Raw genomic sequence first — 144,179 nt, forward strand, 5'->3', positions numbered from 1 at the left:
CGTTTAAATAAAATTGTTTTAATAGAATAAGAACGCCTTTCATTTTCCATGAATTTTTAGACTAGTACATTGAGCAACTTGCCACATTTTTAAAACGCTTGCTCGGGTTAACATCAGAACAATATTTTTTACATCATGCTTTATGTATAAATGATCCCAATTCGAAACTGTATGTGACGTCAAATATATTGTATATTACGTTCTAAAACTTATTTAAGGTCAAACGATGGAAATATAATAAAGTGACCATTGTCCATGCGAGAATAGCTCGTGATGAAAGTATGTTTAGCACTTATATGAATTACATGTTTTTTATATTTATTCCTACCGTAAGTGATAAACACACATTTAGCATATGTGCCAACTTACTGTTTTATAAGTGTGATTTACATATATGAAACACAATGCATACAATATGTCCGACATATATGCTTATGTAGTAGCCTAGATGATACATTTCTTTGACCAATCGATTTACATTACCTTTATGCTTTTTGCAATGATCAATTGTCACAAACGTTCAAAACATATAAAATATATTAAAAAAGATAGAAATGTATATACATGCAAATGGCCTTACATTATGAAACTTACGTTAAGACGTAAGTTCTGTATGTCCATACAATTGTGAAATGTACTTAAATATACGCGCCCTATATGACCGTCAATTATGAAATGGACGTAAAGGTGCATGCTCTCTATGACCACACATTATGAAATGGACGTAAAGGTTCATGCTCTCTATGACCACACATTATCAAATAGACGTAAAGGAACATGTTCTCTATGACCACACATTATGAAATGGACGTAAAGATACATGCTCTATTGTTATGCATATTTAATTTGTATTAATTGTTGGATTTTCTTAATGATTATATGTTATGTACATCTGTATTTTGTACTTGACCTTGTCCAAAACCAAGTTAACTGTGTACATGACCAGTAACGTTTATTTTGTAAGCAACATAATTCATAGATAAATGTTTGCCTATGATTGTGGATTAAATATTCAGATCACTATTAGTAGTAAACATGTTTACTTCCATCTGAGTTAAAGATAGTCTTGATTGGTGCCTTAGAAATTTCTAGAATGGAAATTTCCTTATTGTTTTCAGAAAATGGTAAAATGGTAATTGTGAACTAGGTCAAGTGGAGGGGTATATAATCTTGTTTACATAGTGATTATTCATTCTTGCCTTAACATTCGAAGCAGAAGCTGTGTTATTGTTGTGTTCAGTTTTTAATTTGGGACAATAATTTATGCAAAATATTATTAACTTGAATTACAAAGTGCCCAATAATATTCCGGACAGAAACACTATCTCGTGGGTCGGTGGTTCTTCCCTGAGTTTTCCAGGGTTCTTCCTCCACCAGTTATGCTGGCCGCCATGTATAGCCTATCTTGTGCTAAAAAATGGCGTTAAACCCTAGAACAATAACAACAACAACAGAAACACTAATTTGTAACTATAGTAAATTCAGACAAAACCTTTTTTTGAATATATTATATTGATACATCAAAAAAGGCTGTTAGAAAATTGCCACACTGCAGGCTATTGGCATGTTAGCACATTCGAGAATACAGGCACATCAACACATTCAGCATGGGAATTTATTTTGAATACCACTAGGATTCAATCGGAACTTCATACATTTGGAATTGTAATATAATTTTTAGGACTGTTTGGGATTTAAATCACAATACTGTTATTTCCTTTTTATTTTTCACTTTGTATTCTATGAAAACAAAATCTTTGCCAAATCAACTTTTTTTCTTCTTTTCTGAGTTTTTTCTTCTGAGATTTGTATTTTTCGCTGAAGTACTATAAGGGGCAAATAATTAGCGACGCCTGAAACGAACAAAAGGAAAAGGTGTTTCAACAACACATTTGTGCGAATGATGCGCGTGACTAAACGATCTGTCTTAGCGAGCGGGTCGGAAGCTATCCATAACATCAAGACAAAAGAAGCAATATATCCTGCGCTTTCTAAATAATCATGCTACTGTTTAAGACTCACTGGTTATTTTAAATTCTTATAAGTTGCATGCAATTAGTTATTCCAGGATGACACGAAGATCCATTTCAGAGATTTCAATGAATTCATTTTTAGAGCTTATGGCGTCACACACACACACACACACACACACACACACATACATACATATGCCCCTTGTATTTTTGAGACAGTAGATACACAACTTACTATGGCAAAATTTGAATTCAAACTCCTTTTAACTCAAACACTAAACTCGGACTCAAAGTCCACGGACTTGTTCGACAATTTCAATAAAATTACATTTAGCATTATACAAATGTATGTTTTCCCTCACCTTTCGTCCGTCTGCAAATATATAAGTTTTCAGAAGTATTCAGAAGCATCTGGGATGGTTTATACAATTTTGAGTTTAGCACGAGTTTAGTATTTGTTCTCAAAAGATTTCGTCCGTACCGAGCCAGAATTGGTTTTCTGTTTTATAATAATGATCGTCGTTATCACCTCATTGATAGTTCTCTCGGTATTAGAAATGTACGTGGAAGCCTAAATAATGCTTCTTACAAGGGAATCTTCCTTATCTTCCCATGATCACTTCAATTAAAATAATCAATACATATTTGCCAATTATTTGATAATTCATATGTACACATAAAACTAGTTTTTGAAGGTCTTGTGATAAACATGTCACATTATACTGTTTAACGGAAAATGCTGATAATCATTTTCATCCGTTATTACTCGCAAAAATCTTTTGCAACAGATTGCCAACAAAGAGAAGCATAGTAACTTGGGAAAGAGAAGATTTGTGTGCACTGAAGAAAAACATGTTGTACCTTGTTTTTTTAAAATGAAAATGTAAATGTACGGGACCATTTTTCCTCTCATGACACGGTAGCTCTATAGTATGGAAAAGGGTGGAGTTATTGTGCATTATACTATACAAAGACACTACTGCGTCCAAGTAAATATTGACTGCTCATTTAGTGTCATAATGACGGACCAATGTAATATTTAAGCAAATATAAACTGCTCCTGAAGTGGATACGTTTCATCTCGTGTATTTTCCTGTAGTTATTTCAATATTTCGTGTTTTTATGATGTCTTTTTGTTCTTGTGCTATTTATTATGGTACTCTCTCTCTCTCTCTCTCTCTCTCTCTCTCTCTCTCTCACACACACACACACACACACACACACACACACATATATATATATATATATATATATATATATATATATATATATATATATATATATATATATATATATACAAGTTTGCCTAATATAGGTAAGATTATCAATAAATATTGGGATTGACTAAAATTATCATGTAGACAAGTGTTAAATCGCTACACGAAAGCAAGCCCACAATTGCTTATAAAAGAACTAAAGATCTTAGGTATTTCCTAATTAATTCTAAATTAGAAAAAAAGATCATATAAAAATGGATCATCAGCTTAAAGTAATAGACCTAGATGTTCGCACTGTTCATTTATCAATGTTTTTCTTTTAAATATGCGTTATGACACTTATTGTGCAACATCAAATGTTATTTATTTGATCACATGCAAAAAATGTGACATCCAATATATTGGAAAAAACAGTAAAAAATATCTAAACGTATGAACCAACATAGATCAGATTCAAAAAATTATATCATTCAATCATTTTCATCTCATTCTGCCGCACATTTTAACAAGAGTTCCCCTACTTTGCAAGATAGCTGATTCTGAGATGGAACGTCTGCTAAAAAAAAACCATTGAATTCACCGTCTTAATACGGTATATCAAACAGGTGTAAATTCTAAAGCACTATACAACATTCATTAATCTTTTTCTTTATTTTTTAAATTATGTTCCCTGTTTGCATTTAGTTAAGAATATTTTTATATTACTCTAATTTACAAAATAACTTAACTAGTGAAAGTATAAACTAATATTATAAAAATAAGTTTACTAATTCTTTAAAAATGAAAATGCATTTTTAAATTAATTTTCAATACATTATGATTAATTATTTATAAAATACTTAATTATAAGTATTTCGAACACCATAATTTATTATTATATATATTGAGTTCTGATGAAATATTGAACATTCGTCAATAATATATCAAGGTATCAAATATCATTATTTTTTATTTTGATGTTTTATATCATTTCAAATGTGCAATATATATATATATATATATATATATATATATATATATATATATATATATATATATATATATATATATATATATATATATATATATATATAATAATAATAAAACTTATATATATTTATTCATAAATTTTAGACATAGTTATCAAAAGAGATATATGTATCTTTAAGATCCAGTTTTGTGTATTTTTATGTATTAAAATATCATTAATCTGTGCTGTATATGCATATATCCATGTCAATTATTCGTTAAATAATAAGACAATTAGGTTAAAAATGTAAGCTATAACGTCATCTTGTTTATGTCATGATGTTTATATCACTGATCACTTAGAAACAGAATTTATTATATGCTCATTTTTTCCCGTTAACTTTACATTGTCAGAATCGTTCAGTATTTTACAATATTGCACACCTTCATAATGCATTCACGTGCATAAAGGAACTATTTTTAATGTAAACAAACAATGGACGCAGACGCCAGCACTTTTGATTTGTAAACAAATCATGTACACTCGCGTAGTAGGCGTTTTACGTTTTGGTTGATGAAATTTGTTTCTGAATGAAGTAAAGCAAATGTTTCGAGGACTGCCACATACCCGCTGCTTTGGTACATCTTGCGTTAACTTTTTTGATACAATGTTTAGGATTTAGGCTAGCTATACAGTAGACGCCAGACAGGGTCCTTACAAATAACATGCAAGTGACAAGGCATGAACTGTCTTCTTTAGCTGGTAACAAGAATGGCAAAAATATATACTTACAGTTTACTTATTTTGTTTATATAATTAAGCATTAGGTAGAGTAAGAAAATGAGCATATAATAAAAAGGTTACTGCATTAGTAAGGGAAAATATGAACTCGCTTTGTCGGATGGATATACTGGACTCCCAAGGCCGTGCAGTATTACAACCGAAAAACACGTTCATATTTTCCCATACAAATGAAGTAACCTGTAAATATTTAATGACATAAGCAATGATATTGAATTCAGTTTTGAATTCAGTCTGATGAAGCAATAAAGGAAACCGGTCACACATTCTATGTGTTGGTGGTGCTTATTTTATAATTTATATATATATATTCAAGCCGTCACTAGAACAAAAAAATCAATCTCCGTTACTATGGCGGTCAATTATCTCTTCCGTTACTTACTCATTTCACAGCATGAATAAAGGTGTTTTCCTAACCGTTAACCGCTACTCCTATTTTACCATACTCTTAATTCATCATTTCCCCTTGCCCAGAAATCAACAAGTCACCAATTACCCTACCCCCACCGATCTTTCATCAGATAACAGGACGACAAAATACCGGGCTATGCGGAATTGCTTGTCTAACTTTGTCGCTATTGTTCATCTGTAACGGGACACTTCATCCCGTCAGATTCTATCTTCTGAAATTAGTCTTTCAAGTGTTAACTTAATTTATTAGAAAGTTTTAGAGCTTCGAATGCACGCAATGTAATTTAGTATGGGCAGCGACCTTTCTTTATTTTCACAAGAACTATAATATTTTTCATACCCATATATTTATTTTATGTAGCAATTAAAAGTTCCTATGACAACTCGCGTATTACACTTTGAATGTAGGGATTTAATTATTTTATGTTTGCTATTAAGATATCTCCATTACACTGCGGATAATTTGGAATCCAACAACACCATGCAAATAATTTAGCACTGCTGGATCCTATTCCGTTCATAATTAATTGAAATACTTTAGTTTTAGAATTTTAACACGTTTGAAGTTACTGTGATATAGATTATGGTCTTTCTTTTCTCTGTTTTAATAGGCTTTGATTGTTATTGTTCTGATGATCTGAGCAGAGTATTTGAACTAACTACCTTTGGATTATCTCATTTTTGGTCAATATTACAACAGTTTTCTTATTTCAACTGAACATTGTGAGAGTAACATTTGTATGATTGACCAAATGTGCTGCAAAAAATCTGTTCTCATACAGATTCCAGAGAAAAAAATAAAAATCCATGATTAAATAATATCCAACATTTTACATGTTGGTCAAAAACTTGTTTATGTCCGGTGAAAACTCTGACCTCATTCACAGTTATTTTTGAAAATCGCAAATCCAGTAATGTTGGCGTGAAAATGAAATGGCTGTTAATATAGGGACTACTGGCCTTTGGTGGTTTTTACGACACAAATTTCGAGAAATGAAAGGCACACACAGTGTCGCAGCGTTATTTCAGAGTTCTAAATATCACTGTTGTTACTGCAGGAATAGGAATAAGTACCGAGTAAAGACCTTTATCTTATTCTTCAAATGAGCTAATATCGACTTTATATTGGCTAGTAACAGGAATGACGCCAATATTATAACTATTCGTGTACTCCTTTCTCGCAAAGCGTTTAAAATGCGCTCTGTTATCCAGTCTTGAAAGCCCCGCCATTATTGACCGGTCTAGGAAGAGAAATAAATAGCTTAATCAGGTTCGTATTGAAACTAAATTATTCAATCATGCATGATATGGAAAAATCTGTGACTTGCTCAGCTAAAAAGCATGCATAAGTCCAAGAGGCTGGACTTTCTGCCCTTATTCGTAATAGGGTGTCCTTTACAAAATTCATTTCATTTATTTTAATTTTTTGTTTGCTCATTTTTTTCTTTCTTAGATATTCAAACCACTTTAACAAAACTGGATCGATCTTTATAGATAATACTGATTTAAAAACAATGCTGATTCTCTAGTTATCTGCCTAACTAAATGACTGCCCTCGTCATCCTTATAACATTGGAGCGGGATTTCAGTTAATGATACTTTCAAAATTCCAAACATTTATAATCTTTAAACGTTACTAAGACTAGAACAGAGCCTTCTGATGGTTTGTACCCCGCCTGCATTCCACATTTCAAAGACACGTATGACGTAAAAGTATAATTTCTCTTTGTATTTAACTAGAGTTGAAGTTTCACAAGATATGGGAACGGAGTAAGATAGATTTTGTTTCTTTTCTACACTATCTTTAATCTCACTCAAGTAATGTTGGCGGAACCTGGTCAACGTAGCCAGCCGTAGGAAAACACTTTCTATTGGATATTCCCCAAGACAAGTTTGATCTCTGGCGCTGCGTGCCAATTATGTTGTTTAGAGAAATTTGATCCACTTTTGTCGATGACTAAGGCTTGGGTAATGTACAAAAGAGTTAACACTTTCCATCATCATTCACTGTGGAATGCAATATCATTCAAAACCACTGACGAGTTTCGATCAACACTTTCAATCAAACATGTCCACAGTTCTCATTAAGTGTTCTCGGATTAATATATCGGCCTGTCAAATGCTACCTCTACCCGAACTTACTTTTGCTCTTATGTGTTTTTGTTATGTTTGGTTTTGTCACTTGGAATGGGTTGATTTATCTTTTCTGAAGAGTGAGCTTTCAACGAAAGGATGTCAGACTTGGCTGTTTTTGAGTCAGTGCACGTTTGAAATTAAATATCTTTTATCCTTTTTGCGGTGAGGAGATTTAGCGACATATGCCGTAAATCGGTCGATTGTTATCGCCAGCTGATCTTTATCTGGAGCTTTCTTTAGCTTCTGTCGCCACTTTAACAAAGACGTGGCAAAATATGGAACAATACTCCTCTGACTTTGGCATGCTTCAATCATCTACATCATATTTACGGGTATTCAGACCCAACTAGACATTTTGAATATAAATCCATTTTTCGACAAAATATTTCTTTCAGATATCTTTGATTGATCGTAATCAAAGAGACAGCTGTGAAAATACGGGCTGTCACCAAGGATTGATAAGTTGACAGCCATATGAGTGTAAACGCCTTTGGTATAGGAGCAAATACACTCTTTAAAATAAGCCCACGAAATGTCAACTTCAGTCAGTTTTGCATGTTTAAAAAGGCATACAGGATTAGTAAAGAATTCAACCGATAATTCATATTATTTTTAAATGCTGCTTTACCTGGATTATGTTTAATATTTTATATTTGTATTATATTTCATTCATCGGCCAGGAAATCAATCGACAGTTTCTAATGGAGGTCGCTAAATGGTTTAGGTAACAGGTTAGTCAATCGGTTCGCAGTTCGTTGGTTTCTTCGCTTCTTTTTGTTGTTCATTCGATGCCTAGTTTGTTAATGATTTCTTTGACCATTTTCGTTCGTTCGTCTGTTCGTCTGTTCCTTCAACGGTTTTCTGAAATGGGTATTAGTTATTGGCTCAACCCGCTGTGGTAGAATGGCTTTTATCTGTCTGCGTCTCAGTCCTCTCGTCTGTCTGTCTGTCTGTCTGTCTGTCTGTCTCTGAACAAAGTAACTAATGGAACATTGTAAGGAATTCAACTAAAGTTGGAAAGATTACTGAATGTGACACATGGACGAAATCAAGTCCTGGTGTTCATATTGCCATTCTGTATTCAACCAGCGGTGTAAGTAGTACATTTGTTGTCAATTTTGGGTCATCTTATCTATTCGGATTTTTGTGCGATGCAGCAGAATCACAGATTAACTTGGTAGGCCTAGACTAGAATGCTGTCGTCAAAGCGATGGGGTTTTCTCACCAAAGACAACCAAAAACATTCCGAATAGTGTATAAAGTACAGAAAATATATATTTTTAAGTGAGTGAATTAAAAGAGTGTCGGAGCTTGAAATGTGCATATGCCTCGTCTTTTCAATTCCCTCAGCATTTACATGTAGCAAATAACATTTTGTTTAGTTTGGCTTTATTTTATTTTGTTCCTTGCCAACCAGTAATGGTTGGATCATTTGTCATTTTATTTTCAAGGAAAACTGTTGGGGATTTTGTTTTGTTTATATTGTTTTGTTTTGTTTTAAGAAACAGCTCACGATAGTTATGTCTATTTCGTCAAAACCACATAAAAAAATGTGACATTTTATTTGCACTCCCTTCCGTGTTTTCAGTGATTCTTGTTGCCCCTCGTTTCTTTCATTTTTCATCCCTGTTGTCAGGAAATTGTGAACCTTGATAAACGAAACTGGTCTAGTATGGAAATAAACACTTCATTAGCACATTATAGCTGAAATAGAATCCTGACTAAAATAATTTTTCTTTTTTGGATTGGATAAAGAATATGCACATTATAACGTTTGCAAAACAGGCGCAAATGTTCACCAGGTGTTTAATCTATAACGTTTGCAAAACAGGCGCAAATGTTCACCAGGTGTTTAATCTATATGCACTTCGAATGAAAACTCAAACCATTACCATGTCTCATTCACTGGAAATTAACTCCAACTTGAAGTGGATAACTGGTTATATTACACATAATTAACCTTTATTATCGTAAATATGGGTAAAATTAGATCGAAAATGATGGATAATTAACAATACATCATTTTTAGTGGAACTGTAGGCAGATAAGGAATGTTTTAGCCGAAATTTTCTTGCACATAGGTTGACCCCCGCAGGGTTTCTGTATTCTTTGATGTTATGATGTAAGTATATGCGATAACTTCGAATGCAAATTATTTTCTAAACCAAGAAAATGGCACCAGAATAGGAAAATATGTAATTCGATACAGTTGATCAGTGAAATAAATATTATTACATAATATTCTAAGATCTGTTTATTACCATATTTGTCTATTCAATTGTATACATAAACACCTTCAATGATTTATGATTAGAATGCATTCATATTTTCTTATAATCTTAAGATTTAGTGTCAAATCAAGAGAAACTGATACATACAGTGGTTATCCGCGCAGTTTGTCATTTTTATTGCACTTTTTGTCAGAAAATGCACACCTTATAATTTTGGGTGCACGACCTTTCTCTAGTCTCAGTTACATATCTTGTCATATATGAAATATATTCTGTCGTCTGAAGACGCTACGGATGATTTATTGCATGTAATTAGAAATGCTTATGTTAGCTCATTTTGATGTCTTATTTTCTATTTTCCTTTGTTTTGTTTTTTACTTAATCTGCAGATCATATAATGACATACAATTATTTATGATTGTGATCCATATATTGCACAATGCTTTCATGTATTGAAGATCCGGTGTTCATATGTATTTTTCCCTATGTGCTCCATTTATGTAACTCTATGGTACCCCTGAAATATGCATTTCTTTTTTCTAAATAAGTTTTCATTTACATGTTCGACTTATGTCCCCACGTTTTGCACTCTCCCATTTTGTCAGCGAAAAACAACTAAAATTATTTGTTAGACTTTAATATGCGATACAGTGGCATTTTGAAATGTGTGTTTCCAATTAAGATTATTGTTTAAAACTGTTATTATTTTTTTTTATAATGAAAGTGCAGTTTCATCAAAGCAAAATCGGAGAGAATTCTAACATATGAAGCATTTCGATCAGTTTCAAAAGAAAACATCTGCTGGATATTCTAGAACAATTACGTTTTTTTTTTTATGAATGGCATACATTATATAAAATATCAGCAGAAAACAACAAGTAGAAAAACATACAACAAAAAACAAAAAACAACAAACACACAACATTTCCGAAAGCTCTTGACGCACGAAGAGGAATGCTTTGAATTGATAGCAATGAATTTGTTTCAAAAATTCAACAGAAGAAAGGAAACACTGACTGAAGGTACTCGTGAATGTTATTTGTCATTTTCAAATGTATCTGGAAGCAAATATCGTCAACAGGACAGATTTAGACGAATATGTTAAACTTCCTTTCAGTTTATCTCTCTCTCTCTCTCTCTCTCTCTCTCTCTCTCTGAATCCACAGCAACCCTCACTCTCCAAGATAAATAAAAAAGCAAAAAGTCGAAGCGAAATTAATAACGGTAGGTTGTGATACATAATACGCGTGCGTGTTCATGTACCCTCTACTGAACGGTCAAGAACAGTATGCAAAATATCACTTTCTGTTTGAAGTATCCCCATTTTGACCCATTATACCATTCAGTGCCTTATATAATTGATGAGCAACGGACGTGAAGCTCATTGTAACACCATGTTTAAACCGATTCGTGTTCAGTGAATTCGGCAAGTACTGACGGTCATTTTAAGACGCACAGATAAATTCATTTGATTCTTTTATTGTCATTATTATTATGGGGGGGCGGGTTTAAGGAAAATATTGACATGCTCTCGTAACGTTCTTTTGCCATGCTGTCAGGCATGCGCTCTCCCACTAGTTAAGTAGTAGCATCTTTTTGTATCTATTAGATCTATATTTTCAAATGAATAATGAAACTCGGGAAAAGCGTGTACTTTTTTTTGACTTGTTGCTTCGAATAGTTTTATGTTTGCACACTTTGAAACTTAATGTTGAAAAAATCTGCACGCTTTCTTTTTCATGACATTGGTCGACTAACCGCGTAAGAAATTATTTCAACTGAACACGTGCATCCAGACTACAGGGCATGTCAATTGACCGCGAACAAGCAAAGTAAAATGCAATATAATTGCTGAGACTCCGTCTGATGATCAAACTGCATGCGCTAAGTTCTCGCACAATATGGTCCGATTAAAAAGATGTGAACAAATGATGGTCTTTAAAAGGAATCGCTTTAATTTCTGTTCAGCTGAGAATGTTAAGATTTTGTTGTTAATCCTATTATTACTTCCACTTTTCTAACTCTGCAGAAATGTGAGTTAAAAAATTTCATTACATATCGTGATTCAGTCACGTGTACAGAGTATGAATAGGGATTGCAAGCCGCGGGAACGTCTATCCATCAGTCCTGGGACATTATTATTAAGTCAGTTAATTTTTAATTTGCTGTAAATCGGCGTTTCAATGTAACTTCTCGTCGTTCTTACTGCACAGCTTTTCCGTGAATATATCAGTTTTGCTCGTGCTCGTGGTCATCTAGTTGCGAATAGCTTATATTAAATTCTGTCGTCGCATAATGTGGCAACGTTCTTAGGTCTACGTTGTTTTCTATGTTGACGATCATCTCAAGCCATCAAGACTCTCTCACCAGTGGAATTAGATGCTGATCGCCACGAGTCTGCAGTATGCTTATGTTAACATTAGTTTGAACGGATGATAGTATATTTAAGCTTCAGGAAGAATATATATTTTGTTTTAATTTTAAGTCGCAAATAAGTTTGTTATTGTTGTCTTATGACTAGATACACCTTTCAAATCCGCTTTGGTGACTATTATATTGCAATTATATTATTTTGTCTTTCATTAGCAAACCTTCATGGAATATGTCTTTCTATTTGTTTGTTGGTTTTGTTTTGTTTTGTTTTGTTTTTTCTTTTGGTGTGGGGGTGTTTTTTTATATATCTTTTTGTAAACAACTTACTCTCCGTTTACAGGTAAGATTGACTCGACCGTTGCGTTTGCTACTGCAGATTTATCTCCCATGAGCTATAAATACCCTATGTAATCGCGTATAAGACAGTTCCAAATGCAAACTGCATAGACCCAGATCAACCATCAGATCATGCGAAGCCAGATCTGGGTTAATGAATTTTTTAGCAGTCATCGGTGTAGCAAACAAAAGCAGATCTTGATCTGTCGGGGTATTAGGTGATGGCAGATCGGTCTTGAAGTTGGAGTTGACTTACAAGAGAGTGCATACGATATGTTGTTCACAAATGGGTCTTACACAGTATTTTGTATTGTTCCTGTGGGTTTAAAGCCATTTTTACAGCTCATGGTAGGCTGTATATGGCGGCCAATATAACAGGCAGAGGAAGAAATCTGGAAATGCCCTATAAAAACCAGCTACCCATAAGGAGCTACTCGGAAGTTTTCTGTGATACCTACGCTGGACTAGTCAGAGTTTCCTCGGACCCTTGCCACCCCATTTTTTATATTTGGACATTTATGTTGGGGTGTAGGGTCAGAGTCCATTCCCCATCGAAAAGTTGGAATTCGTCGCCGACACCATTTGGTGTCGGTATGGGGTAGCCGCTTACTATCCGCCCAGAAAACTTGAACGACCTTTCATCGAGATATACCTGCATGACTTTGATAGGAATATGATTTATTTTCTCAGAAATTGCGATCATAGCATTCGTGCTGTCTTTATTCCGCTGACAGACGAGACGAATGTACGTCGTTGTTGAAATTTGACCTGGATCTGGCCATTTGCATTCCTAGTCAAGTGACTACACACCTACATGTCAATGACATGAACGGTGATACAATCACGTGATATCAACAATAAACAATTTCTAGTGTTGTTGTAGGAAAACAAATTGAACATATAAATAAAAGTTGTGGTAATATACGGTATTAACATTCTGTTGCTAAAATTGGTCAGACAGTTACCGGTCACCTAAGGTCAGCTCCAGTCTCTCACTCAGTAGTAAGCCTATATGCCTTATGATAACATTATCGTGAGAAACTAGTGTGCGTGGGTATTCTCCGTTTGGAGTCAATTGAACCGAGCCATTAAAGTGGTTAGACCAAACCATGCTTTGTGTTATTAAGCAAAACATAACATGGTGTCAGAAGTGAAATTTTTTGAATAAGTTGGATTTATACCATTATAAGAAGTATATCTCTGTAACAATACTGAAATTTGGATGCACAAGTTAATGTGTTAATTGTGACATCATGGAAAAACTCAGTCAGACACTTGAAATGGACTATAATTCCCACCATCTAGCAGAAACTTGGAGGAGGTGGAAGCAGACTATGCAGTTTTACTTAGACGTTGCAGATAAAGAAGACAACGAAAAATTCAATGCTTTCATATGTAGTATTATTGGTTAGGATGGTAGACGTTTACAACACATTTACATTTGAGGCAAATGAAGATGAAAAGTTTGGTTCACTGATCAAAAAGTTTGAGGATTATTGCAGTCTGAAGCAGAACATTACTTTAGAAAAGCACAGATGCAATACAAGAATCCAACAAAAGAATTAATTCATTGACCAATATGCAACTGAACTTAAACTGATTGCAAAGAACTGCAAATTTGAAATCTACAGGATGAAATGTTTAGAGATAGAATTGTCTGTGGGACTAATTCTGAAAAGGTAAAATAAAGACTTTTACGAGAAGATCAACTGACATTACAAAAAAGCACTGGCTATCTGCAGAACAGATGAATCCAAAAAGCCGATTCAAAGTATGCAAAAGGAAGCAGCTGTATCAGACGTTCATGGTGTGAAAATGAAGAAAAAAGAAACGAAAATGGCACAACCAAAGAAAGCGGAAATGGTATATATGAAATCAGACTCCAGGTTATTTAACTGTGGTAAATGTGGCAAATTACATGCAAAAGGTAGGTGTCCAGCATATGCAAAAAGTTGCTACAGGTGTCGAAAACAGCATCATTTTCTGAAATGCCGCAAGACAAACGGGGTGCAAGGCATGCAAGAATACTCAAGTGAAGAGGAAGAAACATCTTTGGTAGGAACAGTGACAAAGGCAAACAATGAAATCAGTGACAAAGAATGCTACATCACTCTGTCTCTTCATAGTACTGATGTCAAATTTAAAATTGATACTGGCTCGCAAGTAAACATCATTCCAAATCACATTTTTGAAACAACGAACATTGACAACGTCGAAGTAAAACCAACCAAGACCCGTCTAACAAGCTACTCGGGTGAAAACTAATCGTCATAGACAAATGCAAATTAAACTGCATGAATCAAGAACTTGATTTTTATATCACAAAAACAACCAACCGCCTATTCTTGGGTTCAAAGCGTCTCAGGATTTGCACTTAATACAAGTAGTTTGCAATGTTCACAGGAATAAGGACAATCAATATGAAATAATTTCCTAGTGTGTTGAAAGGTCTAGGATGATGGAAACAGAAATAACATATCGCAATTGACAAAACTTTGAAACCTGTCATCAATTCACCAAGGAATGTTCCTACAGCTTTACGATAACCTCTTACGTCAACTTTGGAAGAGATAGAACGGAAAAATGTAATACGTGAAGTAGATGAACCAAGAGAATGGGTCAGTTCATTAGTAGTTCTGAAAAACCAAAGTCGGGAAAACTACGAATTTGTCTAGATCCGAGAAACTTGAATCAAACTATCAAACGAGAGCATTATCAACTTCCTACAATTGAAGATACAACCACAAGGATGGCTGGAGCTAAGGTTTTGTCCAAACTAGATGAAAATCATGGTTACTGGCAATTACCCATGGATGAGGAAAGTCGGTTATTGACAACGTTTAACACCCCGTTTGGTAGATACTGCTACCTGGGAATTCCTTTTGGTATTAAATCGGCTCAAGAAGTGTTCCAGAAACTTATGGCATAGTATTCTGAGGACCTGCCTGGGGTGGAGACTGATATAGATGACATAATTGTTTGGGGAACTTCAAAGCAAGATCATGATGGAAAACTGAAAAAATGTTTTAAAGAGATGCCAGGAAATAAATCTGGCGCTGAATTTGGAAAAATGCCAATTTGGACTAACAAAAGTGTGCTACGTGGGACAGATGTTGACATCATCAGGTATTAAACCTGACCCAGAAAAAGTAATAGCGATCACATATATGCCGTCTCCGACGGACAAGAAAGGAATTGAAAGATTACTGGGTACAGTAAACTGCCTAGCGAAATTTATCCCAAATATATCTAAAGTGACAGAGCCAATCAGAGCACTTTTGTTGTTGTTGTTGTTGTTGTGGATTTAACGCCATTTTTCAGCACACGATAGGCTATGCATGGCGGCCAGTATTAATGGTGGAGGAAGAACCCGGGAAAACCCCGGGAAGAACCACCGACCCACGAGAAGCTACTGGCAAGCTTTCTCACATACCCACATTGGCCGAATCCGAGACTCGAACCCATGCAAACAGAGGTGAGATGGCAGTGATCCGTAACGGAGAGCGCTTTAGACCACTCGGCCACTCGGGGCCCCAGAGCACTTTTGAAAAGTGAAACTGAGTTTGTTTGAGAAACTGCACAGAAACATGCATTTGACGGGATCAAACAGTTTCTAAGCAAAGAACCTGTGTTGAAATGCTTCGATGTTATGTAGCCTGTCGTTGTTAGTTGTGATGCATCAAAATCAGGACTTGGAGCAGTGTTAATGCAGTCAGGCAAACCATAGCATTTGCATCAAGGTCTTTGACAGATGCAGAAATAAGGTATGCACAGATCAAAAAAGAAAGGCTTGTTGTGTTATTTGGTCTTGAAAGGTTTAATCAATATATTTATGGTCAAGTACACGTTGAATCGGATCATAAACCTCTGGAATCAATCCTCAACACCGCTTAGACTTCAGAGAATGTTTTAAAGACTGCAGAAGTACAGTTCTGACTTAACATATTGTCCAGGAAAAGAGTTAATTGTAACAAATACATTGTCGAGAGCATACCGATAGACGAACATATCTGAGATTGACATGGATAGTGAAATTGAGTACTATGTGTACATGATCATGTCAAAGATACAGATTGCAGTTACACAGTTAGAAGCAATAAAGAATGGAACTTAACGTGATAATAAAATGACCAAATTACGAGAAAAGATTCAAAAGTGATGGCCAAATGATGAACATCTCGTACCCTTTGAAATCAGAAATTTCTGGAACTGCAGAGATGAACTTTCAAAAATGGACGGATTCATTATAAAAGGAGAGAAGATTGTCAGACCAGATGCTCTTCAGAAAGAAATGCCCAATGAGTTGCACAAAAGTCATAAGGGCATTGAGAAGACAAAGCAAAGAGCAAGAGACATGTATTGGCCTGGCATGAATGCACAAATTGCAGACACGGTATTGAATTGTTCTACTTGTCAGGAATACAAGTCAGATAAACAAAGAACCATTGTTGTCTACACAACCTAATGCGCCGTGGCAAATGGTTGGAACTTATTTATTTATGTGTAATAATTACAACTATGTCTTGATAGTAGACTATTGCTCCAGATATTTTGAAGCTCCCAAGTTAGAAAATACACGAGCAAGCGCAGTAATCACACACACAAAGTCAGTTTTTGCAAGACATGGAATACCACGAGAAGTAAGGAGTGATACTGGACCACGGTTCGCCTCAAAAGAATATAGCCAGTTTGCAAAAACCTGGGGATTCAAACACTCTACGTCAAGTCCCAAGTATCCACAGTCTAATGGTTTAGCAGAAAGAACCATTCAAACTGTCAACGAAATTCTCAATAAGGCAAAGATATATGGAAAAGATCAATATTTTTCTATATTGGAGTATCGAAATACATCAGTTGATGATATAGGATGTCTGGCACAAATAGTGACGAGTCGAAGACTTCGATCGACTTTACCTACTACCAACATACAGCTACATCCGCAAGTTATTAAAGAGAGAAGCCTAAAGTGGAAACTGGGTGAAAAGAAAACTCAGCAAAAGAAACAGTATGACAAAACAGTAAAGAGCTTCCAAATCAGATTTCTGGAGATAAAGTTAGAATCAGAAGACAAGATCTTTGGGAACCAGCTGTAGTCGTCAGAAAAAGTAGCACGCCAAGGTCGCATGATGTGAAAACCTAGGATGGTGCTATATACAGGAGAAACCGACGACATTTGTTACACGCAAAAGAGACAATACCAGAAATATATGATACATACGAAGATACTAACAAGGAGGTCACTGGAATGAATGACAAGATGCCATTAGTCATCAATGAGCCAAGCCAGACCGGAGAGATTCAAACAAGGAGTAGACTCTATAATTTTTGTCAATTACAAAAACTGTATCTTGTGAATATTAGAAACTGAAAGTGTTTAAGAACATAATAATACATCTGTTATATCACGTCAGTTTATATGCAGTGATAACAACTGGACTGAAGAATAAAATGTTAGGACTATGGATTTATGTGTGTGTGTGTGTGTGTGTGTGTGTGTGTGTGTGTGTGTGATTTGGAGTTTTAACGTAGCTTTAACAATTTTTCAGTCATATCGCTACGATGTCTGCAGTGTGGCAGCTTATAGTGATGTCCAGCACTGGGGCACTGGGGCATCATGCCGTAGACATGTCGCACGATGTCCCACCCAGTCACATTATCCTGACACTAGGCCGACCAGTCCTAACACTAACCTCTTAATGCTGAGCGCCAAGCGAGGCAGCTGTTAGTACCACGATCGAACCCACGACCTCTCGCACTATATATTTAAGTGACAAAACCAATATATCACAATGTATTTGTTTTCATGAGTTTAAGAACGATTGTGAGTGTTTTAGGGCCCGTGTGCAAAATAGAACTGTATCAAGTCATATGTTTACAAATTTATTAAAAAGAAAAGGAGAAATGAATATGCAAATTTAAAAGAAAAGCACAAAACTCATGTTTTGGGGAAGTTGTCGTAATACACGGTATTAATATTCCGTTGCTACAAACGGTCTGACAGTTACAGGTCACCTAAGGTCAGCTCCAGGCTCTCACTCAGTTGCAACCCTATATGACTTATGATAACATTATCGTGAGAAACTAGTGTGCGTGGGTATTCTCCGCTTGGAGTCAGTTGAACCTAGCCATTAAAGTAGTTAGACCAAACCATGCTTTGTGTTATTTCGCATAACATAACAATAGTCACGTAAGTTTTATAGAAAAATGAAAAAACGTAAAAATTTTCTCTAAATATTTATTGTGAAAACAACGACCGAAAACCTGTAAATGTTGCAGCAACTGGAAGAAAACCAGATTTACTACGCAGAGAGCATATGTTAATGTAATGATCATATGACACCAACAAAAAAAAAAGAAAAAAAAAAAAAAGAAAAAAACATAGCTGACACGTGCTCGGTACTTCGTGAAAACGGGTTTCTCCACCCTGATGCGATACTGACAGGTTTCTGGTCGTTGTTCTCGGAGTAAATATGTTGAGAATTAAGTGTGCATTATATTTTGTTTGTTACAAACATTAAGTGACCTATATAATATGCCCAAATTATATGTAAAACAACATTGGAAATTTATTTATAGTCGATATCACGTGACTATATGACCTCTTATGTCAATGACACTTTGGTTGCGAAATATGTATAATCATGTGACTCGGGATGTAAATAGCCAGATCCAGGTCAAATTTCAGCAACGACATACTTTAAGAAAATAAATCATATTCCTATCTATTTCATGCAGGTATATCTCGATGAAGTAAGCGGCTACCCAATGCCGACACCAAATGGAGTCCGCGAATTCCAGCTTTTCGATAGGGAATGGACTCTGACCCTACAGACCAACATAAATATAGTAATATCAAAAATGTGTTGAATTTTCGACCAATATGTGCCTTCTTCACAAAGTAATTAACAGTTACTTGAGGAAAATGTTGTTTATGGGGGTTTTCTCCTTAAAGCGTAAAGATTGTCTAAATCGTCACAGATATGACATCCGACCCCTCAATCTCTCAACACACACACACACGTGTGTGTGTGTGTGTTATTCAAGTATACTTTAACATGACGTTGTACTTGAAATTTAAAGGCATATTTGAATAATGAAGGGGGGTCAATAATAAAATTCCTCTTGTAGATAGACAAGTAAAACACCAAGTTTTGGTGAAATTCCATACATCAGTATAAAAGGCGATACGGTAACGGACAGACATAAAGATTGGTACGACGGAGAGACAGACGATATCAAAATAACTTCCTCGCTTTTCAAAGAAACAAAAATAGGTAGGGGGATAATAAGATGTAATTATTAAAAAATTTCATCTGCCGAGATTGTTTCCTGTTGAAGAGAGTACTTGTCATCTGAGATCATTTCCCGTTGAAGACGAGTAATTACCATCTGTGTACGTATTTGCGGTCCTTTTTGGTTTTATCTGTCGGAGAGGTCAATTCTGTGGCGGTTGCATAGGGCAACACTATTATAATGTTGGGCAATTTGACAAATATTTGTAGCCAATTAGATGTCAAAAATATAATGTCTTCGTGAAAAAAGTGTAAATTGCAGATGGCATTTGCTGATTGGCGCTTTCCCATTTAAATCGATAAAATCATATAAGATATATTTTTAAAATCTTCCGTTTCACAAAAGAGGCTATTCAAGTTGTTTCCAGATCGTGTTATTGAAGAGCTAAGATACAACAAGGACAATTATGAAGCTATGATATCGATGTTAGGGAACTAATTCTATATATGTTTCTCTCCAAACAAATGTTATATCTTAAATCTTGAGAAATGTGCGAGGATATTAGTGTTCCTCTACATGAGGATGCGCGAATTGCGGGTGGCTCAAATCGAAACGATGCGTGGCTCAATTATTAATTATGATTATTGTGATATTTAACTCATAATTAGTATATTATATTTGCAATTTCTAAACTGAGTAACATATTTCAACAGGGCCACGGTAAGGTCCCTATCGTTTGTTGTTTTGTTTTTTCTGGGGGAGGGGTGGTGGTCGCAACTGCGCATGCACTCCATTGATAATCTTAGATACACGGGTGAAAAACCGTGTCCGCGGAGATAAATGATTTACCGACCTTAACGTACACTGGGATCTCTAACTGAATATGTATTCCAAGTGTTGGCAGGTTATACTTACACTTCTCTAAATATAAGGTTAATACAAAGCATTCCTTTACTAGATGTCTGATTTTCAAACTGCCTTTGCAATGGACATCAACCTATCTCTGTCTGTTTTTCTTTCTGTCTGTTTGTCTGTCTGTCTATGGATATCGATCTCGACATAAACACATTATTTAACTGATTAATTACTGTCAAAATAACGAACGTCCATTGTGGTTGTGTGATGGTCGAGGCAAATGTTTTTTTTTTTTTTTTTTTTTTTTTTTTATAAACAACGGACATAGAACAATGTTACCTGATTTACTACAGTCTAAGTAATAAACATGTCCGCTCCGTATGTGTATACGTGTGTAGTGGCACGTTCTGTATGTACAAAGGACACAACACATTATTTTCCTGATTGACTACAGTCCAAGTAGTTAACATGACCATGTGTGTGTGTGAGAGAGAGAGAGAGAGAGAGAGAGAGAGAGAGAAAGAGAGAGAGAGAGACGTTCTTTATGTAAAACGGACTTTTGTAACATGTTGAACCTGATTTACTAGTCTTAGCAATGAAAATATCCGCTCTGTGTGTGTGTGTGTGAGAGAGAGAGAGAGAGAGAGAGAAAGAAAGAGAGTTTGTAGTACGACATCCTAAGTAATGAACATTCTTTCTCAATCAATCAATCAATAATACAATACAAACGCTAAATAAACAAATTTGTAAAACACAGTTTAACATTTCAGTACGGGCGGAAAATGGACAGTCTCAAAATAATTATGCAGCACATCATGTATATTAATCACGATTCATCACAGCACGTATAAATTGTAATTTCTGCTGTAATCTAACCAATACCAGGCAATTAACAGAAACTATTTCCAATGACCGCACACTTACGATAGATAGAGTTTTTAAACAAAACTACAATATTTAGCAGTATGTAGTCTTCTTTGTTAATGTGCCGACCGATGCTTGCAAACATTCACTAGAGTTCTGTGATAACAAATGATAAATTCGGAGACACTTATTTTCCAACGTTTTTGTGCGAAAAGCGTGGGAACTACACGATCGTGTCAGTTTGTACGTGTATAATATCGAGAGAAAAAAATCTTCCTACACCTTTTAATATGTGGACTTGAAAGCTTTGCAGCACAACTTCAGATGGTTTATACATTTGCACAAACGTCGTATGGCTTTGCAAGTACATTTTGTGGGGTTTGTGGCTATACGTATGACATGTGGCATGCGAGCTGATAGGGAATGTATCTCGAGAATTTAACCTTGAAATTTGTATTGGAACATAGTGGATAACGTGCCATAATAATTTTAAAAAAACAGCAGTTAAAAAAAATGTCAAGATTACTATCCAAAACTAAGGGATGGTGTGGGGGGGGGGGGGCAGTCCTGTTGGGAAGAAGATTCGCATCAGCTGATACTATTAAAAAAAAAAATGCGTATGCATGCCACCTATACTCAAACTGTTCTCACACGTATATTGTGGTTGGCTTATGTTTAGTTAGATCACAAAGGAACACAATCGATAATTTAGTGCTGAGGCAATCGGAATATGTGACTTGCCTAATTTAGGACAGATTTCGGTTGCCTACCCGGGATGATTCGACTGCAGCAATTGAATTGATATCCGGCACGCTAAACATTGAACTACTGGCGGTTCCTACCTCTAGCGGTCGCCTCTTGCAACCTGCAGAGGATAACATCGGAATTATTTTATCAGCGCGTTTGAACGTATAATGCATAATTTGAACATAGTAACATTTAGAATAATGGATCAAATTCGTCGAGGGCGGAGATATAAAAGCAATGTACAACTTGCAGTCTTACGTCTTTCTATCTTTTTGAGTGTGTTTGTTTCTTAGTTTTTAATAGATCGTAACAGTTTCTAATGTTATTTAATTGTTGTTGGTTTTAATGGCGTCTCTAATATACTAATAGCTGCATGATGCTGAGGAAATTGGAGCGAATTGCCTTTTTCAAGGACGACAAGAAGGCGCCCGGGCTGGCATGGGCGGGTGTCTAATTCGCGACCCTTGAATCACAACTCATATGCTTTACCAGCTGCGCTACCGCTGTTTCCTTGAAAAGTGTGTCTTTATTAGTAATATTGGTCTTGCTCTTGATTGTGACCGTTGTGATGGATATACGAAAATTAATAATAAAAAAAACAATATTTTTTATAAAAAAAAAGACTGTTCTGCTTCGGTTGAGTGAGTGTTCTTGCTTGTTAATGAAAAAAGTACGTTACAAATTTAAACCCAAGTTAATATGTGTGTAACACCAAATGGATACTCAAACAAAAGTACATGATTTCTGACCCAGAGGCCTGATTAATGTGCGAGTTTGAATCCTTCCCAAAACAGGTCAGATTTACCCCCATTGGTGTGATTCTGGGAAAAGCACTTTACTGCATTTGTCTCATCATGTTATCTCTTTTACGTATGTTGATGTACATATTAACAGAAAACAACCAAGCAAGCGATCAGCCAACACCCCTAAACGAAATGCAGTTATGTTTTTAAGCTTCGAAATGGCACATGAACGTCACCATGTCTTTATATGAGCTAGCTGATGTTCAGTTCAAATAAAAATAATTTAGAAAAAAAGGCCTGAATATACAATTCGAAAGATCGAATATTTTTATATGCAAAGGACTAATAATACCTTTCAAAGTTTCCAGTCGTATGACATATTTTGATTTTATTACGAGCTTGGCATAAAATAGTTGATGGATTGATGGAATAATTGACCAGCGCAAACATTCACGAATAAATACAGCGTCGTAATTAATGATGTCTCCTTCGGAAAATGTTGGATATGACAATTTAATCCATATTCGTGTATATATACTATTTTCAGATCTCGGTCGAAAAATCAATCATTGCAGCAGATACGAACAATTCGTTAAGGGAAACAACTCTTACATTATTCTCTCTCTCCCTCTCTCTCTCTCTCTCTCTCACACACACACACACACACACTTTAGAGTCTAATGCGCTTTATATACCTGCACAATTACAGGAACGTTTATTTACCTAAAATATTACAACCTAACTAAAGAACACTGTAGATCAATTACATTTCTGCTACTACAATGTATTTACAGTATCAAAATTCATAAAAAAAAAGACCGTTACAGAACTTTATTTGTAAATATCCTTGCAGTTCACATACAGTATTCAACTTGTACACATTAATAATCGAATAATATAGTAGACAGGTATGACAAAGATAATCTTAACTTGTAATGTATAGAATTTCTCTGTGAAAAAGTAACATGCCGATAAACGTGATCCTGATCGTTTTGATTTTACCTTGTTTTACACATCTACTAGACGCTTTCAGTGCCGGAATGTACTTGCCTCTAGCGGAGACATATATAACATATCTAGTAACAATTTGATTCACTGGTGGATTCTGCAAGCGTTTGCAGTTACATTTATTCTTGAGCATTTGAGTCTCCTAATAGAAAGCATGTACACGACTTGCAGTAGAATGGGTAACATCTCTTTCTCTCTCTCTCTCGCTCATCAATCCGTCTGTTTATATGTGTGTATGTCTCTGCTCGTGAGCAGTAGTAGATTACTGGACTGGCGACATGTAGGTCTGTCAGTCGCTTGCTAGACAGGTGGTTTGGAGAAGAGGTAAATAGAAACGTAGGTTGTTATGCTTAAAGGTATATGATAGGTAAGTAGGTCGGTAGGTGGATTGGTAGTTAAGAACGTAGGTGATGAGATAACTGTATATTCTAAGTTAGTGTACGTTATAATCTCTCATAATATATCTCTTTAGTTATTTCGGAACCACAAATATAGTTTTCCTTCAAAAACAGCAATCAATATACAAACTACTTTAGGGTAACCGTTTTATGTTCGTCATTAACACGATTCTAAAATTCTAAACGAATAGCGAGTTAGAAGTGGAGAAGCACGTGAAATTGGGAAGTGTATCCATGCAATAAATACTTGTTTCAAACTGTTCGCCTAATCATGGAACGAAGTGGGTTTTGGAACCAGGCTCTACATTACATTTCAACAATAAAATGGCCTATACACTTACCTGGTCGTCAAATTGGGTTCAACATAGCTTTAAAAAAATGATCTATCATCATTACCTGAAGACGGCACCCTCCAGAAATGGCACTTAAGGGTATCGGCGAAAGGATCTTAGTCCTCACCCTGTAATGATGATATGAGATAAAAGACATCCTGAGAAATTAATACTACAGTTCTTTGATTACATAAATCTATTACTGTCATTATCATTAGCTTGCTGAAGTTAACGGCACCTCCCACGTGGGTTCAGCGAGTATCCTAATAGTACATGTATAAATAGGCAAGAATGGGTGCTTTTAAAAATATGAAAACTTAACTGTTAATGACTAGCTTCTTTATATTAATTGCTTCATTTTCAGATACACGTTTTTGTTTTTTTATCAGGTGTCAAGTTTATTGTGTCACATTCAGAATTGTATCGTAGTCAAATATCATCCTTAGTGTGATTATAATGCTAGATTAGTCTATCTTAGTAGTGATTATAAGTGTAATTAAAGGCGACACTCTTCCTCTATTTCCTATCTGCAATCACTCACCGTTCTGTCTGTGTCTGTCTGCCTGTCTCCATCGCTCCTATATTTTAAAGCATATAGTTTGTCTACAAGCTTATCTACATAATCGTTCGTCCGTTTGTTTATTCATGTATCCCCTTTAAAAATCACCCCACGTGCCGGTCTTCTTTTTTGTCGTCATCATGTATTGAACACGTCAAATTCAGCACTATGCTTTTGCATAGACTCAGTTTATCCTGACGTATTCTGACACTGTAAGGAACCCTAAAATCCACATAAATGCAGTAAGTTAATCATATTTATCAACACATTTCACCCATAGAAAACAAATATTAGGACATTCCCATATAAATTATAAGCCGTGATTTCGTGTCAATTCGAATAAATTTATTGACTGACGATACTTTTCATGATTTTTGATGTGTTGCAACTTATACGTTTCAAAAGTATCATATGCTTTGAAGAGCTTCGATAAATGAAAGCATACTTGAAATAAATACAAATACATGCAAAGGCATGGCCGCTTGAGGGATATATATATATATATATATATATATATATATATATATATATATATATATATATATATATATATATATATATATATATATATATATATTTGTGTGTGTGTGTGCATGAGTTCGTGTTTCTTCTTCGGAATCATCCTGTATACCTGGTAATTAGCTTATGATCAATGTACGTGCATGAAGACGTAAATATATATATATATATATATATATATATATATATATATATATATATATATATATATATATGCTCCGATTCAAAACCTATGCTGCCTTGCGGCTATACCCATTTACGGGAAAGGCTAAGGGAGTAAACACCGACAAAAAATCCGGAGACGGAGTCCCTAAGGCGGTCTGACATTGACTTCAACGTCATGCCGGCGACTCCTGGGACGCCGTTGGTGCCAAGCTGTATTAGTATTCGTCGTTCACTTGGGTCCACCAGCTGCGTGAAGAGAGGATCTGCCTCATGGGCAACATCTGATTCTCCATACCACCCTGCCCAGGCTTCGTAGCTCCACTGGAGAGGACACTCCAGCGTCGTAGTACGGCGTCGTCACAACACGGAACGTAGCAGTATACCAGTTCTAAGTCAAAGCTCGATTGGCGTAGAACTTGGCGCCAGGGGTTACTTCTGACGGTGGGAGAGATTACCATGTCTCACTGGACAGCTACCGTCCGACTCACGCTGGACAGCCCCAAGTCAGTAGGGTGCTACCCGCCATGGCCCGCCTGCTTCACTGGTTGCGTGGAGCTTAGATAACCATCTCGACAAGTAGGGTACAAACTCCGCAATAGGAAAGACTCAAAGAAGAAATAAGAAAACTACAGCTCTTCGTTTTGCAAGTTGGAACATCAGGGCCATGTGTCCTCGATTAACCGCTGCCCTACAGCAGTTCGACGACACACGGAAAACTGTTGTCATTAACAGAGAACTCTCCCGACTGAACATCGACATTGCCTGTCTCCAGGAGACCTGACTGGCTGACAGCGGCACCATCAGGGAAGCCGACTACACCTTTTGGCAAGGGAAGCCATCGGATGAACCTAGGCAGCACGGTGTCGGCTTTGCTGTAAAGGACACGCTAGTCTCCTTCATTGAACCTCCGTCATCGGGTATCGAGAGAATCCTTGCCCTCCAGCTGTCAATATCCTCAGTCCCAGTCAACATCTTCAGCGTGTACGCTCCAACCCTCTGATCCACCCTCGAGGAGAAAGACAAGTTCTAGCGACTGCTGGAGATGTGCTGCTCCCACAGCCTTTGTGTGACTAACACTTTCTTCAAATGCAAGGAGATCCACCCGGTATCATGGAGACACCCACGTTTACGACACTGGCACCAGCTAGACCTCGTCATCACCAGGCGTGCAGAACTGGCCAGTGTCCTCATCACCCGCAGCTACCACAGTGCCGACTGCGACACGGACCATTCCCTCGTGGCCAGTAAGGTGCGAATAATACCCAAGAAGCTGCACCATGCCAAGAAGAAGGGTCGCCCACGTATCAACACCTGCTGTGCAAGCAACCCAGAGAAAACAGCAGTTCATCAGCAAACTGCAGGAAGCTCTCACCAAAGCGACACCTGATGATACCTTCGACTCCAAGTGGTTCCACCTCCGTGCCTCAGTGTACAATTCAGCCATCACTGCTTACGGGAAGAAGGAGCGCAAAAATGCCGACTGGTGTGAGGCCAACTGGAGGATAGATATACATATATATCTGTGTGTGTGTGTGTGTGTGTGTGTTCGTAGTCTGTTTATTACGCTTACCTTAAACACAACGGTTTTTCTGTTTTATTTGTTTGGCTTGTCTATGTTTGTATTTGCCTATGGAAAAGACGAATTAAGAGTTGAAATAGCTCATGCTAGTTTGATACTAGTTTTGCGCTGTTCGTAGTCAGTTTATTGCGTTTATCTTAAACAAGTCACAGTCATGTAAAGTTTTGCAAACATAATGTTTTTTTTTCTGTTTTATTTGTTTGTCTTATTTGTGTTTTGTATTTGCCTTTGAAAAGACTCGTTAAGAGTCGAAAGCGCTCATGCAATTAGATACTAGTTTGCAATGTTCGTAGTCAGTTTATTGCACTTACACACACACACACACACACACACACACACACACATTAAGTCCGAACACTGTTGACAATAGTTGAAACGGGGCACCTAGCTGTGCGACTTGTGCTAGCTATTAAATTAGCGTGCATACAAATTTTGACCATTTTTTGTGTGCCCATGAACTGTTAATATTTTTCGATTACCACTCATTATGTGATAGATCCATTAATTCCTTGATCCTTGCAAACTGTTTTTAGAAATTAGCACAAAAAAATCATAGCATGTGCATATATATATATATATATATATATATATATATATATATATATATATATATATAATAGACTGTACATGTGGAAAATTGCATGTTGAATAGAGAATTATTGACAGAGGTTGCTGTGGGTAAGGTATTCCATGCGCAACGTTGTGAAAATCTTTCACGCTTTAGTTTGCTTGGAAAATAAATTGTTTATTAAATATATATATTTATATCAGAAACAGCAAATACAGTTTAGAGAAAAAGTTGTAAACTTTAAATCATATGATATGATAGAATTTCGTTTTCCTTTCGAACCTGTGTTTACACAAATGATATGCGTTGTCCTACTTTCCGACTACATGTGCGCATGCGTACCGAGTAACTATTTGCTGTCGGTCGGCCTGTGAAATGGCCTCGACTTTTATCCACTAGGCTTACCTATTTTATCCAAATACCGTTTGATCCTGGAAAACAGAGGACTATTCGGTCTCCACGTTACTTCCGAGAATGATCCAACATCCGGATAAAGTGGAAAATAACGTTCCAAAGACAGAAATTATTTCCACACGTGAAGATATTTCGCTGACGGAGACTGGTCAACATGAGGGGGAAGGTAGGCGCTTTGTGGTCACTTTTATTGATTGTCAGTCGTGATAGCGTCATCAAAAAGGCAAATGACACGTGTTAATCAGTGTCCAGTGTGCTTGTCTTTGTTAAAGAAAACAGGTTTTCGCATGTCGTCTTCATTTTAGCTTGAATTTGTAAAAGTGTTGATAAGGTATTGGAAAATTGTTTATGCTTTCACCACTGATGTGCTTAAAATGACGCGAGTTACCTCCCTTGGATTGTGACCCTGTGCTACAGATTCGTAGATGTAATCAGCTGATTTCCAAGGCCTTGGGTTATCAGCTGGTGACAGCGCAGTTGTGCATCATAAGCCGAATCATTCATTATTATAAAAAGCAGATACAGATTAAAGCATTCAAGGCTATATTAATTATAATACACCAGTATCTTCATTGTGTTCGACAGATGGTCATACCTGTAGTTTGCTTCTGGTGAAGTATTCACAGTTCAAGGTTATTTGTACAATTAAAAATGACCTCTCCCTGTGTGTGTGCGTGTGTGTGTGTGTGTGTGTGTATGTGTGTGTGTGTATATATATATATATGTGTGTGTGTGTGTATGTGTGTGTGTGTGTGTATCCCAACATAATTTGCTGGGTTTATTCATTATTTTTCATCATTTTAATTTAAATACAAGTTCTTTATCATTTGTTTCTTAGAAATGCATGAATGGAACCAAGTTTTTTGCTTTTAATGTTACGTGTTACCTCCAAACCTTCAGACAGGACATTTGTAGTAAAAATTGGGAAAATATATTACCTTTGAGATTGTTCAATCTTTTTTTGGAAGATGAGCACACAATCACTTGGTTTGTAGTGCAGGTACATGAGAGTTTGATGCTAGAAGATTGAACTTCCTTGACAATTCCAACTCCATGTTATCTGTTTGAACAGTTATTTTGGAGTGGTAGGTCAGAACATTTTCTTAGTAAATACAGAATTTGCAGAAACAGGCTAATTAGTATAAGTACAAGTCATAGTAATTAACCATTCTTGTCTGATATAGATAACTTCTACATAGAATTTGTATCTTCCTATTCATTACACTTTAAACATATTTTTTCTCATCCTTTGCCATTTTTGACATTGCATGGTCATATGTGCCAAATGTTGCTGCATGCATTTTTCTTAACATCATAGCTCAAAGGAGCATTTTATAGAAACATTATATTGGGGCTATCAAGGACCAGAGCTTCCGAGTTAAATTCTCTGAGTGTTCACAGTTTCAGCGTGATTCTACCTTACGATTGTTATGCACCTCATCCCTCTCCCCGACACTTCTCTATTTGTATTTTTGGTCAGCAATGGCCAATCTGTACAGTTACCAAGACCTATACATAGGCAAACAGGCATAGGTAATGATTTCATGCCAGGTAAACAGGAAACAATGCCCTTTGTTGCGTTGACTGTTTAAATTGGTAATGACATATATATAAATGAAGAATGTAATCACAACTTTTTCTGAGTTTGAGTGGGACAGTGTTGTCCAATCATTAATATGCAATACTACTACTTCTAATAATAATGGTAATAATAATAATAATTGTAATAATCATTGTTACTTCATTTTGTGCAATTTAGATTTTAAGGCACTATACTGTCAATAGATACCGTTTAAAAAAGTGCAGAAAGTACTTTGACTCGCTTCAGTTAGTCAGCTTTTTTTGGAGGGAGGGAAACAGAATTGCATGGAAAATGATATTAATGCTAATAAAATAGGAAAGTGTGAGTACAAGTGAAGACAAGAAAGAGAACTTGGACTTGCAATGTATATTTAATAATGATTTTGTCTCAGCATTGGTTAAGGATGCAGATAAATATGGTGGCTGAATTACAAACATGCGAACTTAAAAGAGACCTGAATGGAAAAAGCAGTTCTCTTGGGTTAAAAAGATTTTAATAGATGGTACAAAAAAAACTGAGTGGTGGAAGAATGTTGGAAAGCAAAATTCTTTAACTTGAAATGGAAATACTAATTTGCAGATATCACTTGTCAACAATTAAAACTGGATTATTTAGAAAATTATCAAAATAGGTGAGAAAAATGATAATAGGCCCATACAGTGAAGTAGTGAATAAATTTATCAGAATAATGGAGGAGCATCCAGTACTTTGTTGACCTGATTGAAATACACACATTTGTTAAGTCAAAGAACTGGAAAATGTAAAGATTAGAGATGCCAAAAGTTTAGAAAAAGCCAACCATGCACATGACAATCTTAATGATCAGTTACCCGGGTAACCCGATCAAAGGGAAATTCTATTAAATGTGAAGACTACAAATGCTGTGTTAAATTGCTGCAGAATTCCACTTTCAAACTTTGTAAGGAGCTGTTGATTTGTCCTTTTCCTGATGCAACAGATTCTTCAACTTAACAAAATCCCTATCCTCTAACATTTTTCAGGCATAAACATCCATGAGACACATCAGTAAAGCCGACTTCACTTGATAATATTTGGCACTTTGTTTTCTTTTAAAATATAGACAGATCTGTTACATAAGTATGTATCAGACTATAATTAAACTGTGACACAATGTGTCAAATTCAAGAAACCCATGTTTTCTTCAAGACATGTAATGTACTATAAATAGAAAATGTGGAAACTATTAGCCACATGGTAAATGGTGGCAATATAAAGAGCAGTAGACAAAGGTCTATGATGGGTCATTGTCACATAACATGAGTCTTGAACTGTGCTCATTATTTTGTGTCATGCTCGCTCCTGACATCACGAGATATAATCTTTGATCTGAATTTGGAAGCATTCTTTTTCCTGTATTTACATGAACTGAAATGGTACCCTATACATACATGCCAACCATTATGCTTTTGGCGTAATCATTACGCTTTTTTCAACAAATTACACGTTATGTGTAACTGTATTCGGATTACGCTTGTTTGATAAACCCCCCTCCAAAATAATTAATAATTTGTTTTCTCATTTTTACTAACATCCCATTAATCCCACAGGCCATATTCTAGAAAAGATGGCTTCTATGTAACTACGACATAAGAGTGCCCTTGTCTGAAGACTTGCATGCACTTTCCTAACAGTATTGTTCTATTTATAGCAGTTGCCCTACTTAAAGAAACATGCTGGTTTCAACTTTTGACCTTGGTTTCTATTTATAGCAGCAGTATGGCTTAGTTAGGAGAGTACAGACTGGTTTTCTAACTTTAATCTTTGCTAGCAGATTCTTTGTTCTAATTCAGAACAGAACCAGTCTGTAGGTATTTGACGCTAAAAGTCGAGTCCGATTTATTTTAGTCCATGCATGTTAGAGCAAAAATATTTTTCAAATAATTTTGCAGATGGATTAGGAAAAGACGAAAAACTGATTCAGAGATGAATACATGAAATTATGAATTACACAATACAGCGTTCCATTCTAGGGATCTTCATGTCCCTTGCAGGCTGCGTGGAAAGGATTTTAATACTGGTCATGGTGGTAAAACAAGAAATCTTGAATTAGCTTGTTTACTAACTTTAGTACTGAGATAACTTCATTTTGTACAGCAGAACTAAATTGTGTACACAAATTTTATAAATGCAAATGCATTATCTACTGAGATCTTAATAAAACATGGACAACTTCTAGCGGTAGAAGACTACATTGGACCTTTGTTCAAACGGATGCCTCTTGATTCCAAAATTGCAGAAAATATGCATGTGCGAGAACAAAATCATCTAATATTGTTAGGTGTTTAGCAGAAGATACTTCACTTAAAATTGCAGAAGCCATGAAAATTGTGCCATTTAGTATTGCAACAGACATGAGTAGTGATTGTGACAAAAAGTTGTACCCAGTCTATGTAAGAGACTTTGACAACGAAAAGGGCAAAATCAGAGAGCTCTTCTTTCTTTACCAGATTTAACAGTAGATTCCAATGGAGAAAACAATTTATTTATTTGCTTGATAATACTTTGAATAAACTTCAGTTGGCAAATTGTATGGGATTTTAAGCTAATAATGCATCAGTGATGACTGGAATTCATAAAGGAGTTGAATTCTATATTTTGACAAATGTCTCCATTACTGTATATATCAGGTTGTCTCTGTCGTATGATGCACCATGTTGCAGGAAAAGCTGCTGATAAATTAGAAGAAATCCTGAAGTATCAAGTTGGCACTCCACTCTACCTGACAATGTACTTCATATGGATAGAGTTGATTTTTTCATCTTATTTCCCATCTAAAAGACCTAATAACTGTAAGATATAAATTTCCTCTTCTTTGTCAGGTTATAAAAGGAATATTGGTTCTTTACCATTCTAATGTTGACTATGAGAGATTGTTCAGTATTGTTCACAAAAATAAAACTGAATTCAGATCCAGGCTCTCTAACCCAGCACTTAGTGCTTTACTGGTGTGCAAAACATTCATAATCTCAGCTGGTACAAAGTGTTTTGAAATGTAATATGAGAGTTGGTTGCTTTTTAAAGCTCAAAGTGTTATATACAAAAACTTGAAGCAGTAATTGATGTTAAAATTCCAGAGGGATAAATAAATCATTTTGTATGTATGCTCATTGAATTTGTATCATATTATATGTGGATTACTCTTTTTCTACTTGGTTTACTCTTTGTCCACTTGGATTACACTTTTTCCTCACCAGGGGTTGGCATGTATGCCTATAGCTAATTTTATTACCAAGGTAATTATGAACGGGCAGGTATCTGAGTACCTGGATATTCATTGAAATCTTTAGTAATGATTGTGTTTGTGTTTTCTGGGGTTAACCCATTAAACAGCACATATTAAACTAGACATGGCAGCCAGTACATTTGGTGGAAGAAGAGCCTGGGGAAACTACTGTCAGGCTTTCTCATATATCCATTATGGCCAAAACTCAAACCCATAGATAGAGGTGAGATGCATGTGTTCTGTAAAGGTGATCACTTTAGACCCTCAGTCACAGAGTCTTCTGTAAAGGTGACCACTTTAGACCCTCATTCACCCAGGTGCAAATTGTAGGATGCAGTATCATTTAAAAATTGGGATAATTCTAAAAATTAATTTCTCTTGAATGTGACAATATGAGGCTGAGAATTTAATCCAGATATGTAAGAAAATACACCTCTCCCTCGATAACTTGCATACAACGGGGTCCACATACACCACACTATGAGCGAGGCGCAAGTTACCGAGGGACCTCCAAAAATTTTTAAAAAATTGCTATGACATCGAGAAAACTGTTGGGGGAGATCGTCATTACGGAACAGGGCTGTTTATTGACTGAATCCTCATTTCTCAGTCACATCGATAATAATTTCTAATAACGTGCTTTTTCTAAAGAATTTGTTCGTTATGCTATTTAGATGACATTTATTTTCAAAATGTCCAATATATGAAAGATCATTGCAGGTATAACGGTACCAATTGTACAAGCCCTAAGTGTAAAGAACAGCACTAGCTGTGATTGGTGCATTATGTAAGAGTTGTACTTTCTATTAGGCTTTAAAAAAGTTGAGCGTCTTGGCAACATGTGAGATATGTTAATTCATATCTAGATCATATTTCATTTTTTTAATGATTTATTTTTCAAATGTGGTGCACATGGCTGAAAATATGTCTGTTGTAACTAGATAACTCTTACCTTTGTCTAGTTCTAGCAGAGTTATCTCTCTTAATTGCAGTGGCGTACCTGGTTTTGTCTTTGTCAAATTGACAATCTAACATTGTTCTCAGTGACAGTGTGTGACATGCATGCAGAGGTAGGATAGAAAGTATATTTATTTCACAAAACATTAGCATTGAGGTCTATGGAAAAACAATTGGTACCGTGATACCTCCAACTGGTTTCAACAACCATCATGTGTATGTGTGAAAAAGATCTGTGTAGTACGTCACTCCTTTTTGATGATCTTGATGAGTCTGTTTCCCGTAGTAGTTTTTAATATTATCCTGCCAAATCGGGTGTCCACAGAGCAGGGAACTAGACTGACTGTTGATACACCACCAAACAAGATTCCTTTTTAAAAAAAACATGCAACATTTATTTTGTTTGACAATTGTCTATAGTGAAACTCAATTTTTGTATTGCTCAATTAGTACAATATTGATGTCGTGAATTAACTGGAATTAATAATGAAAATTCTTCTTGTTCTTGGGGATATCTCGAAGTGCCAGTTCAAGAATTCTCTGAAACTCGCTTGGCCACAATGGTCCGTATCTGTGAAATCAAACTCTTTATTTTACGAACTCTCAGTTTCGCTTGGCTGCCTTGTTATCTTTGATCACAGTTATGAAAGAGTCTGTTAATTTAAGGTAGTTTATGTTACATACTCAGTAACATTTATAATTGTTTGATTCATCAAATGAAGTGAGTTCACCCGAATTACGACCGAGGCCTCTAGATTTTAAGTTTTTTTCAGAGGAGTCTGATGTTTTATCAGTAAAGTACGGTGAAATCTCTGGCAACATTATATCACCGATAAGGTGATTTCATGTTGTCAGAGATTTCGCCATTCTTTAGTGATAAATTGTCAGACTCCTGTGGATTTTTGTGCCTTTTAACTTTTTTATTTATTTTATCTCCTTTATTTAATTCAAAAGACATATTTAATGTGATAATACAAAGATTACAAAGGAGGCTAGCTTTTAATTCAGTACAACAATACAACAAATACTTCCGGAAGTCGTTTATCAAAACACAGTCAGCACTTAATTAGGTTCTCAGAGAAATTCTTGCGAACATAGCTGTTACGGTAGATTGACGCATTTTACGTGTAATTGCAAGAGGACACGTTGCATTTATAACGATTGCACTTAAAAGGAATTAAAGGATTGAACTAGAACACAAATTTCAATTGATAAAAAATTATTTAATTTGTATTTATTTATTAAAGTACTGCCTCCACTTGGCATGAGAGACATTTTTCATTGATCGAAATTTCCTTATGTATCATTAATTGTGATGTACTTGGAACGTCGTTTGGAAAGAAAATGTAAAAAATTGTATGACCTATTTTTATATTTTATTTTTCATAGCGTTGATGAAAATTTCCAAGTGCTATCTACCGTTTATCGATGATAAAATGAGCAATACGTGAGAGTTTCAGTTACTGATTTTAATCTCGATTTTCTTCAAGATCAAGAAATAGCAAATCAATTTTGGGGGTATTTTCTGGTTTTAAAAATGGGATCCATGCCTGACCCCGCGTTGTAAATGGATTCATGAGTTATCAGATTGTGAGTTATCGAGGGAGTGGTGTAATGATCATACACTTTTTTCATTGTTCTTTTTCTCCTTTTGAAAGTGATGGAATTGCAGTTTCATGTCATGTTAAGATTAGGTAAAAGAAAATTGGCAAAAGAACAACAGGAACTGCTGGCCAGCAATTCATGTTGTTCTGTTGCCAACCCTAGCATTTCTGGTTTCTGCTGACCAGAAACATGCTTTTTTACCTTATATATTAGACTGTTATGTTTGACAAGATAAAACTTAAGCTTATTAATCTCAGGCAGGTAGGATTCAAAAAGTGAATCTTAATTTTGCCTTCCTCTGTTTACAGCAACAACTCTTTGCACTGCCAATCGGTTTGGTCAAGTTTCATATTTTTAGTAAAGCAACTACTCTGCAACTGACAAGTGGTTTATGGCAAGTTCATTGTTTTCAATAAAGTAACTACTCTATGCCACTGCCAAGTGTTTTATAGCAAGTTCATTGGTTTCAATAAAGCAACTACTCTATGCCACTGCCAAGTGTTTTATGGCAAGTTCATTGGTTTCAGTAAAGTAACTACTCTATGCCACTGCCAAGTGGTTTATGGCAAGTTCATTGTTTTCAATAAAGCAACTACTCTCTGCCACTGCCAAGTGTTTTATGGCACGTTCATTGGTTTCAATAAAGCAACTACTCTGTGCATCTGCCAAGTGGTTTATGGCAAGTTCCTTGTTTTTAATAAAGCAACTACTCTCTGCTACTGCTAAGTGGTTTATGGCAAGCCATAGTAAACCTATGCAAACACCATGATATGAAAAATTCAATAACTTTAAATTTTTGAGTGCTCATGATCAAACCTACATTTATCAGTATAGATGAAACCTGGATTTTGGCTTCTGTGTAGAGGACAGGATATGAGCCACTGGATTTTCTGGACCTGCTTGTGTTTGAAACGTGCTGTCAATTCCGCACCAAAGAGTCATCTGATGATTTTAGTAATGTATGTTCCAACTCAAGACTGTTAAAGGACTGAAATTCCATCAGTAAAACAGTGTCTCTATTTTGTTTCACTTACAACTAGGATAGCTCTCAAAAGATTCTTTTTTCTACAACATAACTTACGTTATTAACCAATCCTGGTCAACCAAACCCATATATACTCTATTTTATGTTCACCCATTTCCAGGCTGTTTCTCATTTTTCTGTATCATTAGAACCATGTGTCATACAGAGTGTATAAGTATGTTTGTCCTAATTTATAGTTATGTTGTGTGATGGTATCAAAGCTATGTTTGGTTTTCTCATTTTCTAAGACCAAATTGAATAGCATTTTTTAAGGTTAGAGATTGATAATGTTATATGTTTAAAAAGGTCACCAAAAATATGTGTGTTTCTGTTTGGCTGACCTTCCCTGTTTTTCATTGCTGACCCTAGCACGTTTTCCCCATAGAGTTGAAAAACATGAAAACCAAGCAAATTACAGATATTGAATTATGCACATAATTAACTAACGGAGCTGGTTTGTATTTTTAAAATACCCAAAATTGATTTATCCATCTAATTGAGCTGGTTTAGCCAGTACTTGAAGGGATTAATACATATAAAAAAACATACCTACCCTAAATTTAATACCAGTGCAATAGGAAACAGCATATGGTTTTGCCTAATATTTGTTTACCCAGCCCTAGCCCATTTTACAGGAGTATACACACCCAGCTACTGGCAGGGCTGCACTATTATTGGTACCAGCAAGGACAGAGAATAGTCAGAGCAAGAACAAGTGCTGATTAAGCAATCTCATCAAAGATCAGTTGTCATAAAGTAGAGCAAGTTGTGTTGAGAATAATGCTTTACAAATAGAAAATGAAGTGAGAAAATTACTGACCTTTACAGAAGCTGCATTGATAGTTGACATCACAAGTCAACATTGTGGTAATACCATAATCACTGGAATGATTCCATTATGGTCAATGTGAGCCACCAACTTAATCCAATAACAACTGTTGGTCAGAATTCACTTGCAAGTAGTTAACATCCACCATCATGTGACCATGTAACAAGTTTTGTTTCAGTGGCTTCTTGCTATTGAAGTCTCCAACTTAGTATGATTTATACGTCATGTAACCTACAGTCATAGCGAAGTCCACCCCAAGTTCATTCCTCAGCAAATGGACACGTGGTTAATAATTTCTTTTGACAGGAAGAAAAAAAATGACAAATGGTAAGTATGAAATAAAAGCACATATGTCTGAACTCTGGCACACTGAGGATTTTCAAGTCCAAGAGTTAATGATTTAGTGTGGATGCATACATATGCAATTGAAATATGTAATTATCCGTTTATTTGGAAATCGGACAATGTCAGGAGTGTCTGCTGCTAATAGTATTAGCAACTGTGTTGCCAGGATGTGAGTGTGCATATTCATAAATTTATGAATAAATTTATGAATTTACACACCTGGAAAGCATTTATGCATGAGAACTACTGCAAATTAGTTCAAGTTTGTGTATATATAAATTTACTCTACACAGCGTAAACGTTTCATTTAATTCTTAGGACAACAGGAATAAATAAGTGAGGGAAAAAAAATTAAAAAGTAATAATGCTTTTTTTTACAAATGAAATAAAACTCCATTCCCAAGAATGCATATGTAGGTTTAATAGAAAATGATGCTTGGAATTCGTACTTATAATTTGTTGTAACAAATAGAAAATCTACACTAGAATGGTTTTCCAGTTGATGCCCTTTCATCTCTTTTGTGCATGCATGAACTTTGATCCATTTCCAGAAGGTGGGAATATAGTCAAGCATGGATGAGTGGAAACTTGACTGGTTTGCTTCAACTTAAAACCAGTGCTGGCATCAGTGTATAAACTGACTGTCAGAATGACAAAAGTGAAAGTAGAAGTGGAATTTATTGCCCCCCCCCCATCCCCCATTAGATAAATTCCTGGCAGCATCAGTTTGGTCACTTTTTCTTCCTGTAGATGGATATTTCTACTAGTCTTTATTAGATTTTGAGAAATCACCTTTTGCAGTCCAATAGGTGTTTTGTGAATCTGCATGAGGAGAGGGTTGTTTTCATGCAAATGCAATCCCTCCCCCCTTAGTATGGTTTGTCTGCTTGTCATTAAACTTGCACCAACATACAGGAGTCCGATAACCTTTTTTTAGTGGAATATGTATCTGCCAATAATTTTCAAACTTTATAATTGTTTCAGACTTTCCATCAAGTATTGCAAACTTTCCAATAAACACAACTTTTTGTTTTCCTTGTTGATTCGAAAATAGATGATCAGTATTTGTCTATCGTCATATTCAGTTTCATGCATACATAAGGACTCATTTTTTTCTTTCAGTGTTAGCTTATTAATCTCATCATGGTAACTTTGGGGATTGTGATTTCAATTTGTTCAAATGTGTCTCAATGAGAATAGGTGTTTTCTTTTGAAGAGATAGGCACCAACAATCTTTCACAAAAATTGGAACTTTATACCTGTCTTGATTGGAAGCTACTTTCAAGCTTTCTCACATGCCCTCATTGGTAGGGCCCAAGACTTGAACCCATGCAGATAGAGATGAGATGGTAGTGTTCCATAATAGTGAGCGCTTTACATGGTAATTCAGATTTTTTCATATGTTAGTAATGTATGCCATATTTGATGGTGGATTGGCATAGTTTGTACAGACATTTAAGTCCTTTATGCCAGGATACTCGGCTAAGCTTGATAAAATTGGTCTGGAAGTTTTTGAAAAGGCATTGAAAATAGCAGTGAGAATGGAAAATGACCTTGTAGATGCATGAAATAAAAATGACATCTTAGTAGTTATAAAGAAAAGAAAATGAGGAAAAAAATATATGAATTAATAAAATGTGCTCATTGTTGTTGTTGGGTTTGGCACCATTTTTCAGCACAAGATAGGCTATACATGGCGGCCAGTATAAATGGTGGAGGAAGAACCGGGGAAAACTCTGGAAAGAACCACTGTCCCACGAGAAGCTACTGGCAAGCTTTCTTACGTACCCACATAAGCTGAGCCCGAGCCTATGCAGACAGATGTGAGATGGCAGTGATCCATAATGGTTAGTGTTTTAGACCACTTGGTCACTCAGGGTCCCCCTCCATATGGTATTTTTCTCTGTGAATATATAGTACTATGGATATATTTGTTTCCTCTTAAACTATGTTCAAACATCCAGATCTGATCTCAATCTTCCCTTCTAGTTTGTGTCAGGGTCTTCCATTAGATTTAAAGGTGGAGGGTGAGTTGCTAAGGTAGGCAGGGGAATTTAGGGAACCTTGCCCAATGGGGATAGAGGTGTTTTTTTACAGTAGCCGAGTGTAAAGTAAAAGAAGCCAGGTAAATCGTCTGGCTCATATATAATTCAAGACCAGTAAATTTCGGGAAAAACGTTCAAGTTTTTAATCTCTTATTATAAAACTGAAGTCAAGCATGCAGCTGGTATAACTAATCAGGCAACAGATTTATCCCATCATCAACCACCACTTTTTAGTTACAAAGAAGTGACTCAATCCCAGGTGCATCCACCCAAACAATTATGAAAATTTCAGTTGAAGCCAGTCAAAAACATCAGTTCCACATCCTAGTTACAGACATGCTTTGTACGCCTTATATACTCGCTTATAAGATGAGCCTAACAGCAAAGTGCAAAGACCCCGATCTGCGATTGCATTATGTAGTTTGTTAAGAGTAACATGTAGAACAAACAACATAGACCATGATCTGCAGGCATATTATGCTATTGCAGATCAGGATTTTTGTTGTTTGCAGTTTGACTCGGCATATAAGTGAGTACCTAATGGTAAAAACAAACTCAGCCAGAAGTCAGATATAATGCATGCAATAAACCTATATAACTGACTATTCATCACTTCTTTATTAAAGAAATGTGTCCAAATAGTCTTCTTAAACCAGGTGTCATTTTGTTCTCTGTCTTTTCTGAGAGGGTCCTTAAAAATCAAAAAGGATGCAGATTCGTACGTGTCCCTTTTTCATTTTCTAGTCAAAGAATGACATTTGTCACTGTGATAAATATGGTTGTTTTTTCCCTTCTGATTTACTGTAAGGCCTAATCATCATCTCAGTTTATTTTATAGACCAAAGATTTTCTAATCAGGCAGAATAATCTTGTAACTATATTCCTTTTTTTTAATCTAGTTGATATGTGGCTTTTTATTTTTTACTGAAAGATGTAATTTATTGTATTCAGTGGGTGTTTTTTGTGAACTAAAAATGCAAGATGTTTAATTTTCGGTTCAGTTTTTATTCCTTCTCAGGAAAGTAATTATGATTTCAGTACCTACAATGCAAAATTAACATTTGAAAGAGAAATGCTGTAAGTGACCAATAAATATTGCTACATAATGCAGTATGCAGTATGGTCATACCTTAGTACAGTACATGGTAATGTCTACATACTGCAATATGGACATACCTTAGTACAGTACATGGTAATGTCTACATACTGCAATATGGACATACCTTAGTACAGTATATGGTAATGTCCACATACTGCAGTATGGACATACCTTAGTACAGTATATGGTAATGTCCACACACTGCAGTATGGACATACCTTAGTACAGTATATGGTAATGTTTATACATGTATACTGCAGTATGGCATACCTTAGTACAGTATATAGTAATGTCTGTATACTGCAGTATGGCATATCTTAGTACAGTATATGGTAATGTCTATATACTGCAGTATGGACATACCTTAGTTCAATATATGGTAATGTCTATATACTGCAGTATGGACATACCTTAGTACAGTATATGGTAATGTTTATACATGTATACTGCAGTATGGCATACCTTAGTACAGTATATGGTAATGTCTGCATACTGCAATATGGACATACCTGTACAGTACATGATAATGTCTACATACTGCAGTATGGACATATCTTAGTACAGTACATGGTAATGTCCACACACTGCAATATGGACATACCTTAGTACAGTATATGGTAATGTTTATACATGTATACTGCAGTATAGCATACCTTAGTACAGTATATGGTAATGTCTATATACTGCAGTATGGACATACCTTAGTTCAGTATATGGTAATGTCTATATACTGCAGTATGGACATACCTTAGTACTGTATATGGTAGTGTTTTGTCATGGGCTATGTGATGCTGAATAAAAATAAAGTTAAAAAATGTAAGAAAAAAATAATGCATCCTGGTATTTTAAGTATGGCCCTCTAATTGCCAATCTGCCAAAAGTAGAAGAAAAAAATTGTTAAACGACTTCTCAGTATTTAACCGCTCTGGTGGCCTAGTGGTTAGAGCATCCGCCTCGGATGCAGGAGGTCGTGGGTTCGATCCCCGGCCGAGTCATACCAAAGACTTACAAAAATGGTACTAACAGCTGCTTCGCTTGGCGCTCAGCATTAAGAGGTTAGTGTTAGGACTGGTCGGCCCGGTGTCAGGATAATGTGACTGGGTGGGACATCATGCTACATGTCTGTGGCATGATGCCTCAGTGCTAGACATCACTATAAACTGCCACATTGCAGACATCATAGCGATATGACTGAAAAATTCTTAAAGCTACATTAAAAATCCAAATCACATCACAACACATCACAACACTCAATATTTAACTAAATTTGACAGAAAGCATTGTGATATTAAAGGCTTTCAAGTTCATTCATATTTGTCACCATTATTAAAAACAGAAAATCCTTGTATCTCTTCAAAAACTACGCTTTAAGAATGTGATGAAATGTTTCAGAAAGCATTCTGGCCTTAAGGGCTTGCAGGTTTCGTTCTGTCATAAAAATATGTCTGCTGATACAAAAAGTAGAATAAAACCCCCATTTAAAAACTCTTTCAAAGTCACCACATGACAGAATTTTACTAAATTGATGCAGATGTATGCATATGATGCCAATCCACTTTAAATATGGTTGATGGTAACAAAGTAAAACATTAATACAAGTATTTATTAAAAACAGAATTTGACCAAATTTAATATGAAGTGATCTTGCAACAAGAGCCTTTCAGGCTGATGAAAATGATGCTTATACGCAGGCGTGGATGAAGATAGAAAATCTAGAGAAACTTGGAAACGCTTATTTCCATGACAATTGCATTTATCAGTATTTTAGAAATTTCAATAGTACTGGTAATCATTCAACAAACACAGCTTTTATGGTAGTACCTTTTGATGGCTCACTGGTTAGTGTGCCCGACTTGAGACTGAAAAGGTGCAGGTTTGAATTGTACCATTAGACAAGCCCAGATTGGCTACCATTGTGTCATTGGGCATGGCACATTACACCAGACTGCCTTTGCCCTAGATAACCTGCTTGTGTTGATGTGCCATAAGACATCAAACCAGACCAGATTTATATTGTCAACTGCTCTTACATTTAGCTGTTTGATGTCAGCCATGTGGGTCAAAGTACTGAACAGTGTTGTATCATGCAAATGTATTTGACAGGAGATCTGTCTGCTTTGCTGTTGTACTATAAGATGAAATTAAATATGGAAAATTAAAAACAAAAAAATGCCCTAGAAGTTGTGAATGCAAATACTCGGTATCAGGGGTTTATAGCATGTGGCATCTGCATTGAAAATGAAATATTTTCATTTTAGACATTGTACCCTTGTTTTTGTTCATTAAAAGCACATCAGCACAGTTGCTGAAAAACGAAGCAAGATAAGAGGAAGCAAAAAATGTTTAATGACATTTTAATCTTGACACTTGACCATGGAAAGGAATCGGGGAGAAGGGAGGCTGTATGGGGGGTCTGTCTGCTTCTCTGTTGTTCAAGCCCTGAAGAATTGAATAAAAAAAATTGAAGGTCAGATTTTGTCACTAATGACAATCCCCAACCACACGACTTGCATTCATGCACAGCTGTATCCAATTTATCACTTGAGTGTAGTCTATCTATGTACAAATTAGCAGCACCTGCATGGTGCAGGATTCTGGCAAGTGTAATTCTTTCTCTGTAATGCTTACCCTACTGTCAACCTTGTAGATGATAAGACCAGTGCCATCCCAAAGGCACCAGCAGATCAATGTGCATGTCCTTCTGCTATATGATTGAAGGTAAATGAGTTAGATCATGATTGGACAGTGCTTTATTTGCTGGAAGATACGGATCCACAATGGTAGTTTGATTCTATAAATGGGTAGATATGGTAGATGTGACATTGATTATCAAAAAGTGATGTTACATATTTTTTGGCATTGTTTGCTTGTGGTTGTGCCAGAGGGAAAAGTATAGATATAGTTCATTAATCTTCCTACAGGTATGTGTGAGAAAGTACATGAAACTTGTTTTTCTTGTCGATAAGGGGAAAGGGATTTGAGGACTCCCTAATATTCCTATTTGTTCTTTTAAACTTTTGGTGGGTATGCCTTGTAATAATAATAATAATAACAATAATAAAAAATAATAGTAGTAATAACACTCATTATTATTATTATTATTATTATTATAATCAGAACTCTTTCTTTCATGCTGGAAATGGTTGTTGATGTAATGAAAACTTTTGAAGAAGCACTTGCTATAAGTAACAGTGTTTGATAACCAGCAAGGTTGCAGACAACAGTATGTTGAATTTATGTAGCTAGCCTGGTTGCAGACAACAGTATGTTGAACTAGAGCTAGCTTGGTTGTGAACAACATGTATGTTGAACTCTTAGAGCTAGCTTGGTTGCAGACAACAGTATGTTGAATTCATATAGCTAGTTTGGTTGCAGACAACAGTATGTTGAATTCATATAGCTAGCTTGGTTGCAGACAACAGTATGTTGAATTCATATAGCTAGCTTGGTTGCAGACAACAGTATGTTGAATTCATTTAGCTAGCTTGGTTGCAGACAACAGTATGTTGAATTCATTTAGCTAGCTTGGTTGCAGACAACAGTATGTTGAATTCATATAGCTAGCTTGGTTGTGGACAACAGTATGTTGCATTCATATAGCTAGCTTGGTTGCAGACAACAGTATGTTGAATTCATATAGCTAGCTTGGTTGCAGACAACAGTATGTTGAATTCAAATAGCTAGCTTGGTTGTGGACAACAGTATGTTGAATTCATATAGCAAGCTTGGTTGCAGACAACAGTATGTTGAATTCAAATAGCAAGCTTGGTTGCAGACAACAGTATGTTGAATTCATATAGCTAGCTTGGTTGCAGACAACAGTATGTTGAATTCATTTAGCTAGCTTGGTTGCAGACAACAGTATGTTGAATTCATATAGCTAGCTTGGTTGCGGATAACAGTATGTTGAATTCATATAGCAAGCTTGGTTGTGGACTCCAATATGTTGAATTCATATAGCTAGCTTGGTTGCAGACAACAGTATGTTGAATTCATTTAGCTAGCTTGGTTGCAGACAACAGTATGTTGAATTCATATAGCTAGCTTGGTTGCGGATAACAGTATGTTGAATTCATATAGCTAGCTTGGTTGCAGACAACAGTATGTTGAATTCATTTAGCTAGCTTGGTTGCAGACAACAGTATGTTGAATTCATATAGCTAGCTTGGTTGCGGATAACAGTATGTTGAATTCATATAGCAAGCTTGGTTGCAGACAACAGTATGTTGAATTCATATAGCTAGCTTGGTTGCGGATAACAGTATGTTGAATTCAAATAGCAAGCTTGGCTGTGGACACCAATATGTTGAATTCATATAGCAAGCTTGGTTGTAGACACCAATATGTTGAATTCAAATAGCAAGTTTGGTTGCAGACACCAATATGTTGAATTCATATAGCTAGCTTGGTTGTGGACACCAGTATGTTGAATTCATATAGCAAGCTTGGTTGTAGACAAAAGTATGTTGAATTCATATAGCTAGCTTGGTTGTTGTTGTTGTTGTTGTGGGGTTTAATGCCAATTTTCAGCACACGATAGGCTATACATGACGGCCAGTATTAATGGTGGAGGAAGAACCCGGGTAAACCCCGGAAAGAACCACCGACCCACGCGAATCTACTGGCAGCTTTCTCACATACCCACATTGGCTGAATCCGAGACTTGAACCGCCGCAGACAGAGGTGCGATGGCAGTGATCCGTAACGGAGAGCGCTTTAGACCACTCGGCCACTTGGGGCCCCAGCTAGCTTGGTTGTGGACACCAATATGTTGAATTCATAGAGCAAGCCTGGTTGTGGACAACAATTGGTTGTAGACAAGATGTTGAACTCTAGAGCCAGCTTGGTTGTGGACAACGACATGTTGAATTTATATAGCTAGCATGCTTGCAGACAGTATGTTAAACTTGTATAGCTATCTTGGTTGTGGAAAAATATGAATTCACATAGCTTTTTATCTATTCATGACTTCATGGTAGCATGACTTGTACATTTTGTACAGCATAAAATCAACACAAAGGGAAATTGTTGTATGACACATAATATGGACCAGAAAAAGTCTTCAGTTTTACAGTTCAATATTAAATTGTTTTCCTTGGATACCTCATTGTTACCATACAATAGCCCATGACAGCAATCTAATTTTGAAATTTGCCTGACCCTGTCACTAGGATAGGATGACGGGTACCCTGTTACATGTATTTTGTTTCAAGTAGATATTTCAAAGACGGTTTTTTGAATTAGATACAACTGTTAAGCTAATTGTAATTTGTACATCTGATTTAAAAAAGCAACAAATCTGATAAAATTATTTGTGCCAGTCATTCATGGTAAAAATTTCCTCATTTCTTTGTTTACATACAGGCATTTCATTTACCTGGACTTAAGAGGTAAGAGGGGAGATATTTTTGTACTTTCTTGTCTCATTATGTTGCATACGAATTCAAAGATTACTTGAAGTATTTCACACCTGTAGAAGTATTCACAAACTTCAACTGTAGTTCTCTTTCAAGTTTGTTGAGCATTTTTTTAAAAACTCTTTATTCTTAATTCATCTATTTGATTATGGGGATTTCTGTTTGCCCAAACTAGGTGGAAATTTTAAAGAGTTAATGCTACCTGAAAGAGAATAAGGTATCTGGTACTTGGACAAGACTAATATTGAAAATGTTTCATATAAGACCAATTGGTTTCAATTTTTATCTCTCACTTCCTCTTGGTACTTATTGTTCCAGTTACTTTAGAGAACAGTCGCAGTACAAGCATGCCCATCCTTGCTTTTTCTTGTGCATGCATGCTTAATTTTATATTTTCAGTGTTGTAGCCATACATGACTGTTGAGAGTAACGTTATAACACTTAACGATGCACACAGCTGTAGATGTATGAATATTAATTTGGGGGGAGGGGGGCATTTTAACAGCGTGAAAGAGAAATGCAGAGTAGTGCAACTTTTAAGTGAAATTTTAGCTGACATGTTTCTCTGTTTCTTGATACTATGTCCATATGAATGCTTCGAGTCCGATAATTTGACCTTATGTGACACTGAAGAACTGAGTTCATTTATGACAGTTTTGAACCTATGTAACTTGGAGTTTGCTGAAGTTAGAGTCATAAAGCTTGAATGATTTTCTCTACTTAAATTCCTCAGTTAGCATGCAGAATTTCATTAATGTAAATTTATATCTTGTGGCATGTACAAAATTAACTTTGCTTGGCTCAGAATGTCCTGGGAATACTGGTCCAGGAAAATGTACCATATCAACATGGCCACCATTACTAAAAATATAACATTTGTCAGTGACTTTTCAAAAACCACTCAAATTTTTAACAAATTTGACAGAAAGCACCCTGACTTGCAACCATGTGAACCCTCCCCAAATTTATTCGTTCAGCCCATAAAAGTGAGCAAGCAAGTGATAATTGTGCACAGTCAGCTTTTCTCTAAACGTAATGAACCCTTTAAAATTAATTAATATTAACAAAGCTCAATCAAATCACGTTAGCTCTTGACAGCTTAAGTGCGTGTCAGTGTGGTCATGTAGGGACATTTGCTTAAGTTAAATTAAATATTAAGTGTTGTAAAATTTAATGCTAAAATAGTTTAACCAAGGTCTCGTCAGACTGGATTGTTGAATGATCTAGTACCTCAAATGTCTTAAACGTACAGATGAAAAATATTGATCACTATGGAGTTTTACAATGGTGGCCAGGTTAAGATGAAGGAAATTGGGTCTATCATAATAAACAACAGAGTAGTACAGTAAAACCTGTTATGAGAGACTGCCCCTTCTGCCAACAAAAAGTGGTCTCTCAAGACAGGTGGTCTCTCATAGCGGATTTGTACAAAAAGACAGTTTCCAAGGTCCAGTTTCAGAACAATTTCAAGAAAAATAACCACAATTACTGTACATATATTCTATTCTTTATTAATAGTTCTTGCTAAAATATTGTATGCATTCATCTAAAATAAAATTATATAGCAATAGAGATATACTTCTATCATTAAACATGAAATCACATTTACATTTGAAGATCACATATTTTAGTATATGAAATCGTTTCTGAATTACTCGGTTTTCTTTATAACCATCTAAAAAAAATTACTGATGTTTAAGCTGCTTTTTTTGCATGTGCTTTGCTTTTTTTCTCACTTCTTTCAGTAATTTTTTTCTCCAGCCTTAAAATTTGTCTCTTTTTAGTTTGAGGTTCTTCCATTGTTATTAAGGTTCTAGGTGTTATTATTATTAGTGCTCAATCGTAATATCGAACATAAAGACAGTTTTGACTGGGCAGTGGGAAAATATGAAAAATCTATACATGTGCATTGCATATCTAACAAATAATGAAATAAAAAGAAATAATTATCTTGCCCAAAAACAGAACCATTTACTCAGAGACAGAAGTCAACGGCTTCACTCAAAGACGACATATAGGGATTAATTTAAGCAATGTGTGTAACCCGGTCACACCAACGTGAATAGACGACAGCTTTGTGATTTGGATGTAATCACATTAGTCTTCAACACTATCAATCGAATCCCGCAAATGATTCTCTCTTGCTGGTTTAATAGACATTGACCTTATTTACACCCCGGCAATACAGATTAACTCTATAGACAATATACGCGACCACTAACTTTGGCACTACCATGGTAATTCATGACATGTACATTAGCCTGGTTTACAGACTGTAGCATCTATCACCGGTAGCAACAATCCTTTTTTAATATTCCTTTTGTTTGATTTTTATCAGAACATTCAATACTAATCAAGCAGTCATTGTAACAATTGATTACATATAGGTCAGTGATGTGTGTCTGTTTTTGTGATACTGTCGTTGATATAGACATAGAACACAATTAATTTTACTATATGTTCTCTACATTTGTTTCATAATACTGAACTTTCCACTGTGTGACAATCAGTACAAATCATTTGTTAATCTAAAATACCTTCAAAAATGACTTCACAGTGAAGTTCTTGTCAAAGGTTTGCCAGCATTTTTTTTGAGAGGCTGGACTGTCAAAAGAGCAGCATGTAAACAGAACACAGATTTCACTTCCGGATCATCACCAATGCCTTATTACTTACTGTGCACTGTCGCTGAAATACACACAGACAACCACACCATGAGCTCCTATTCTCAAGAATAAACAGTTACTTTTAAATCCTACAAAAAATGCATAAATATAACTCTTATATCTCCATCAAAATGAGAGAGGAAGCAATGAACCAGACTAGGAAATAATATACTTATACTTTATTTTGGTTTACAACAAAAACTATAAAACGCTATAGGCATAGCTATAAAAAAAATCAGACATTGGTAGCCATCCTAATTTTTAAATTTTAATTTTTTTTTAGAATGGTATGAGTGGTCGTTTAAATAAAGGTCAGTGGAGTTTATCCTCGTTTTTGCAATGCAGTCATTCATAACAGCTTATTTTGCCAAGACATCGCGGTTGCTGGTTGCGTTCAGCAGGTGGTCGGTCATAACGGAGCGCTCATATACTAAAATCGCTCCATGCATTATGATTGTGGTCGGAATGACAGGTGGTTGCTCATAGCAGAGGTAGCTCATAGCAGTTTTTACTCTATTAATTTTTTCGTTGTGACGTCACAGCATGTAACATCAATCCTAGTTTGTAATAGATCACACATTGGACTTCGTCCAAAAATGTCCTCGTACTTTAACACTGATTTGTGCCATATATATGTTTCTGAGGGGCGTGTAAATTATGATCTTCCAAAGGAATATGGATATATGAGGAGCAAAATGAACATCCTTCAAAGGTATGTTTAATTCAGTTCTAACATGTGACACCATTTACTGAAATAATCAGTACTAAAAGCCTACATAACCTATATGACTTGGAGTATTCTGCACATCAGTCATACTAAGTGCTTACTAAGTGACTTGCAATTTAGTAGTGAGATGCTTTCATTGATCATCTATTTATTTACAGCATTTTATCGACTGCACTTGGCAGTGTTGTACAATGGCAGCATGCAGTTTTCGGTATTCAGAGGCAAGTTTCCACGGTTACATGAGTTGTTCATATGCCTACTACTACTAATATTTTGGAGTGCATTGTTTTTTTTTGGGGGGGGGGGTGTTTCCAGGTCCAGGTTTGGTTTTTCTTTGCCTAGGGATAACAGCAAATGTGGGCTAATAGTATAGACCTTGTCAGAAAGTTTGGCCCATCTGCATTTTGCAAAGTTTTGCATTTGGGTCATTCTCCAGGTAATAATTGCATCTGGGTCATTTTCCAGGTAATAATTAAGAAGGAATCAAGTTCTGTAAACAAATCATTTGTTCTTATGATAGCATCAGGTGGCTCAAGCTCATTCAAATTTAGAGGTATTTTACTGTAGGCAGCCATACATTTTCAGAAAATGAAACAATTAAGATATATACTTCAAAGAAAAGTTGAGTTTATATGCTTTAAAGGAACATGTATACGATTACAGACAGAATGGATTCTAATTAATAGTATTGCACCTTCTATATATCCTGTAGCAGTTTTGGCACCTCGAAGGGTTATGCTACCATAGCAGCAAGAAACCATCTTTCTGATTTCCGTGTTTTTGCAGTATTGTTTGAAATTTTAACGGTCTTTATCTTTACAAAATACTACTAGTATTTCTCTGCTAGTAATGTCTATATTTGGCTACATTCCAAAGTATGTGTATTTTTGCCCAATCCAAAATATGTATGTTATCCAAATCAAAAGTATGTGTATATTTTCTTAATCAAAATTATTGCATATTTTCCCAGTCAAAATTATGTGCATATTTTCCCAATTGAAATTATATAAATTAAAATTTGTGTTTTTCCCAGTCCAAATTATGTGTATGTTTTCCTAGTTTTGACCTAAAACTTCCCAGTATAGAGCAGATTATATATACACCCGTGGTTCTTTAACCTTTTTTGGGTGGCAGCCCTGATGAGGTTTGTGGTGTTAGCTTCATCACTCATCAAATGCTAAAAAATACCTTACTGTACTTGGGTAGGAAATGTCAAATTATTATGTTTGATCATTGCAATCCACTCAAAACAGAGCAGTGTGACCCAGTTTGGTGTTGTGATCCATGGGTTTAGAACTACTGGTATAGACCTTTCCATCATGGTTTGATGTTTGAAGCCATATGCGTATGAAATGACATTCTACCATCACCGTGCTGATATTGTCCAATGCTGTGGAAGCTATAATGATACGTTTTTACTGTTGATATCATTTATTTGCACAAGCAGTTACATTGATAGTGCATGGGTGTTTTAATATTTAGTGAACTGATTACAGTTTTGTTCTACATAGAACTTTTCCTGTGTAACTTTTTGATATGGTTTGCTTTTATCCTCAGTTCATAAATCATTTATTTCATTGTTTGAAAATTTGAACAATTAAAAAATGTATACAGTTGTTTTGAGAAGAAGGTTTTGTTTCATTTTTTGGTGCTTATCAGTCATGCCAGCTTCACTTTCGCTCGCAGATCTTTCTACTCATTATTTCTCATACATTTTTGTTGTGAGAATTTCACACATGTAGGTACAAAATTGAATTATGGATCTACTGATCAGGAAAAAGAGAGATGACTGAATTAATTAACTAATTATTAATTTAAACAAATGATTGACCAATAAATTTGGGTCTGTTTAGTATGTCCGTGATTGTCAAATTTGTAAATATCCTGAAGACCTTAAAGTTATAAACACTTTTGCTTTTCAGAGACTTTGGTTACACCTGTACAATCCTTTTCTTAATTTTTAATGGAATTCCTACATTGAATTAGTAATTTTAAAAGTTTTTATTTACTGTTTTACTTATCAAAAACAGTATGAAAAAATATTTTATGTCTTCTTTTCATCAAAAATATACTGTTGTAGCACATGTAAATGCTTCTATAAGTTTCAAAAAAAAGGAGAAAAGTAAACATAATGCTCCAAACACAAACACACACACACACACATATTTGTCATCAAATATATAAAGAAATATACAGTGTAATGATAAAGTGACTCAAATTGATTTTCAAATTCCTTGGGCATTTCTGACACTTCTTTTACAGTTGATTTGTAAAATTTCAGAATTACTTTGCAAAGTAAAATTGATGGCTCTGGTGGTCTACTGGATTGAGCATCTGCATCAGATGCAGAAGGTCGCAGGTTTGAACCTGGCTCAGATAAATACAAAAGACTTCTAAAAATGGTACTAGCAGCTGACTGGCATGGTGCTCAACATTAAGAGTTTGGTGGTTGGACTGGTTGGTCTGGTGTCAGGATAATGTCACCAGGTGGGATATAATGCTACATGTCTGCAGCATGATGCCCAAATGATAAACATTACTGTAAACTGCCACACTGTTGACATATAGCAATATGACTGAATTTTTTAAAAAGCTATGTTAAAAATCCAATCACACTCACACGTGCGCACGTTAAAATGTGTCAACTTCTAAATGAAATTTCTTGCTTCTTTTAAATTAAATGGAGAGATATTGCTCAAATTACCTGCCTGATAATTTTTGAGAATCATTTATGAACTCAAGTGCCCTAATTATGTTTATTCTTGGTTTTACTTTACATTTTCAGTACAGCTCTTTTCTGTTGTATTCAAGAATATAATTTTGAAGATTTATGCAGAAATAAAGTCGATATGTAGCAAAAAAGAAATAAAGCAGTGACTGCAGCCTATCCTATTTTATTTGGTCTTTCTAATGTGAGGCATATATAGAATCAGTACTTGTAATCAGAACCTGATGGTGGACATGTGGAGTGACATGGTATCATGGTACCAATTGTTTTCCGATATACCTCAATGCAAATGTTTTGTGAAACAAATATACTTTCTATCCTACCTCAGCATGCATGTCACACACTGTCATAGAGAACAATGTTAGATTGTCAATTTGACAGGGACAAAACCAGGTACAGTATTCCATTGCATTTAAGAGAGATAACTGTACTGGAACTAGACAGGTAAGAGTTATCTAGTCACAACATACACATTTTCAGCCATGTGTACCACATTAAAAAAAAAATCTTAATGCAAAATATGATCTAGATATGAATTAAAATAATCTCACATGTTGCCAAGAGGTTCAACTTTATTTTAAGCCTAACAGAAAGTATAACTCTTACATAATGCACCAATCACAGCTAGTTTTGTTGTTTATTTCTGAATGCAATGTTCCCTACATCTTAAGCTCTGCCCACCTGGGTTTGTTTAATTGGTACCTTATTAACATACCAGACAGCAGGAGTTAAATTCATGTATGGAAGAACTTTCCACTAGAAAGGTAAGGTAACTCCTACATCATTGCTAAGTAACTCTTTTACAACAATTCAGGGGGCAGGGGACAGTTTTTATGCATAAATTAAGTGCTGTGTTCACTGTACTAGTATTAAAAAAATCATTAAAAATAAAATACATGCATGAGGTTAAAAAAGTCCATATTTTTGGATGGCTATGTTAAAACAAAGCATAAGAATATTATCCACTTGACCAAAGAAGTAACTAGCAATTTGGGGCCCCGAGTGGCCAAGTGGTCTAAAGCGCTTACCGTTACGGATCACTGCCATCTCAACTCTGTCTGCGTGGGTTCGAGTCTCGGATTCGGCCAATGTAGGTATGTGAAAAAGCTTGCCAGTAGCTTCTCGAGGGTCAGTGGTTCTTTCTGGGGATTTCCCGGGTTATTTCTTTACAATTAATACTGGACGCTATCTATAGCCTATTGTGTGCTGAAAAATGGCATTAAACCCTACAACAACAACAACAACAACAACTAGCAATTCATAGCAGAAGTTCATGAACACCAACTCCAAATTTGTACCTGCATTTTGTCATGTCCAGATGTCATTTTTGACACTGTGTGATGCTCACAGCTCAAACACAGGTCCTTTTCCTAGATGATATTTCTGTAAAATAGTGTGTACAAAACATGCTGATGCAATTGAAAATAGTTGTCATCCAATCAGATTTTGAGATAATGTATTCTACAGAACCTGCTTGTTTCCTGCTGTGGAAGACTAGCTCTTCTTCCTAGCTGAGTATAGGTATTTCACTATCTACCTACTGCAGTATAAGTATTTCACTATCTACCTACTGCAGAGTAACTATGAAAACTGAAAATGCCTGACATCAATTTCAAGAACACAAGGCCGAAAAAGCCTAGTTCACAGATATATCCATATTTTTTAGACAATAGCTGAAAAAGTCACACCATAGCCTTAAGTTAAGAAATTTTACCGGGGTCAATTTACGAAACTATCCCCTGTCACCTCAGCTGGCTTTATGATAATGATTACTGTTTTCTGGCATTAAAATATGCTGTTTTTAGGCATGTGGTCAAAATTATTTTATTTTATTTTTGTTTCAAAAATTGCAAGTTTAGCTCCTTTATCTGTAAATTTTTCCGGCTCCAAGGGCCCTGGGTCGTACTTCAGATTGGTAGGAAAATCCACGGAATATGGATTGATGGTGCATGTATGATCCATACCATGGTCCAAGTTTCAAAAGTAGGAGGTCAATGTCTTAGCAAGAGAAGATAATAGATTTTTTAAATCCTGTTTCTTAGGTCTATAACATATTAACTAGGGCGATGTTAATGCATTGTAACACAGACTGTACTCTGAATATGATACCAATGTTAATGCATTGTAACACAGACTGTACTCTGAATATGATACCAATGTTAATGCATTGTAACACAGACTGTACTCTGAATATGATACCGATGTTAATGCATTGTAACACAGACTGTACTCTGAATATGATACTGATGTTAATGCATTGTAACACAGACTGTACTCTGAATATGATACCGATGTTAATGCATTGTAACACAGACTGTACTCTGAATATGATACCAATGTTTATGCATTGTAACACAGACTGTACTCTGAATATGATACCAATGTTAATGCATTGTAACACAGACTGTACTCTGAATATGATACCAATGTTAATGCATTGTAACACAGACTGTACTCTGAATATGATACCGATGTTAATGCATTGTAACATGGACTGTACTCTGAATATAATACCGATGTTAATGCATTGTAACATGGACTGTACTCTGAATATGATACCGATATTAATGCATTGTAACATGGACTGTACTCTGACTATGATACCAATGTTAATACTTTGTAACACTGACTGTACAAAAAATATGATATCCATGTGAAATGCAATACACATAATGCCTGAGGTAAACTTTAGTCCTAGTTTTTGTTTGATACATAGAGAATTTTCCAGATTTTAATCTTGGAAGAAAATAGAAAAGATTGTAAATTATAGGGTGTATGGCTTGATATATACAAGTACAAACAACATGACTGCCTGTAACACTAAGTTTGCTTTCTGTGTTCTCAAAAAGTGAAAGGTCAGAAGGTAGTCTGTAATATGATCTGTCTAATTGCAATTTGGTTGGTTACATGCTAAAATTAGCAGAGTGTTAGGTGTTTTTCAGAGGTCAGATTTAACACTTGCATACTATGCACAATGCCAGTGTACAGTACACACAAAGTTGATTGTCCATTCTGCAATTATTGTATAGTATTGCTCAGTAATTTTGGTGGGATTCATTCCTGGGCCTTGGTGCTTTGTGCACTTGATGATACAGACCTAAATTGGGGTCTACCCAGCCAATAGATGGATTGCCATACAGACCTCATTTGGGGTCTACCTGGCCAATTGATAGATCACCATACAGACCTAAATTGGAGTCTACCTGGCCAATTGATATTGCCATACAGGCCTAAATTTGGGGTCTACCTGGTCAATTTGTAGATCACCATACAGACCTAAATTGGAGTCTACCTGGCCAATTGATATTGCCATACAGGCCTAAATTTGGGGTCTACCTGGTCAATTTGTAGATCACCATACAGACCTAAATTGGAGTCTACCTGGCCAATTGATATTGCCATACAGGCCTAAATTTGGGGTCTACCTGGTCAATTTGTAGATCACCATACAGACCTAAATTGGGGTCTTCCTGAACAATTGATAGATCGCCAGACAGACCTAAATTTGGGGTCTACCTGGCCAATTGATAGATTGCCATACAGACCTAAATTGGAGTCTACCTGGCCAATTGATATTGCCATACAGGCCTAAATTTGGGGTCTACCTGGCCAATTGATAGATCACCATACAGACATAAATAGGAGGTCTATCCAGCCAATAGATAGATCACCATACAGACCTAAATTTGGTGTCTACCTGGTCAATTTGTAGATCACCATACAGACCTAAATTGGAGTCTACCTGGCCAATTGATATTGCCATACAGGCCTAAATTTGGGATCTACCTGGCCAATTGATAGATCACCATACAGACATAAATGGGGGGTCTATCCAGCCAATAGATATATTGCCATACAGACCTACATTGGGGTCTACCCAACCAATTGATAGATCGCCATACAGACCTACATTGGGGTTTGCTTGGTCAATTGATAGATCGCCATACAGACCTACATTGGGGTCTACATGGCCAATTGATAGATCGCCATACAAAACTAAATTGGGGTCTACCTGCCCAATTGATAGATCGCCATACAAACCTAAATTGGGGTCTACCTGGTCAATTGATAGATCGCTATACAGACCTAAATTGGGGTCTACCTGGCAAGTTGGTTGATTGATTTTCTGTAAAAACCTCACAGCAGCTGATAACCCATTGTTTCAATCTGTTAATACCCATACTTCAATTGAACACATGCCCGAATTCACCTGGATATTCCACAGTGATAAGAGGAGACAATTTCACCAGCATAAGTGAAAAATGGCCAATATAAAATGTGTGCTGTAATTTGCATACAATTCAAGCTGATATTTAAAGCACTAACTTATTTTTAATTATGTTTTGTTGGAGACAAACAAGGTTAATTTCCTGTTTTTTGTTTTTTTTTAAATTACTTTGAAAAATTATGTAGTGTGCCCCAGATGGAAGTTAATTCACAGCTTCGAGAATACCTTGTTGGTTTTGGCAACCTTACGAAATGATCATGAATAAGTCATGAACTGTTCTTGAACAGTTCATGAACCATTGATGAAAGTTTATCAAAAGGTTCATGAACTTTTCATGAATGTTCACTGAAAATGGTCAGTTCATACAATTAGGAATTCAGGAACTTCCCACCAAAAACAAATTCATGACTTCATGAACAATCATGAACTGTTCATGAACATTCTTCAGATGTTCATTTGAGTTCATGGACAAATATTCATGAAAGTTCCTCAACTAAGTTCATGAACACTTCAAGAATTTTGATGAATCATGTACTTGAAGTTCATGAACACACTGATGAACTTTTATGAACTATTATAATATCTTTGAAGTTCCTGAAATGTTGTGAACTTGGTTCATGAACAATTCAAGTACTTTGATGCACCCCCAAAAATGTATATTAAATTTCTATATCATTATATTCATAAATTGTTCATGAAAATTCATCACACAAACTTCTCACAATATTAGTGAAATATAAATAAAGGTGAATATTTTTCTTTGTTTAAATATGATATTGTATAAATGTTCATAGAGATCTTTTATTCAATACTTGTGTACTTAACCTTAGTAGTTCTGGGTTAATATGGGAAAATATTTTCTTGCCAACATGAACAAAATGTATTTGCTTTGAAAAGCTTTCAGTGACTTTGTTCTAATGTTTTTGTCCATTGCTGTCATAAACTGCATATTCTATTGACTTAGTCACTGGTTGCCTATTTGCCATAAAAACCAGAATATGTAAACAACGAATGAACATTTTTGTAGTATCATATCAGTTAAATAAAGATAAAATATTCACCTTTATTTATATTTCACTTATATTGTGAGAAGTTTGTATGATGAATTTTCATGAACATTTTATGAATATAATGATATTGAAATTTAATATATATATTTTTAAGAAATATCTTGGTGGTGCATCAAAGTACTTGAATTGTTCATGAACCAAGTTCATGACATTTCAGGAATTTCAAAGATATTGTAATTGTTCATAAAAGTTCATCAGTGTGTTCATGAACTTAGTTGAGTAACTTTCATGAATATTTGTTCATGAACTCAAATGATAAACTGATCATGAAAATTTCAAGAACATTCATGAACAGTTCATGATTGTTCATGAAGTCAGGATTTTTTTTTGTAGGGGATGACAAGCAGATTAAAGTTTTGGCAAGTTTTTACTGTGGACAGCTGGATGTTGGTCAGATATCTCTGATAACATTCTAGCAAATTTCTTTGAATTGTTTATCCATTAAAGTGTATAATAATAGTAAAATTCAAAGCTTAGTAGGTATAGTTTGCATATTGTTTCTTTGTCAGACAGTGTCTGTGACTGAGTTTGGCCATTATGTTTTCCTGTGTAAACATGCTATAGCCACAAAGCAAAAGAGGTTTGAAAGCCTCCATGACTTGTAATAAATCCAATAACCCATATAGAAAGTATGTCAGTCCCTCAAGACAAGTGGGTTTTGTAAAACTATTTTGTTGTGGTGTTTGAGCACTTTCTACATTTAGAATAAACATTTTAATCCTCGTAAAATGAATTAGGAAAAAGAACATGCTTTTAATATGATCCTTCATGACTTAGATGTAGACACTTTTAAAAATAAAACTTCACTATTTGATATTATCAGAAATGCATGCTATATATGCATTATATATTTTTGTGGTAGTCTGTTGTTAGTAATTAATTTTTAAAAAGAGTAAATTGGAATAAAATACATCTTTGGGGTGAAATTTTGTAGTACGTTTTTTTAAAAAGAAAAACTAATTTGTAGAAATAATTAGGCAGACAGGAAATTAGTGAATTATGCAAGGATGCTACCATTACCAAAGCAAATCCATCACTGAAAATGATATATTTTCTAGCAGGTTTCATAATAAGATATATCAGTGTTTTCTGACAGAAATTTTTATATCTCTTTTCAATTCTTTTATAATGAATTTAAAAAATATATAATTGCTATTTTAGTTTTCAGGGAGAAATGGCAGGCAAGAGCCAATATATTTCCCTGTTTTCTAGAGTTAAGGTAGTCATTACATAACAATCCCATATAGCGTGTAACAAAATATGTGATTTGATCAATTCAGAAAGGATCCTTTAGCTGAAGTCAGCCAACAGAAACAATTGCCCCATGTGCCATACAGAATTATTCCCATTCCATAATCAGATAATCAGTATTGGCACATGTAGTAGAAGTTTTGTATCCAGTGGGGGCTTGTATCTTCAAAAATATGCATTGCTATTTTATGTTCAAGTTTTTACATTTGAAGAACTGTTGGTATAGCTCTTCCATATACACGTTTTAACCATTAAACAGGCAGTAGGGAAATCATTAATTATGACCGAATCATGCAGGTTATATAAAAATAAATTTGAACTGTGATTTAACATGTGTACAATAAACTTTAGTAATTACGTGTGCTGCAGGAATTGGGACAATGACTACTCCCTACAAAGTCATAACAGGAAATCGGTACTCTCCTAAGTGGAGGTACTAATGTTTATCAGGATCACTAGCAGGTCATTGCACTTTTGACACGGCAATTCTGCCCTTTTGCCACTTTTCTTTATTAACACACTGTATGAAAACAATGTGGAAAACATGGATTTATCAGGTTTTTCATGTTTTTGATTTCTCTATTAATGTTTTGTTTGGTAGATTAGGATTTTAGTGTGGGTAGAAATAGCTTCTAACATCGTTTCCATGTGTTTACAACAGCAAGCTGGTAATCGTAAATAGTCCGAGCGGAGTTCGAACTTGATGTTTTTTGTCAGCTAATTACAGATGCTTTTACTTTCGTATTCTCACTACTTTCGATAGGCATACTGACTAGATTGCTTTCCCTATTTTCAGTGTGTGTGAATGTCCGATATTGTCTTGTAAATGGACTAAAGTTAGACGAATTTCGGACATTCATAGTGAATATGTGAAGGTTGGGCATTTATGTTTACAACTGGTCAACAGTACAGTGACACATATATCAGTCTTTGGTCCCGGAGTTCAACAATGCTTAGATTTTATGCCATATTTTATTTTTAAATATTAAATATTTGATCCTGTAGAGCTTGTATGTCATTGGTAGATCTTTACAGTGATCCAGCTGTTTGTTTTGACCAGCTTTAATAGATACTGATAGAGTAGTAAACATGCATACATTTACAGCCAGGAAAAGGTGCAAAATCTTTTTAAAAAATTATAGAATCAAATTGGTGCAAACAGTTCTTTGATGTTTGTTCAAGCTCAGGTTGGATTTTTTTTTTTTGATAAGTTCAAAGGTAAAATAATAGCAGTTCTTAGTCAGCCCTAGTCTAAACAAGTCTGTGTGAACTTGCCTCATGTATGAGTGGGAGTTGTTTTGTAAAATGTTACTGCAACATATTGTGTATTCAAAGAACAGCTTGAATTTTCTTAATTGTTTGAACTTCATAGAAACTAATATAAGTTGGGTGTGAGAACATGTTATGTTTTTGGGTTTTATGAAGGCTTTGACAAATCTGGGTAAACATGTCAGCATCATGACTTATCAGGACAACTGGGTCATATTCCTGCTGTTTCAGCACCATTTAGTTATAGTATGATCTGGGGAAAGGGAGCTGTCATTCATCTAGTAATGGTTAGCCAATCATATTCTGTATGTGGGGAAAGTGTGTGGGCTTATGATATGTGTATATAGATAGGTACAAGATATAGTGTGAGGTAGAGAAAGCAGAAGGCAGAAGGACATAGTAGAAAGAAAAAGGGACACTAAAGATAAGATGCAGTTGGAAATAAGAACCATAAAGAGATATACAAGATGGGGAGTTAAGAGAAGGGATACCTAAAACACATAATGGAGTGATAGATATTCTGAGTGAACCAGTATAGTGAGAATATTAAACAATGTAGATAAACATTAGAGTAGAATTTGGAGAGGTGGACAGAACTATAAACAGTAAATTACAATATGACTTAGTGTTTTAATTAGTGTACCCCACCACTGGTCCCTGCCTTATCCCAAAGTCAACAGAAAGAACCAATAAGACAGACTGACCGCACCTAACAGGTCAGACACATGGGTGGAATTTTATGGAGAACACCCTTTTTGGTTCTGTTATTGGACCTATCACCCTTTCCTGATCTCTTATTGGACAGTGGTGAAATATTGTAGCAAATTACCCTTTTTATACTTTTTTTGAACACAAATTATTCTAAATTTTTGAAAACTTTGAACATTAATTGAATAAATAAAATCTTCAAAAAGTCCCAATAGCTAAATACCTGTATTATGCTTTCCCAGAAGTCAGCAACTGCACAAGTATAAAATATTATGTTAGTGACAAGTATTATCAAAAGAAACTCATGGCCTGTTTTATTTTAGAACAGTAAATTGCATTTGACTGACACCAGTGGTCAGTATTTATATATTTGCCATCAATTATTACCTGACTTTAACTTTAAATCAGCTGTTTCATGTGACAACACAGTTAAGGACAAAATCAGTGGTATTTGCTGCTAGAAATTGAGACTTGATAAATTCTTCAAAGAGTATAAAGGTAAAAGAATAGATTGGAAATAAACATTTTTTTGAAAGGAAAAGATAGTTCCTTCATAAACATAATTATTATCATCTTCAGCTTGTTTTATTTTGTGTTGACACACCCTTCTTGATGTTCTGTAGAATTATTATATGCCTGTTTTCTATTCCACTGGTTTCAAAATTAGGGTAGACAGGTTGGTTTTTATTTTTGTAAAAAAAATGTTAAACATATATATTTAATGTGATATGTTTGTGATTTTTTTTTTTTACCAAGGGGTAAACAATAAGTGTTAGGGTTCACAGTGAGAAACATGTATGGTTTGTTGACTGGAAACACAGATTTTTGTTTTGTTTAATAGCAAAGTAAAATAAATTTAGCAAGAGGTTGGGTATTTATAAAGTTGTACATTTACGCAATCATTTATAAACTAAATACAATCTAAACAATTTCATAAACAATTTAGATAGCTCCTAGTTTTCTTTCATTTACTTCATTACACTGAATATGCTGCCCCATGTTAACTACTATAACCAAGCAGTTCATATTTTTTACACCTTACTGAGATGGACTCCTCAAGGTTGGCAGGTCTGATGTAGTATTATAGATAGGGTAGGTTGTCAGAGCAGGTCATCGGAATGATCTGAGAAACTTGGTTACTCAGTATGAATTTTTTTAAATTGCCATTCAGTTGCTTTTTTCAACATAAAATTTGCATCTGGCACCTGTTGTTTTAGTATTCATTGCTTTTGCTTTCTGTTTATTTAGGTCTTTCCGAACCCCTTGTTAGCAAGATATCATGTGCTCGCATCATATGCCTTCAATAACTGATGGTGAAACGTATAGTTAATGCAGATATCCGGTAATTTATGAATGTTGAGTGGCTCATAAAGTCTGCCATATGTTTTATTTGGCTACAGAGGTGAGTGTTGGGATGCAGAATGACTGCAGTTTCATTGTTTGAATTTCTGATCAGAGATTTTATCAAGGGTTTCAAATTTTGATCAGAAGTCAGAGGTATGGGATTCTTCTTGTGAATATTAAGGTTGGAGTTTGTGTAGACAAAGTTTCACCCAAAGGGAATGGAAGTACCCCTTCAATATACTGATATGTACAGAAATTCCAGATCAATATCACATGACTATTTCTGTCCAACCACATTGTAGAAAACATCAGCCAATAAATAAAAATTGGAATTAAATTAATATATATATATATTCTTAGTTGTAAAATGATTTCAATTAGAATTACTAAATAAATTATTTGAAAAAAGTTATTTGGAAATAACATTGCTTGAAAGGGACTGTAAGAACCTGAAAATGTGGATAATAGGGTGATTATAGTTTTTTTTATTAGGTAATATTTTGTGTGAACTCCCTTTTCACTTGACCTGAATTTAAGTCAGCTGCTTCAGTAGATAATGAGAATATTTATTTTTGGTATAATATTAAGAAAATATTTAATAATAATGAAAGTTCGTAATGGATGCATCTTGCACAACTTTTGTTATTGAATATGCATGAGATGTATAGTGTTTTATCTACAAATGGTTTCTTGCAAGTCATTTGACTCCTCAAGGCAAAAAAACAGTCAGTCAGAATCCAAATCTACGAGTCTTATTGAAGCCGATGATCAGTCTTCAGTCATTTGAAAAAAATAATTATATTGTTTAAACACACATCGAAAATATTAATTATATAATGTGACTAAATCCAATAAGGCAGTTCCATTGCCAGAAGCAACTGAACATTCTATATTTGTTAAAAATCTTGTTGATGGTTTCATTTCATCAGAAATAATCTGAGCATATATGACAAAGCGTTTATTGCTGGCTATGTCAGTGCTTTCATCTGCCATTGCTGTCACAAATGATGAATTTTGCAAGTCACGTATAAGACTGTCCTCAACAATGTTTGATAGGTTCTCCAGTAACTTGGAACAAGTAGTAGCAGAGTCACACTGATTGGCAGAATTCTTCAGAATGCCAACAGTATAAATTTCTTAGCTGCTAAGTTGTGTATTAAATTAAAAAGAGATTTATATTTTAAAAAAGGGATGTCTTTGACACTCAGCTATTGTACACACTTAAGTAGCACTTTCACTGCTGTCTTGTTTGGAAGAATGTTTTTGTAAACCTACATTTAAATCTGCCTGGTTTTGTGGACCTTAAATCAGCAGTTTGTGTTCTGGCAACCCAGCATGCCTTGCCAGTGTACTATTCTGAAAGTTATTGTTTTTTGCACATTTGGTCATGGAGGTTTTTCTTAGCCTCGGTACATATATGGCAAAACATACAGGCATCTTCAATGTCACATTCTTCATCCGACTAAACTTGTTTTTAAAAACCATAGCCAGCTGTGTTTTTAACCATTGCTGCACAAAATAATGTTTTATCTTATGAGTAACCGTTACCTCATCTTTGGATGATGAAGGTTCCACTGGTTCAATAATAATAATATTATCATTAGTCGGTCATAAACTTGGTACAAAAGCTAATTTCTTTTGTTTCAGATCTATTTTAGTTTTATTTTGCCTTGGACGCCATTTTCAGTCAAACACTGACAGTATCTTTGAACAAGGCAAGTCATACAATTGAGCGAATGGAAAATTGTTGCTTCGTTCCATGACAAAGGTGCTCATAAAATAACAGTTTCTCCTGAGAATCACTTTAAAATCACTTGTATATTTTCCGCCTCCTTCTTGGGTATGGTGATTATACAATTCTAACATCCTGTTACTACAAGTGATGCGACAGTTACAGGTCACGTAAGGTCAGATCCAGGCTCCACACTCAGTTGAAACCCTATGTATTATGATAATATTAGCGTAAGAAACGGATGTGCACATGTTTTCCCTGTTTGGGAGAGATGTAATTTAGCCATTAAAGTAGTTAAACCAAACCTTGATTTTGTGTTAATCAGCAAAACATAATATTGGAATGTGGCAATTTACGTACCAGCAACGATAATTAGACAGAACCTTTGTTTTTTGTTAATCAGCAAAACATAACATTGGAGTGCATCAATTTATGTATCAGCGATGATTTTTGTGCATCAAATTGGAAACATCTGTGTATTTGATGCACGATGCATGGATAGATAAAACACTGGATGTATAAAAGTTGCACTTGCATAAATAATTACATACTAATGATGCACACATAATCCATGAATTGTCATGTTCTTCATAACTTATTTGGTCGATTATTGTCCTTTTTATTTCCTTGTGAAAAAAGGACGGTACATGTTTATAGGTGCTTCTTTCTTTGCCCTTTGCTAGGAATAAAAAAAACTTATTTAGAATCTTAGAGTATGTTAGCTATGGTTGTGAGCGTCTTTGCATCTGTGACCTTCGTTTCCTTGGTTCTTTGTCTGAAAAGATTTTCATCAGATTTTGATCTGCATTAAATTCTGGACCGTGTTTTTCGTTTTCAGTTTTTCAAAGAGCTTGGTTTACATTTAAATGCCATTAATAAAGGATTGTTCTTACTGTGTATTTTGAACATTATTGTATCATAATATCAAGGAATTTTAGGGTCTTGATGATTGGTGATTCATCTTTGTTATCATAAATGTAAAAAAGTTTTACAAAGGTACTGCATAACGATTCTGGTAATTTTTCTCTCAGATCTGTCAGTGTGTAAGCGGTCATACACAGGTAGTAAATTCATGGGCTAAAATTCGATTCATCCAATCTTTTTTGTCAAGAAGAAAATGGATTAACAATTGGGATATCATGCTACATGTATATGGTAGTTTTTATGATATTATTATTATTGTTATTATTATTCATATTATTATTATTGTTATTATTATTATTATTATTATTATTTTAGCATCTTCGTCAAGTAACGAGATTCAGTATCCAAATGATGTAAAGTCTGGATTTGAAGAACTCTGTCCAGTGTGTGGTGACAAGGTGTCTGGTTATCATTATGGCTTGCTGACTTGTGAAAGTTGTAAAGGTAAATTAAGTGTAACTTATACCATTTAAATTTCAATTCCTGCAGTATCCTGATATTAAAGATGAGATCTACTTATAATTAGTAGAATAAATAGAATTTTCAGTTACCAAGTCAGTTTCATGTTTTTTCAAACTTTTTTGAATTCTCATTTGTTGGCTTATGTCATAGACCAGAAGAGCATATGGGATAGCCTTTTGTCTGTCGTTGTCCAATGTCCGTCATGCATCCTTAAGAACGAACTTAAAGACCTAATACTATTTCCTACCTGAAATATTCTCAGCATGTTTTTTTTGTTTTTTTTTTGTTTTTCTTATTTCATGGTGTTTGTTTTTGTAATAATATTACTTTGTTTTTTTATCTTATAGTTGTTGTCTAATGTTGTAAATAGGGCATAACAGATTAGCATTTTTCTACTGATTTCAGATTCCGGATTTTGGGCATGAAATTTTTCCGATTCCGGATACGATTCAATTAATCGGAAATGCTAAATTAAAAGGTTTTTCAAATTAACTTTTTAAACCGTGTTACACACGTTTTGCACATCACACCGATGTCACAAGGGGAAGGATATGGCAGGACTATAGCTAAATGCAAGTTCAAAGCCACAGTGCCGACCCATTCTTTGTTCAACAATTAGTTGATCTTGCCGCCAGGCTTTAATTTTCCCGCCTTAATCATTTATGTCAGCAAGCGGCCAGTTCCATCCTGTACTTTATTCAACAATTAGTTGATCTTGCCGCCATGCTTTAATGTCGCGGTCAAATAAAAATAAAACAGGCTTTTGTTTGGTCCTTTAAAGTTGGCCTCTTGCGGCGACTTAAATAAAAGCAATGAAATCTGATCGATTCTTGCATTTTCCAAAGTGATCGGTGATTGAAACAAGTTTATTGTGCTGTGAAAGTTTCCTTATTAACTTTATTTATATTTACGATTGTAAGAATCATTTTCTTTTAATACCTCATTAGCATGTGTCAATGTATTCAATATTATGCCTTCATTATTGAGGATGTTGACATAAACGGGTAGGACTGTATTATATATTTTAATAAATTTAAATCTTTCAGTCTAACTCAAGTATTATCGTTTCACCCCGTTGTGTTGACCATATTGGACTTTTCTGACTTCTTATTTAACTTTATTAACGCACTATCGAATGACACGCAGTGTTAGACACGGTGCTATAGAAATTCAACTTTATTATTTTTATTATCCGAATCGGTCGTTCCTGCCTTGTCCGACTCTGATTAATCGGAAGTTCATACTATCCGGTGGAATCCGATTTCCGGATCAAAAGTCGGTTATGCCCTAGTTGTAAATCGCTTAGAGCTTCTAAACATTAGGCGCTATACAAAGTCCTCATTATTATTATTATTATCCATTAGCACAAGTTATTACTGCTCTTCTTTAACTACTTGGAGGATTGTCTTGAAACTTTATGCACACATTCGTCCCTTGGTCTATTTATTCCTAAATGTACTGCTCCCATGGCCTAGTGGTTAGAGCGTCTGCCTCGGATGCGGGAGGTCGTGGGTTCGATCCCCAACTGAGTCAAACCAAAGGATTGCAAAAATGGTACTAACAGCTGCCTCGCTTGGCACTCAGCATTAAGAGGTTAGTGTTAGGACTGGTTAGTCAGGTGTCAGAATAATGTGCCTCAGTGCTAGACATCACTATAAACTGCTACATTGCAGACATCGTAGCGATATGACTGAAAAATTGTTAAAGCTGCATTAAAAGTCCAAATCACATCACATATTCCTAAATGAAAACAGCTATCAGACAACCAGTATGGCCATGCAGCAGCCATCTTGAAAATGTTCTTATCATTATTCCTGAATGAATCAACAAATAGTTTTCACTAAAAGATGTTATATCGTGTCTGGTTGGTTCTAAATGAATATGATGTCAATCTGACATGTTGATAACCTTGTTATTGCTATTTTTCCTGAATGAAAAGTCTCTCCACTCCTCTTCAAATGGATGCCTATATCATCATGGCATTTTTATCAAAAGACTTTTTATAATATTTTGTTGGTCCTAAATGAAAATGGGGCCAGTTGTACATCCAGTATGGTTGCCTTGATGGCTGATTGTTTTAGACTCTGGAACTTCAGCATTGGTCACACTAGTGAATTATCCATGAAGAATAGTCACAGTTATTCGCGTAATTTGGTGCATTTCACCATGAAAGCAAAGTTGTTTTCACCTTGACATGAATTGCTTACCACAGATTGGTGCCTATGCTCCCCCAGTTTCAACTTAGAATGAATGATAGGTCACATATCTTGGCTTTATATTAAGTTTATTGATGGTTACATGGACGGAACTTGTGACCTAATTTTTCTTTCTTTGCAAAGAAGAATTTGTCAGATCATTTATATCACCTGTTAACACTGTAATAAAATGCTTTAAAGTGACAGAAGCTCTTGCAAATAATTTTCATGAAAGGGATGTAACTCTATTTATTTATATACCTCGTGTTGGGAGGGTGGGGATTGCCTGACTGTAAATCCTCCAGGAATTGACATGGGTAGATGTGTGTGTATGTTTTCATACATAAACGGGAGTTTTCTTTTTTCTTTTAAATTTCTAATGGTAAGAATTATTCTCTGACACATTCAAGTTGTTTTGTTTATTTCTTGTCTGGATATGCACTTCATGTTTTTTAGACAGTTTGGAAATAACGAATGTGTGTATGTATTTAAACACTTTATATTTATTGCAATGTTTTTAAAAGAATTATAACATTACCAAAATTCAGTTAATTCATTAATATGTGAGCCTATTCTGTTATTATTATCAGTTCTAATGAGCACTAAACATTGCTGTGTAGATCCAGGTGTTATACAACAGCATGTGTGTTGAACTGATTTGATTTGGTAAGTAACCATTGTTACCATGTATCTGAAGTATTGTAGAATTGGTAGAAATGATAACTCTGCCATTGTTTGCACATTGTGCAAGAAAATAAAGCAAGAAAGGGTCAGAACAAATGCAGCACAAAAAAGAAACTGGTTTCCAAAAATGTGCCAAAGTATGTATCTGCATCTCCAAGTGCAGAGACATTGTTCATGAACTTTCAGATTGAACACACACTTATAATATATATATATATATATATATATATATATATATATATATATATATATATATATATATATATATAAAGTTAAAATTTTCATATATAAGTGCATTATACTATATATAAAAAATGTTAGCTGAAACAGTACTGAAGAGCGTTTTTTGTTGTTTATAATTCCCAACAAGGTGTTTGGCAGAACTAGTCTATACTGAGATATTTGTATCTGTGTGAACGTTGTAACATGTTTCTGGCAAATTTGTCTCTAAGAGCGGAATAGAGGGTTCTTTCAGACAGTTTACTTTGTAATAGGTTTGAGTTAAATTGAACAGCATACTAATTACCTAATAAAATAATAGAAAGCAATACAGGAATGTTTTCCCATCACAAACCTTGTGTTAGAAGGGGAACAGTTCACCTTCACTAGCTCAGTTTGAGCACTACCATAAGTGCTTGTGGATTTGCAAGAGAGAACAATATTAATTTTCATCATTAAATTTCTCTTTTACATTTCTTAGGTTTCTTTAAACGGACTGTACAGAACAAGAAGGTCTATTCATGTGTAGACAACAGGAGCTGTCACATTGACAAAAGTCAGAGAAAGCGATGTCCGTATTGTCGCTTCCAGAAATGTCTGAATGTTGGGATGAAGCTGGAAGGTATTAAAAAGCTAGTTACATTTTGTTATGAAATTAATTAACTTGAGTTTGGATCATTCATCATATTCCAATTTCAAGATTTAATGGATCAGTAGAAAGTTACGGATGCACAGGTATGGTTCATATAATAGCAAACCAAAGTACTTGTAAGATTTATCTCCCTTTTCTCTGATTTTGTTAGTGATGCAGGGCTTGAAAATTATGACATGATAAAAAACTGGTACAAAATTTTAAGATCGATTTGGTAGCTTAAAAGACCAATAGCTTCCTCTTAAACCACAAAATAGATATGTAGTTAACTCGTTTTAAGACCATTTTTCAGTTGTTTCATCCTTTCTTTATTATTTAACTCTTATTTGTAGATTCCTTCTGTTATTGAAACATGTATTAATCCAGATCCCATGACTAATTTGTGTGTGTATGTATATATATATATATTATATATATATATATATATACACACACAGAGTAGTCCTCCCTCTTGAATGGCCCCTCTGACCAGTGGCCACCCGTTTCTTACAGCCAGAATCCATTGGCACTGACAAGTTTTTCAAAAGTACCCCTCAAGAATGGCTACCCCTCTAATGCAACCAGTGGCCAGCATATTAGTACAAAAATGTAAAATGTTCCCCTCACAAGCGGCCACTTTTTATTTCAAATGTATCCACCACCAATAATTACTTCATGTCATGACGTAAGATATGTAATCAGATTATCCCTATCGTTGATACTTGTCTCTCAATGTCAAGTTTCCGTTACTGACTAAAGTATGTACCAAGATTCAAATGATGTTTTTGAATGGTTTTGCAGTGTGCATGACAGCAATACCCACTTGCATATCACGCCTGCGCCAAGAATAAGAATAAGCAATGTATATTCAGTTGAAATAAGTCTGTTATTATAACAAGAAGAAGCTTTTAATAATTAATGTTACTTTTAGATGAAGATATTAAATGATTTCAAGTTTTTATTACTATGTACATTACATAACTTTTCCCCAAAAATTTAGTCCTCCTCTGGAAAGACCACCCATCTTATATGGTCACTTTCCCGGTGCAGAAGGGGTGGCCATATAAGAGGGGGGCCATATATATATATATATATATATATATATATATACACACACACACACACACACACACACTCAGTGTCTGTTGGCACAAATGGTGATAAAACTGCAATATGGCAATGAATGTCCATTTTGAAACAATGCCTATGGAAATTGTCATTTTAAATTTTATGGTAGTTGGCCAAGTTGTAATGTAAAGTGTTTGATGTCTGTTAGTGAATGCATTTTCGAGGTTAAAGTCAACACTATGATGAGGAAGATTGAATTAATTTTGAAGTTGAATTAGTGACGATAAAGAGTAAATTTATGCAAATAAATTTTTTTCTCCCTGAATTAAAGATTTAATAGTTTGTAAAGAAAATTCATATAACTGAGATATTTATTATAATAAATGCTACTAGATAATGAGTACAACAAAGTCAAATGAGATCAAGATCTGGAATGGGAAATTTCATGGTTCACTGAGCCAGCTACCATGATGTGTCCTTGGGCAAGTCACTTTACTCCGGTTGCCTTGGTACTAAATAACCTACTTGTGTTGTTGTACCATAAGGCACTAATCCAAATATATGGTGCAGCTCATTTCCAATTAACCAGACAATAATATATGTTTTCATGAATTACTTGAGCACAGCCTAAAAGTTTATTATCCAAATGCATGTGCATAAGGAAAACATGACTGTTCAGTGCGGACTTCAAATTTTAAGTGTCAAAAATATTGAAGTAAGCAGTGTATCCCCCAGGGGTGTAAAATTGAGGGTACGAAAAACCCCTTGGTGTCAAAACTGGGAGTCAAATCAAAAATGTGGGGGTCAAAAATGTATTGACAAATTTTGATACGACTCATACTTTTTTGGCTTGAAATAGGATATTGCAACTTGTACAACATTCTCTCTCTCTCTCTCTCTCTCTCTGTCTCTCTCTCTTTCTCTAAACATACAAATACACCAACATGCACAGTTAACAAATACATGCAGTGTCCATTCAAAGAATAATTTTATTAGTTCATTTTTCTTTTAAATTCGTACGTTTAACAGTCTCCTCAAGCAATATTATAGCCCAACACACTACATATAAGCCAATACAAAATGCCAAATAAATCTTTTTAACCAAATAGGAGTTAATTTGCTGCCTTTCATAAAATGTGTACTATCATAGGTTTCATTGTACTTCGTCCTAGAACACATTTATCCAAATATCAAGGAGGATAATGATTAATCGTCTTTCTAATAAGTTACACTTGAACTTTAAGATCTTTCTTTTATTGCAGCAAAAGTTAAAAACCAACAAAATCTGCAATGACCCGCTGACTTTGTAATCCAAATAACGCATTTGTCTCTGCAAGTTTACTGATTTCTTTGTTGTGAAATAATGTCTTAGGTTATAATGTGTTCTCCAGATATCTTATGGCAAACGAGGGCAGATTTAAAAAAATTGTAAAATCCTGTCACGAAAGGATTACTCACTTTTGCAGTCTTTGCAATCACGCGATCAGAAGTCACACTGATGATCATAATGAATGTGCTGTATTCCAGTCAAGGACATTATTTTCTCCATTTTTCATTAAAGTTAGATCCACGGTTACTCTTTTGTGTTCTGCTTCTTTCACTTTCTTCGCTAATGCTTTTTAGTGCATGACGTTTTAATCTGGAGACCACTTTCTAGTGCAACAAGCCTTGAGGTTAAACATCTAGATGACAGATGCTGAGCTCGATGGAAATCGCGAGATTAGGGGAAGCTACTCCATCATAACATTGCCTATGCTAGTCTGGTTCATTGTTTTTTATGTTCCCTGCGTTGCACTTTGCTATACGAATAGAGGAGCGCAAGGCAGGGAGCAAACAAAGTTGGGAACCAGTCAGTGCCTATACTCGAAGTATATACGATGCCATCCATCGTCCAATGCATTGGGTATTAAATAAATCCTGATCATATTATGAAAATCCTTTGCGTCAAAAAAACGCACGGCGACAAAATGTGTGCGTCAATTTTCTCCAGCGTGCGTCCCTGACGCACAAATATGCGTAAAGGGAAACACTGAGTAAGTAATATTATTTCGTTGTCTTAGCACTGTTGTTGTTATAATTATTTTGATGGCATTATTATGATTATTATTATTATTATTATTATTACATCATAATGATAGATATATTTTGTTCTCTCCCAAATTTATGTTCGATACAAGATTATTGTATCCTGCTCACTAGAATCCATCCTGTAAGTGAAATCATCATATGTGTAAAATATACACCAATCTCAGTTTGTTCACGCTAGATTAGCCAAATGCTTAACTCATCCATGTTAGGATATGTGTGAAGCCTCTGTTGAACAGGAAATCATTTTGTTGTGACTCATGAACCGAAACATCAACTGTCTATACAGGCATGTTTTGAATATTTAGTGACTCCAGACTCAAATAAAAATGGATGTAACTCAAATCTCTTATCAAAGAAGAACCTTTTCTTAGGGATAGCTTGAATTTACAGGCAGATGGATGAAAATATCTAATTTTGCCTGTGACACTGGCACCAAACATGACTTCCTTTTCTGCTGCGAGGTCCTTTACAGTACAATTATGTCTTTTTACTTGAGGCCCTTTACAGTGCAGTTAAGTTTTGACATGAGGCCTTTTTCTGTACAGTGATTTATTGTACATGTGGCCCTTTACTATGCAGTTATGTCTTGACATGAGTCCCTTTACTGTACAGTGGTGTATTTTGATGTGAGGCCCTTTACTATGTGGTGATGCCTTTTGACATGAGGCCCTTTATTGTGCAGTGATGTATTTTTGACATGAGGCCCTTTTACTATACAGTGAAGTCTTTTGACATGAGGCCCATTACTTTGCAGTGCTGTATTTTGACATGAGACCCTTTGCTGTACAATGGTGTATTTTGGTGTGAGGTCCTTTGCTGTGCAGTGATGTATTTTTGACATCAGACCCTTTACTATGTGGTGATGTCTTTTGACATGAGGCCCTTTACTGTGCAGTGATGTATTATTGACAAGATGCCCTCTACTGTACAATGTTGTATTTTTTACATGAACCATGTTACTGTGTAATGATGTATTTTATGAAAAGGAATATAACTCATGTCTCTTCTCGAAGAAACTGTCTCAGGGATAGCTTTAATTTACAGGCAGATAGATGACAATATTTAACTATACCTGTCTGGCTGGCACAAAACATGACTTCCTTTTTTGCATTGAGGCTCTTTGCTATGCAGTGATGTCTTTTAACATGAGGCCATTTTCTGTGCAGTGATGTGTTCTGACATGAACCCCATTATTGTGCATTGACATGAGGCCCTTTACTATGCAGTGATGTCATTGTGTGCCTTTTGCAACAAGTCCATTTTAGGCAGTTTTTATGCAAAGTAAACAGTTTTTTAAACACCTGTATTTTGTCAGGAAATTCTAGAAGCTATAATTTTTTTTAGCACCTGTTACTAACTGTCTTGACATCAGAATATATCTATATCTTCCATCATTTGTCATGAATGCTGCTACCATAGATTCTGACATTTTATCTGACAGATATGTTTCATTTTGAAGTGTGTTAGAATTATGGTTTTAATTGAGATGTCTATTTACAGCGGTGAGACAGGACAGAATGCGCGGAGGACGGAACAAGTTTGGTCCAATGTACAAACGAGACAGAGCACTTAAACAACAAGCAGTACGACAACAGCAGCATATACTGACATCTTGTCAGATGAGACTGTCAAATGGCATGGGACCTTTGTCAACAGAATCCCAGGATATTAAACCAGACCCTGCCACTTTAATGTCAACAGCTGCGAGTATGGGTTATGGAGGGGTCTCATCACCATTGTTGTCGAATAATCCATCCCCAGTTATGCAGGATTCTCCTTTGGTCCATCTCCACCATTCATCACAACCTGAGTCACCAATCACTCCAACATCTCAGGGCTCCTATTCAGGTGACCATGGCTATCCGTTGATGGTATCAACAATTCCCAATAGTTACCAATCTGCCCTTCATGCTGTGCCTCACCCGGCTCCATTGCCACTTGTTCCTCAGCTAATTAGTGACTTAAAGGCTAGTTTGGCTGATGAAAATGAAATCAAGCATAAACTGTTGACTTTCATTCAGAGTGAATTTGCAAAGGAGGATTTCACAAACTATTCACAGAAGTTATTGCAGATGATATGTCGACTTGCAGATCAGTTATTGTTTCTCATGGTGGAGTGGGCAAGGAGTTCTATATTTTTTAAAGAGCTGAAAGTGAGTATATCTTGTTTTGGTAGAAATTTCCATTGTTAAATGTATTGTCGTCTGTTTAATGAATCATTAATTCCTTTATCTTGGCATACAGGAAAGACTTTGGATGCCATATGTCTATTTTAAAATGTGAGAAAAAGTAAAAGAGAGAGCCATTTATTCATTTATGAATGGAAACATTCATTGTTTTATGAGTGGTTGTTCGTTGATTTAAGGTTTTATGACTTAATTTAGCAGTATAGTCAAAGGAATGTTGTTATATTTACATCACAGACTTTAACTATATATTTTAAGGAGTTTGCCTTTTTTTGCCTTATATTTGATATGCATTGAAAAAACATTTAAAATCTTTGGAACTTACAGTATTTTTGTTTGGAAGAGGTTGTCATCTTGAGGATTTTAGTGATTTTTACATTTGTATTTTTGAATTTAAGTTTTGTTCATCGGTTTTTAAACCCCAATCCATCCATCCTTCCATCCCTCCTGACCGATCAATCAATCAATGGGAACTTGTTTTACAAATGAAATCTGGTTTTGTCACTATTAAGACAGCTGTTGCGACAGAACTGCATGTAGTCAGAATCAATTGACAGTACATGCAGCTCATTCATCCAGAAGCTAGAGCTATCAGGAAGCAAGTCTTGGATGATATGTAAACGAGTCTTACCATATAAATTCACTTTCTGATAAATTTTGTTCCTAGAGCCATGGGCTACTAGAATGATGGGACTTGGTCACCATATATTGACATGAAGTAGACCAGCAGACTACTAATCTTTGTAATATGAATTGCCCCAACTATTGTAAAGGAAAATAAATTGTAATGATGTATTTAATGTTTCCCTTTACCCTAATTGTGCTTCAGAGACCCCAGTCTTTTTAATTTGACCCCCAGTTTTGATACCAAAGTTTTCTTTTTGTTGCTCAGTCTAACCCCCAGTTTTGACACCAAGGAGATATTTCTTGGGCCCCTCAATGTAATGCAGGGCTACAAAGGTGATTTCTTTCGAAATTTGTTTGACCCTGCCCTTTGATGGCAAGATTCTTTCTTAAAATCATACAAAAACAATCATTCTTGCAGCTCTGATGAATTGATCTGACACTTGGTTGAAACCTGATGCAAACAACCATGTTGATGTACAGTCTTTCAAATAATTTAGCTTAATTTGACAAGTTTCCACACAGTTTGGAGTCATTTTATTCAGTGTTTGTAGTGGGGACATTGGTGTTTAATTTGACATTTTTCTGCTTTCTATGTGCTTTGCAGGTTGAAGACCAGATGAAACTTCTGCAGAATTGCTGGAGTGAAGTCCTTATTCTTGACTTGGCACATCGGTTAGCTCGCCAACACTGGTCGGGAGAACTTGTCTTTGTAAGTATCACATAAGTGAGAAGCCACTTCACATGATTTTGTTAATGTAATATTAATTAAATTCTAAGGTAAAACATATGCTCTCAGTAGAATTTAGACAAAAATGATACTGTCAAGTTCTAGTATTTCAAAAGGAACATCTTTGCTTTCAAGATGATACTGTCAGGTTCTAGTATTTCATTAGGAATGTCTTTTCTTTTAAGATGATACTGTCAGGTTCTAGTATTTCATTAGAAACGTCTTTGCTTTCAAGATGATACTGTCAGGTTCTAGTATATCATTAGGAACATCTTTGCTTTCAAGTTGATACTGTCAGGTTCTAGTATTTCATTAGAAACATCTTTTCTTTTAAGATGATACTGTCAGGTTCTAGTATTTCATTAGGAACATCTTTGCTTTTAAGATGATACTGTCAGGTTCTAGTATTTCATTAGGAACATTTTTTCTTTCAAGATGATACTGTCAGGTTCTAGTATTTCATTAGGAACATCTTTGCTTTTAAGATGATACTGTCATGTTCTAGTATTTCATTAGGAACATCTTTGCTTTTAAGATGATACTGTCAGGTTCTAGTATTTCATTAGGAACATCTTTGCTTTTAAGATGATACTGTCATGTTCTAGTATTTCATTAGGAACATCTTTGCTTTTAAGATAGAATGAAGTCATCTAGGTAATGATTAGTATAATTGTCAGATATTAGCCAGACTAGCATTTGTATATTATTAACATCTTGACAGTCAATATAACCATTAGTATAATAGTCTAGACACAGTTATTATGACATTCCTTGTACTGTATAGGGTATATTATTATAATCTTGACACAGTTTAACTGTTCCTTGTACTGTAGGGTACATTATTATAATCTCGACAAAGTCATTATAACCATTCCTTGTACTGTATGGTACATTATTATAATCTGGACACTGTCAATATGACCATTCTGTGTATTGTAGGATACATTATTATAATCTCTACAAAGTCATGACCATTCCTTGTACTGTATGGTACATTATTTTAATCTGGACACTGTTGATATGACCATTCTGTGTATTGTAGGGTACATTATTTTAATCTCGACAAAGTCATTATGACCATTCCTTGTACTGTAGGGTACATTTTTATAATCTGGACACTGTCAATATGACCATTCCTTGTACTGTAGGGTACATTTTTATAATCTGGACACTGTTGATATGACCATTCTGTGTATTGTAGGGTACATTATTATAATCTTGACGCTGTCAATATGACCATTCCTTGTACTGTAGGGTACATTTTTATAATCTGGACACTGTTGGTATGACCATTCTGTGTATTGTTGTTGTTGTTGTAGGGTTTAACGCCATTTTTCAGCACACAATAGACTATACATGGCGGCCAGTATTAATGGTGGAGGAAGAACCCGGGAAAACCCCGGAAAGAACCACTGACCCACGAGAAGCTACTGGCAAGCTTTCTCACATACCCACATTGGCTGAATCCAAGACTCAAACCCACGCAGACAGAGGTGAGATGACAATGATCCGTAACGGAGAGCGCTTTAGACCACTCGGCCACTCGGGGCCCCCTGTGTATTGTAGGGTACATTATTATAATCTTGACACTGTCAATATGACCATTCCTTGTACTGTAGGGTACATTATTATCATCTTGACACAGTCAATATGACCATTCCTTACTGTAGGATCAGCATCCCTGTGTAATATTGAAGAGTGATATCTTTATTATTCCAAGGGAAATGTCTTTGACCTGAAGAGAATAACTGTCCATGTTTAAGAGGAGTCATTGTTAATTTTGGCAAGAGTTCAGTGAATAATACATTACATGTCTGCCCCATCTTTGATAGTTCTCATTGTAGGCACTAGCAGAGTATGGTTGATTCTGAAAATCAGTGACCTTTGGATCTCACTGACTTTGACCCTGTAGTCAAGATGTGCAGTTCTGAACTAAAATAAGTGGGCAGAAACCCAACTTTATTTTGACCTTTTGATGCCCAAATTGAAATGCCTCTCCCATACCTTTAAGCAATCCCAGCAGAAACTTTTATCAGTGTATGTGATCTTGAAATAACGTGCAAAAACCATTTCTTTAGTTGTGTTCTTGACAGACGTTTCAGCCCCAATAGGTTTCGTTCTAACTAACGCATGGGTTATTTCTGTGCAGAACTGTTTGTCTTCTTTCAGTCTGTGATTCTTGACCTTGGATATTTTGACTTGACATCCCCACCCACCCCATGTAATCCATACCCTAGATGCAAGCCACCCACAAAATTGAGACCTGATATTTGATACAAAACTAATGTTATTGTGAGGAATCATTTTTCATCATATAGTCATATTAACCTTAGACCTATGAAATGTGATAGTGATAGTTTTCTTCCTTATCCACAGTGTAAGCAATACAGAATATTTTGTGGGTGTCAATGGTGGAGAATGCAAGTTTTTGTATAGTAACCATATATGTGCATGTGTGTGTGCGTGTGCGTGCCATCAGTGGAAAGTATCCCCCAGAAGGAGGCTAAAGTTTAAATAGTGCTGATTCATCAGTTGTTTGGCAGGTTTTTCCAGACCAGTAGTACATTGGTTGCAAGCAGTCTTCTGCATAGCTAAAACATTCTAATGCGTTTTGTATTTGCTGTTCTTGCAACAAACAAGTTTATGTAAGGATTATGACATGAAAAACTAGGTTACATGGAAATTTATGGGGTTTATGGAATGCAGTGAATATCATGAGTCCCATATACCCTTCATGTGCAGCTTAGGATACAAGGGGGCTTTAAGAGTCATAACATTCCATACATAATGTAAAGTAATAGGATCTAGCATTTAATGTCAGTATCTTTGATCCTTTCATATACACATACATGCAACCTTTACGCTTTTGGCATAATCATTACGCTTTTTTTCTCACTAAATTATGCCTTACACATAAACATATTTGAATTACACATTTTCGGTATATCCCCCTCCAAAAAAAAATAATAATTTGTTTTCTCATTTTTATTGACATGCCATTAATCCCACAGACTGTATTCTAGAAAGACGGATTCTACGTATCTATGACATAAGAGTACACTTGTCCATAGACTTGTATGCACTTTCCTAACAGTATTATGTTCTATTTATAGCAGTAGCCCTATTTCCAATAAACATGCTGGTTTCACTTTCAAACTTTAGACCTTCGGTTTCTATTTATAGCAGTTATATGGCTTAGTTTGGAAAGAACAGTCTGTTTTTTTAAGTTTTAATCTTTGCTCGCAGATTCTTTGTTTTAATTCATACCTGGTACATAACCAGTCTGTAGGTATTTGGTGCTAAAAGTCATCAGATTTATTCTAGTCGATGCGTGTGTTAGAGCAAAAAATGTTTTTTCAAAGAATTTCAGAGATAGATTAGAAAAAGATGAAAAACTGATTCAAAGATGAATACATGAATTACATAATACAGCGTTCCATTCTAAGGCAGCTACACGCCCATTGCAGATGTATTATTTAATTTTGTCTGTGTTATATCAAATGACACTGACTTGAGAATGAGAGTGGCATATCTCAGTTGTGGACATGAATTTTATAAATGCAGAGGCGTTATTTACAGAGTTCTTAATAGAACGTGGATTACCCCTAGCAGTAGAAGACTATGTTGGTCCTTTGTTCAGAAGGCTGTATTCTTATTCCAAAATTGGATAATACATGCACGTGCAAGAACAAAACCACCTAATACTGTGTGGTGTTTAGAAGAAAATACTTCACTTAAAATTGCAGAAGGCATGAAAATTGGGCCATTTAGTATTGCCATGTACAGAAATAGTGATTATGATGACAAAAAGTTGTACTCAGTCTGGGTAAGAAACTTTGACAGCAAAAAGATCAAAGTCAGCGTGCTCATCTTTCATTACCAATTAACAGTAGATTCCACTGGAGAAAATGTTTTTGATTTGCTTGATGATGCTTTGAAACAACATAAGTTGGCAGAACTGTAAGGGGTTTTCAGCTGATAATGCATCAGTGATACTGGAAATCATAAAGGAGTTGTCACTCTGGTGGCCTAGTGGTTAAAGCATCCGCCTCGGGTTCGAACCCTGGCCGAGTCATACCAAAGACTTAGAGAAATGGTACAAACAGCTGCCTTGCTTGGTGCTCAGCATTAAGAGGTTAATGTTAGGACTGGTCGGCCTGGTGTCAGGATAATGTGACTGGGTGGGACATCATGCTACATGTCTGTGGCATGATGCCCTAGTGCTAGACATCACTATAAACTGTCACACTGCAGACATCATAGCGATATGACTGAAAAATTGTTAAAGCTATGTTAAAAATCTAAATCACACACACACATAAAGGAGTTGCATTCTATATTTTGAGAAATGTCTCCATCACTGTACAGATCAGGTTGTCCCTGTCATTTGATGCACCTTGCTGCAGGAAAGGCTGCCAATACATTAGAAGAACTCCTGAAGTATCAAGTTGGTATTTTATATGACAACATACTTCATATGGACAGAGTTGATGTGCAATGGCACCTTATTTCCAAGTTAAAAGACCCAGTAACTGGAAGATATAAATTTCCTCTTCTTTGTCAGATTATGAAAGGAATATTGGTTCTTTACCATTCTAATGTTGACTGTGAGAGATTGTTCAGTATTGTTAACAAAAATAAAACTGAATTAGATCCAAGATCGGGGCCCCGAGTGGCTGAGTGGTCTAAAGCGCTCTCCGTCACGGATCACTGCCATTTCACCTCTGTCTGCATAGGTTCGAGTCTTGGCCTCAGCCAGTGTGGTAGCTTCTTGTGGGTCGGTGGATCTTAACGGGGTTTTACTGGGTTCTTCCTCCACCATTAATACTGGCCGCCATGTATAGCCTATCTTGTGCTGAAAAATGGCGTTAAACCCTATAACAACAACAACAACAAGATCTAAGATCAGTAACCCGGAACTAAGTGCTCTGCCAGTGTGCAGAACATTAATAGTCTCAGCCGGTACAAAGTGTCTGTTGCCTTTTAAAGCTGAAAGTACTACATATGAAAACTTTAAGCAGTACTTGATGTTAAAAGACCAGAGGGGTAAATAAATCATTTTGTACATATGCTCATTGAATTTTATCATGTTATATGTGAATTACTCTTTTTCTGCTTGGATTACTCTTTTTGTCCACTTGGATTGCACTTTTTCCTCGCCTGAGGTTGGCATGTATGCAAGTATTTCCAGATATGTTTAAAGCTGTAAATACTGAAGACAACATTTAAGGTCACTTGCTGCAGGTCTGAAAATGTAGAATATGTCTTGATTCATTTTCTAGCATGTTGTCAGATGCAGATGATGTCATCTTGCAAGCCAAGGTTTCAATATGATAACCTTATCTACACCTTGGCTTATCAAGCAGATATTTCTGTGCTTTGGGTCTGTGAATTTTATTGGATGCAGTGGCAAGCCACCACATCCAATAAAAATTCAGATGTTCAGATTGAACATGATCGAGACAATGGAAGCAAACAACTTGAATGGACTGATAAATATGTAATTTTCCAGTCCCGGTCAGTTTTTGTACAAATTCCTTTCACTCAAATACACCTGTAATGGCTTCCCTAAGGTACATAGTCATACCTTTGCTGTTAAACTTGTAAAGTATCCATTTAAGTCAGTTGCCTCTGCCATTTCCAGCCAATGTACAGTTCATGGCTGTTACACGCTATTGATTAGTTGGCATTACATACTACAGTAGGCAACTCATGAAATTCAAATGATGTCGCTAGGACAGAGCACTGAAATATCGATTTGATCTGCCAAGGTGTCGATAGGTTTATCATATTGGAACTTTAGCTAGTGAAGATGGACTAAAGGAGATAGATCTATTGATAAGGTTCAATATTCTGCATGTTATCAGATGTGACTATTGGAGTTTGAATAGGTCAGATTCTTTTTCCTACACATGATCATAAGTGACTAATGGAGGTAAAAGCTGTTGTAGCTCATTTGGTAGCATGTTGCACCTGCAAAAGGAAATGAATTCTTCATTTGGATCAGCCAAGGCTGGCTCCTGGTGTGTGCTTAAGCAAGGCTCTTTTAGTCTTTACTCCAATTACCTTGGAACACCTAAGCTTTTGTTGCTGTGCTGTAAAACATGAAAACTAAATCATTTGAATATGTAATATGTATTTTCTAATATCCATTTATAAAAATGGTGCAAAAACATAGTGTTAAGAATATCCTGACAACAGCAAAATAAGTCCTGATAAATAATAATAAAATCAGGATCTGGCATGAATATCTCGCTCTTAAAAATTTAAACATTTGAATGTAGCAACTAGAAACCTTTTTTGGAAAACTTGTTTTATTTACATTTTGTGTTACTGTTTCACATTTTATATTGTTGCTTCCCATTTTGTATAACTGCTTCCCATTTTTTATTGTTGCTTTAACGTTTTGTATTATTGCTTCACATTTTGTATCATTGCTTCACATTTTGTATAGCTGCTTCACATTTTGTATCCTTGCTTCACATGTTGTATCTTTTTCACTTCACATTTTGTGTCACTGATTGCCATATATCTTAGACAACATTGATGAGATTACTTTTAGTTTTATCATTTTTGTAAGTGTTCCGTACATTTTCAATGAAGTTTATGTCTGGTGACAGTGAAGATCAAGGAACATTATTAATATTGTGCATGTTGTTCCATCGAGTTGCTCTCCTTCAGTCATACACAAATGTCTTGTTGTGAATCACTCTCCACGCTCGTCCTATGGAAATTCTTTGGCATAAGCCTGCTTAATGTAATTGTCAACTGTTCAGTTATATAAGCCAGATGAATTTTCAGGCCTACCTGAGCTTCCTGTTTGCTCAACTCTTCCATCTTTTTGATTTATAACTAATTGGTTTTTAGTGGAAGTCTGACTTTATAAGTTCCAGACCAAGTTATAGGTATTTTTCAAGACTTAATGTCTGCATTTTCAGTTGCATTTTTCACTTTACTGACAGTTTGCAAAGTGAATGTGTTTACAATATGTACATTAGCCCAACAGTTGGGTTGGCATATATAGTTTTGTTTTATGTTAATGTCTGATAAATTTAAACTGCAGAAACTATTCTCTGGATTTTAAACTTGACTCCTTGCATATCCTAGTCTTGTTCAGTTAGACCTTTTTGTATTTCTTGAGAGATCTCCACCATTCATTGTTACTGACTGAAGGCTCTTCAATCCAACTTTGATGATGTCAGAGTATGAATAGTGTGCTATTTGAATACATACTATCCACAATAATTCAAGTTAAAATCACTTTTCCCAATTTTGGGAAAGTCTTGTTTAATCATTAAGAGGAAAACTAATTTTTTTTAGGAGACCCTTATATGGTACAGATTGTTAATGGATCAGATCCTTGTATGGCACAGATTGTACAGAGCCATGTTAATGGACCAGGTCCTCATGGCACAGATTGTACAGAGCCATGTTAATGGACCAGGTCCTCATGGCACAGATTGTACAGAGCCATGTTAATGGACCAGGTCTTCATATGGTACAGATGGTACAGAGCCATGTTAATGGATCAGGTCCTCATATGGCACAGATTGTACAGTGCCATGTTAATGGACCAGGTCCTCATATGGTACAAATGGTACTGAACCATGCTAATAGATCAGGTCCTCATATGGGACAGATGGTACAGAGCCATGTTAATGTACCAGATCTTTGTATGGCACGGATGGTACAGAGCCATGTTAGTGGACCAGACCCTTATATGGTACAGTTGGTACAGAGCCATGTTAATGGACCAGGTCCTCATATGGTATAGATGGTACAGAACCATGTTAATGATTCAGGTCCTCATATGGCACAGATGGTACAGAGCCATGTTAATGGACCAGATACTTACATGGTACAGATTGTACAGAGCCATGTTAATGGACCAGATCTTGTATGGCACATTTCATATTGAGCCATGTTAATGGACCAGGCCCTCATATGGCATACATTGTATAGAGCCATGTGTTACAATCTCAGTTCTTAAACTAAATAACAGAAAGAAGCAAAACCAACAAGTTTTGTAACATTGAGCAAACTATTTACCTGGAAATACAAAATGAAAATCTAAGAGAAACTTAAAGTATTGTGAATTAGTCCTAAATGAACTCCAATAGTCTTGAATATGCCGATGTGCCAGTAGTCTTGAATGTATTAATGTAGAAATCTGACAGAAATTTGTCTTTACAGTCCAGTAGGGTTAGAGATCTGACAGATTTGTAACATTTGTCTTTACAGTCCAGTAGGGTTAGGGATCTGACAGAAATTTGCAACATTTGTCTTTACAGTCCAGTAGGGTTAGAGATCTGACAGAAATTTGTAACATTTGTCTTTACAGTCCAGTAGGATTAGAAATCTGACAGAAATTTGTAACATTTGTCTTTACAGTCTACTAGGGTTAGGGATCTGACAGAAATTTGCAACATTTGTCTTTACAATCCAGTAGGGTTAGAGATCTGACAAATTTGTAACATCTGACTTTACAGTCTAGTAGGGTTAGAGATCTGACAGAAATTTGCAACATTTGTCTTTACAGTCCAGTGGTCACAAGCTGGGAATGGAGAGTCTGGAAACCATGGGGCTGGGAGATATGAAAGATGGTATCCTGGAATTGGTCAAGAAAATTAGAGATTTGAAGATAGATGTCAATGAATATGTCTGCTTGAAATTTCTTATTCTTCTTAATCCAGGTAAGTCTCAGGCTGTTGACATTTTTATTTTAAGTCCATTTGCTTGCAGTAAGGGTATCTTGACCATTTGTCCATTTCAGGAAACTTGCTAAGTTTACACAATTATGGCAGATCTTAACATAGACAAATGAGACATTGTAGACAGGTATCTTTCTATATGTAGATGGCCTTAATAGATTTTCATGCTTTTAATTCATTTTTAGAAAATAGGATTACAAGTCAATTTACTGATGTGCTGTAATATAGATACCTTGCATGCCTTTACTGCTACACCTGACAACAACAAAATTGAGCATGAGATAAATATATTTTTTGGAGTCGGTATGATTTATCATGCATGGAGTGATGTTTCCACAGATTGTGCAACTGTTTTGTTATGGCAGAGTTGTGATCAAGCAGATGTCATTACCAGTGATAGCTATGCCGCTGCGTAGGTACTTATTGGTATGTTGAGTGATGGCTACTTTACACTGGTAATGAGAACATTAATTTCTTGGATTATGTCAAATCTGCTAGTGAAACTGTCACACCTATGATCCCAACAGTTCAAATGTAAATTTTGTACCCTTGAGATATTGTTTGTGAATTATCGCCAGGAAGCAACAAATGTATGGTGTTCTTTGAATTTCAGACAGTAATCATATCAGTATGAATTATTTAGTACATATATGTCTAATGTCATCCACATGGACAAGTAAATAAAAATGTTGAAGAAACAATGATGAATTTTGATACAACTTTTGCTATAATGTTCCAAAACTCCCAGTCCCCTGTGAGACCTTATAAACAATCTATACTCTGTGTGTGTGTGTATCTTCCTGATGTGTTTGAAAAAGTTAGGTACTTTTTTGTGTATTTATTTTCAGTGTCATTAATAAAAAAAAATAGCCAAAACCAGGCCATTAAACCCCCACATGATATTAGTCTTCCCATAAGTTGCATGTTAGAGTAATCATACTTTAAATATATAATAATGAGTGAAAATGGACATTTCTTGCCTTATTTCATATACTTCTGTTATAGCCCACAAGAAAATAGAAACATGTTTAAAATACAATTTCAGAAATGAAGGAAAAGAAGCTGCCATACTTTATATAATCTAAGATTTATATAAAACAGAACCAACACCGGTCCAGTAGACAGTGTGGCAATTAAGTGTTCTAATTATCACTCCATACTTTCAATACATCTATAAATTTGCCTTCACAAGCCAACATGTCAGTTACCTAGCTGAGCTATATCAGGCACTTTAGCCTCTTGTTTATGGATTGTTACAAAACCTGGTATGTATTGTGGTCATCATTTAATGATGCACACATTGACAAATCTGTTACTGAAATCTTTGTAAGAGTTATTGCACATTGACAAATCTGTTACTGAAATCTTTGTAAGAGTTATTGCAAATTGACAAATCTATTACTGTAATCTTTGTAAGAGTTTTTGCAAATTGCCAAATCTGTTACTGTAATCGTTGTAAGAGTTTTTGCAAATTGACAAATATGTTACTGTAATCTTTGTAAGAGTTATTGCACATTGACAAATCTATTACTATACTCAACTGCTCCGGTGGCCTAGTGATAGAGTGTCTGCCTCGGATGCAGGAGGTTGTGGGTTTGAACTCCGGCTGAGTCATACCGAAGACTTTTAAAAATAGTACTAACAGCTACCTTGCTTGGCGCTCAGCATTAAGAGATCATGTTAGAACTGGTTGGCCTGGTGTCAGAATAATGTGACTGGGTGGGACATCATGCTACATGTCTTTGGCATGATGCTCCAGTGTTAGACATCACTATAAACTGTCACACTGCAGACATCGTAGCGATATGACTGAAAAACTGTTAAAGCTACATTAAAAATCTAAATCACACACACACACACATTACTGTAATCGTTGTAAGATTTTATTGCACATTGACAGATCTATTACTGTAATCTTTCTAAGAGTTATTGCACATTGACAGATATGTTACTGTAATCTTTCTAAGAGTTATTGCACATTGACAGATATGTTACTGTAATCTTTCTAAGAGTTATTGCACATTGATAAATCTGTTACTGTAATCTTTCTAAGAGTTACTGCACAATGACAAATATATTACTGTATCCTTTTTAAGAGTTATTGCACATTGATAAGTCTTTTAATCTTTCTAAGGGTTATTGTGCATTGACAAATCTATTACTGTAATCTTTCTAAGAGTTATTGTGCGTTGACAAATCTATTACTATAATCTTTCTAAGAGTTATTGCACATTGACAAATCTATTACTGTAATCTTTCTAAGAGTTATTGCACATTGACACTTACGTCTGGATCATGACGATTATTGAGTATTGGTGTGATGCAGAGAAGAGGTTGTATGTTCCTTCACTTTTATGTGTACTAGTTGATTACAATTCTCTAAATGTACATGTATTGTCAGTTTGTTACAAATCAATAGGTTGTAATCTACTTGTCATGTATTTGTTCAAGCAGAGTCACAGCATGACCTCGCCTGCTGCAGACAAGCTGCCACTCTAAATAAAGTTCTTCCAGATCCAGCTCTATGATTAATTAATTACCCTGTCAACAGTACCTACTAGTAGAACATTGATTACCCTGTCAACAGTACCTACTAGTAGACCATTAATTACCCTGTCGACAGTACCTACTAGTAGACCATTGACTTTATTTTCCATGTAAATTCTGTGGCAGAAGGTCAGTTGTTTGACTTCACATGCTAGAGCTATTGATGGCAGACGGCTTCTGTGGGCAAGCTGTTCACAGATTTTAATTAACCCATCAGTGCCAGTTGCAGTAGCTTGGTATGTTGCATGTAAAAATTGTTTAAATTAATAGAGCCTTAGCAACTAACACTAAGTGCTTGCTGATATTTTGGTGGTTTACAGTATTTCTTTTTAATTAACAGATGTTGCTGAGCTTGAGGATCGGCAGTATGTGGAATCATGTCAGGAAAAGGTCAACGCAGCATTAATGGAGTACTGTATAAACTTCTACCCCAGTGTAAAGGATAAGTTTGGCCAGGTGTTGCTACGGTTACCAGAGATACGAGTTATTAGTATTCGGGCTGAGGAGTATTTGTATTTTAAACACATGAATGGTGAAATGCCAGAACAAACACTACTCATGGAGATGCTGCATTCTAAAAAGAAATGAAGTTTGTTCTGTGTATAGTATAGACTGGTTCTCCAAACTTCACACATTATTGTAGATATCAGACTGGGTCAAGTGCCATGTTTACAGATCACAGATCTCTGTGTACAAAGATATTGTGATAGATTTGATGAAGTCTTGATTAGATGACTTGAGAAGTTGTTGATATCGTAATATGTTGGTGATTCTGACAATGATACAAACTCTTGAACAAACATTTCCATCAAGATGAACAGAAGACAGAAACAATAGAAAAGTTATATTTTTTCTTGTTTCACAATTGCTTTTAGTTCTTATATTATTTTCATCTTGCTCATTATTGTAATCAGGGATTGGGTTAATCCTCTGACTAATTTCTATACATAGTGGATTAATCAGCCTTATAGTCAAGCATTAAGCCCCACAACCTATTGTTAATGAGATAAAGGTTACATATTTTAGGTGGCAATGGAAGTGGCATCATTAAGATTAAATGTTTTTGTATGTATCATCACATGAGGCACTGGCAGGACACCATTTTACACACAGTACTTTTATCTATAATTATTCAGAAAAGAAATGCTTTATTTAAAAAAAAATACATCTGATGTTATTTATGTGCAGTTTTGAATTACTTAGTTTGCATTAATTTTGACTGGTTAACAGTTATTCTACATCTGCTGCCAAATTCTTTATTGTGTTTATTCAGAATTATTGCAAGAAGATATTGCCAAAAATAAAATCAAACCGCCATTATTGCTTTAAATATTTGAAAAAACTTATTGCCTTGTTATGCGGCATTTTAGAAAGATATGTATGAACTCAGAAATATTCTTTCCATTTTTGGTCAGAATTGGCTGGGCCAGAATGTGAAATTAGCTATTCCAATTAACACGCATAAATTCGATTGTCAACATTGATCCAGAAATACTGATTACAAGGAAGAAAAAAAACATACTCCTATTGGATCTTGCAATAGATTGTGTTCAGTGTATAATGGTGTCTTTTGTGGCAATCACTTCTTGACTATTTTCATTGACAGGAATAGTAATTGTATTTCTATTTTAATTAATGGCTGCAGATATAAGATTTGTTTTAAATGTGTTATTGGGTATATACTTACCATCATTACGCTATAATTTCAAGGGTTTCAGTTTTTATGTGTTTCACAGCACAGTATCATGCAAGGGTTCTATCATGCTGAGTAGAGTACACACCTTTGCAGGAATTAAATTTCTTTTCTTTTGATGTTTTAGGCCACAGTAATACTTGTAGGTTATTTAATGCTGAGACATTGTGTCTTGCGCAAAGACACCACAGTCCAGTAATAGGATTCAAACCTGCATACTTTTAGTCACAAGTCTAACACTAACCATTAAGCCGCTACTGCATTTGCTTCAAACAACTGAACTTGCACCTTTCTGTTAACAAGTCCGATTTGTTAACTACTGAGTCACAAGATATCTTTTTTAATTACATGACATATGGAATAGGGAAGGGACAACTTGAAATGATTAATTTTTCATGGAATTGATTTCATCTAATTGTTTGTTATGAGAGGAAAACATACAAAATGCTGGACAGTGAATTCACTTGAAGTAATTATAACTGGGAAATTATTATGAAGACCATTGACATTCAATGATACATATATCAATAGAAGTACCGTATCAATTCGTATGTTGGATGTTTCACCACAGAATATAGGTTAGATCCCCATTGCATGATGCACCAAGCGATTAGGGATGTACTTTTCACTTGAAATCTTTTGGCAGAATGATAAATGTACATTTATATCTACTGATGCAGTATGCAAAGACAAATCTGCATCCAAAATCTTTACATTAGTGCATGTAGTATGTGAGAAAATAGGGTAAATATAAATTTTGTTTTAAAAATGATGCAGAAGAGATGTACAAAAATTGTATTGTGTTGCAAAGAGAGAACAATTGGGATTTTTTGTTTGATGCTTGTGACAATTTTGTTGATCTTCATTCAGCTATTACTGTGTTTTGACAAAGAACAGAAGACAATGCACTCAATATATTTAGTGCAGCTTGCTTCATCATTAATAGATATTCTTACTTGGTCGGGCTGGTTCCGGCAGGTTTGTTGTCGTGCACTTTGCGACATCAGCTCCTCTCAAACATCAGAATTGCATATGCTGCTTGAATATTTTTCATTTGTTTATATAAGAATAGTAATGCATGGTTTGCTGTGTGCAACTGGAATACTCGGTAAAGACTTTGAACCCTAGGCACAATAACTTTTCTTGTGTTCTGGTAAATGTATGTACATATCAAACAGTGTACTATCCCTATTATATTACTGCTTACATTCATAAGCAGTGATGCAGTTTTAAGGAGTAATAGAACAAACAACATAGACTTGGATCTGCAGGTGTGATACACAAAGGCAGAGCAGGGTCTGTGTTGTTTGGAGTTATTATTGAGTATATATTGTAACTAATGGCCCATTTGCCAATCTACCAAAAAAATATATATTTTTTACAAGAGGTACTATAACTGAAGTTTTTAGGGGATAGTAAAATAATTTTACTGTTTGACTGAAAGGTTTCTTTGCTCAATTTGAAAACAAAATGAGCAACCTGCCGTGCATTAACAGCAGTTTGTATGTTACTGAGATGGTATATTGAACAGTGTCACCAGATTTACCAGTGGCATCTGGACAACCCTTGAAATTTTAGTGTTCTTGTTTTTGCTAAAGAAGGAATTGTTAATTTTGTCCTTTTGAAGAGGGAAAAAAACTTGTTTTAAAACATTCACAGGAATCTTAATTCTTATAATTTTTAAATTACCTGCTATTATTTATGCTTTACCTGGTTGAATGTTTAAGTGCCATACCTGCTTGTTGTTTGCTGTGTTTATGTGCAAGTGCTGTTTAATTGTGCTGTGTACTTGTTAAGATTACATTGTACTGATTGATCAGTAACAGTAAAACCTGTCATAAGGGACACGTCCATTATATGGACAAAAGTAGATACTATATGTTCTTGGAGAGGGTACTCTAGGCACTGTCTGATGCTTGTGTCAGATTATTCAAGAAATAAATAAGGACACTTGATTAATCCTCATTGAAAGTTTCTGTGTCCTTTGTTTAAAGCACACTTGGCTAATGTGGACAGTGGATGCAATTTTATATTGTGAAAGGCCATCCTTGGTGCATATAGCAGGATACTGGATGTCCAATAAATGAAGATTGTGAACATTTAAGACAATATTTTACACCCATCTACTGTTGACTAATGTATGGATTAGAATGTATGCACTATTGATTGCCACATTTAATTGATTGTTGATATAGATAATATAATGTGCATATTTTAAGACAATGTGCTGGGTTGGGTACATTCAGATGAAATAAATGTATCTACAGATGGCAAGACAAGTTGTACCAAAAATGTCCTTTAATTCAGGTTTCACTGTCTTTTTATTGTTTTGATTTTTCATCATAGTACATGTAGCTGTTACGCTTTTGTTTTACATCTAAGGATGTAAATGATATTCTTTTCGTACTGTTAATAATGTCATTACCATTTTCTAACATATTACTTCAATTGTGCCCTATTCATTTAAAGAAAATCTTGTATCATCTGGAATACTCAGCTGTCTTTTCATGTGTCATTTAAGATCAAAGTATATTTTATATAAATCACAATATTTGGTGTCACTGGAGTATGGTGGGGGTTTCTTTTTGTGTTGTATATTTTTGTATCTTAGGAATTGTTACATGAGAACTTGCTTTTATGCTGTTCAGTCATTTTTAAACAACATATATCCATTTTTCAGCATCTTAAATGTCTTTACAAGATGCACATAAATGTATGTTTAGAATTTTTTAATTTCGAACATTGAGACAAGCTTGGAATGAAAATTGATATGTCTACATTTTGACAGTTGCATTCACTTATTTGATGCACTGCCAAAAATATTTGGTGAGCTATATGTAATACAGTGAAAGTAGGAAATTGATAAGAGCAACTCATGAACTTTGTCATTTTCAGGAACAGAACTTTATGAGGAAATAATTATTTTAAAGCAAAGCAAGCTCTTCATATCATTTTCCTTAAACAAATACACTAATGAATTGAAATGTGTACTAAATTTGTATTCAGATTAGATTAACTGAGCAGTTTTAAAGCTAGGTCCAGTTAATTTTAAACATTTATTTGGTATCTTGGACTACACAAGTTGCCATGATGGATATATCTGTCACATCACTAAGTCGCATCATTCGATTGCTGATACATTGGTGACTGATTTGTTGTTAACATGAATTAAGGTGATTAAAGGAAGATCAGCCCAGATTTAGAGGTGCAAGATTGGCCAGTGTATAAGCTTGTAAGATTTGTGCAGCCAGGTAATTTTCACCATGGCAAAATAACTGTAAATGATTTTTTTACATTAACTAAGCAATCTTTTTTCAAGATACATTCAATACAAATACGATATATAGTTTTGTGAAATCAAACTTTATCAAATTTAAATCTGAACTTTCAAAATGTAAAGTTTTTTAAAGCTGAAAGTTATCTTCTTGCATAACTGGAATAGCCTGAACATCACAGCTATTTATACAATTTCTTCTGTCACAGTTGAATAGCTTAAGGACATGTTGTCATTCTCAACATTGAAAAAGTCTTGATTGCAGAAAAGAAATTGAGGAATTATCACTGTTAAAAGTTGTGAACTTGAAAACTTGTGTAAAGAACAAATTTTTTTTACACCATTTTACTTTTGATAATATCTACATGTCTCAAGCAGTTCCTTTGATTCTTTACTTTTTAATCCCCACCCCTAATGTACAGCTATCAATTATATAGGTCATGCATGTTGTTTAAAAACAAGCAAGCCTGCAGTTCCTTGCTCAGTTCTGTAATATTTTTGAAGATCAAGATGAGAACTTGGACTTGTACTTAAAAACTTTAAAACTGATTGGTTGCATTATGTTTTTGTTGGAAACAAAATATAAGGTTAATTAAGTCATAGATAATATTGTTTATAATTAATCATTGGTCAAGTCAATCTTTCGTCTTAACCCAGCCATACATTTCTCTTGTACAATTGATCATAATGAACATTTTATAAATATAGGGCATATTCACATAAATTGACAATTTAGTTATATTTCTATACATAACTATGCCTAAATGTTTTATATATCTTGTTGGTTAGCCTGTACAAAGTACAGAAGCATTTAATTATACTCCTATTTTTGGAGATATGTGTGGTCTGCATGTTAATGAAAGGTTTGATTTTATATGTATGTTCCTGTGTTCACCATTGCGTTGTATTTCCTCAGTATAGCAAATTTCCACAAAATATATGCTAAGATCTGTTGTCGTATGTGGCTGCCAATACCTTACAGTGCTAAATTTTCATATTTATCCTTTTTTTCTGGATGCTCAATCCTTGCACCAATGTCCATGGTGTTACAAAATTATATATAGAGTCCAGATCATTCAGTACAGCACCAAGGTCCATGGTGTTACAAAATTACATATAGAGTCCAGATCATTCAATACAGCACCAAGGTCCATGATGTTACAGAATTATATATAGAGTCCAGATCATTCAATACAGCACCAATGTCCATGGTGTTATAAAATTACATATAGAGTCCAGATCATTCAATACAGCACCAAGGTCCATGGTGTTACAAAATTACATAGCGTCCAGATCATTCAATACAGCACCAAGGTCCATGGTGTTACAAAATTACATAGAGTCCAGATCATTCAATACAGCACCGAGGTCCATGGTGTTACAAAATTACATATAGAGTCCAGATCATTCAATACAGCACCAATGTCCATGGTGTTACAAAATTACATATAGAGTCCAGATCATTCAATACAGCACCAATGTCCATGGTGTTACAAAATTACATATAGAGTCCAGATCATTCAATACAGCACCAAGGTCCATGGTGTTACAGAATTATATATAGAGTCCAGATCATTCAATACAGCACCAATGTCCATGGTGTTACAAAATTACATATAGAGTCCAGATCATTCAATACAGCACCAAGGTCCATGGTGTTACAAAATTACATAGAGTCCAGATCATTCAATACAGCACCGAGGTCCATGGTGTTACAAAATTACATATAGAGTCCAGATCATTCAATACAGCACCAATGTCCATGGTGTTACAAAATTACATATAGAGTCCAGATCATTCAATACAGCACCAAGACCCATGGTGCTATGAAATTACAGAGTCCAGATCATTCAATACAGTACCAAGGTCCATGATGTTATGAAATTACATAGAGTCCAGATCATTCAATACAGCACCAAGGTCCATGGTGTTATGAAATTACATATAGAGTCCAGATCATTCAATACAGCACCAAGGTCCATGGTGTTATGAAATTACAGAGTCCAGATCATTCAATACAGCACCAAGGTCCCTGGCATTATGAAATTACATATAGAGTCCAGATCATTCAATACAGCACCAAGGTCCATGGTGTTACAAAATTACATATAGAGTCCAGATCATTCAATACAGGACCAAGGTCCATGATATTATGAAATTATACTGAGTCCAGATTATACAGATATGGAAGAAGAGCTCTAGTTAAGCAAAGAAAGACATTTTTAATGTATTACAATTCATTTTAAGCATTTACTTCAAAGTTTTCATTGTATTACTGCTGCCTTCAGCACAGTACATATCTTTGATAATGCTTTTGATGAATAAAAAGAATGCTGTCTCAATAAGTGTTAATGTTTCATACACCTTTGAAATGATAGTACTTGATCACTGCTCCTGTGGCCTAGTGGTTAGAGCATCTGCCTCGGATGCAGGAAGTTGTGGGTTCGATCCCCGATCGAGTCATACCAAAGACTTAGAAAAATGGTACAAACAGCTGCCTCTGGATAATGTGACTGGGTGGGAGATCATGCTACATGTTTGCGGCATGATGCCCCAGTGCTAGACATCACTATAAACTGTCACATTGCAGACGTCATAGCGATATGACTGAAAAAATGTTAAAGCTACATTAAAAATCCAAATCACACACACCTACACACACACTTGATCAACCTGGGAACACTCATATGGAGCCATATGATTTGAAATCATATTGAATTAGTGTGGTTATTAAGTCCTCATACATACATTGCAGGTATGATTAACAGAATTAACTGTGGTTATTAAGACCTTTGACATACAGTGTAGGCATGTATAACAGAATTAGCCATGGTTATTAGGGCCTTTGACGTACAGTGCAGGAATGATTAACGGAATTAGCCGTGGTTATTAGGGCCTTTGACGTACAGTGCAGGCATGATTAACAGAATTAACCGTGTTTATTAGGGCCTTTGACAAATGATAAATGCATGATTAACAAAATTAACCTTGGTTATTAAGACCTTTTAAAGTCCATCTTTACTAGCCAAGGTTCTGTTATGTTTACCCTATCTACACATTGGCTTTGACCGAGCAACATCAATTGGATTTCATGAGTTGTCTCCCTTAGAATGTAATGCCTACTAACCAATAGCATGTAACAGTGGTGCACTGTAATCGGCTGAAAATTGTGGAGGCATTTAACTTCAGATGGATACTTTGTAAGTTTAACATCGAAAGTTTGAATATATACCAGAGAGAAGCCATTTCTGGTGTATTGGAGGAAAAGGATGTATTTGTACAAACTTAGACCGGCACTACTGGAAAATTGCTTTTTTATGAGTCCATTCCATTTATATGTTCCTCTTGTCTCGATTTTGTAGCAGCAGTGTTCAGATTTGAATAACTAGATTTTAATTGGATGCAGTGGCTTGCTGCTGTATCAAATGAAATTCACAGACCCAAAGTACGAAAATATGTGAATGATCCTCCAGGGTGTAGATAGGATTAGCACATTCGAACCTTGGATAGCAAAGATGGGTAAGGGCATGATTAACAGAATTAGCCATACTTATTAAGGCCTTTTCACATACAGTAAAGGCATGATTAACATACTGAGATTAATACACAGTCTCATGTCATCTCATTTTTACAAACATTATTCCCTAACCAGGGTGTAAAATACCTAATGTATTAAAATTGTATCAAGAACTCCATTCAGTTTCTAGTATGATGAAATTGTTGAATATGATTCACCACCAAGGGTCTCCACAGCAATGCTTTCTAACCAGTTTTGATCACATTCTTAATGGCAGTGTTTCAGCAGAGTTTATTGTGATGTGTTGGATATGTGAATATCAGATTTCAGCTAGTTGTTTCAACAAAACTAGACTCGTGGGTTTATTTAGTTGCTAAAAGGCAAACAATTTTAAATGATAACACTTTCATACTGTGGAAATTGTGAAGTTTCTTGGTATTGGGTCCTATTTGAATGATTCTCTCATACAGGTAGCAAAATTTTGTCACATCATGGACCTATATCACCACTGTTAAGAGTGTGAAAATAGAAGTAAAAGTAAACATTTGTTGCTAACGCCTCACCCTCGGCTACTTGCATGTAATGTGTCAGCATATCACAGTTTATGCTTTTCATTCTATCATTGCAACAAATAGCATAGGCCCTGATCACGTCTGGCATAATGCTGTGACAGATTTGGTTAATAATATTTACAATTGTGTGCATTCTTACACACTTAAGTTGGAAATGTTTAAATGTATTATTATTTTTTTGGCCAACCCCACATGAAAAATAGGTCACATTTTCCAACTTTCTTTTAACTGTTCTCTACATGTGGTTAGGACAGTGTTTGTTTTTTTGTAGGATATAGTTAGGTGCCATCATTTTATATTTGTCTTTAATTAGGTTGAAGATGATGGTATTGTAGATGCCTTCATATTTTTGCATTTTTAGGATTTTAATTTACGTGTTTTGGTATGAGAACTAACATTTAATTTGAAAAATGATTTGTTTCTTTATTCCAATGAAACTCATCTCAAACTTAAAGCTTTGATCTGCATGAGGGACTTATTCTATATTAGAAAACGTCCATGACATTTTAATAATTACACATAATTTGTATCGTTAACGAGAGTGGTGTGTGTTCAGATTCAGAGTATTTTTTAATGCAAGTGCTAGGAAAGAATTTTATGAGAAAAATATCTATATGTATACATGTATATATCTATAAATATTTACATTTTGTATTTCACAATATTCATTTGTTAACATCCTTGTAAATAGGCAGAAACTCGTGTACATCATTTGTTCTTCCTGTGTATACATGCATACCAGAAAATTTGTTTTGTTGTGGCAATATTTTATGTATCGTTGTGACGGTATCTTCCATTTTAAATATATAATGGAGGTGCAGATTCATGTGATTTTGTAATTATGCTCAATATTTGTTTATAGTTTCACTTTCTTTTTCTTCTTACTATCCTTATTAGCCACAGTGTATAGACTGAGATTGTTAAGCTGGCACTGAAGTGGACTGTTAAAAACAGATTAAGAACAATTTGAATATTGATAGCAGAGTACTTCCCAAAACTGAAGATTCTCAGGATCAAATGAAATAGAGGAGTATTTGCATGACTTCCAGAATAATATATGATTCAGATGTCTTATTGTATATAGGTTATGTTTATTCATTTTGACAAAACAGTGATGGTCAGTCTGTTTTTGGTGACAGTTTGTAAAAATAATGGTCAGTCTATTTTTGGTGACAGTTTGACAAAACAATGGTAAGTCAATATTTGGTGAGTTAGTCTTAGCAGAAGCTCAACATAGTAATCACTTAGGTGTCCACATGGTTGTCTGTCCATGTGTCTGTACATCCAACCATACATTCAGATTTATTATCATGTTGAAGTTTATAATAGACTAAAAGAGCTGAAGGGATGTTTCTTTTGTCAGTGAAGTCTTGTTATTCCTAAACAGAAATGGAGGTCAGACTGTCAGTATGGACACCATAGTAGCCATCTTAAAAATCTTTGAGACATTATTAAGTGAAAAGCTATTTTTATATAGGGGTTTCACCAGAAGAGTTCTTGCAGTGTCTACTTGATCCTAAATCAGAATGATGCAAATGTACTCTCAGTATGGTCACCATGGTGACCTTCTTGAAAAGATTGTTATCTCTACTGTCCCCTAATCATTGAATGAGGTTTTCAACAATTGGCTTTTTATGAAACCTAATTAATCCTGAATGAAATAGTGCCAATAATACATGCATTATGGCTGACATGATGTCGGTCTTGAAAATCATTCTGTCACTCCTACTTTAGAATGGATGGATATATTGACATAGAATTTCATCAAAAGACTTGTAGATGTCTTGATCCTAAATGAAGATTATGCTAATGTGAAATACAATATAATAACCACAGCAGCTAATTTGAAAACCTCGCTGTTGCTGAAAAATATCGAAGACGATTTCAACCATCAGCAGTTAAAAGAAAGAAATGGTCTTTTCTTGAAATCTGGAAATTTGGAGTGTCAGTCCCTTTGAGGGATGTGTGTTTATTTGCTAACTAAGTTAAGGACCATACATTAAGTTAAATGTTTTAGTTGTTAATGTATAGCTACATCAAATGCCGGTTTGACAGGATCTCTATAAAATAGATAGCAGTGACAGTGATTTCATTATATCAGTGTCCATTTTTGTATAGTGGATTATATTACTCTTTGTTGCTTTAGACTTTTTATTCTTTTGACTGGACACATGTTTAGATGAAGTTTATTTTTTGTGATTAAAGCGTAGAATTTACATTTTGGACTAAAATTTTTATTTTAATTTATAGTTCAGGGGTTTCAGTTTACTGATTGTTTTTTTTTTAAATTAAAGAAGACAAAGATTGGAATGAGAAATATGCTTCATAGGGAATTTCAGTGTGTTGAGGTTTCAGTCTTGACATGTTTCTCTGTAGATGACATGACTAACCAGACACCTAGGTAAATGCTGTAGATGATAATAATATAATGGGGATTCTGCAAAGTCAGTACATTGCAGCATAATATTATTTCAAACCTGTTTGCAACTGCTCAGGTGGCCTAGTGGTTAGAAGTCTGCCTTGGATGTGGGAGGTCGTGGGTTTGATCATATCAAAGACTTATAAAAATGGTACTGACAGCTGCCTCGCTTGGTACTCAGCATTAAGAGGTTAGTGTTAGGAATGGTCGGCCTGGTATCAGGATAATGTGACTGGGTGGGACATCATGCTACATGTCTGCAGCATGATGCCCCAGTGCTAGACATCACTATAAGCTGCCACACTGCAGACAGCTTTGCGTTATGACTGAAAAATTGTTAAAGCTATGTTAAAAATCCAAATGTCACACGCACACACATATTTGCAGTCTATACATGTTTTGCAAATTTAGTAATTTGGATAACTTCAAAACAAAATTGATTTCTTCCCAAATTCTTTTAATCTATGGTACCTAAGAAACAATAAATATTTTAAAAATTTGATTCAAGTAATTTAAAGTGATTGTCGAAAATGAAATATCTGTGAAATTAATGGTTCATGTAACAAGTTTTCAAGGGATTACTGATCGAGAATTACATTTGATCTTGGACTCTTACCTCTTCTAATACCTGTTTACTTTCCTCATTTTTTATGTCTGACTTCAATTTTATGTTTTATAGCATTGCTGTCTTTGTCCATCTTCATTATTCTGTTTGCATTTGCAAAAAAAAATAATTTATAAAAGCAGGTATTATCTTTCAATGTTCAGGTATACAGATTTAACCATTAGATTGTTCTAGTATTAATGAAATTGTAATTGTCACACCTGCATAAGTTTGATATATCCACATGTCTGTCCACACTTTATATTAAATTAATTGATAAAGTTTTCACTTGGCAAATGAAAAGGTTGGCTCAAGGTGCTCTTATATTTTGAAATTCAATCTCTAATGATATTACCGTTTTATTTGCTCTTTAATCTACACGTAAAAACTATTTCTTGTTGTGCAAAGAATTCTCTCTTTGATAGTAAAAGATTTGGTATAATTGGTTGTAAATGTGCAGATAAGAGTTTTTATTAAAAAAATGTACTACTTTGCATAGAGTTTGCAGTAATGAGAAAAATATTTGTTGATCATGTGGAACATTAATTTGTTAGTGGTAGGGGTAAATTTGGATAAACAAGTTGCTCATCAATCGGTCATTTAGCCTTAATACACCAAGATTATAGTTTACTTCACTTACCCTCTTTTGCTTCACTACCATGCATTAATAATCAAAAGTATATGTCAACTTTTATATCCATTTTCCCTTCACTGAGAAAAGTGGAAAAAGAATTTTCGTGCAATGTGTTCATTTTACTGCTAACTTAATGAATATAAGTTACTTTTTTTAATGTGACCATTTGTTGGTGCTGCATATTCACGTTTGTGCTGAGGTGCTGTGAACTACTACAACATACATATATTCAAAAATTGCATTGCTATACATGGAATTTCTTTCAAAGATTCGCAAACAAACCCTGCACAGTGGGTGAAAAACTTATTGTTTTAGCTCATTTGTATGCAAGTTACGATCCATTGGTCATTTTCAAATCCACTACTAATAAAGTTTGTCATTGTAATCAATATTTCATCCTATAAATCTATGAAAAAAAGGGAGTTCTACTCCGGAAACGTTTATTGATTTTATACTATAACCTATTTTCGAGGTTTGACTTTCATTCAGTAGCTTGCACAATAACTGGTCCAGTAACAAGAAAATTATGAGATATTTTGTATCAACTTTTACTAGTGTTTCATTTGTAATTTAGACAGCAGACATGAACATATGCAAAACAGATTATATTGACTATTTTGATCAATGTTATGTTTGATATTTCTCTTCTTGCTTCTCCTTATTTTTGTAAACTTCTGAAGAGAGGTTAGTTCTCCAGAAATATTTTCGAGTTCAGCATAGACCCAGTTATGTACATTTTTTACTTATAACGTTTTGTTAGATTATCATATCTATATAGTTTACTTAGCATAAAGCACTGATTAACATAGTTCTCTAGTTTTAAAACATTTTTCGCTTTTCATTATAAAGACCGACGAATCATGATGTTGATCAGAATAATGACTATCACTTTACTAACACTACTGCATTACCTTTGAAGAACATGGGTAAATAGATTACCTTAATCTAAATTTAGATGTAGTTAATGTATAGACATGACAGGGAGTTAATTGGAAATTTGTGACAAACTATCAATTACTGCTTCTTTAAATTTTCATCAATATCATCATCATCATCATCATCATCATCATAGGTCATCTAAACATCTCACAATCTCTTTCTTTTTTGTAAGAAAATGTGAGAATATTGACAAAATTGAAATATTTTTTTATGATGCAGTTTTGGGTAAGCATTTTTCTTTTCAGCCGTGGGCTCGATCCCTTTGCTAACTGAGAGTTGCTTCAGGTATTTTATAATTTACCTTTAAAGTGTTGGGGAGAGTTTTGTGTAGGATGAATAAAATCACTTATGTAAATATATTAAAAAATCATGTCAACATGTAACCATATCGGTTTTGTATGTACTTTGCCTCTCAAATTTCCTATTGTATACCATATATCACCATTTCTATTTCACTGGAGCTATTTTTCATTTGTTTAGTCAAATAAATATATTAGTCTTTAAAACGTTGAATGGGAGAACTACTTCCATGGTTTCCACATTTTTAAGAAATGTGCTATTTAACGAATCCATGTTCATGTCAATAAACATTTTCCGATTAAATTGTTTGCTCTCATTATTAATGTATGTTTGCAGCCTCCTCCCCTTTCCCACCCACCTCTTTGTGTGTGCAATGATATTTTTTTTCCCATAAGAGTAATTGCAGATTTGCTGTATTATTAAATCTTAAATCATGTCTCCTTTTGAATTTACTCTCCAGTTCTGCTTCTGGTTGTGAGATAAACATTTTGTAAGCCATCATTGCAAATGCAGTACATTTAATTTTTGCTTCCGACCAACCCTGATTATGAAGAAAATGGGTGACAAGGCACATGATAGGTCTGTTGCAATGCATGTGCTATGGACCCGATTACAACTTTGTGTGTCATTCAGACAATGTATACATTGTTTGTCTCATTTACTTCGTTCTTATGGAGTAGGAGGTTTCAGCAAAAACCTTGGCATGATTGTTCCAAAACCTCGTGACCTTGGCCAAAAGAAATTGATGGTTTATTTATACGCTAAGGTAGCAGACCTGGTCACAGTCTCAATTAGGATATGAAAATGACTTCCTCAAAATTAGATTTTCGAAAATCTTTATTATTTGCTTGATTGCTTTTAATAATGATTACTTGTGCACAGATTCTTTAGCCTGTATCAAAAATTGAATTGTAATAAAATCTTAAATATATATTAAAGCAATCTTTCTTGAATATTTGAAACTTCCTCAAACTAAGAATGTATCAAATCTTTTCGAGATTAAAAACGATTTTGGTCAGATTTCATCTAGTTCTTTTAGTGCAATCAAATATTTTTAAAAATACCAGTAATATCTTGAACACGTGTAAAAAATTTTGAATAATGTAAGAGATGGGACTTTCACGTCAACAAAATCAGTGACGAGAAATCTTGAGATGTGAAGAATGTTCTCCCGACGTAGAAATTATTTATGTGTTTTAATAGTTTTCATTAGTCACTTTAGTCTGCAATTAAATTTGGAAAATGATTCATATTAGCTTGAGTTATTACATTTCTTAATAAATTTCAGCGTTTCTATAATTCAATTTGAGGGGCCCCGAGTGGTCTAAAGCGCTCTCCGTTACGGATCAGTGCCATCTCACCTCTGTCTGCGTGGGTTCGAGTCTCATATTCGGCAAGCGTGGGTATGTGAGAAAGCTTGTCAGTAGCCTCTCTTGGGTCGGTGGTTCTTTCCCGGGGTTTTCCCGGGTATTTCCTCCACCATTAATACTGGCCGCCATGTATTGAAAAATGGCGTTAAACCCTACAACAACAACATAATTCAGTTTGTCATGCTTTCTGTGACAGAAATCGCAAACTGTAATGGTTTTCCCTTATTTCGGATTTAGATATGTCAGGTGGCAGTATCTTTTACTTACCCTTTACATTTAGTTGGAGCATGTCAATTTTAGACTGCATCACCAAGTGCAGCCCAAAGTTGTACAGCAATGTCTGGATTTATAAAGTATCTTGACAATCGCATCATATTTAAAGTTGGTTTTTATGTATATTTAATTTGCATTGTTTGTTAGTTTTTTTTAAATTCATTATATGCTATAGATAATTGCATTTTGGACTTGACCTTATCCAAAATCATGTTCATTGTCTAACTGACTTGCATTATTGATTTTGGCTTTGTAAACAACTTGTTTATCTCAGTCTGTGTCTAGAGCTTTGGACATTCCCCGTGAAATGCAGAGTCTACCTGTTCTTTTCTACATTTTATAGTATAATTTTAGAAACAAGCCTAATTATAACTAAGATTTTATCTTGTAAATATTTGGAACCTTATATAATGAAATTTTCCATTAGGTAAGAGTTTCTTTTTTAGGAAATGTTAATTGCGACCTGAGATCAAGTAGAAAATGTTATTGTTACCTGCGGTTAGGTAGAAAGGAAATGTTAATTGCGACCTGAGATCAAGTAGAAAATGTTATTGTTACCTGAGATCAAGTAGAAAATGTTATTGTTACCTGCGGTTAGGTAGAAGACTATATAATCTTTTTTTCCCTTCAAAATTATTTATTCATGCTGAGCAGAATTAGTTTTATTATTTTTATGTCCAGTATTTCATTTGGGCTGGAGTTTATTTATTCAAATTATTTAATTCAAGTGATTGTTCTCTGGAAATACAAAATGCTCAAAAAAATAAATATCATGGAAATAGAGTATAATTTGAGTGAGATATATTTGCTGAGTATTTATCAATTTATTTAGCCGGCCATTCGACAAATTAGTATGGACACCACGTACTAGACCATAATTAGAAGCGGTATATAACTCGTGATCAAATCTATGAAGAGAACATGATAGCGAATTAGGAGAGAGAGAGAGAGAGAGAGAGAGAGAGAGAGAGAGAGAGAAAGCACAGACAGACATCTGGGCTCAGACGTTGTTTCAGTTCAGTAAAAATCATTTCCAGCTCAGATGATTATATTTCGTTATTCCATATGTGCAAACTGTAAGTAAAAGAACACAAAGAAAAACAATTCACACTCCTTTGTGCAATAGCAGTGTGCAAAATTGTTGCTGAAAATGGATTTCTATCTGCAAATATTGGCCCATTGTTCTTCACCTAAACAGACCCCGAATATGATTTGTCTGTCTGAAACTGCCGTTTCCTAACTATTATAAATAAACACGCCTTCGTGCAAATCCAAAGACATAAACGATCAAAAGAACTAGAACGGAATGCCAGTGAAATCGGCGAGGCGCAACGTAAAAGAAACTTATTATAAATGTGAAGAATTTAACAATTATCGTTTATGTCGGAGAAAAGCCAAATCCGTCATTTGAAATCATCTAAAAAGTCATCGCTTTTCTGATAACAGGTCCATGTGGAATCATTTGCGAGAACTAATTTCTACGAAACCGGTTTTTCTAAGTCCATTTGAAGTTACAGTTAATGACACTAGTTACACTGGTGATCACTATATTCCAAACCATTTGTAGGTCGTTTTTTACTTCTATTTCCCAAATCGTAAGTAGGTCAGATCCAACAACCTAACATAGACAAACTTGCCGCCTTTGTAAATAAAAATGTACCTGATTATGTTAGGTTTAACATTCTCCAAACTAGTCTGACTAATAATACTGATGTTGTCACTAAAATAGGCACTAACAAATCTAATATAGACACTAACAAATCTAAAATGGACGCTACCAAATCAGCGGATCTTGATGGAGTTCACCCCAAATTCCGAAAATGTCGACTTTGTCAATCTCTGAGTCACTTCCTGTAAGTTCAGAGTCCTTAAAATTGACTAAAGTATACGATATTCATGAGGAAAATGAGAGGGGAGTGGACCATCAAACATTTCGACCGATAACTGCTATATGTTCTTTCAAAAATTAATGAAACATGTCAGCGAGCATCTTTAATTATAACTTAAGAAGCTCCAACTCCTCCATAAATCTCAAACAGATTTCGGATATTCACACACACACACACACATGACTGCTGACATGCTGAAATGTGTTTGTATACCTGTGTATTTTCGTATATCTACCTGTTAAGAACTATGATTTAAGATATTAATCCATTTAAATAGTACATGTGCGAGCATACCCAAGTGACTTTTAAAAACATAGGACATGGCCGATGTGTCTTTTGGACTAAATGTGTTATCCTCGTTGTATAAAGATTACTATTATTTAAATTATATATATATATATATATATATATATATATATATATATATATATATATATATATATATATATATATATATATATATATATATATAATCGTTAAGAAATATATTGCAGAGTGATACACTGTTAGTCCGAGGGTCAGTGGATTCAGTATGAGTGTATCAAGTTTTGGGTTTACGTGCCGAATATCAAGACTTATTATATGTAAACACTTTTATTTAAAAGGTATTTTAGCTAGAATCAGATTGTTGGATTTTTTTTATCAAGGCTGACTTGGGAATGGCTGTGTTCATCAACCTGTCCCTTGACTGAAATAAATAATTTAGTGGTCAGTAGTAATTCACATCTTTAAAGAAAGCGATTCCCTTCCTGACAATTTTGGATTGTAAGGTTGCATTTATTACACATATTGGCTAAAATATAAAACTGATCACGGAGATTAAATATCAGGTTAACCCAAATAATTCCTAAGGGGGCATACGTGAATAATCATTAGATCTTTGGTACTAGGAGTCTAAATAAGGTATCTGGCGTGTGGTTTTTTTTGTGGTTTTTTTTTAGTTCAGTATGTCCCGATGCCAGCAGACGGATGAGTCATGGCCGTAATAGTCACTATATGCACAATATCTAGTCATGGTTTGCTCGTGTCTGTACTAATGTTGTCTGGATCGCTCAGTGTACGTGATACGCCTGTGGTTGTTTTGCCTATAACGACAATTTGGACGTGATTGTTCCGTGTGTAGAGAGTAGTGGCAGCTAAGGAAGCTGGTGGCTTGCGCGTGCGAGGTATATGATGCATAGTGCCAATGTTTCGGAGTATACTTGAAACATCCTTATTTCTCACGTGCTCTCTCTTTCTTTCTTTCTCTCTCTCTCTCTCTCTCTCTCTCTCTCTCTCTCTCTCTGTGAAAAAGAGTCATTTACATTTCTTCAGCTCCCAGTATAAATGAATTATAATCAATTATAATTTCTGAATGCATTTTATACCCAATTATCGAAGTGTCTGAAGGGACCTAAATCAATAGCCCTCTTGGAATAAAACCAAAGACCATTCAAGTGGGACTTGCTAAAACGACACACTGACCAATTTGTATTGTTTTTTTATATATATATTTTTATACTATTATTTAAAAAAATTTACTTTAATGAATTAAAGAAGCATGATGATTACAGGATTAAAAGGCCAAGGTCACGCTAGCAGACAATAAGATAAGAGGACGGCGTATTTTTTAACATGTACGCACTTATACCAGCTCTCCGTCCTCAGGTCTTGCCACTGCCGAACATAAGTAACATGTATATATTTATAATGACGAATTGGGTTAGCTTCGTACGTGCAAACGCACACATACATGGATGTCACTTTTGTTCTGCAGTGGCGGGAAGGGGGGTGTCGCCAAATAGGAGCTTGACGAATACAATCACCATCACTTTAATTAGAGCACAATACTGCTGCAGATAATAGGGATTGTCATTATTATTATTATTATTATTGTTGTTGCTGACATAATCATGATAATTATTTTCATCTTTAGTACTGAATGAAAAGCATATTAACTTCAAAATTATGGTTGTCGAATAGTTACATCTTCTGTGATCTCGATGATTTGGATAAACAAATTTAACAACCAACTTAGTCTGTTCTTGGAAGCAATGTCATAAATCTTGCATTTTAGAGGTCTATATTAATATTCATGCAATACAGGGAAATAGTCTAGGAGTGGAAGGTAGCTGAAGTCGACGTTCATAGTCCCCACAAAAAGAAAGAATATTTTCCTTGTCATTTGGTAATCATGTTGGAGATAAATCTTCCATAATCAGGCTGGCTTCAGCTTGACGTGCAGAATCTTGTTATGTCAGCTACACTCAAACCTCACAATTATGCCTGCCATTTGCGTACTGTAGTTTTCTTTTCTTTCCTTTTGTTTTTATAAAACTCTTTTCTGTTTGTGGTTCATACATTTTATTTAATTTTATAATTAATCATTTAAGAATCACGACGTACACATATACTGGAACAATGAAACGTTTCTGGACCACTTTTTGCTCAACATCTTATCACCGCACACCAACAGCCAGACAAACAGTATAACTTTTGAACTTGGGGAAACCGAAAACGATCGCTATGGTTCTGTCCTACAGATTATCACTGGTCATTATATTGACAAACTGCACATTTTTGAAAACAAACTGTTAATGGCCCTTATATTCCATTCCTATAGCATATCACTATACACTGATAGTCAGACAAATTATAAATCGTTTGAATTTAGTATAGCGTACATGATCCCTGTATGCATACCTCAATGCTCATCACTGTACACTGATAGCCAGAGAAGCCATAACTAAAACGTTTGAATTTAGCAAACAGCACATGGCCCTATAATCCGGTCTAACCTACAGCACATGGCCCTATAATCCTGTCTAACCTACAGCACATGGCCCTATAATCCTGTCTAACCTACAGCACGTGGCCCTATAATCCTGTCTAACCTACAGCTTATCACTGTGCATCAGTATCTTCATAAACTGCAAAATGTTTGATTTGCGAACCGTATATGGCCACTATCTTTAACTCTAATGAGTTTTAAATCTATGCGGTGGTCATTGTGGCCGGTGCTGGTGTTCATATTTTTCATCAAGACATGCTTGATTTTGAGCATTAAGTAAATAGTGCTGCTTTAAAATGGCAACACTGTCTCCCCACCCCCACTCTTTCTTGTACACTGAACAGTTTTTTTATTTAACCTCGAAAAGGGAGCTCACACTAAACCCTTCTCTCAACCCGTCTGTGTGTGTGTGTGGGCGCGCGCGCGCGTGTGTGTGTGTGTGTTCGTGTGTGATTTTGATTTTTAACATAGCTTTAACAATTTTTTAGTCATACCAACTTGTTAGCTTTTGATTAGGTCTATATCCAAATAGTATGTTAAGAAATATATGAACTTAAACATTGTGTAGTACATAATTTTGAAACTTTTCTGGGCACATTCCTATCCAGAATTAATCATATATGAATGTCTCATAAAATGCTACATTAATCACCGGTACTTTTAGAACGTACTTTGGTTATTTATAGAAGTGAAATTACAAAGACACATCTCTCTCGCAATTACAAAATTGACCTCTATAAACATTCTGCAATCATTCATGTAAAACTTCTAAGGGTATCAATCAACAGCACATAGTAAACAAATGCAGGAGGCGTATCTCAATCAGTCAACGAGACTGTCCTTGTTCACGCGAAACATGAACGAGATTAATCCACATTATTATGATGTTACACAATATATTTCATAGAAATATATCGAAATATGTCTGTTGGAGAAAAAATACATCGCCACAGTTGCGATATCACTTTTGGAACTAATATATCCCATTTAGGAAATATATCTGCCCTTTCTGCGTGTTATTCAGACCTGTGTTTCCATATTAGGCCCGTTTCTGTTCCTTCTCTCTCTCCCCCCCCCCCCCACATCTGGCGGTACGGATCTTCAAATGTATCAACCGTAGACCCTGAAATACATGTATGCAGTTAATGAGGTGCCAAAAAGAAATGCCTCAACATGGTCAGGGTAAGGCGGACTTCATATATTAACTTCTTTATAATTAGTTTTCTCCATGAATCATGGAACGGTCAGTGATTTGACATACATGACGTGTTGCTAATCATAGCCCATACGGTATTGTTTACGGACATTATTCTAGGAGAAACAATATCCATTTTGAAGAAGAAGAAGAAGAAGAAGAAGAAGAAACAACTCGTGATTAAATACAGTAACACACTTTTTAAATTTGCAATTTTGATTCACTTCACAATCGTTTCTGAGAATGATGGATAAACCGGGCATTGATTGTGCTGCACACCGAAATTAAGTGACAATCGAAAAGCTGGATACAATGTCTGTTGCCGAGCTATACTGCAAGCTACAATACCAACTTGCTAAAGCAACGAAAAACATACAAGCAAACTCACAATCATTAAAAGCTGTTGTTTAACGGTGTTATGTTGTGAAGTTTATCAGATCAACTCTGGTTTGTTTATAGTTAACACATCCCAACTATATCAATCCGCGTATGAAACGTGTTTTCAAACATAAACATGTCTTCAATTTCGTACGAATACAATAATTATTTTGACGACAATATACAATTTGAAGCGTGATGTACAAGCTGAATTTGTAAAACGTCACTGTTCCAAAAAATTTCGCAAAATTTAGGAACTACTTTTTATAGATCTGGTATTTCAGTTTATATTCACATTTGCACATGATCGCAAAGCCCCATGCAAATCATCGGTATCTGCCATTGAACAACTCGTGACAATACAATGTTTCCTCTTTTTCCGCTTCACTCGTAAAATATTTACGTATATCTGTTAATTTGTTTTATAGATATCCTTTGTTTAATTCAAGTGTTAAATATTGAGCATCAAAAAACGGAACTCATTCAGTCTCTCTTCCATCTTACAATGTTTATCTCGTCTGATAGATGTGTGTATGTGTGTGTGTGTGTGTGTGTGTGTATGAGATTTAGGTGTTTAAAGTAGCTAAAACAATTTATCAGTCATATCAATACGATGTCTGCAGTGTGGCAGTTTATAGTGATGCCTATTACTGGGATATCACGCTGCAACGCTAATTGAGGATTTTAAGACGATACGATGTACAAGACCTAAGTAAAGCAAATGTTTTCAAAGAATGGAAATGTCACCACATCACAGGCCACTACACACATAATCAACACCTTCATCGCTGGATCATAATTCGAAAACCAGTACAATTTAATTAGAACTACCTTCAACAGGACTGGTGATAAACATTTTGGATTTCGGATTTAATTCGCATTACTGTAAGATTTGAAAACAATCTTCACTTTGTATTCTAGGGAAATAAACTATTTGTTGAATTTTACAAAACTTGTTGGTTTTCGCTCTTTATTTAAGACCAAAGAGTCGTAATAGTATACTATTTTTTTACTTGAAAAATTACTCATTCTTGCCTGAACATTCGAAGCAGAATCAGTCTTATTGTTGTGTTCGGTTTTTGATTTGGGTGGATGTATTTATTCAAATTATTATTCGCTGGGATTACAAAGTGCTAAATAATATTCTTTGACTAAAACATTAATTTCGAATTATAGTTGATTAATACAAGAACATGTTGGATGATAGTATTGTGTTACATCAAATGACTGTTAAGCAGATCACCACACGCGAGGCCTTTGGTACATTAGTACGTTCGAGACTACAGGCATATCAACACATTCAATGAGACTACAGGCACATCAACACATTCAATATTGGAATTCGTTTTAGATACTACCTGATTTTAATTGGAACTTCATTCATTTGGACTTGTGATAGACCTTTTCGGACTATATGGGATTTAATTCACAATGCTGTAAGTTCTTTTCCTTTTTCTCTTTGTAATCTAGGGAAATAAATGTTTTATTGAAATTTTACAACACTTATTTTGGTTTCGATATTTACTGTTGCTTAGTTTAAGACCACAGAGTCGTAACATAACCAATTATACATTTATACTGATCACAATACCTCTTCACCAATGATCTTTTTTTCTAAACAGTAAATACATTTTGAGTGATGTATTGAATCAAAAGCCTTGGTAAAATGTAGAAAACAAGGTCAGATCTGCTAACTGGTCTACTTAGATATGTATGTATCAAGCTTAGAAGGATCAATATGTTATAAAATGGAGTGTAACCCCTTTTGGAAACCAGATTGAGCTTCACTGATTGTCTACCCTGACTGTCAATCTGTTTCTCAAGACAACGGTGAACACCTCGTTAGCAAAAACAAAAAGAGATAAAGTGTGGACATAAGATTTATATTAAGGGTCATGTTCACATTACACCATGTATTTTGCCTCTTTGACAAATGTGTATAATAGCAAATATATAATGTAAGTAGTTCTAGATGCTAGTAGTGCTTAGTGTACGTTATTGTAATTACGAATGGGAACTAATATTTAATCAATCAACTGGAAAATATGCCCAGATACTTTTATAACTTGATAATATTATGCATATTAATTTGCAACAATGCCCTTCTTCACAGAACATTCAATACGTTTTGTGTGATCTATTGGATCAAACGCCTTGGCAAAATCGATTTTAAAAAATCCATTACGAACTGCCACCGGATTTACTTAAGATTTTTGTATCCAAGTTCGAAGGAAAGTTATCTGATATAACGGTACCAATTGCAGAAGTCCAGGTGGGCGGAGCTTAAAGTATAGGAACATTATATTCAGAATTAAAGAACAACACTAGCTGTATTGGTTCATTATGTAAGACTTATACTTTCTGTTAGGCTTTAGAAAAGCTGTGCCTCTTCGCAACATGTGAGATAAAGTTAATTCATATCTATATCATATTTTGTATTTTTTTAATGATTTTTTAAAAAATGTGGTACACATGGCTGAAACCGTCTGTTGTGACTAGATAACTCTTACCCCTGTCTAGTTACAGGAGAGTTATCTCTCTTAAATACAATCGCGTACCTGGTTTTATCCTTGTCAAATTGGCAATCTTGCATTGTTCTTTATGACAGTGTGTGACATGCATGCTGAGGTAGGATAGAAAGTATATTTATTTCACAAAACATTAGCATTGATGCATATGGAAAAACAATTGGTACCGTGATACCATCTATGGGAGCATACTGCTTCCGGAAACCGTGCGGAGCTTTGTTGAGTATCCCCCTTACAATACAGCAAGCTCTCAATCTTTTTTTCTTCTTCTTTCTTTTCAATATGAAGGTGAACGCATTGTGAGCAGAAAATAAACTAAAGCGTGAAACACACACACACACACACACACACACTTGTAAAACATACGGAATGGGGACATAATATTTTAAGCATGAAAATGGGGACATCTATATCTTAATAAAGTTTTAGGGGGGAAAATCAGTTTTACTATGCTTGGGATATATGTTTGTCTTTTGCAATCGATTTTAGTCGATTTCCGGATATCACTGTATTTAAATTGTTACTCTCAGTATTCTCAAATCATGTACATAGTAACCTTACATATTAACGCACTAAACCGAAATTTATGCTGAAGTTTTGTATTATTTGTAATTTATGCACAGGAAAATTGTATGTACCATATTTTAATAGAGATAACAAAGCGAATGCTAGATTATTTCGACATTTGCGTTCTATAGTCATTATGTTTTCATCAGAATCTAATTTTTCAAATTTACGTTTCCGTGATCATAGGTGTAGAACTGCACCAGTAATTGAACCAAGCATTGTTACAATTTATTACAATTTATTACAATTTATTACAATTTGAAACAAATGAATCTTGGATTAAATGGATCACTCTAGCTCATGAAACAGTTCAACAAATAAACGTGATGGTGTTGCTGAGAAAGACGAATAAACATCAGATAAGAAAATCATGAGTCCAGTGTAATCCGTAAAAACGTTTTATGCGAAAACTGACAAAACAGCAACGACCTTATTTACACAACAAAAGAAACGCTAAAATCTCTTGATTTAGCTGGCAAGCGGTATATACGAATTTAAGAATCCAAAACAAATGTCGTCATTCATGCCAGAGATTTGCAAGAATAATAGGATCGACCACCACACTTGTCACTCATTCCGCGCAACAGCAATTCCAGTTATGATCTATGCAAGGTCTGCAATGGGATATATCTTATTTATGATACATCATAAGGAATCTCTCAAAATTTATAGCACAGAATAGCACCGAACAAAACAACATATCAGTTAAATATTTGGATAATTTGACTACTATTGGTCGTTCTTTGCTTGTATCAATTCCTTATTTGCCCCATCTTTGACTCTTGATCAATATTTGCAACCCATGATAAAATCTCCAATCCGAAGTTCAAACACTCTAATTGCACATTCCTTCTGAGCTCCAACACTCAACTCTGTAACCAAATGTACATTTTTCAGGACTTGCAAGCAACTTCAACAACAGCGCAATTCACTTCACATTACAAAACTGAATGGGCATTGGTATCAGTTGCTCTTCTGATTAAATGAAAGTTGTCGTTGTTGCTGTGTGCAATTCATTTCATTTCTTACCTTATTTGGTAGGGTATTACGTCCGCTTGTTCACGTTTTACTTCTTTCATTGATAAAATCCCAACCTACTAATGTACAGTTTTGCTTCTAAACTGAATTTTTGCAATCGCTATACCACTTGTTATTAACATTGATCATGCTCATATATCGTAGCGAAAACGGTATGACAAAAAATGGACAATGCTTTTTTGTTGCTGTTTGTTATGGTTTTTTTCCTTCTTTATCTAAAAAAATGGAAGAACAGCAAAGGCATTAAATGTTAAGCATGCAAAGAAATACGTTTCTCAACAAACATCACTGTGACCCTAGGCACTTTTTTCTTGTAATTATCTATGGGCTTAATATTCTGGCGCAATTTGAAGACATCGATGGAAGAAAAAAGACAACAACTGCTAACTAAAATTACATTTTTGTTATTTAATCCAATGATTTGACGACATAAGAGAAGATAACTGGAATTATAAGAATTATATTCAAGTGGTTGGAAATTTATCGAAGTATGAACAATTGGAAACAAAGCTTGGCAAACAGTACATAATAGAACTGACGACTGTCCTATTTAGGAAAAATATTACCTTGACCTTGGTCGTTCAATCCTGAGACACTAATGCGTTTTTTTTTTTTTATATCAAGGTCATATTATATATAAGATTGCGCAGGAATATTGGCTAGAACTCAGATTATTATAAAAACATATTTTCATAGGACTTTGTTAAATAACAATGACGTTGATCATTGAACTTTGGATGCAATATTCAATCTTATTATACGCTCATTTTTTCCCCGTTAACTTTACATTGTCAGAATCGTTCATTATTACTTGATACTGAACCCGCGCGCCAATACACATATAGCGTTCACGTGCATAAAGGAACTACTTTATTGTAAACAAACAATGGACGCAGACGTCAGCACTTTTCATTTGTAAACAAATCATGTATACTCGCGTAAGAGGCGCTTTATTTTTTAAAGATAGTATCGCACCAGTGACCGCTTAGTGATAGTCTGTGGAGTTATTTAAACTTTATCTATTGAGTCTGGTTTGTGTGGTTTAGATCTTGGTTTGCGTTTACCCTTTTGTGTATGGTTATTTAAACTTTTCTAGGCTTAATGGTACTCCGCTTTCTGTAGCCGGTCCTGATGGTCCTTGGGGTTTGGATCACCTCATATTTTCTTAAGTTTAGGGTCCTAACTAGTTTCGCTAGGTATTTGGTTGCCGCAATGTCAGCCTGGCCTGATTGTCCTTGGGCTCTGGATCATCTTATAGGTATTAATTTTGGGGTTATAGTAAGTTTTCATATCTTGACAGACTTTGTCGCCTCGTGCAGCAGGGCCTGACGTGCTTTGGCTTTTTAGACCACCTTCTATATTCTGGTTTTTAGGGTCTTATCTAGATGTTCTAATTGCTTTTAGTGTCTCGAGGAGAGGCTGTGCCTTAGAGAAGTTGCGTTGGTTGTACTACATATAATCTGCGTTCATTTTGCGGTAGAAAAAGATGTTAGTGTCCTTAATTTTATGTTGTAGGATTGTGGTGCCCTAGAAAAATAATTAATTATTTTTTGCTTAAAAATCAAATATAAGAAAGGATTTTTTTTTAAAATTTAGATTATGGGTTATTGCAGTTTATTATTTCTGTATGTGTGGGTTTAGGGTTGGGCTAAGTACTTGATAATCTATCTTTATGTTTGATTTATTTTCCTAGTTTTTTGGATGAAGCTATTAGTATGTAGTACTTTATTTTCACGCTAAGTCTATTTGATTAAAACATATATCTTTGCAGAATACTTGGGTCACTAAGACATTTAAAATATCTTATTTATTTCCTAATTTTAAGTTTATTAGCATGTCTACTAGTTATGATAAGTGTTTCTATTTTGTTTTATTTATGTGATGTTATTTTATTTTCGAACTAAATCTATTTTGATAAGACAGATACCGAATACACGTGTCGCTAAGACTTGTCAAAGACATCTGTTCTTATTTATTCTCTAATTTTATGTTTGTTAGCATGTCTACTAGTTTTTGTAGGTTTGGACTCATTTTTTGTTTTTTTTGATTATTATCCTAGCTTGTGGATGGAGTTATTTATGCGATGCTATTTTCAGGCTAAATCTATTTTGTAAGATATAACTTTGCCGAATACTCGGGTCGCTAAGACATGTCAAAGACATCTGGTCTTGTTGTTCCTTACATTTAGTTTGTTAGCCTGTCCCCTAGTTGTAATTAATTGAATGGTATTTACTTATTGTTTAGAGTGTCGTACACGTTTGTTTAAATCCCCCCCCCCCTTTTTTCCCAATGTCGACGAGGAAGTTTATAATATTTTTGTAAGTAATGTCATTATTTATGTTTTGTTCTTTGAGGAAATCTTGATAGGTTTGTGGGGCCCCTATTTTATGTTGTTTAGTTCTAAACCTAGTTCTTTGGGTTCAATGCTTATGGCAGGTGTTAAAAACATGTTCTAAATCTTCTTAGAGTGGACAGTGTGGGCATTTGCCATTTTAATTTATGTTGATTGTCAAATATTTCCCAAAGTTGCTGGCTAATTTAGTTTTGCCTATTAGTATCCTGTTGATAAGTTTTTGATCCTGACTTCTAACGAGTTGTGGTGGCTTGGTATGACTTGCGACCTTTTTTAGTATGGAGTATAGCTTGCATCCCTTTTTGCTGCTATCCCATTGTTGTTGCGACTTATTGTCGATTTTAATTCTGATGATGCTATACAATTCCTGGACGCTGTAATATAATGCTATGGAGTCAGGTTCATGGAGATATTGTTTATCTACTTGGTCCGCTATGGGAGGGCACCCACATGAACTCTGTTATATGTTTGCTATTTAGCATTTGTTTAATTACATGGTTGGGTTCCTTCATGAAGTTGTCTTTGTGATAGAGTGGCTTGATTTAATCGAGTTGATGACGCTAAGGGAGTCGCTAATGATACTGCTCGTCTAGTGTTTGTTAGTTGGATCCATTTTAGAGCTTCAATAATGGCCCAGAATTTGCTGTGTAAATGGAGCAATGTCGGGTAATCTAGTTCCGAATTATGTGTTGGCTTCAGGGATTACTATTGCCGCAGCAGTTCAGAGGCGTAGCTGGGGGGGGGGGGGCGGGGCGGCAGGGGGGTACATATGTCCCCGGGCGCCAAGGTACAGGGGCGCCAAAATGAGGCTTACAACGTTACATTATAATAAGTAAACAAGGGTAATATTCAAAAATGTGATTAAACGGGGAAGGTCCTGGGGCGCCAATTTTATAGTTCGTCCCCGGGCGCAAAATATCATAGCTACGCCTCTGCAGCAGTTTTGTACGGTTTTGTAACTTTTTAGCGATCGGGGTATATATTGGTGTACCCTATGTATTTTTCTTCTAGCTCGGCTAAAGTTTTGTCCTTATATCGTGTACCTGGTCTTGTTTGTTGCCATAAGTAAGGGCTTGTAAAACGGGGGGAGTGAATTGTCCCGCCCAATTTTGGTTTTCGTTATCTAGGGTTTGACCGCCCTCGATGTTACTGCCCGGTTCGAGTAAATATAAATATAAGTGGTGAAACTTATAGGTGAAATAAATAGAGATCTGAGCAGGTATATAGAACAAACCAACACGAGCACATGTAAACAAACAATTTAATGAATTACATACAAACACTGTGAAAATTCATTACATTAGGAATGTACTCTGCTTTTAGAAATTTAACTTTCACCGAAATACAAAGAAAACGCAAATAGATTTAAATAAAATAGCCGATCTGTTTACTGATAGATTTAGTTCATCATAGGATCGAGTGGACAATCGAAGTCAACGTCTTGTACGATTTCATAACCTGCTCGTCCCCAGTCTGTTTTGCTTCCTCTGTAGCTGTTCAGACCCTTGGATCTCAGGATGATACTTTCCACCATCCGTCTCAGGATACTCTCAGAATACGTCTCAGAAATTAATACGTCGCAGGATTGCGTCACAGGATTATACGTCTCACTGCACTTCTCTCTATACTTCTCAGTATACGCCTCAGAATAACATCACATCATACGTCCCAGAATATTGTGTCTCAGGATAATACGTCTCATACATCTCATACGTCTCAGGAGCTATTTTCTCCCTTTGCTTTCAAGGTTCCTCCCTCTAATCGGCAAGTTAGTTCGTCGGTTCCTTTCGACAATAGTCCCCTTTTGGCCAACAGTTCCTTTTTACGAGAATTTCTTGCAAATCCTCGGAGTCCTACTTTGGTTTTCACGTAGAAAACCTTAGACTGATTAGAATTTCGATGTGACTATTTTAAAAGCTAGACAATTTTGTGTGGGGAAACAAGCCCCTTATTTAATGTAACCAATCAGAATCAAATATCTCTGCCGCCTTTTTCCAGAGGCGCCAAAGTCAGGGTCAGCTTGACCCTGGTAGTTTGAGTAACAGAGTTTCTGCGATTTCTCGATTTGTGACAACTTTACCATGAAAATGAAGTTTTCCTTGTCCCTTATAGTCCGCCTGGCTGCTGTATAAACAAATGTTTAATTAGGAACGAAATTCTCCCTCATAAGGACATTACCGCACACGGTAGTATGGCGATATGATACGCGCTTGTCTCCATAAATCTAATTAATGGTTCTCTGGTCTCAACTAATGTATTCTTGTTAGATCGACATAAAATTTGCCACTTCTTGATTGAGAAATACTGCGATAATATGTCTATTGCGTTTGCGGTAGTTGGCTCTTCCGCAAGCTAATATTAGGTAGATGTAGTATGATTTCGGTTATGTTTTCCGGAATGTATTTGTATATTTCATAGCCAAGTTGGTCTTCTCTGGGTGAGGTTGACTTTTTCTTAGAAAGTGCAGCTATCCATTCTGCTATTGTTAAGTCCTCGTTTAATTTAGATTGTTTGGATACTAGGTCGGAAAAGAGGTTAGGATACTTTTGTTCTACATTTTGGCGGTGCTCTTGGAAATTTTGGGTATGGTTGGAGTTAATGCTAATGCTTGCAAAGTGGGATGCCAAGCAGTTCGCCTTTTCTTTGTTGGTTAGATTTCCAGTCATTTTGGGAGTTGGTTGCTTTCTGTTCCCCTTTATTGCTTTTATCTTGTCCCACACCTGTTTGCGTTGGTTTTGAATCTTATGTTAGAGCAGAAAGCTTGCCAGGAATTTTCTTTTGCATTTTGGATTATTGTTTTCATTTCTTTTTCCCTATATTTGTAAATCCTAAAGTCATTAGAGTTCCCTGTATGTTTAAATCGATTAAGGGCCTTTTTTATATAGTTTTTGAGCTACTTTACATTCTTCGTTCCATCATGGACAGTGGCTTTAAGTTGTTGTTCTGGGTATGCTTATTTTAGGTGCCTCAGTTAGGGCGTTCATTACATTTAGATTGTATTGGGTATACTTATTTTAGCTGCCTTCGTTAGGGCGTTCAGTACATTTAGATTGTATTGATCGATGTTATCTTTATAAAGATCTGCTAGAGTTATTGTAGAGAGGGCGATTCTAAATTTATTCCAATCGGCTTTGTCACACCTCCACCTTGGTATGTTGTTAGTTGGATGTGTTTGTGTCATTATATTGAGGGTGAGTAGGATAGGGAAGTGATCGCTTCCAATGGTGCTGCTTTGATCAACTTCCCAATCTGAGATTTGGACCAATTTAGGAATGACTATGGTGAGGTCGATTGCTGATAGTGCGTCTTTGATGGGGTCTAATCTTGTTCCTGCTCCATTGGTAAAAATAACTAGATTGGATTCGGTTGTCCATTTTTCAAGTAGTTGTCCCCTTTGGTTTTGGGTTATTCCTCCCCATCATACGTTATGGGCGTTAAAAAGCCTCGCACATGATAAGATTTTCCTCTTTGTCAGTGGTCATTTTCGTATAGTGATTGATTGCTGTTTTATTATCTCCCCCTGGGTCATGTACGTTTAGCAGTTTTATAGTATGCTGGCCAGTGTTAATCATGATGGTTTGAATTTCTATTTGTTCAGGCGCGTCTTGGTTTTTATCTGGGGTAACTTCTGAGGTGTTTGGAAGTGAGTCAGTAATATAAGTTGCTAGCCCCCCTTTTGATTTACCGTTTGTTCTATTTTTAGTATATACAGTTGAGTATTCTGCAAATTTTTTTTTTTTTTTTGGGGGTGGGGGCGGGTCTCAGAGGCCTGATTTAGATGGGTTTCTTGTAAGCAGATAATGTCAGGTTTAAGTTTGTTTTTTAGGATTTAGTTTTTGAATTAGCTCTGTGATATTCTTAATGATCCCGCCGCAGATCCACTGCCACAGTATCAAACATTTACGATGAGACGGATACATATTGATTATTTATATTTACTTTTTTATGATTTGGGTATGGTTTACTATTATCCTCATCACTGGTTATTTCTCTACCATTATATACAAGCTCCAGAGTGAAATCTCGTAGGGCCAGGATAAAGAGGGGAAGCACAAGTCCAAGTCTTCGGCCCCTTTCTCACTTGAAGGACTATCTGATATCTTGATATGCTTCGACATCTCCGTGATAAAACTGAAAAAATAAGTTCTGTACCGTGACTTAATCTTGATAAAGATTACAGACGAATAGCTCAACTGGCGCGCGTGCTATGCTTTATTAAATTATGAAAAATATACATAACTACCCAAAAAGGTAATTATGTCGTTATCTTTATTAAAATGTTCACACTTGATTTACTTGAATTCCGAAATTATTTCGCATCGATTATAAGAATATTTATCTAACATAGTAAGAAGTACATGTTCCACTGCGGAAAGCATAATTTACCAGTTACATGCTACAACCAGACCTAAAGACGTTAGAGCGCAAACTTCTGTCGTATTTTGTTTATACGATGGATTAGGTTTAAATGCATTGATTAATTAACAATAATAAAGCAAACAGATTTGGTATTGATCTGGGTGCAACGTGGTACGTTCCTTCTTTATTTTGATAAACGTATATGCCGCTAGAAGACTTCTAAATCCTGTAATGACACGCAACGTCTGACGGAATGTTTTACAAATAGATCAAATACTAGTTAGTACCTCGACTTATCTAATGTGCCTTGGTCAAATTTCCCAGAAGCATTGTATACAAGTGTACTGCTCAGAAGCGTTGTCAAGGTGAAAAGCCAGTTGTCATGGTTCTTGTCGCCATGCATTGAAAATAGCGTGCCAAATCCTGCCATTTAATACTAGAAGCATAACGAAAGGCAAATTATGCTATACTCCTTTTTGTCCCCGTTAACTGTACATTGTCAGAATCCTTCAATATTTTATGATACTGAACACCTTGATATTGCACGCACGTGCACAACACATGTGACTAAAAATAGTATAGTAGAAACTACTTTGCAAACAAACCATATACACTCATGTAGTATACTTTAGGTTTCAATTTATTAGATCTGTGTGTGGATGAACTAAAATAGCTGTTTCGTTGATTTGAACGTAGAGATGATAAAGTGAACAATGCGGGAAACTTTCAAACAAGCAAATGAATGAACGTGATTTTCACCCTGTCCACAACAAACGTGAGTGACACTGTATTAAAACTACCGTTTAGCTGCCTGGCGGTCGGACAAAGTGATGTGGCATCACGAAGCCACTTGGACTAAAACACACTTATATGGTATATTCAAGATCGGAAGTGGGTATCCAGATGACTGCTGCATTCATAGACTCACTACAATTATCAACAAGAAACTGTCCGTTGACCGGGCGTTGTTTGAGACGGATATTATGGTTGTTGTGATTTTCATTGATACTGATAATTTGTGCGAATCTGCTTTCTTTGTTTTTAATCCCAAGTTACATTGCACATACACGGATGTTTTCTGCTTCTGTTTTTTAACTCAGAGATCTGAAACATTCGACTCGCCTGAATCAGACATTTTGGAACTGATATTAATTGCAATAACTGCGATGAGAAAAGATTTAAAGATCCGATTTCATAACGGACAGTTAATTGTTTCTTATTTAATGACTAAATCAAGATAATTTTTTATAAAGTCGAAGTTTCATATTATAGTGCTTGGTTAACTTAAGTTTGATTTCTACTAATATTTATTTTGAATCATGCACATACATGGTGACATATTAATTTGTAAATATGAACATTTGAGATATTTTCACTTTATCATATTACAAAATCACCATAATTATTTTAAACTGATATTTCATGCAACTGAGAACACTAGACTATTTTTTTGAGTGATCAATGAGTTGAACTTGCAAAAAATACATTTGTGAATCGGTTGCACTTTTGATAAGAATTATGTTACTTGTTTGCTTTTTTGGATATTGAAGTGTGAACATGTCATGGCCATTCAGTACTCATACTGCATCTTTTGTGTTATACGGTGACAAAACCAATACATATTCTACATTTGCTCTACGAAATTTGGCACCTTTTTTTTATATACATATCTCCTTGTTGTGGTTATATGACCACGCCGGTGGCCTAGTGGTTAGAGCGTCCGCCTCGGATGTGGTTTCGAACCCCGACCGAGTCATACCAAATACTTATAAAAATGGTACTAACATCTGCCTCGCTAGACGCTCAGCATTAAGAGGTTAATGTTATGACTGATCGGTCTGGTGTCAGGATAATGTGACTGGGTGGGACATCATGCAACATGTCTGCGGCATGATGCCCAAGTGCTAGATATCACTAAAAATGCCACATTGCAGACGTCGTATTGATATGACTGATACATTGTTAAGCTACGTTAAAAATCCAAATAACACACACACACACACACATACACTTGTGGCTATATGTGACTCTGAATACGCTCTACCCCTTAAGCCGAGTCTAACCCGTTACAAATAGATGTATAATGCATTACTTGCATGCCGCAATTGAAGATATATACGCGAATACGTAAGGGGATGTCAGAACCGATGTCAAGGGATCTAATTATTCAACAACAATAACTATGTTGATGACGGGATGAGCAACGTTAATTTCAAACTATTACACAAGGAAATTGATGATAACATGACATTTCAAAGTAATATCACTAAATTACAAACTCACTACTAGTCCCTTTGTCATTTCCTCACGGCTATGAATTTCATTGCAACCTATGCACATAGTGAATAGTTAAGCACCCATAAGTTAAAAAAAAAAAATGTTGGAGCGATATTAACTTTTATTTAGACTGTAGTAAATTAACTGAAACCATTTCTCCACTGCATACCGATAAATTTTGTTTCATATTGTATTCGACTCGGCATGGGTTTAATCTTATGGGTGCACAAAAACTTCTGCTGTGTTTATTTTTCCTGAGAGAGAGAGAGAGAGAGAGAGAGAGAGAGAGAGTTTAGTCTTAAGGTTAATGTCTTTTTTTTAAAAAAGAAAACAAAATCTTTGAAACATTATGGTACTGTTACTTTTTCTCGGAGACAAGTTAATACACAATCCTTCTGTATACGCATACACATTTTTCACCCTTAAGGATGTGATCGTGAGTTTCCTGCATTTAAGAGTTTAATGCATTTTTTTTTTTTAGTTTAGTTTATCGTGGTATAAACTATCAGTGGCCGCCTCACATATCTGTCAGCAAGCTGTGGGAGTCGGCCAATGAAAGTTTATACCACGATAAACTCAGAAAAAAACGTTAAACTCTTATAATTGCAATTCGTTAAAATTTTATTTATTTCTTATTTTTATTTTGTTTTTGAAAGATATTTCCTATCAGTTTCAAAGATTTAATAAAGCGTATTAATTCTTGTTGAGCGCGCCTGCTACGAAGCTATTATTAGAACAGGGGATTCTCCATCTACAACGTAATAGCGACGTCAACATCAAACAAATAATTCTACATGCATGCGTTCTAAAGTTTTGAACATTCCACAGCATGGTCTTAACCTTTTATCTAAATTGGCATATGTGATCTGAGTAAAGTTTAATATTCAAAGCAAAGTATGTCTGAGTTCATTGTGACTTGGCTGAATCGTTATTGTCCAGACACGTGAGTAACGAATTTTCGTTTATCTTCAGAAAAATGTCAAAGATTTGTTACTTGATTCTGTCAAATGAATTTATAAAGTTTTCTAAATAAAATACAAACTCACCGTTTTTGTTTCGTTTTTAAGGCATGATGTGTGTATACCTTCCAATTCGGTGTTTACATTAGTTACTTTGCACGTTACTCTATTTATAAGAGTTAGTATAAAGTAGTTTTCGTACAGTTTATACAGAAATAAATGCAAATATGTATGATCACATGGTTATGTTCTGACCAATGGAAATCTTCCCTACATTTATCAACTGATGCAACTGCAATTATTGCTCCATTGCCGCAATATCTTCACCCTGTGAAGACTCCTGGGAGCGCTTTTCGTCAGGGACATAAATCAACAAATTCGCCAAAAACTTCTTTTACTGGATGTCTATCCACGTCTATGTTGATGCTTGCAATGGCCAACCTGCTAAAGCTGATCAAAACTGTAAGATAGTCACGAATACCCATTTTAGAACAATGTATCTGGCAATGGAAATCTTCAAGGTGTATAGTAGTTGCAATGTATTTTGGAAGAGTTTTGAGAATAAAGTCACACCAATAGCAAATAAGATTTCATTTTTTTTAAAGCTGAACTAATTACAAGAGAAACTAATTTTTATGTATATACACAATATGTTTTTTAATAAATATTTATTAATTTGTAAAAGAGAATTAGGCAACGTGTATTTATTGTAATAAATTTTGGTATATATTGAGTTAACACTCACAGACAATTCCATGGTACAGCTGTTTTCAACTTAAAGTGATATTCAAACATGTTAATGCTTCAATGAACTACTTCAGCACTGAATACAATGTTTATAGCAATGATGTAAGTATTCAAAGAGGATAAGATAGTGAAGCGCAGACCACAAAGACTTCCAAAACAAATACAATGGCCTCATTTTAGCACTAGTGCATTATGTATTCGAAATTTCCTTTGTCCATTTAAAATGTTATGTAACCAGATTTGGAGGGTTGGCAGTCGCTTTGCTCTTGCGATCCTAAGTGCAATACTGCATGCATACATGCATGCATACAAATAATAGCACACTCTAAGTTGTAACACAAAGCTATGTATATGTAAATAAAATTAAAAACGTATTAAGGCATACTATGAAATATATTTAGATTTACTGTCATAATCTGATAATAAGGAATACTACTAATAATAATATACCTGATTGTTAGAGTGTGGCATTGTTAATTAGTACCTACTTCGCATTATCGCTTTGCGTTTGTAAATCCGAAATGTTTATTTTGGTACTATGTTTTTTTTTCCTATGTACATTGGTTATATATATATATATATATATATATATATATATATATATATATATATATATATATATATATATATATATATATATATATATATATATATATATATATATATATATATTTCACTGTCGGACTCTAGTCAAACATACCTATCTGATCTCACCCATGTGTACACACCGGCAAGATACTTACGCTCCTCTTCTGACAATGGTATACTCATTATTCCCACTATGAAAACAAAGTCATATGGACAGCGTTCTTTTGCATACCAGGGCCCAGCAACGTGGAATGAATTGCCCACTGAACTTAGACACAAAGACACAGTGAACACATTCAAGAAGGCTCTCAAAACTCACTTATTTCGACTGCAAGAACAAACTTAAAGACCTAATAATATTTCCTAACTGAAATATTCTCAGCATGTTTTTTTATTTTTTTAATGTTTTTCTAATTTCATGTTGTTTGTGTTTGTAATAATATTATTATGTTTCTTATCTTATAGGTGTTGTCTAATGTTAAAAAGCGCTTAGAGCTTTTAAAGATTAGGCGCTATACAAAGTCCTTATTATTATTATTATTATTATATATATATATATATATATATATATATATATATATATATATATATATATATATATATATATATATATATATATATATATATATATATATATACATACATACAATCTGTCAAACTACATGGATACTATTGAACTGTAAAATCAAGTATTATTCGTATATGGACATTTTATATATAGCAAAGATGCTAAAACTACATAATGTTGCATCATTTAAATTAGCACAACAATGCTCACGTCTAAATAGTCCCTAATTTCCACCGTTAATGAAGAAAAAGACAAAGCCCAAAAGTCGTGAATGTTCTTGGTAAATTCTTTATTACTCACACTTTCTGCCTTTCGCGTTCTTGTGCGCTGATTGGATATTCTAGGATTTGGCCTAAAGTTTAAGCATTACGATGTTCATAAATGCTGAATCGTCTACATTTTTGCATTCGTTATGAGATACGCCCAAGGTAATACTTTCCGTTATTTCAGCAAGAATAGCTTCGTGAAACATTTTCCGATTGACTGTCTCCTCGACGGTGATGGCAGAGTGATGTGTTTGTTGGTTATCAGGTGAACTTATTTGGATTAGAAGAAGAACATGTGGAGAGGTTTTAGTACATTTCACAAATTAAATAAAATGTTCCAGCCATTGCAAGAAAATATGACTGTCTCTCCACCCACTTGGGCTACACAAGCCCAGTGCTCCGGCTGTTGCGCCATTCATCAGCAAATGGAACAATTCGTTTACGTGGGTAGATAAATGCTGGCGGTGCAAAGGTACCGGCCGCATTCATGGCACATATTACAATAATAGTTTGACCACTTTCACCGCTTGTAACTTTACTAATTGATATAACACCTTTTGGTGCAATGATGTTTACTGGCTTGTGGACAGTACTTATGGCTGTTTCGTCCACGTTCCATATTCTGAGACCATCAGAAAGTATTTCGTCAAGAGATTCCTTATATACTTGGTAAAAAATTAACTATCTGTGGCCAGTTAAAGCCCACGGCCCTGCTGACATAGGTTGTCTCTGGATCTCGAATGGCCAGATTTGGATGCCTTTTCATAAAGCCATTCAGCCAATCAATACCTGCTGCATTGCCTTGAAATGGATGGTTTTTAATATTCAGATGAACTGCCAAGTCGTATGCCAAACGCCGTACGTCAATAGTGATAAGTCCAAATAATGCCTTTTTCATTGAGTGGATGTGCTCAACTAGAAGACCTCATCATCAGACTTGAAAACAGTAGTCTTACTTCCCAGTTTTGACAGCCCAGGTTGCGAAACCTTCAAATTTGTATGTCTGCATAAAGTTTTAGCTAAAATTCCACAATTCCTTGCAGCAGCTTTCAGTGTAGTTCTAGAATGAATTGCTTCAAGAGCTGATTTTAGAGCTGGTGTCCCATATTTTCCTCGATCAGTTTTCCTTCTGTAAATTCGCACCATCTGCAAAAATGTATAGAATAATTTTAGGCATATGAACGGTTAGTTAAAAAGTGTGCAGCATTTAATCAGATATGGGGCAACACGCTCCCTGCATGGGCGTTTTGCCCCTATCTCTTTCTGGTGTTTTCCCGGGTTCTTTCTCCATAATTTATATTGGCGGCTATGTATAGCCTATATTGTGCTGAGCCCTACAACAACCAGAACTGACGGTGAAGAAACGGCGATGAATCCAGATTAACTCAGTGGGCAACAGGGAAATAAATAAACAGGACCAATATGCATCACGTGCAGCATTGAGAATAAACAGCTAAGTGACCTGTATGTTATTTTGACCATCAGTCAGATAAATGAGCATGAAGGTTATGCCTTGTACGTATGTTGTTCAATATCAATTGACATTGCTCTTTTCAGGCAACAAAATATGTCCCTACGCATCTGATTACCGATAAAAGCTAATGTTCTTTGTTGTCACGGATACACATACTGCTTTGTTCATTTCTCTCGGAACTGCACCAGGAACTCTTATGTACGCAGTGACATTTGGATTTGGCACAAGTCAGGTCAAAAATAAGGCTACCATTTTTTTTTAATCTCATCTAGGCACTAGAACTTGAAAGTTTACAGTTTACAAATGTGTGATTAACACAGAGCCGATACCTTTATATGGTGTATGTAAAGATATATTTTTATCTAGTTTTCTGTGTTAAAATTAGAACAATGCTTAAATATTTCCTCCAAGAAATGTTCTCTCATGTGACGTAAAGTCCATCCTTTATTGACTTGTGCCAGTCGGTTGAGAAGGTAGGATTTTCCAGTCCTATAGAGCCCAGCTAGTGCAACAACAACCAGCTGCTTTGGGATCTGGGAAATTTGGTTCAAAACATCGTCAACCACCACTAACTTTCCATCTTTGTCAGAGTCAATTATGCATAGAGGCTCCTTAAACACCGGGTATAACTCATACGCCATGACAGACACGTAATCACTATCGTGTATGAAAGGTACTGTAAAGAAATCGAACAGAAATTTATGGCACAGTGCTAAACGGAGCAATTTTAAAAAAAACCTATGCACTGAATTACACCAGAATATTCCTCAATTACTCTTTCTATAATTTAGTGATAAAGATTATATCCACAACTAAACTTCTCGTCTTGTGTAACTCTTTCTGAATACCAATTCTTATAGATTTGTCCATATTATTATATACATTTTAAAAGATCTTGTCCACTTTATGACGTTTCAATCATCACCCATTTTTCTCAATACTTGGACAACGTGGTCAATATTTAACCAGCATTCAACGTAGTTCATTCCACTTGTTATTTGAGTATCAACTGTACTAACCATAGAACATAAATATACCGATTTAACTATCCACCCATCCATTTTCGGAAAGGTACCCCGCAAATGAATTTACAAATATTGTTCCAAAAACCTACACAAATTTAATCTTTACATTGCACTTATAATTTTTAGGAAAGAATGCTTTCTTCATATTTTGATTAATATTTATTTCCTGACCTTTGTATTATACTTCAGTTAATAAAGGTTAGTTGAGCAAGTTATCTTTGAAACACAAGTAAACATAATTCCAACAAGCACCTCTAAATGGAAACACAAATTCGAATAGAATGATAATACAAACACGTGAGGCTGAAATACTACGCTTGCAGCCATGTCAGCCACCATATGACATTACGCGAGAATTGCGCATCGAGAATTACCACCGATAAATATCTGCTATCAATACCTGCTAAAGGCATTTGTTAAACTCAGATGGCCTATTCAAATAGTACTATCTAGGGCTGTCTAAATACAAAACAGCTTTTAGTTCGGTTTATTCTGATATCCAAGTTATAAACCTATCATCAGTCTACATTTTATGATAGTATGACCTGCTAATATCACATTTTAAATTCTAATGTCCTGTCTAGGGTTATTTAAATACAGAACAACACTTAGTTATGATTATTCTGACATTCATTTAATGAACTTCCATCAATTATTTACATTTATAGATCTTCTAAACGTTTAATTGTGTGCGTGTATGTGTCTGGAGTGTGTGGATTCGGTCTTTCTACGACTTAGTTGATTTAACTATTTCAAAACTAAATATCTTACCGAGATACTAAATAGCACCCATATCCTTGATGCTTCCTTTCGTTTGGTGCAGTACTTAATTGAACAGTGACAATGAATGTAGAACAATAAATCAGTGGGTATCACATATTTTGTCCGTACTAATATTTTCAGTGTCTGTTATGTTCCCACAAATTCACTCTATTCCCAGTTAATCACCAGTCAGTACCAACACTTTCAATGAAACGGGAAAGAGTTCAAAAAGTACATTATATTTTCATCTCATCCACTGTACTAAAGTTTTCCACGCAAGTTCCACGGTGTACTTAAAAGATACTAATGGTCGCATTTTGCATATGAAGAGATTATGTAAATCGACATAACCGTTTCATTTGCTTCTGATCCCAATCATAGGCGAGTGTTTCTTACAATAAGGAGGAGGGGTTTGCGAAATAACGGAAAGTCAAACTATAAACGAAGTCTATAATGAACATAGTTGTCTTTGTGAGTAGTAACATTAGTATGATAATAACGGTTATGTGTATATGTTTTTTTTACTGATCTAGGATAAAGCCTTCTAACCCCACTGACTTTGTCTTCACAAAACGCACGAAAGTTGCCATGACGGACCCTGCAAGAGGATAGTCGTATGGAGTAGAAGACGTCAACCTATATCAGTCACGAAAAAAAAAGATTTTTTTTTAACCATACTACTCACGTATCTGAAACCGTCCGTCGCCGTGACAAATACAAGTGCTAATATAATGTACAAGTACAAGCGCGGGTACGGCGCTGGTGCAACGCAGATACGACGCATCAACGTTCGCGTGGCAAACAAAGCCACCGCTATTATTAAAATTGTTGTACAGCCACTACCTTTGCACATGAGTGTACCCCCAAATACAAATACAAGGACAAACGCAAGTTCAAAGACGAACACATATTAATGAGCAAGTACATACACGAAAACATACGTATATACACTATTTACATTAACGTTCGTATGGTAAACAAAGTTATCACTATGACAGACCCAACTTAAGCAAATGTGCATCCGGTTTCCGTTTATCGGTACAACCTTTGTTAGGCGGATCGATCGATCAGCATTTTGTATACAGACTTAGTGTAGACTCTGTCTTATTTCTTAGTAGAATAGGTTTAACTCTTGTGTAACGATGTATTAAATCTTGTCTCCCACTTGCCGTTTAGTTCTCAAAGGAAAAAATGGTCTTAATCAAGACATGTATTATTCTGTCATGCCGAGTATTATCTCGAAGGGGAACAGTACATTTCTTGTCTTTACAGAAGAGTCAACCAAATTGATCATCGCAAATGTGAAAACTACTCAGATTCTCGTTTAGTGTCAATGCTAGCAATATTCGATAGACCTAGAGTTATTATTCTAAGACAATAAGGCTTATTATTACATGGGATATGGATTTAATTTGTCATGGAGTAGTAATTCAAAATAGCGTAGTTTTCGCATTGGCTTGATGAAGGCAAGTGTGGGCGCATACTTTTCCACCAGGCGCATAACTGCTGGTATGAGCTATTATCTTTACTTGTTAAGTGTTCTTGTTGTCCTAGTCAGTTAGCTGTGTTATACTGCTGATTAGGTTATTGCAAATTCGACTCACATTGTCAAAATTAGTAAAGATGTTAATAATTGTGGAAACGTCGAAGGCTGAAGATGGAGGTCAATCATTTGTTGCAAGCCAGTGTCAGTTATAGTATTTTGGCACGCATAATTCGCTGAGACGTACGTCTTTTGATCATTTGGGAAGAACCTCCGAGCCTTCTATTCTGTCATCTGGCACACTTGGAGGTCATTTGGGGTTGCAAATTCAAACCATTTTAATTGATACTAACTAAATATGTCAGTTGATCGTAACAACGTAATTTGTAACAGCTTGAAATAGGCAGCCTGCTATAATCACAAATAAATACCTATTAACAAATTACAACCCTAGCGGAAATGTTTCCTTTTATATTAAACAATTGCCGTGGTGTACATAATGGCAAAAGTTCCACAGATTGATGTGCATGGTTGTTTTATAATGTTTTATGAACGAATCTAATGCTGGCACTAGATTACCGGCTACCCGGTTAATGGAGCATTTTTAACGCTACAGAACTAATTATATGACTATTCCGTTTAAATTCCTCAAAATAGAGTTGTCACATATATTCTATGGTGATTTTTATAATCGTATCCGGAGCTTCTTGATAAAGTATCTGCCATAGGAATTGTCTTAAGACAACAACGACGCACACTTGACGAACAAGACAACAACAACAAACAAAAACAAAAACAAAAACAAAATAAAAAACCCAACAAAACAAGACAAATCTTAGTTTTGACGTTACGCAAGAATGATTCAAGTTGTTGACACCTTTACAAAGGCAGTTACGTAACCAGTGACAGTGAAGAAAGCGAGAATAGTCACAATGAAAAGGATATTGTTAATATTAATAATGGACGAGATTGTATGATCCCTTCTCTGTATTTAGAAAGACAAATCCTTTGCTGAGACATACAAACAATCCAATATGTTTAATTTTTTTTGGATTTGATGCTGCGAATAACATCATGGGGTTAGGGGTTAGATCAGTTTATGTTCATTTATGCCAATATCAACGTAAGGCACATTTTGTTGAGTTTATTGATTTAATTGTTACTGATTATTCAGACTGTGCCAGTTGATTTACAAGACCCTCCCACAGTTTTTTAGATTACCATGAATGATGATATGGTTCTGTGTTCTTATCCAACTAGACAAACGATTTGCATATAAACAAGAAGTTCAATGACATTATGACGCAATCACTGCAAAGCTATGTGCTTTGGTAAACTCGAACTCTGCTGATGAACATGCCATTACGAATACTGTAAATCACATCTGCTGGCGTTAAGTGTTGGCCGAGGTGCTCGGTCAAGCCTTAAAATTACTTACGCCTGCGTAAGTACATTTATGGGTGGTTATGAGGAGGTTGGTTCTACCTTTTACCTTACTCTGTTATGACAGTGAACATAGCCCGGAAGGGCCAACTGAATTGCCCCGTAGTGGTCACATGGGTTTCACTGGCCAATCATTAGTCAGGGCTTGCAACTGCGCAGTTTTGAATGGTAATTAACGTCACTTTCAACTGAACAGCAGAGGAGCAGAGACGTAATTGCAGAACGCTAAAAGCTAGTACCAAACCTGAGAACTAAAAACAAGTACGTAACTTACGTACTCAATCTTCAAAACGGATTCATGCCGAACTTTTCCCTGACAGAGAACATAACAAGCTTCGAACGCTTCTTCGTGACACAGCCTTCGAGTTCCGGAAGATCTTTCATGATGATCTCATTGACGTTAACCAAAAAAACAGAAACTGAAGCTAACAAATCATTTCTCCGTTTGCGCGTCTGTACTGAACTTACCCTCCATGCACGCGTCGCCTATTATCTATCTATCTATCTATCTATCAGGTGTCGACCTGAGTGTACTCGCGGTGAAAGTATCTATCTGTCTCTCTCTCTCTCTCTCTCTCTCTCTCTCTCTCGACCTGAGTGTACTCGCGGTGAAAGTTACTACAATATTCCTTGGAATTTAGAGATTGACAGGAAAATAAAGCACAATAAACAAATGATTTCCCGGTACAAAGTAGCTCTCCTCTAAACTCAGGTCACATAAAAAAGAATGCAAATACACATACTGAATTTTTATCATATTCAGTTTCAAGCATGGGTGGAAAAATTAAATCAAGAAACGTCGATAATCATTTCTCGATTAAAATCAGAACAAGCTGTAAGTTTTCGTTGAGATCACCGTGCTCCAGATGAATAGTGAGCATAAAAGATACAGACCCCGTAAGTGAGAATTACTCACCAATATGACATCACATATTAGAATGGAAGGGAGGTAGCTTATATGCATACTTATTTCTACAATAATTGAAAGCCACACAAAAAATCAAATCAGTGAGGGAAGGTAGGGGATAAGAAAGAGACAATAAAACACGTTTCTGTTTCGGAATATAGAATTACTTTTAGTCGCAGACTTATTTACTACCCAGCATGCTCATTGTAATATAATGTTCCAGGATATTTTAGTCTCCGCTAAATTTCGTTTTGGTTTGTATTTATAGTACTTAACCATTTCTATATATTTTAATATAATATTCCGTATTTTGTTTTACTCCAGCTAAATTCTATTTCAGTTTTTGAATTTTAGTATTAATTTTGGTCTAGATCATGCTTTTGAAAATAATATACTGAATCGTTTAGTCTCCATTTAATCTCGTTTCAATATCTGAAGTTTACTAGCCACGGATCTATGTACTAAGTTTGGGAGCGACGTGAGGTTGCCATTTATGATAGCTGGACCCTTCATACATATAATGTCTGCGCCGTTTGCTGGGCTCGAACCAGAGAGACATTGGATAAATATGATTGCGTGTTAGCCAGTATGTATGGGTATCATGTTAGTACGTGTGGGTGTTGGCCTTTGTGTAATTGTGCTGGTCTGTAAGACTATCTTACTGACACTCAGCTATCCCCAATTTTGTCATTGCGTGTTGGATTCTGGTCATTAAGGCCCTATCACAAAATTCAATGACGATGGTACAGTGTCGAGTTCTGCATTACAAGACGAACCTGCAGCCTACTACACTTGAGATGAAATTTCATGATATCATGATTTAGTTTCGTGGTAGAGTCTAGGTCATCGCCACATAAGTGGGCATGGAGCGAAGTAGTTCCTATTAAAATCTAATGAGGGATCTTAGCCAGTTATCTTTCCTTTACACCCATACACCGATAGGTGGCAGCATGGAACAAAGCAGTCTAAGCTTACTTTCCGGTATTCTCTCGGCTTCCAAAGCAAGCAACAAAACGATAGCATCTACATTTTACTTTAGAAAATGTCTCAGTCATACGTATCATGGCCTTTAATCATATAATTGATACAATTCAGCTAATATCAAATCTGCTTTATATTCAACTGTGAATGTTCCTCTTGCTTTCAGGTTGGAGGCCAGTGATAATAACTTTTACAAAGATGTCGTCCTAATCAAGTATTTTTTGAGTCATATAAATGAAAGAAGTTTGCTGTGTTGCTGCTGCTCTTCTCCAAAAAATAATTTTCGGTATAACTTTTATCATGACGACTATGTTTTTTATATTTAAAATCGGTTTAATCAGAGAGAGAGAGAGAGAGAGACAGAGACAGAGATAGTGTGTGTGTGTGTGTGTGATTTGGATTTTTAACGTAGCTTTAAATCAATTTCAGTCATATCACTACAATGTCTGCGGTGTGGCAATGTGTAGTGAAGTATAGCACTGGGGCATCATACAGCAGACATGTAGCATTATGTCTCACCCTATCACGTTATCCTGACACCAGGCCGACCAGTCTAATAGTAACCACTTAATGCTGAGCCCCTAGCGAGGCAGCTGCTAGTACCATTTTTATCAGTCTTTGGTATGACTCGGCCTGGATTCGAACCCGCGACCTCCAGCATCCGAGGCGGGCGCTCTAACCACTAGGTCACCGGAGAGAGAGAGAGAGAGAGAGAGAGAGAGAGAGACTATCATTCACTCGATATATATGTTGGCATGTCTGTCTATCTATCTGTCAACAACAGACGTTATTCGTGTTATATCATAATCTGAGAACCCTATGTGCTTAGCGAGTATTTCGTACGGAAAATGAAAAGGTGCTAGTACATAGAAAATCGCCATTTATTAGTATTATAAAATATCTTGTAAAATATAGTTATTACACACATTAATTCTCTTCATAGTTTAATGAATAAAATTTATAAACTAGAAATAAATTTATTTTGAAGGGACTCTTGATATTTTATGCATTTTTAGAGATATTTGTACATAAACGGAAACAAATCGCATTGTAACGTTTATCTATTTCCTCGTTTAACACATTATCTTAAGAGTGTATGAAATCATAGAGAAATCATCTCCCGGAAAGAAAATGTTTTAACCCCGATTAGCGGCGAAAAGAGGCGGAAATTGCACTGTACTTGTTATCGAAAGGAGTTGACAAAGTTCAACCGACCAGATCATGGAAAACATGCCTTGGTAAAATAAAGAATTACCTAACGACGCACCCCAACGGCAAAAAGTAGCCTTAACAAAGAAAACAATTTCATTTATTTTCGCAAATACGACTTTGAAGTTCATTAGCAAATCATCATAATTATCATCATCATGTATTTGAGATATCGGATAGTAAAAGTAGAAGATTAATATCCATTTCAAGTGCAAGGTCAACATGACAAAATTATCATGTATTAAGGGTATCTTCAAATCTTCAAAGACGTGAGATTGTGGACATTACGTCAATTTTACGACCTCACGCAGAAAAATTAATCAAAGAGCGAAAATCACGCATAACTTCTGCAAACCTACCTGCTTAGATTCTTTAATCTTCTTTTTATTTACAACACCCTTCCCCTTCTCTCAATGGAAGAGGAGGAATGAAGGTCGGCCTCATTTGACATGTAGGCTCATCATACTCATCATGAAATTAAATACGATTTTGGGATTTTGTCAACGCCAGATCATTTCTTTCTTTCACTGTGCGATCAAATGAGTTTATGAGTGTGCCTAACTACACGAACCCAACCCAACCCCCCGCCCTCACAATCTTACCTCGACATAAGAATGTGTATGAGGCGCCGTACGCGAAACTGGAATTCTCGAGATGTGACATTAAAATTTCAACGGCAATGTTCTGATTGGACCAGTTTTTGTTCGCTACCGCGCGTCATAACTGTGCATGATTTCTCTTCTTTTCTTGCTTTCATATTTATGGACCATTCAGCTAACGTCTTGTTCACTCACGGCCTTGAACTTGTTGTACATTTGCGAAATTCCAGAGAGATATTTTTAACCGCATATGAAAGTAGGGGGTTCTGGACTCGGGAAAGATAATAAATAGAAAGTAACTGAACGTGTCTCTTATCAGTATTGAAACATCTCTCTCTCTCTCTCTCTCTCTCTCTCTCTCTCTCTCTCTCTTATAACATTTAAGAATGTGACATACAATTGTAAATATTTAGCCGAGAATGGAATATTATCAAGAGACGTCGATAAAGATTGTTCCGATTACAATAAAAACAACCTATAATTAACACAAAAAAATATTTATAAGAAAAGGCTTTTCACCCCCACCCTCCACCCCATTTTACTTTGTGGAGAAATATTTAATGATTTTTTTTAAACACCCCTAATTCTGACTGGTCCGGAAATTTTTAAAATGTTCATTATAAATGCTCATATATAGGGGGTGCAACGTGATAAAAATGTCGATGGTCTGGTAGCGTTATTCTATCCTAATACGGGTTGGAAAAGCACAACTATACGAATGGTTTAGTAATGTTCTCGTATCCCATCACAAAATGGATATACACAGAAAAACTTAAAAGCGAGCATTCGATAGCTAACATGATTGACACCTGCGTACAGTTGGCCAAGAAATCTAGATCAGTAGGATCGGTTTTTTTTTTTTGTCTGAAGGTTTCTCTGAATTTTCTATGTTCATTCTGTTTTTACGGCACACCATCATCATTTGTTCTGCAGTAAAGCTCTCTATGCCAGTACGATTTTCCTCTAAACTGGTCAAACTCTGTTCAACAGTTTTGTTTTATTTTAAAATAAAAACCAAACAAATCTTGATAATCTAGTATAATTTAAAAATATTTATTATAATGTCCTCGCTTCCTTATAACGGCTATAAGGATCCAAAATATGAGTGGTCAAGAGCTCATAAGACTGTATGCTCGTATGCTCATAAGACTGTATGCTCATAAGACTGTATAAGACTGTATGCTCATAAGACTGTATATGCTCATAAGACTGTATGCTCATAAGACTGTATAAGACTGTATGCTCATAAGACTGTATATGCTCATAAGAATGTATGCTCACACGACTGTATGCTGATAAGACTGTATCCTCATAAGACTGTATATGCTCATAAGACTGTATGCTCATTAGACTGTATCCTCATAAGACTATATGCTCATAAGAATGTATGCTCATAAGACTGTATGCTCATAAGAATGTATGCTCATAAGAATGTATGCTCATAAGACTGCTCATTTAACGTTCCGTTTTAGAGGAATCACAGTAAGATTCTCATATGTCATACTGGATATCAGATCTGAACATTTTCCTTGTTCTACCAACTACACTTGACAAGAAGTCTGCTTCTGAAAGTGCAATGTTGATGTTACCAATCATATATAAAAAGTTCATGATTTTACAAATTTACAAATGGCCATTGCAATGACAATATTATCTGTCAGAATGGCCATTTCTTCATTTATGAAAAACTATACATTATATGATTTTATAACTGAAAGTTGTATGCTGATATGACCATTCATTCCAGAGGTGTTGTGATAACAAGATTATCAATATTGGATTAGGAACAGTTAGGCATCAGATAAAATCTTTTAGTACAAACAATATTTTTTCAGGATCGCGACTATCGTCTTTAAAGATCAACTAAAATGAATCTGTGTATAACGTTTCATGGCAATACTCCAAGTAGTGTTGGAGAAATAATCACAATACAGTTCCGCCAAAGGACAGATCACAGTTGACAGAACATCATAAACAATCTTTTGAGCTAAAAACATGAACACTGGTCTAAATTTAGGGTGTCTAAGGATGGACGTACTGGTACTACATGGATGTCACGGTAATCACTGTGTTCAACTTTCTCTAAATTAGTGTTTAAATACATTAAAAGCAATACAGATGCTGAAGTAACTGGCAATCAGGTACAATGTTTTAAAGTGCAAGACAATACGCCAATAACAATATAAAGAATAAATCGTTTGAAAAGGATGATGATCGTCAAAAATAAAACTGAATTATGGCAATAATGAGTGGGTTGTTTATGACTTTCATAAAGGTTAATTTCAGGTTTCAGGCTAATAGCCATTTAACAGTATTTGTTGAGCAACTTATCTTTGTATAGTCCTTTATGCACGCTGCAGCTTATCACTGTGGACCATATGTACCTTTTCCTGCTGTTCTCGAGAGGAGGAAATAATTTCCTGCTCTGATTAGCGAAGAAGGAAGTGCGCAAAGATATCAAGTGAAAATTATCTATCTCATAATATACGATGTTTATTCCTTTCTGAGATAATAAGACTAATCATGATCGTATCTACAACTTTTAATTTCTTCAGTATGACGCTTGATATGAGTTCATTTTGTAATGCTAGGTAAATTATGATGCATCAAACATGGCGGACCCAGGAGGAATTTGTACTCAGTGTAACCTTCTGTCCCTTTTAAAAATAATTCACTTGTCGATAAAGGCAGAAAGTTAACCCTTTGGATAAAAACAAATGGCTCTTGTTAAAACGGAATGCTTAATGGGAAAAACTTAAATCTGCCCATAATTATGAAACTGCACAGATATTTTAACTATTAATACTTTTAAATCGTCTTCTAGGTAGGAATCCCTTTAAAGAACGGATGCTATATAGGTTTGAAACGAATTTTTGGAGTTCAAGATAAGATTTCTTCCTTTTCTTAGTGAGTGTTGAAACCATCAATGATAATCGAAAGTGGTATCAAGAATTTCCAGTCTGATGTAGCAAACATGCAGGATGTTAGATTGGCACATTTTCAATTAAAACCAACAGGACATCGTAAGAAATCTTGCGGTGAAAATCCCATATTGATTTGTCTTTTTATTCGAAAGAAATAGTAATAAAATGAGTTTCAACACGGAAGTAATGTTCACCATATTGGTAATAGATTCATCATTTGGTGAAACAAACTCAAGAAAACAATCCTGTAAGCGGGATTAGTGACAACAAGACATTCAAGACAAACATCGTGGCAACCATGGGGATATATAATTAACTATCCATTTAGGATGAGTAGAGTAAGCAATAATTTTCAAAATGGCCATCATAATAGCCTTATCGAGGGGCAGTTTGCATCGCTTTTTATTAAGGACAAACTAGATATTACAAGAACTCTTGTTATGAAAACTCTTGCGAAAATGACATTCCATTTGAGAAATGTAGCACTAAGAAGATTTTCTAGATGCCTACTACTATACCTGGAGGAATACAGATTCAAACAAATGTGTGACATATTATTAGTTTATATCATGACTTTAAGATATTGGTTAGAATCAAACTTAATAAAATATAGTATCATGATGTACTGATATGCTGTTTATTCAAAAATAGTTTGTATAAAAGCACTTCACACACACAGTAGCTGTTACATTGTGTCCTTTTTAACTGAATCATACTGCATTCCTTACACAACTGTTGCAAATAACGGAGACTTAGGTGGTGTATGACCCGGTCCATATTCATTCAATGACCAAGGAAGGTTTCCGGAAATTTAGGCAGAAAGTCAAACTCTTCTGTATAAGGAATCTCTTTCTATCTTTACCCACAACGGTAAATACCTTTACAAATTTATAACGACCTTCGCTACATTTTACTGCAGTTCAGTATTTTTTTTTAAAACGATTTTATAGAAGTGGATGCTGGCAATGTGATAAGCACGTTTGCATGTAATTTACCAATCTCGCCATCCTATTGTCCATACTAAGTACATTGGATAGAAAACTGAAAGTTTGCAGGCTCAGCAGTAAAAATTAATGATCTGTATATTTTTTACGTGGATCGAGATTATATGGTGATCTCATTCGATGGATTGTCATATCAAACCTGCTCATCAATAGCACAGTATAAAGTACCTGCCGAACTTCATTCCAGTAAAAATGTTATAATATTAGTACCCCTACCATCATGGGTGGGATGCTAATTCGACTCTATATCTACCAATGGAACACCGAGGTGTGATTCACACGCGGATCTTTTCTAAAACATCTGGTTACATACCACTATCATTTTATATATAGGGTCCCTACAGTTCTGTGTCAACTATGACTTGCCCAGTCTATCCATATCGAGTAAATCATATCGTAACCTAAAGTATCTTTAAGGACGAACTCACGGTGAAGTTCTAGGTTATGCTGCATTTTTAGAGAAGCTCGAAAATTCAGTGTCATATATTTCATTTCGAAACCTGCAACAATGCTTCTTTAATTTCATCAAATTACAAACATACAGCCACACAATAATGCTCATTTCCTCTCGTGCACCACCAACAAAATGAGGGAGGACAAATGCCCTAATGAAAGACCGGGGCTATATACATGGGGTATTGACATGAAAGTAATAACTGTGACCCGAGTCATTACCGGCCAACTTATGTATGACCGATTGCAGTCAAACTCTTATATTTGAATGCTACACATTTATCCATTGTACTCATATAGTCTTTTAATTTTTTAGTAACCAAGGCGTGTGACAATTGTTGTGAAGTGTGATCTTCAGTATATGCATTTTTTGTCAATAGAGGGAAAACATCGGTAAGTAAAATTTATAAAGTTTTGAAAGCAAATTTAATTATACAATTTATTTTTAGTGTAAATTTTAATTTTTGATGCAAATTTTATAAATGAAACTGAAGTTTTAGCAAAGTTCACTAACGATTGGTATTTAAAACAAGTGGCAATTTTTGTCTGTGTATTGTGCAACATTCTGTGCAGTGGTATTTAAGCAAGAGGGCTCAGAGATTCTTGCTGTAATATACCTGTGTAAATGAATATAGGTGTGCACCTTTATAAACAGTTAAGAGTGTTGTATTCTAGATTTAATGTTGCAGGTACATTATTCAGCCAGCTGTTAGTAAAACCCATACTGCAGTCTCATTTCCCATTTTGAACGGACCAATAGCATGTTTTACGCCAAAATACACTACGTTTGTTTGTCAATAACAACCAAAGTAGATAATGTGATATAAGAATACAGCTCTATGGTGGCTCTACCTTGCTTAGGAATGGCACTGATCTCCATCATGAAGACCTAAGCCATATTTTTGAGGTTCTATATGTCTACATGGCAGTATGAACTAATCCTTGTAACTTATGTTGGGTACATTGTATATATTTTATGATTTTTTTTTTTGGGGGGGGGGGGGCACCAGACAGATCCCTCCGACTTGTCAAAAAAACAGAAAGTGCTTATATGTATGTGTTTTCCCCCAGGTGTGTTGTATGTTTATTTTTAAAAAAAGAAGTCCGATCGAAAATGTATTTTTAAAAAAACTTGACGGGGTATTTGTTGGATTTCCTAGTGTTTTCTACAGGGTGGTTCTTCTGAGTTGGTTTCTATCACCTTACTCGATGTCCCATTCCTGATTTTCTAGTTGACCTTGGCTAGAGGTCACCTTTATCCCGTGTGTGCTATGTGTATATTGCTATATGTATGTGTGCTATATATAGTTTTCTTTTTAGGGATAGCCAGTTGTTTCAAATTTTAACCCAGTTGTCTTATGATCTTATATTTTATTAATGGTTATATTTATTTAAAATTTGGAATTTGGCGAAGAAACGGTGGACTATTGGTTTTGAAAGAAAAAAGAAGCTATTGTTTTATGTGTGTATTGGTCTGTGTCGTTCTTCGCTTAAATTAATATGATTAGGTCGGTTGGGTGCGAGCAGGGGTCCACACTTTCTTTATTTACTGTATTTCTCGCTGCTCGAGTTAGTCCGCCTTTATTTATTTAAGATTATGTTCCAAAAAAAACCCCAAAAGGTAATTTTTATATTTATTTCCCGCTAAATGGGGATATATAAACAGTACGGGAGCTGTGTAGCAGAGACAGAATGAATTAGGTCGAGAGTATATACGAGTAGTTATTTCTTTGTTTTGTACGCCTGAGTTTTCCACCTGGGGATATTTCCAAAACTCTTTCACGGGCCTGTTCACTTCGCGTAGCGCCATGTGACGTAGCCCCGTGACTTCATTATCTCGTACTTCCCCCATTAGGGATCTCTGTCCCTCCCTGTTTTTCTCATTTCCTATACCCATTAAGAATGAGAGAATGATGAAGAACAAAAAAGGAAAAGAAAAGGTTTCTTTAGGTTTAGGATGTTATATGACTGGAAGATTTGAGAGTCATAATAACAATTTATGTGCGGGATCTTTCTACAAATATTTAGTTTTAGGAAGTTATATGACTGGGAGACTTTTATATTTACTTGTTAAATGTTTGAAATTTAAATTGCGATTGAAATTAAAAATTGAAGAAAAAATTTATTAATTAAATTATTTATTTTTTAAATATTTTTTAATTTTGTTTATTATTTTTTATTTTTTATTATTCCCCTATCACTATGATCTGGCCACAGGCTTTCATTGTGTCTACATTATAGTCAGTTATTTTATGTAGTGTTTCTTTGTCAAATCTCCCATCTAAGTATAGTAAGTTTTCTTTTCTATATCTGTCGTTCTTACTAATTTTCTCCATAACTCTTAGTCTTTCTACTTTTCTTTTCTCGCACTGAGTGATAACATGATGTTTGCTAAAAATGTTTTTTTTTTTTTTACACAGTGGACAGTTTGGCGGTACTCGGACTATATGCCGTTGCATTGCAACCTCTCCCGTCAACCATGCATTATGCATGTATTTGAAGCAGAGGCTTTGTATTTTAAGGGAGCCTAGTTTAACCCAGTGCCCCCATGCTCTTCCCCAGTTAATATATAGCTTATCTTCTTCTACTTTATTTTTATACTTTTTTGTAGTTATTTCCCTTATCCATTTGTATGTAAGTTTATCATCTAGTTCCCATAGCTCTTTATTATCTCTATGCATCTGTAGTAGTAGTAGTTCTTTATTATATCTAGATCTTCTAGGTACATCTAGTTTTTTTACAAGTTTGTTATTTTGATAGATATCTCTTCTGTTTCTTATTAAAAAAACCCAAACCAATATACATATATCCCTTGCCACGGGTATTCTGGCTCTGTTTGTATATTTTTAAAATCTATTTAGAATATTAGCATGCTTAATTAACATTGGATTCGGTATTGCTAGTCCTCCTTTTTCCCTTGTTTTATATAAAGTTTCTTTTTTTACATAATGTGTTTTAAAATCCCAAATATCGTTAATGATGGGTTTATAAATTTTTTGCAATGTTGTATTATTAATGTCGTTTGAATTTAGTATATAATTAATATTTGTATATATGTATGTTTTGGCATGAGGCAGAGTGGCGTAAGTGCCCAGATGATCACATGTTTGTCTGTTTTTTCTTTCATTCCCTTACAGTTTGCTTGCTCTTCTCCTTTTCCGAAATATATACCTAGTGCTTTGATTTTCTCCTTGATCTGATGGGGGTGGGGGTGGGGTGGGGGTAATCCAGAGTGATTTCCCCTCCAGTTTCCTATTTTTAGTATTTCCGTTTTTTCATGGTTGATTTTTGACCCCGAGGCTTTTCCAAATTTTTCAAATTCCTGTATCAAGTATTTATAGGAATTAGGGTCTTTTATGAAGTTTGTACAATCATCGGCGTGTTGTAACATGTTTATTTCCTCTTTTATGTTTGGAACTTTTATGCCTTCAATCCTTGTATTTAGTCTTATTTTTATACTTAGTATTTCTATTGCTATTACATATAATAGCATAGATAGTGGGCATCCTTGCCGCACTGATCTTTGGATTTCAAATTGCTCAGTACTAGCTCCGTTTACCTGCACTTTTGAAGTTATTTTGTTGTACAGGATTTTGGTCCATGTTTGGAAATTGTTTCCAAAACCAAATTTTTCTAGCGCTTTTTGTATGTAGTTATGCTTTAATCTGTCGAAAGCTTTTTCCTGGTCAAAAAGTACCATGGCACCTTTTTTGACCACATTCATTTAAAAAATCTATAGTTGTTCTTATACTTAAGATATTGTTTTGAATATCTCTACCTTTCGGTCCACAAGACTGATTTTTATTAATTATTTTGTTCATCCCCTTTTTAAGTCCTTCTGCTAGTAGTTTACTTTGTATTTTATAGTCAATGTTTATGAGAGAAATGGGTCTCCCATTTTTTTAGGTCTTCTCTATCTCCCTTCCCCTATATGCAAATTTGATTATTCCTTCCCTCATACTTTTTGTCATGGTTTCATTTCTTAGGAAATGTTGTTGAACAACCATTCAAGAATGGGCGACAACTCATCGCTGAATTTTTGATAGAATTCTGCGGTGAGTCCATCTCCACCTGGGTATTTCTGTTTGGTTAGCGTCTTGATTGTATTTAAAAAATTTTCCGTCGAGGTGAGTTCGTCACATAAGTCTTTGTGTTCTGACGATATCACCTCGCATTCAATTTCTTGCAAATAATCATCAATTGATTTATCTTCTATTTCTTCTGTTTTGTATAAACTAGTGTAGTAGTTTTTAATGTGGTTCAAGATTTTACCTTTGTCTGTTGCTATCTCATTATTATTTATTTTCAAACTTTCAATACACTTTTATCCCAGTCTTTTTAATTCTTCTCTTCTATAGAGTCCGTCTGCTTTTTTGTATACACTTGTAAATTTTCCTGCTCTTATCTCTCTACCTTTTCCTTCTTCTTCCAGTATCTCATTTAGTCTTTTTTGTAGTTTTTGTAGCACTTCTGATGTGTTTCTTTGTC

At 35.2% G+C, this 144,179-nt stretch overlaps 1 protein-coding gene across 2 annotated transcripts; it reads left to right on the forward strand.

Moving 5' to 3' along the window:
• Positions 1-28,359: 28,359 nt before the first annotated feature.
• LOC149780053 (nuclear receptor subfamily 5 group A member 2-like) lies at positions 28,360-101,605 on the forward strand. Of its 2 annotated transcripts, none has more exons than XM_089936806.1 (7): positions 28,360-28,577; positions 65,521-65,649; positions 69,247-69,387; positions 74,053-74,705; positions 75,970-76,074; positions 84,632-84,785; positions 87,691-101,605. In XM_089936806.1, the coding sequence occupies exons 1-7, from the start codon at positions 28,472-28,474 to the stop codon at positions 87,936-87,938; spliced, it is 1,536 nt and encodes a 511-aa protein (XP_089792932.1). In that variant the 5' UTR covers positions 28,360-28,471; the 3' UTR covers positions 87,939-101,605. The 2 variants fall into 2 exon arrangements, with proteins under 2 accessions (XP_089792932.1, XP_089792933.1); XM_089936807.1 differs by lacking the exon at positions 28,360-28,577 and adding an exon at positions 59,671-59,785.
• Positions 101,606-144,179: the final 42,574 nt, after the last annotated feature.

Source organism: Sinohyriopsis cumingii, chromosome 16, assembly GCF_028554795.1.
Source record: "Sinohyriopsis cumingii isolate HCF-2022 chromosome 16, ASM2855479v2, whole genome shotgun sequence".
NCBI classification, from domain to species: Eukaryota; Metazoa; Mollusca; class Bivalvia; order Unionida; family Unionidae; genus Sinohyriopsis; species Sinohyriopsis cumingii.

Coding starts and splice junctions, on each gene's coding strand:
- LOC149780053 (XM_089936806.1), top strand. CDS start 28,472: ATGATCCAACATCCGGATAAAGTGGAAAATAACGTTCCAAAGACAGAA. Junction 28,578..65,520: donor TGGTCAACATGAGGGGGAAG/GTAGGCGCTTTG, acceptor TTATTATTTTAG/CATCTTCGTCAAGTAACGAG. Junction 84,786..87,690: donor TCTTATTCTTCTTAATCCAG/GTAAGTCTCAGG, acceptor TTTAATTAACAG/ATGTTGCTGAGCTTGAGGAT.